This window comes from Hemiscyllium ocellatum, chromosome 6 (assembly GCF_020745735.1).
Source record: "Hemiscyllium ocellatum isolate sHemOce1 chromosome 6, sHemOce1.pat.X.cur, whole genome shotgun sequence".
NCBI lineage: Eukaryota > Metazoa > Chordata > Chondrichthyes > Orectolobiformes > Hemiscylliidae > Hemiscyllium > Hemiscyllium ocellatum.
Window position 1 is genome coordinate 6419523 of NC_083406.1, and position 144179 is coordinate 6563701.

Below are 144179 nucleotides of genomic sequence, written 5' to 3' on the forward strand. Positions count from 1 at the left end.
CAGAACCTAGCATCAATATCGGCATTGGCATTGGCAGCAGCATCACTGGAGGTGTCAGCGAGATGGGCTGAGTGAGAAAGAGTTGGCACCAAAAATGTGGTGATTCCCATGTTGGTGGATCTGGGTGCAGGCAGTGCTGAGGCAGTGGAGAAGGGGCGGTAGCCTAGGGAGAGTTGGCTCAGGACTCTCTTTCAGTTCTATCTTTTATCCTGTTTATTCTTAAACCATTCAAAATGGCGCCAGATTGTCACGACTGTTGAAGGTTTCCACTGTGTTTTACTGTTTTACTGCCACTGAAAATGCAAGTGGCAATAAATAAATCATTCATTAAAGAGATCAAGAATTTTTATCAATGAGGCATGGGTTTGGAGACAATTGCTGCCCTTTGCTTACTGGGTGGTCAAACCATAGGTTTGTAAGCTGGAGACTTGATTATTTACTATGGGGTTTCTTGTAGGTATTGTTCACTGCAGCAATGGTGACCTTGTCATCAGTGATAGGACATACCTTTTTGAGCATTGATACACACAGATGGATGGCCTACAGAATCCAGGAGAAGTTCCAACTTCAGTCGTTCAGATCAATCATTTTGCAGATAATCATGGTCTTGAGGAAAGAAAAAACATTAATGGAGAATAAACAAGCATCTAAAAGCATTAAGAAGGGATATCATGCAACACATCAGATCATAAGATACAGCTTCAGAATTAGGCCATTCAGCCCATTGAGCCTGCTCCACCATCCAATTGTATTCGATATGTTTCTCAACCTCATTCTCTTGCTTTCTCTCTGTAACTCTCGATCTCCTTACTAATCAAGAACCCATCATTCGTACACTCAATGTCTGTACTCTGTACGAGGGAATAGTACATCCTTTTGTGAAATATAAGGTTTCTTTGTGTAGAAACAGAAATATGCTTGGATAAAGATTATCATAGAATAGCAAGATTACAGCGAGAAATATGATGTTTCTTAGGCACTAGAAACATAGATGCAGAAGGAGATGTTACTTTATATGGCATTGTCTGTGTGGGGAATCATTTTTTCTCATTTTTAATGATGATGGCTTTCTGATTTCTGTTCATTACAATTTGAATTATTGAGGTTTGTTGACTAGATTGAGAAGTTATAATAAGATTATTCAAAACTTAATTTGCAATATGACAAATACTGTGTATTTATTTTTCAGGAAATAAGTCACAGTTTACCTCAGAGAATGGAAATTGGATCATGTCACTTCATTGTCAAGATATCCATAGTACAATAATAAAAAAACTTGAAAGAACACTTCAACCATTCTGCTCTGTAAAGAGAGAGCATTCACTAAAGATGGTGAATGATGTATTACAGGAATTATAAGGAAAGGAACGTGACCCTGGCCCGTAGATATGACAAAAACAATGAACAGTCATTTTATAGAATTCCTGCTGTGTGGAAAGAAGCCATATGGCCCATCAAATCTGCATTAAACCTCCAAAGGGTATCCCACCCAGGTTGCCGCCATATTCTCATAACCCCACATTTCCCATGGCTAACCCATCTAGCCTGCACATCCCTGGACACAACAGGGCAATTTAGCCTGGCCAATCCACCTGACCTGCGCATCTTTGGACTATGGGAGGAAACAGGAGTACCCGGAGTAAACCCACCAGACACGGGGAGAATATGCAAACTCCACACAGATGGCCGCCTGAGACTGGAATCGAACCCAGGTCCCTCGCACTGTGAGGCAGCAGTGGTAGCCACTGAGCGACTATACCACCCATTTTTCCCTGCTGAAAATGTACAAAGACAGCAATAACAAATTGACATGTATTATGAGGGGCTTTTGCCCAAAATGTCAATTTTCCTGCTCCTTAGATGCTGTCTGACCTGCTGTGCTTTTCCAGCACCACTCTGATCTAAACTCTGGTTTCCAGCATCTGCAGTCCTCATTTTTGCCTATGTATTAAGTGGCAGCCTTGGTTTAACTCAATACATAAGAAACAAATGACAGGCAAAAGTAGACATTGGGCCATTTCAAACTGATGCTGGAAGGCTAGCGATGGGGGACAAGGAAATAGCTGGAGAACTTAATAAGTACTTTGCGATAGTCTTCACAGTGGAAGACATGAGTAATATCCCAACAATTAAAGGGAGTCAGGGGGCTGAGTTGAGTATGGTTGCCATTACAAAAGAGATAGTGCTAGAAAACCTAAAAGGTCTTAAAATTGATAAATCTCCTGGCCCCGATGGGATACACCCTAGAGTTCTGAGAGAGGTGGCTGAGGAAATAGCGGAGGAGTTGGTTGAGATCTTTCAAAAGTCACTGGAGTCAGGGAAAGTCCCAGATGATTGGAAGACCGCTGTTTTAACTCCATTGTTCAAGAGAGGATCAAGACAAAAGATGGAAAATTATAAGCTAATTAGCCTAACCTCAGTTGTTGGTAGAATCCATTGTTAAGGATGAGGTTTCTAAATTCTTGGAAGAACAGGGTCGGATTAGAACAAGTCAACATGGATTTAGTAAGGGGAGGTCGTGCCTGACAAACCTGTTAGAACTTTTTGAAGAGGTTTCAAGTAGGTTAGACCAGGGAAACCCAGTGGATGTGGTCTATCTAGACTTCCAAAAGGCCTTTGATAAGGTGCCACACGGGAGGCTGCTGAGCAAGGTAAGAGCCCATGGTGTTTGAGGTGAGCTACTGGCATAGATTGAGGATTGGCTGTCTGACAGAAGGCAGAGAGTTGAGATAGGAGATTCTTTTTCGGAATGACAGCCCACAACTGGTGTCTCACAGGGTTCAGTGTTGGGGCTGCAGCTGTTCACGTTATATATTAGAGATCTGGATGAAGGGACTGGGGGAATTCTAGTGAAGTTTGCCGATGATACAAAGATAAGTGGACAGGCAGGTAGTACTGAGGAAGTGGGGAGGCTGCAGAAGGATCTAGACAGTTTAGGCGAGTGGTCCAGGAAATAGCTGATGGAATTCAATGTGAGCAAATGCAAGGTCTTACACTTTGGAAAAAAGAATACAAGCATACTTTCTAAATGGTGAGAAAATTCATAAAGCCAAAGTACAAAGGGATCTGGGAGTGCTAGTCGAGGATTCTCTAAAGGTAAACATGCAAGTCGAATCCGTGATTAAGAAAGCGAATGCAATGTTGTCATTTATCTCAAGAGGGTTGGAATATAAAAGCACCGTTGTGCTACTGAGACTTTATAAAGCTGTGGTTAGGCCCCATTTGGAGTACTGTGTCCAGTTTTGGTCCCCACACCTCAGGAAGGACATACTGGCGCTGGGGCGTGTCCAGCAGAGATTCACATAAATTATCCCTGGAATGGTAGGTCTAACATACGAGGAACGGCTGAGGATCCTGGGATTGTACTCATTGGAGTTTAGAAGGTTAAGAGGAGATCTAATAGAAACTTACAAGATAATACATGGCTTGGAAAGGGTGGATGCTAAGAAATTGTTTCCGTTAGGCGGGGAGACTAGGACCCATGGGCACAGCCTTAAAATTAGATGGGGTCAATTCAGAACAGAAATGCGGAGACATTTCTTCAGCCAGAGAGTGGTGGGCCTGTGGAATTCATTGCCGCAGAGTGCAGTGGAGGCTGGGACGCTAAATGTCTTCAAGGCAGAGATCGATAAATTCTTGATGTCACAAGGAACTAAGGGCTAAGGGGAGAATGCAAGTAAGTGGAGTTGAAATGCCCATCAGCCATGATTAAATGGCGGAGTGGACTCGATGGGCCGAATGGCCTTACTTCCACTTCTATGTCTTATGGTCTAACTCTCTACTTTGAGTCAGCACATACAGTACTGTGTTTAAGAGGTATTCCAGAGGCACTATATCGGCTGACACTGGACTGCTCTCAGAACAAAAGATAAACCATAACTGTATCTACTTTCTCAGGTCCCATGCCATGATGTAGGCATAGGGACACTTATCCTGGCTGATATTTTATCTATCGATCATAAAGTCATAGTCATAGAGATGTGCAGCATGGAAACAGACCCTTCAGGCCAATCACCCATGCCAACCAGATATCCTAAATTAATCTATTCCTATGGGCCAGCATTTGGCCCATATCCCTCCAAACTCTCCCTATCCAGATGCCTTTTAATTGTCGTAATTGTACCAGCCTCCACCACTCCTTTTGGTAACTCATTCCATACATGCACCACCCTCTGTCTGGAAAAGTTTTCCAACTTTTAAATCTTTCCCCTTTCATCTTAAACCTATGCCCTCTAGTTTTCAACTCCCCTCTCTGCTATGGATGAAACTTCACAGAAATCATACTGACGATGTTACAGCATAGTGACAAGACATCTGAATGCCAACCCACCAGCTCAGCAAGCAAACCAACAACCGCATTGTATGGAATTCTATCAAAATGTGGATCTTTATTGAATAGGAATTGAGGAAACTATGTATTTCACTAACCTAGCAGAACCTGGGTTCAGTCACTTCAATCAATAACAATTTAACAAATTGAGAGTTATGATTCAGCAGTAAGGGAGTATGCTGTCACATAAGATAATGATTTTGCAAGGGTTTTGTTATATTGGCTCTATCTATTTTATTGATGTCAGGTACATTCTGGAGGTAAGGAGTTATATGTTAACTTGTGGAGGAAACAAATAGATCTGCTTCCCAATATCCTTGTGTTATGGTTGATGAAATGTATTTGCTGTTATCACTATCAAACATTAAATCTTCATCTTATCTCAGAACAGGACCTATTCTGAGACACAGTATGGTGGTGTATTCTCTGTCATGAGCCATTAGATAGACCCAAGCCAACTCAAAGACAAAGGAGGATTGGTGAAAGTAAACTACTTCAAACAACCCTTTTTCCCAATAACTAGGAAATCGTGCTAATTGCAGCTGCTGGAGAGTCAGAGTCAATAAGAGAGCTGGTAAGTGGAGTTGAACTGCCCATCAGCCATGATTGAATGGCAGAGTGGACTTGATGGGCCGAATGGCCTTACTTCCACTCCTATGTCTTATGGTCTTAACACATGATGTTGGAAAAAGCACAGCAGGTCAGGCAGCATCCGAGGAGCAAGGGAGTCAACGTTTCAGGCAGGACCTTTCATCAGGACTTTACTGGGGGATGTGGCAAATACAAACACACACTCATCTGGAAAAATACCAAACACATCTGTTCAAGAAATACTAAACCATTAAAGTTGCAAGAAATTGTAACAAAGCCTTGGAAATGAATTAAATGACTGGATTAGGGGTTGAAATCAGACATGGTTGCACTTTAGGGATGGAAATTGAATGTAATAAGACCTCATTTCAATGACAAAGGATGCCTGAAAGCTATTGATCTAAAATTGAGTCAAGCATCCCTGAGACTTAGGTAAATCAGACATCAGCATCATTACAGATATCAATGAGGAGTTTTGGTTTTTGGTAAATTGATGTCTCCCTAAGATTCTGGACTTGCTCCTCTTGGCTTTGTTGCTCATAGTGCGATCCAAGAACTAACCTTCCAGCACAGGTACGACGTGATTATTTTCTTATTCATGTGGAGCAGGTGTAATCCTGGTTGCTTCACAGCACTTGCTGTGCGAATGCCCCAGCATTTAGTCTGCTGGCAAGGCTTGAACATTGAATAGCTTGTTAGGTGAGCAGCGTGCAGAGGAGGAAAGTACACCAGCAGCTCAGCTTTTACCCAACTGGCTGGAAATTCAAGTTTAGTTGAACTCAGTACTTCCAATTAAGGACCATTTCTGCATTCAGGCAATAATCAATTTTCTACTTTATGTAGTTTATCTAATGTAAAAGCATGCGGGTGTCATGGTGTCTCAGTGGTTAGCACTGCTGCCCCACAGCACCAGAGATCCAGATTCGATTCCAGCCTTGGCTATATGTGTAGAGTTTGCACATTCTCTCAGCGTTTGCATGGGTTTCCTCCTACAGTCCACAGATGTGTAGATTAGCTAGATTGGCCATGTCAAATTACCCGTTGTGTACAAGGAGGTGCAGGCGAGGTAGATTAGCCTGGGTCTGGATGGGATGTTCTTCAGAGGGTCAGTGTGGACTCAATGGGCTGAATGGCCTGTTTCCACACTGTAGGGATTCTATGATTCAGAACATAACAGAAACTGGGATTCTGAGAAATAAACAGAACATGATGGAAATACTCAGCAGGTCAGGAAGCACCTATGAAGAGGTAAACAGCATTTTGAGCCAATGAACCTCCAAGGCAAATTTCTACACCGTGTGTAGAATTCAGATGAGTCAGTGTTCTGTTCAAAATGCACTACATGAATAATGTTATTGTTAAATTTACAGAAAACAAGCTAATGTTTATGTTTTTTCTTGCACTGCCAGAGATCACAATGCACTTTCCAGTCTCTGAAATGAATTTGAATTTGAAATGCAATGCATTAAGCAAGATTGCATCCAGGTCTGTACTCCACAGTTTGAGAAGAATGTGAAGGGTTTGGACAGGTGTAAAAAGGATTATGAGAATGTTCCAGAGATGAGAAACTTCAGTTGATGGGTAGAGTTACAGTGTCACAGAGTTGTACAGCAAAGCAACAAACCCCTCGGTCCAAATTTTTCATGCTGACCAGATATCCTAAACTAATCAACTGCCTCATGGATTGGCAAAGCTATATTTTCTCCCCTGAAGATGTTCAAGATTAGATTACTTACAGTGTGGAAACAGGCCCTTCGGCCCAATAAGTCCACACCGACCCGCCGAAGCGTATACTACCCAGACCCATACTCCTACATTTACCCCTTCACCTAACACTACGGGCAATTTAGCATGGCCAATTCACCTAACCTGCACATTTTGTGGGAGGAAACTGGAGCACCCGGAGGAAATCCACGCAGACACAGGGAGAATGTGCAAACTCCACACAGAGAGTCACCTGAGGCGGGAATTGAACCTGGGTCTCTGGTGCTGTGAGGCAGCAATGCTAACCACTGTGCCACCATGCCACCCATATGATGAAGGGGTCTATACAGAGTAGATGGGGAGAGACTGTTCCCATTAGAAAAGGGTCAGGACGCAGAGGATCCTGTTTTAAGGTAAATGGCATAAGAACTCAGAGCTTATACTTGAAGACAACCTTTTCAAGCAGCAAATTCTTAGAATCTGGAACACATTTCCTGAGCATGTTGCAGAGGAAGATTCAAGCACGACTTTCAAAAAGCAATTGGATAGCACTTGAAGGGATAAAGGAAAATGCATGGCTAAGGATAAATAGCAGGGGATTGGGCTCACTAATTTAGCCTTACAGAGAACCAACACTGGCACAACAAACCAAATGAGGTCATTCTGTGCTGCAACTGTTCATTGACTTAATGAGAGTAAAACACAAGTCAATTTATGCAATTTGTGGTGAGATAAGGAACAGTGAGATATTCAGCAAATAATCATTTTTGTGATAGTGGTTAAGGGACAAATATTGGCTGTGGCACAGCAGAGAATCAATCTCTGTTTTTTTTCTCACAGATATACGTTGGACCTATTATATTTACTTGGGAGGGAAGATGGGATATCCACTTTCTCCAAAGTACTGCAGCCCTGATTAAACCTTGGGCTATCAATCTCAGTTGGTGCTGAATCCTCTCGAACACAACCACAATATTATGGCTCACTAATTGATCAAAAAATGGCATAATTTTTAATTGGAGATAATTGTTTAGTAATACAGAATTTGATTGTTGCCAATGAAGAATATTTTTTGGAGCTTTATCTCTTCCACTTTTTCATGAAATTTACAAGAAAAGCCAAAGTAAAGGGAAAACAACATTTATACTACATGACAGGAGAGTGTTGGCTATGTGGCAAGTAGAGAGATAATCATGGAGAATACATGAGTTACCTTTGATTGACAGTTAACTGCCAATATTTGTTTAAACTTTAAAACATGAGAGTCAACCTGCCATGTTTAAAATGTAAACAGAGTCGTAGAGTCATAGAGATATACAGCACGGAAACAGACCCTTTGGTCCAACTCATCCATGCCGACCAGATATCCCAACCCAATCTAGTCCCACTTGTCAGCACCCAGCCCATATCCTTCCAAACCCTCCTATTCAAATACCCATCCAGATGCCTTTTAAATGTTGCAGTTGCACCAGCCTCCACCACTTCCTCTGGCAAGAGCTTGGCAGTTAACTGTACACAATCATTAACTGATACATTCTCAACGGTAACACCTCTACCAATCAGAGTCTACTTGCTAACCAATCCATGCTCTCCTTTAATACAGTTTAAACGTTATTTTCAATTTACTTTATAATTTATTGTGAATTGTCTTGATGAGTTAATAAGAGTTAATAGCAAACAAGCCTATGCTTGTACTGTGTTAAAAATATAGATGTGAGTGATGGAAATGGTGAAGCATCCTCTGCAGGATTATCCTCTGAATGAAGAAGGAAAGCAACCTACTATGATATGTTTGAAATACTGTGAGGCCGCAGCACAATGACTGAACAAACTATTGTAATCTCATTTTGTTTACTAGCTTAATGTAAAACTCCATATGGCAAAACTAAAGAAGATTGGATTGAATGAGGAACAGATAAAAGAGCTTTTCAGAAAAAACAAAAAAGGATGTTTAATTTTATTTTAAGACATAAATTACAATTAAAATCTGAGGGAATGAAGTCTTTATTTGTGATGATTTGTTTCCAATGCCAGAGAAATTGACTGGCAGTAATTAACAATACTGTGTTTTTAAGAGCACATCAAGAATGCAGCTCAGCAAAGCCTCCTCAAGGAAAACTAGGAATGGAGAAGAAATGTTGGCTCAGCCAGTGATGCCGACTCCCCCTGAGTGAATAAACTAAAGATATTTAGACTGAATCTTCTAGAATGCAACCACAATATTATGCCTCATGAAATGATCTAAAATGGCTTTACTTTTAATTACAGAGACACCTCAATTATCTGGCATTGTATTATCCGAATTTTGGATTATCCAACAAGATCACAAGGTCCTCATACGTGGCTAAACTGAATTATCCTCATTCGATTATCTGAACATTTGATTATCCGACAAAATAATCCCTGCCCGTGCCGTTTGGATAATTGAGGTTCCTCCTTGCACACAATTGTTTAGTAATGCAGAACTTGATTGTTACGAATAAAGGACACATTTTGCAGATTACATCAAAGGCACTATCTTTATAAATATGATTTTACTTAACTTTCTGTAGTGAATTTACTTCATATCTAAATTTCAAGGACTCCATGCAGCTAAAAGCATCTGGATGAAAGCTGAGACAGCAGGCTGTTATTTCCACAAAGCTTATGGTACCAATGCATATCTCCCACAGCAACTTTTCAATTTTTGCATTTAATCATGAAGTATTCTCCAGTGAAGCTCGTGTGTCATTTGCACATAAATAACAGCAAGCAGTATTACCTCCACAGTTCCTTTGACAACAACATTTAGGCCATTAACTCAGCATGAGCTTCGTTCAACTTTATGTACATCAATGTTCCATTCAAAGTCCAAGATCAATATAAAATTGTCAAGATTAATCTTGGGTTAAAATCCCTGTCTCGCTCACAATATAAAAAACTTTGAATAACAAATCAATTGCATATGATAACATCTATTTCAGTTTATTTCTGATAAGCTCATATGATTCCTTGATGACATACAACATTTGCCTTTCAAATCAGCATAGAAGATTGGATATCCTACAGTAACTTAAAATGTTTCTGTAACATCATCAAACTTCTTAATCTCACGTTCAAACATAAATCTTTGATGTGTATCGCAAAAATCAAAGCACTCAGTCCTGACCGTTGCAGTCACAAAATTCTCTAGAGTTTGTTTCCCGCATCTGGACCAATTTTGGATCCCACTGAACACTTTGCCTTGAAACCTTAACTTGCATTTCCTTAACTTTTACCAGAAAGGATTTTATTTTTGTGTTCAGGCTGTGGCATGGGATCTTACCAAAATCTTTAGTGAAAATTCATGTAGATTACATCAAATGCACTGCCTTTGTTAACCAACCTTTATTATACTTCAAATAATTCAATTATGTTAGTCTGGCTGGATATTGCTCTATCACCTGCATAAGAAATGCAAGCAAGAGGAGATTTCCAATCCATCAGACCTGCCTGCAATTCTATCAGTTCATGGTTGAGCAGCCATAGGTCTTAACCCATCTTCAGTGCCTGTCTTTCACAGCCTTAAACTTCTTGGTAGATCAAAGATCAATTAACTTCCTCTTTAAATCCTTTCAGTGATCTAGCCTCCACAATTTTCCTGGCTCAGACATTCTCGACCCTCTGAGAGAAGAAATTCCTTTGCAAATCATTTTTAAATAAATGTCTCTTTTGGCTGTAGTTAAGTTCCCTCATTCAAGATTTGAAACATGGAAATATTTTCTCAGCTTCTGCACTGTCAAGGTCCCTCAGAATCATGAATGTTCCAATAATATCATCCTTCATTCTTCTAAGGTCTTAATGAATAAAGGCTGAACCTGTTTAGTTGATCTTGATGTGTCAGTTCCTCCATGCCAGGACTCAGCCCAATGAATCTCCTCTGAGGTTCCTCTTATGCCTGTCCATCCATTTCCTCAAATATGAATACTAAAACTGCATCCAGTACTTCACGTGTGATTTGACCAACACCTTGTACATTTGTAACAAGGCTTCCCTAATGTAAACTTCAACCTCCTAGCAACAAAAGACAAAATTCTATGTTACCTTAATTACCTGCTGCACCTGAATGCCAAACTTTTGTGTTTCATGCACAAGAACACTCAGATCTCTCTGTATTGCATGCTTTTGTAATCTCTCTCAATTTAAATAAGAGTCCCTTTTGATTCTATCCACCGATGTGCATAATCTCACAGTTGCTTGCATCAAACTACATCTGTCACATTTTTGCCCTTTTGACTTATATCTTCTTGCAAATTTCTTACAGCCTTATCACAGTATGGCCTCCCACCTATCTTTTAGAACATCAGCCAAGGTGGATACTTTATATTTTTTCCCCCTTTTCCAAGTCATTAGTATAGATGGTAAGAAATTGAAGCCATTGACTGATCTTTGTGTCACTCCATTAGATATGTCCTTCCAACCTGAAAAAGCTTACTAACCATGACCCGCTGACATCCAAGTGTTCATCAATCCATGCTAATTTATTGTGTCCAATCCTGTGAGCTCCATGTGCAGTAATGTTTTATGTGACAACTTATTAAATACCTTCTGGAAATCCAAATATACTGCATCTACCTGTTCTTCTTTATCAAATCTCTTTGCTATATTCCCAAAGAATTCTCATAGATTTGTCTAAAATGATTTCCCTTTCATAAAACTATGATTCTGTTATTTGTTCCTTAATAATGGACTGTAACATTTTCCCAGTGACAGATGATAGGCTAACTGGCCCATCATTTCCTGCTTTCTGATCTCCTCACTTCTGAACAGAAGTGTCACATCAGTGGTTTTCCATTCTGGGGAACCCCTCCTGGAATCTAATGAGTTCTAGAATATCTTGACCAATGTTTCCACTTTCTCAGTAGCTGCTTCTTTTAAACCCCTTGTATTAAGGCCATCAGACCAAGGGGACTTCTTTACCTTCAGTCTCATTAGTTTGCCAAATGAATTGTCCCTCATGATCAAGATTGTCATATGACCTTTCCTCCCACAAGCACCTTGCTGTCTGGTTTCTTTGGGATGTTTACAATCTCATCCAGTATGAAGATAAATGAAAAATATTGGTTTAAATTACCTTCCATTTCCCTGTTCCCAATCATCAATTCCACAGCTGCATTCTCTAAGGGTCCGACACTCACTTCAGCTGCTCTCTTATGTCAGGTGTGCTTTTTTATATCCTAAGGCTTTGTTGCTTTTTTAAAATATTTCTTGCCAATCTATTTTCAAAATCAAATTTCTCCTTTTAGATTACATTTTCTGTCATCCACTGTTGGTTCCTAAAACAATCTAGTCCCACCTGCCAGCACCCGGCCCATATCCCTGCAAACCCTTCCTATTCATATACCTGTCAGCATTCATGGAGAGAGAGCAAGCTAACATTGCAAGTCTAGATGACTCTTCATCAGAGCTGATGAATCATGAATCAGAAACTATTTCTCTTACACCAATCTTTCAATCATGGTTGTACCTGTCTAATCTGATTTCTCCAATGCCAATTTGCATGTGGTCCAGGTGCTAATTTGGACATTATTACTTTCGTTATTCTGCTTTTTAAGTTAAAGCAGAGAGTTTGTCATTCCACAGCCTAACCACTTTCCTCGTCCTATCAATGTTATTGGTACCTTGGAGGACAATGAAACAGGTTCCTTTCTCTCTCATTCCAAGTTCCTCTCCAGATGCCCTTAACTTTGGCACCAGCTAGGCAACACAGTCTTCAGGACAGTTTGTGTTTATTGCAGAGAATCCTATTGATTCCCCTAACTATACTAACCTTACCGATTTTCTTTAACTTATGTGTGTCTTTTCCAAAATTCCAAAATGTATTCTGTCCCTCAGAATTTTGCCAATAATATCCTAACCACTGGGGTTTGGGACCTGAACTATTATTACTTGGATAAATATTTTAAGAAGTGAAGAATGACTAAAAGAGAAATAAAGAGGAAAATTTAAAGAAAGGGAGAAAGCTAGCTAGAAATATAAAAACAGTCAGTAAACATTTCTATAGACACTTGAAGAAGAAAAGTTAACAAAGTGAGCATTGGTCTTAAAGGAAGTGAGTTTAGGAAATTAATAATAGAAAAGGAGATGACAGATAACTCAAACAGGTCCTTCACATTAGTCTTCATGATAAAGAAGAGAGGTGATATCCCAGGAATAGCTGTAAATCAGAAAATGGAAAGGAGTCAGGAACTCAGGAAAGCTATAATCACAAGGGAAATTGTACTCTGTAAATTGTTGGAGCTGAAGGCTGACAAGTCCTTGGATCTAATTGATTTCATCCTCTCAAAAGGAAGTGGTTAATGTGGATAATTGATGTATTGATTTTAATTCTCCACAATCCCCTGGAGTCTGGGATGGTTCCATTCAATTAGAAAAAAGATAATATATCAGTTTTCTTCAAAAAAGGGAGTAAGACAGAAAACAGGAAACGAAAGTGCAGTTAGATTTGTATTGATCGTTGGAAAAAAAATTCAAAACTGTTATTAAAGATACGACACCAAAGCACATAAAAATGTTCAAGGTAATCAAGCTGATCAATGTAGTTTTAGGACAGCAAAATTGTGTTTAACCAACACATTGAAGTTCTTTGAGGAGTAATAAATGCTGTGGATAGAGTAGAATCTGTTCTTATACCTCTAAAGGTACCTTTTTAAAGATTATTGTAGAAAATCATAACATGGTATAGGGATAACTCATTAGCAGTAATAGATCATATGTTAGTTGACACAGAGCAGGGGAGGCATAAATGAGTAATTTTTTGTTTGTGGCAAGATGTAATATGTCATGTGCCACAGGGATCAGTGCTGAGCTTTCAACTTTTTACAACTTATATAAATGATTGGATTAAGGGATTTAAGACATGGTTGCTAAACTAATTACACAAAGATAGTTAGGAAATAACATGTGAAAATAATGTAAAAAAGACAACAAAAGGATCAGATAAGTTGTGAGTGAGCAAGGTGTGGCACATGGAGCTCAACATGGGAATATGTGAAATTGTTTATTTTGGCAGGAAGGATAATAATTTGATTTGATTTATTGTAGTCACATGTACCTAAGTGCAGTGAAAAGCTTCATTTTGCGAGCAGTGCAGGCAGATTGCAGCTAACAAGGACATACAGATCATAATTAAAAATCACACAACACCAGGTTATAATCCAATAGGTTTATTTAGAAGCACTATCTTTCAGAGCTCCACAAATACCTGATGAAGGACCAGCACTCCGAAAGCCAGTGCTTCCAAATAAACCTGTAGGACTCTAACCTGGTGTTGTGTGATTTTTAACTTTGCCCATCCCAGTCCAACACCGGCTCCCCCAAATCATGACATACAGATCATAGGATGCTCAGACAGAATGAGGCATACATGTTTAAAACTGCACAGGGGGGGTGCAAAGCAAAGTGAACATTAGCAAGACCAACAATATTTGATGGCAAAAGAAACATAATCTTAGTGATGAGAAATTGCAATGCTCTGAGCTGAGAGGAATCTGAGTGTCCCAGTGCATGAATCAAAGAATGGTTGTATGCAGGTACAGCAAGTAGTTAAGGAAGCTGATTATTATTGTCGTTTAGTTTAATACAGGATTGAACACAAAAGTAGGATATTTATGGTTTAACAATACAGGCCGTTTGTGAGATCAGGTCTAGAGAACACGTATGGGTTTTATCTTCTTGATTAAGAAAGGATGTTAATATGTTGAAAGCAATTCAGAAAAGCTTACTAATCTATTACAGTCATAGATTTATGGAGATTTTACAATATGGAGGGAGACACTTCAGTCTATTGTATCTGTGTCTGTCATGAAGCATCTATTCCTGTCCCATTTCCCAGCACTTGGTTCATAGCTTCGATGCTGTGGCATTTTCAGTGCTCATCTTTTTAAATGTCTTGAAGGCTCCTGCCTCTACAACCTTTAGGCATTGAGTTCTAGATGCCCACCATCCTCTGCCTGAAAAGAGTTATTCACAATATCTTGAATGATTGGTTGTTCTGAGAAAAGTTTGATCGAGTTAGGTTTGTATACACAGAGATTTAGAGAATTATAGACAAAGTCAGAGAGTTATAGAGTCATACAACATGGAAACAAGTTCTCCGGTCCAGCTAGTCCATGCCAACTTTCTTCCCAAACGAAACCAGTACACTGCCTGCAGTTAGCCCATATCTCTCCATACTTTTCCTATTCATATACTTATCCAAAATCTTTTAAATGTTGTGACTGTACGTGCATCCTTCACTTCCTCTGGCAGTTCATTCACACATAGTCATACAGTGATAGAGATGCACAGCACAGAAACAAGCCCTTTGGTCCAATTTGTTAATGCTGACCAGATACTCGAATCTCATCTGGTCCCATTTGCTGTTCGCCTTAGCCATTATTTTGTAAACTTCTATAAGGTCACCTCTCAACCTCTTATGCTCCAGGGAAAAATTCCCAGTGCTAATGGAGCAGATGGCTGTTCTCTCATTGGAGATAGATAGATATAGTGTGACACTGTGGGACAGAGAGAAAGGGAAAGATAGAGAAAAGGAGACAGAGAGAACTAATAGTTGTTTAACCCTCAGGTCATCACAGCTCAGGTAAAGGGACAGGTTGAGAGGAAGAAATCTTCATGATAGCTTCAACCATGTGGGATTTAAACCCACACTGTTTTCTCACAAAGGGTCAAGGCAATGGAAAAGAAATCTTTGAATATTTAAAGGTATATTTAGGTAGATTTTTAATACGCTGTGGAGTGAAAGGATTGGACTGGAGCAGCCAGGATCTTGGGAAATGACAGAACAGGCTTGAGGGGCTGAATGGCCTACTCATGTTTGTAATTCATGTAGCCTTTGTCTCCTTCTTATCTCTTTTTTTTTAAACAGCACAGCAACATGAGCTATCTTCCAGTTCCTTGGCACTAAGCAATGACCAGAGAAGATTGGAAATTAATTTTCAGAGATGCTGTTATTTCTTCCCCTGCTTCACTTAACAGCCTTGGATATATTTCATCTGGGTTTGGGGAGTTAACCACTTCCAAAATGTTAAACCCCTTAGTCGTTTCACTTTCATTATGCTGATTTCATTCCATGTTACACACTCCTCCGCCCTGATTGAAATTACTGTATCATCTTTCTTTTCCTTACAAACCAGACTCAAAGTATTCATTAAGAACCACATCAATGCTCTTTGCTTCCTTGTGCAGGTAATCCTTATAATCCTTAAGAGGAATTTCCTGTATGTTCAATTATATTTCTGCTTATTACATGTCCTTATAAATCCTTTACACTGTCTTGATTTTACTTAAAATATAATTTCATGCCTTTTCTTTGCATTCTAATTTTCATTTTAACAACAACTTATATTCATATAGAACCGTTAACATTATAATCCAAAGTGGTTTCGCAGGAGCATTATGTCACAGTGCTTTCAAATGATGGCAACACAGAAAATTATGTAGATGGAAACTCGGATTAGTCAAAGATAAATCCATTGAGAGTACGAGAGGTAATAATGCAAGAATGGGAAGAGGAGCCATTGTCAGTGATTCTTTCTCTATGATTAGATAAGAATACAAAAAAGACAAGCACTTCAGAAATCTGAAACACAAAGGGGCTTAGGAGTCATAGGTTCAGGCTTCTGTTAAGGTTAACACTCAGGTTCGATTGGCATTAAAAAAGACAAATGCAACGTTAACATTCATTTCATGAGGGTTTGAATACAAGCGCAGAGATGGAATGGTGATGTTGCATAAGAGTCTGGTCAGACAGTTTTTGGAATATTGTGAGCAGTTTTGGGCTCTGTATCTGAGGAAGGATGTTTTGATGTTGGAGGGAGAGCAGAGGAGGTTTACAAGAATGATCCCAGGGATAAAGGGCTTGTCATATGAGGAGCATTGGGAACTCTGGCTCTGCATCATTGGAGTTTAGAAAGATGAGCGGGGGTGAGAGGGTAGGCTCTGATTGAAACTTAGAGAATACTGAGAGGCCTGACTTGAGTGGACATAGAGAATGTGTTTCCATTAGTAGGAGAGACGAGGACCAGGTAGCACAGACTCAGAGTGAAGGGACTGAGGTGAAGAGGAATTTCTTCAACCAGAGAATGGATAAACTGTGAAACTCATTGCTACAGAAGGCAGTGGTGATGAAGTCAGTATATTTAAGTATTGAGTGAATTTAAGATAGAGATAGATCAATTCTTGATTAATGGCTACAGGTAGAAGGTGGAGAATGGTGTTGAGAAAAACATGATTGAATGGTGGAACAGACTCGATAGGCCAAATGGCCTGATTCTGCTTCTATTCCTTATAGGCTTAAGGTCATTCAGCTGGAAAACATGTGGCAAAATTTTGGAGAAAGATGGTTGGCCACTGTGTGAAGGGATTACAGATCGAGAAAATGAGGACAAAATGTTTTCTTTAAGATAATCACAAAGGATGTCATTTTGGCTTTAATAAAAACTGTTTCATTTCATGTGGTGAGGAAGAAGCCCAACCAGAAGAATTCAAATGTGGAATTTCAAGGAAGGGGCAGCATGGTGACTCGATGGTTAGCACTACTGCCTCACAGCACCAGGGACCTAGGTTCGATTCCAGCCTTGGGTGACTGTCTGTGTGGAGTTTGCACATTCTCCCCGTGTCTGCGTGGGTTTCCTTGGGTGCTCCGGTTTCCTCCCATCATTGAAAGATGTGCAGGCCAGGTGAATTGGCCATGCTAAATTGCCTGTAGTATTAGATGCATTGGCTAGAGTGAAATGGGTCTAGGTGGGTTACTCCTCGGAGGGTCAGTGTGGACTGGTTGGGCCGAAGGGCCTGTTTGCACACTGTAGGGAATCTAATCTAATCTAATCTATGGTTTCCTCCCACAATCCAAGGATGTGTAGGTTTGGTGGATTGGCGTTGGGAAATTGTCTGTAGTGTCCAAGGATGTGTAGGCTAATGGATTACTGCTGGGGAAATGCAGGGTTACAGGGATGGCGTGGGGCTATTGATCTGGATTGGATGCTCTTTGGACAGTTAGTGCTGACTCAATGGGCTGAAACTTTCCTCACTGTAGGGATTTTGTGGGAATGGATTTGGACTTGTTTTCCAGCAAGTGATGGCAGGCAATGCAGTTTGTAAAAGACGCTATTAGTAGTGGGCTCCATGTAGTTACCAGATACCCCTGAAACCTTCATTTCCTTTTTAACTTAATCTATTTTGTCAGCCCATTTCTACCAATTCACCTTAACAATGAACTGGTGACCCACTAGATTGAACTGTCCCTTCAACTGTCTTCTCTGCCCTGATCCTTGAAGTCCTGAAGCAGGCATCACATTTCTCCCTGCTTCTTGATACTTCTCCTGTAGAGGCCTTAGTGGTGATCACATCAATATGCCCCATTCTCTCCTATGGCCTACCATCTTCTCTGACACTTTTCACCTGCTCTCCTTACATCTGGAATGTTCCTGCATCACTGCTGTTGTCCCCATCCATACATGTCATTGCTTTCCCGCCCCAACCAGCCTTGATCCTCCTAACCCCATATCCTCACACACCCCTCGACAACCAGTGGATGTAATCACAGGACTGTATTTGTCCAGACCATGGCATGGAGCAACCTTCAACAGAAAAACCCAACTGCCTCACTAACGTTCTACAGGGAAAGAAATCTGTCATCCTCATCTGGTCTGGTCTACATGTGACTCCAGACCCACAGTAATGGGGTTGACACTCAACTGCCCTATGAAAAGGCTTAATAAGCCACTCAGTTCAAGGGCAGCTACAGACAGGGCAATAAATGCTGGCCAGCCAGTGATGGCCATGTCCTACAAGTGAACAAATAAAAGCTGTGATCTCACTTAATTGGTAACTCACCGCTGTCTTGTGAGAACCTTGCCTCACAGCTTAAAGGTGCAGTGAGTTCTGCTGAATTCAAGATGGATTCTGCAACAAATCTCATCATAGCCCATGTCACTCAAACCCTTATGGGATTTCACTCAGTGATGTTTTGAGTCCAATATCTCTTCTTCAAAGGTGTCTAAAAATGAGGAGCTGATTATCAGTCCTCACCTGATCATTATAATTATCAAGATCCATCAGTGGGCACTGTACCCATTTCTCACTATATCATGTCTCTCACTTCCAGGCAAGTGCAGCCTTGCACATCAGTTAAATCAGGACAAGAGACAGTTCTAGTTTCTGTTTTATTATGCCCAGGGAGGCTTAACTTGCATACCATTAAATGTACAATTAAATATATTCTGGATGGACTTCCTAAACTTGAAATGTCACCACTAACCTATTTTCAACTTGAAGTCTTGCTTCATAAATAATTCTTTCCTTTAACTTGCTGAACTCTGTGCCAGATGAATCTAAATCTTTCTGAACTTGCTTATCTTGAACCATCTGTCAGTTTGATTTGCATTGTGGAAATACCATCCTGTAAACGCAGACACCAGCAAATATATGCATTTCTTTGAGTCATGTCACTTAGTTATACGACTTCCAAAAAAGAGATATTGGACATGCAATGTTACTGCTGTTTCTCTCTCCATTCATTCTGTCGGACCTACTGAGTTACTGCAGGATTTTCTGTTTTTATTTCAGTTTCTTCTAATTGGCTTAAAGCATATAAGCAATAGATTGGACTTTGGAAGCTGGAAAGTTATGTTGCCCATTCAGATTGTGGGAAGGCCTTTTCTTCAAGCTTTATCTGAAATACATAAGTCTAAACATCGACTCTTTCTGTGCTCATTGCATTTGGCAAGAGTGCTGCAGACACCATTAGCATTCTAGTCTATTTCTGGTGCAAACCTTTGCAGTCAGTTAGACGCAAGGGAGATATTTAAGTGCAGGAAATGGTAGAGAAAAGTGATACAAGCCTGATCATTAGTGTCAAAGCTCTGCGCAGTGAGAAAAGGCTTGTTATTTCACCTTTAAGAGTAGGCATCTGACCAGCAATCTGTTAAAAGTATATATGATTGTTAATCATATGGAAATTAAATTTGACAAAAATGTGAGAATTAGGTATGGGTATATATGTGAAATTTAGCATTTGCTCTACAAATCAGTGGGCTTTCCATCACAATCTTCAGCTACTAAGTCCAGATTAGATTGAAGTCAAATGTCAGGTGCACCTCTGAGTTTATCATCAGGTGTTAAGACCTGAAAGTTCCAATCAAAGTCTGATGACAGAAGATATGACGGGATGAAGATGGGATAGTGTGGGCAAATGATCAGGGGATGGGAGTAGGTGTGATGAGGGGATTTTTTGCTAGTATTCAAGCCATGTCATAAAGGTTCAGATGGAACATCACTGTTTTTTCGCTGGCTCCACATTCAATTATAATATTTAACTTCTTGGTCAACAAGTGGATGATAGGGTTAGTTTTCCTAAGTGATGACCAGTACTGCCTGAAGACAAGCCAATATTGTAGTGGCTTCCTCAAAAATGTTTTTAAGTCATATCCTTGTAAATGCAAATTATGTAACAACTCCCTCAGGCATCTTTTGTTTGAGCTTACCTGATATGGTGATTATTGCTGTTCCACAATGAAGTATGCACATCTTCTTTCTGGTATTTTGAGGCTTTAATTGGCTGCACAGAGCCTGTAACATGAGCCTGCAGTATGCATCCCAATTCCAAGGCCCATAATGAGAAACCAAGGAGATATCTGCTCATCAGGAATACCACACAAACTGTTCTGTGTGCATCCCTGAACTTCTCATTACCAATAAATCACTCACCTTACAATCATGGTCTTGTAGCAGCAAGTGCTGGAAATACTCAGTAGGTTCGGAAGCATCTGTGGAGAGAAGACAGAATTAACATTAATCAGTTATGGTTCTTCTTCAGTACAGAACTAATAACAATATGTTTGATAACTGTTAAGGACAATGAGATAAAGTTTTATTTAATCCACTTAAAAACCTTTCAGATAATGGCACATTTACCAAATTTAGATTTTTCAAATTCCTCCTAATATTCAAATTGTACATAGTTTTTTTCTTACCATTAATTGAAATCTATTCAGGAAAAAGGTCGCTTCTACAATAACGTGCAATCATATTCTCTGGGACTGTTTCAGATGGCTTGCGTAGATTCACTATCAACATTTCTGAGGAATGGTCACTGGACCCAAAATGTTAACTCAGATTTCTCTCCACAGATACTGCCAGACCTGCTGAGATTTCCAGCTATTTCTGCTTTTGTTATTCATTGCCATCATCCACAGTTCTTTCAGTTTTTATTCTCCATCATCAATCCTTTATATATTAGTACTAGTTTTAGTGACTGATATCAAGTGGGAAATGAAGACCATATGAACTCTTTAGCAGAAGTGAAGCTCAATCTAGGTAGATAACGTATGTTTATAACATAGTACTTAATAGCTAGTTTTATTACATTTAAGATACATGAGTGTCTCTTGCAAGACATTAGACCTGACTTAAGAGTAAATATGCCTCACTGTTGATGACATGGACATAGCACCAGAGCAAGTGACATTGCAACATTGGACACTACTTTTAGATTTTGCCAGGAAACTAGTTTGTTCCTCTGAGGAACAATTCTTTATGTCCTGCTTATTTCATAATGCCAAGTAACCATTACAAGAATGAGTTGACTACCATACAACAGCTGCCACTCTGATATTGATACTCTGAGTGTCAATACAGAGTCCAGGAGGATCATTTGATTGTGATGATGCACCAAGGTAGAAACAGACAGGCAGTGCAGGGAATCTCACACAGGAAGCTACTCTCAAATAATGCTTAGTCAGTACTATTAAGAGTGATGGTACCTTTGGATATACCCAAGGCACTCTGGGCAAATGTAGTGGTCAGAGTTAAAGCAATATTCCCGGTAATCGGCAATAGATTCTGCAAATTGGCATGATGTGTTTTAATACATTCATGAGATTTGTTGGCTTTTGTGCACCCTTTCTAGCTGCCCTTTGGAAAATGCTAATGTACCACCTCCGTGAACCACTGCAGTCCATGTGGTATAGATATTACTGCAGGTGATCCAGGTGTCTTACATTGAAAAAGTGGTGACATAGTTCCAATCAGGGTGCTGCATGGCACGAAGCAGGAGTTGCAGATGGTTGAGCTCCAATGCATTTGCTATCCTTGTCATTTAAAGTAATGGAGATTGACGGTTTCGGAAGGTGCTATTAAAGGGAGGTTTGGTGAGTTGTTGCAGAGCATCTTGAAATTGATACATTACACACACCTGTGGTAGAAGGAGTGAATGCTTAAAATTGTGGACTATGTGTCAGTCGCATACACTGCTTATTCCTAAATGGTGTTGAAATTCTTGCATATTGTTGGAGCTGCTGTAATCCAAACATTGCTGACACCACATAGAGGATGGGGAGTCAAGAGGTGAATTGTCCATTCCAGAAATCCCAGCCTCTAACCTGCTTTTGTAGCCAGAGTATAATGATACTGGTATGTTTCTGATCAATAGGAGCCTCTCAGCTTTTGATATTAGGTGTTTCACCAAAGAAAGCTCCATTGAATTTCTTGCTGGAGATGGCTATTGCTTGACACTTATGTGACACAAATATTACATGCCACACATTAACATAAGTCTCAATATTCTCCAAGGCTGCATATGAGCACAGACTGCCTTAGTTTTTTGGAACGCTCTATAGCCCATATAAGTTTACAGCACAGAAGTGGCCCTTCAACTCATCGAATCTGTGCAGGTCAAAATATAACTACCAAGTCATTCTAAGCCCATTTTTCAATACAGTCATAGAGGTCTACAGCTCAGTTGTGAACACTATGCAACCATTAGTGAACATCTTGACTTCTGGCATTATTAAGTCATTGAGGAAGCAGCTGAAGATATTTGGACCTAGCACATGATCCTGAGAAACATCTGCAGATATGTTCAGGGCTTTTGATGCCACAGTGAATTAAATGTCTCTGAAATTCAGGGTCAGAAGTCACATGATGCCAAATAATAGTCCAACAAGTTTATTTGAAACCACAAGCTTTCTAAGCACCCACTTAAAGAGCAGTGCTCTGAAAGCTTGAGATTTCACATAAACCTGCTGGACTCTAACCTGGCATCGTGTGACTTCTGACTTTGTCCATCCCAGTCAAACATCAGCATCTCCAGTCTGAAATTCGGGTCTGTTGTCTGTGTTCTATCCAGGGTCAGGATTTGATCCAGAGCTGAGGGGTGCTAGGAGAACCCAGGATACAGCCTTGAACCATTTTCACACTTATTCGAAAGGTGCCAGCATTCTAGCAGTTCTTGGACAGCTTGGCCCGATGCATAGAAAGTTCTGGAGTCCAAATCTTCAACAATATAACTGGGAGGTTGGTAGATGTTGACCTTTCGCCATGTCCAGCACATTCAAAGAATACTGAATAGTAGATACAGTGAAATGGATGAATTGAAAACTTAGCATTATAATGCCGAAGACCTAAAGTTGAGGCTGAAGTGGATTATCCATTGTGTTCCGCAATGTGTACCAGTTAAAGGATGTCAGCTGGACAGTGAAGAATATTTGAGGGAAGTGGAACAGGTGTAACTCATCTGCCATGAGGGAAGAAGTTGGAAAGACAGACTATAGAATCATAGAATTACTACAGTGGAGAAACAGGCCATTCAGTCCAAGTCCACACTGACCTTCTGAAGAGCATCCCATCCAGACCATCCTCCGACCCATTTTATTTCCATAACCCTGTATTTCCCATTGCCAACACACCTAACCTACACATCCCTGAACACTATGAGGTAATTTAGCATGGCCAATCAACCTAATATGCACATCTTTGGGAAAGGATTCTCGTGTATGAGGCCTCAGTGAAGGTTGGAATATATGGGGCGGAATGCAGTTCATAAGAAGCCAGGGTGAGAAAAATGGGTAGTTAGAAGGCTTGGAGGTTTAATGAGTAGAGAGAGGTTACAGGAAAAAGGAGGATTGTTCTTTGAAACATACCCAGATTTTAAGCAAAAACTTGTAACATAACTTCACAGCATTTACTTGAAACTCATCCTAAATGACTGATTCAAAGTATGTTACAGTCATTATCCCACTGTAAGCAACACTTGCAGAAAGATAGAAGCCACATATGCCCTTATGGCACCAGAACCTTTTTAAATATTGCACCTTAATCTCCGTGCACTGACTGTTCCTGTTAATTACACTTGGAACTATTTCCTTTGAGTCCTATGAGTAGAAATAGTTTGAATTATGGCAACCATTACTGAAATGCATGCAGCTAATTTTGTGTCTCACTACATGAAGATGTAGGGAGCTTATTTCCTTTAAAGATCCTTTGAATGATCTCATGAAAACAGCAATTTCAAATTAAGCAGAACATACTATGTGAGTGTGAACTTGTCATCTTCTCCGCTTGTTCAGTCAGAAGGTAATGCTCAGTCTGTAACCAGCAATAAAGCTTTACGATAAAACTTTCATAATGTATCATCAACGTTAATCTTTTAATCTGGGTTAACTTTGCATTTTAATCAATTTCATTTTTGTCCAAAGCTGAATATTGTAAAAACAAAGAGCTTAGTTTAATAAACCCGATATATTTTCATGATTCAAATATAATAGCTAAATGCAAGCAAGAAATCAAACCTGGGTCTGACTTGATTTGTCAGTGTTAATGCTGTTTCACATAACGTGGGAATTGTGGGCACATTCTTTGACATAGCCACCCATTGGGTTATAATGATAAGGCTGCGAAGAAGGCCATTTGGTCTATTGTGCTTAGACCAGCTCTTTGGTTAAATTATCCAATTAATTCCACACCGTTGCATGCTTCCCATCACCATGTAATTTTGTTTTGTTTTATTTTCGTCCATTATTTGTTGAATTGTTTTTAAACTTTCTTTTCCTCCATCCTTCCGGGTAATCAGAAAGTATCTCTTCATTCTTACCTTGGATCTTCTGCCTTTCAAAAAAAATCAGTTTAATGTGCCTCTGGGAACATATTGCTCCTTGTTGACTCTGTCTCATCATCAGAGTTACAACAATATCTAAAACATAGCGTAGAATTTCCTCAGCCTCTGAATGTGGCCAATAACAAGAAAATGCAGCTGGAGAGGAAAGGAATGTGGTTTTCAATGTCAAGAAATAATATCTAATGTTCTGCTTCTTCTAATCTTCATTTGCTAAATGAGAATCTTCCTAGGGAATGGCAGGGAAACATTTGCATGCAGTGCTGTCTCTTCCCTGCCTAATTGCACCTCATTATATGCACATTGCTATTTTCCCAGTTATTAATGAGGAACTAGGCAGAATCAATTTCCACCTTGGAAGCCAAAATGATTACCTGGCGACTGCAGATCACTGGCACCTTTGCCTAACCATCTGTATTGGTAAGTATTCCTCAACACCGCAGTACATACTTCATGGACAGCAGCTGCCTCTATACTCTGTCCTTGGAGGTTGGCACTGATAATACACCAGCCTCACCACATCACCATGGTGTATTTCAGATTAACTTATAATGCAGTTCATATTGCACTTTGGAAATCACTGACACCTTACAATGCAATGCTGCCGCTGGGTCATATTGTGCACAGGGATCTCAGAGCATCTCACAGCTCTGAGCTCACTTGCTTAGTGCTCAATTACTTTATGCTTTATTTGGCTTTCGTAAATGTTCTATCTTGCCTTGCCTTTCACAGCAGGTAGAAAGCCAGACAGCTTGTCATGGTTGAAAATGTGTTGCTGGAAAAGCGCAGCAGGTCAGGCAGCATCCAAGGAACAGGAAATACGACGTTTCGGGCATAAGCCCTTCATCAGGAAGCCCTTCATCCTGATGAAGGGCTTATGCCCAAAACGTTGAATTTCCTGTTCCATGAATGCTGCCTGACCTGCTGCGCTTTTCCAGCAACACATTTTCAGCTCTGATCTCCAGCATCTGCAGACCTCACTTTCTCCTCCAGCTTGTCATGGTTGCCAGTAATAATCGTCAAGAGGATGGGCATGCTATTGGACAGCATTGTGTGGGTCAATGTCATACCTACAGCATGTGCCAGCAGCTAATGCAGCAACAACAACTGAATGGCTTTGTCTGAAAGTACAGAGGTAGTCTCTAGTCCAGTCAAGTGGGACCATGGTCAGTCAAGGGCTATTTCATGGAAGTTAAGTTTGGAGATGGGAAACAGCGTGTTTGGATGCAGAGGGGATATCAGTGTAAAGAGATGAAGCTCTATATATACGTGTGGGAGGCAGTAGAGCCTGAGAGGGCTTGGGCTGTGTTAGGAAGGTGGTCATTGATGACCATCAATACATTAGCTTCAATAGGGCATGACTCAGCAACAGGCATGGGACTCTGGAGTAAATTAGTAAAACAAAGTTAGTTTACACAAAAAAGATTTGGGTGGGAACATGGAGAGAATTAAACCTGATAGGTTTAGCAAGCACAACAATTCAGAAAAGGATAAGTCTATTTGGGTGAGGGAACCACCAGGAACAACAGGGGAACCTGCAATTGACTCTTTCAAAAGAAAGTTGCCCAGCTTTCTATCTCCATTGACTGTCAGTTGCACAAAGAACATGAGAAATGTCTGCTGGCACAGCTGGAGTGGACAGAGTTTGTTTGCATTTCTTTACTTGTGGCAATGGACTCTATGTGTAAGTGACATGTGATTGTTCAAAGGACAGAAATCAGACACTCTCATATCCTGGGTTAAAGACATCTGTGATCATAATGTTCTCCATGTATCCTCATTCATTGACTAACTATATAGATTACAAAACCTGGTCACAAGCAATTCTGACCATGTCATTGATGATTACAAATTAATCCTTGCAACCTCTTTGAAGCATAATTAATTCAAGTGACCTTGAAAGTGTCAGCTGCAGTCCACAATTTACAAAATAAAACATTCTGAGTCTCAGAGGCTACACAAAAGAGTGGCTTTCATCTCAGGTCTAGAATAGTCATTTCCATCGTTGGGAGTGGTGAGGACTAGAGGGTATTATCTCAGATTGAGGGGTCGTACGTTTAAAACAGAGATGAGGAAGAATTTCTTCAATGTGAGGGTGGCAAATTTGTGGAATGCTTTACTGCAAACGGCTATTGAGGCTTGGTCATTAATTATACCGAATACTGAGATTGATGGATTATTAGAGAAACTCAGCAAGTCTGGCAGAATCTGTGGGGAGAGAGTCAAGAGTTAGTTCAGCTGATTGGACTCCAATTACTTACATTATTGTTTTCAACATGGATCCTTTGTTCTAACTGTTCTGGTACAATTGTATTTTTAAACTGACACCAGGAAGGTAACCAACTAGTCAGAACTCAGTTCAGTGCTTTTGGAAATGCCTGTCTTTCCAAACTTTTATTTTTTGAATCTCCTACAACATCTCCATTCCTGCACTTATATCAGAATCAGACAAGCTAAGTTTGAAGTCAAGCACAGAGCATCCCACACCCAGCACAGGTTCAATCTGACTAGGGTTGTTAAAGTGCAACCAAACAGCAATATTGTGGCATAAGTTTTCTAATTTTTGGAAACTGGAGACAAATGTCTTCAGCCGCCTTTATCTATCAAAGGCTGTACTGCTGCAAGAGCAAGAGTTAACATAAGAATGTCAGAATGGTTGATGAAGAAAATCCACCTGGTTCACCTCTAGCACTCTGTTCATCTCATGATACAATCATAATGCAGTTAGTGATTAATGGTAGCAATAAATCACTGTACATTAGTCTATACCAGATACAGAAATGACATGAGGAAAACCCCAGTGGTGGAGAGCTTTGTGAACTATAGGTTCAAAGTCACCTTTCTCCTTGTAAGATACTACACTATGTCTGTTCTCATCTATCTATTTTGCATTTGATTAAATCAATACTAACAACTTTCTCAATCCCCCTCCGGAGTCCGTTCCAAAGATTCCTTTTCGTTCAGTCACAGGATATGGGCAGCACTGGCTAGGCCAGCATTTATTGCCCAGAGGGCAGATAGGAGTCAACTAACTTGCTGTGGGTCTGGAGTCACATGTAGGCCAGGCTAAGTAAGGATGGCAGTTTCCTTTCCTGAAGAACATCAGCAAACCAGATGGATTTTTCCCAACAACTAATAATGGATTCATTATTTGGCTCTTTATTCTACATTTTTATCAAATTCAAATTCCACCATGTGCCACAGTGGGCATTTGAACACCAGTTCCCAGAATGTTATCTGGATCTCTGGAGTAACAGTCTAATGATGATGCCACTAGGCCATTGCTTAGGGAGTGAGGAGCTTGTGGAAGATTCTGCCACACCAAGTCGTTGAGGCCAAAATATTGAATGTTTTCAAGAAAGAGATAAATATAGTTCTTAGAGCTGAAGGGATCAAAGGGTATGGGGTAAATGCGGGAACAGGGCACTAAATTGGATTACCAGCCCCAATCATATTTAATGGCAGAGGAGGCTTGAAGGATGAATATCTGAGTCCTGTTCCTATTTCTACGCTTATTTGGGTTAGATTGAGATAGGCCAGAACTTATGAAGTGTTCTCATCAAAAATGGTGCCATAGGCCAGACCCATCAAGTGCCATCCCCAAATCCATGTCCTACCTTTACCTGAAGAGTGGAGGAAGGGGAACAAAGCATGTTCATTGGGAAAAAAGGAATAAGAAAAGGAGTAGGTTTAGACCATCAAGCCTCCTCAACCAATTAAATTATATCATAATTGATCTTCTCTGAGGTGGAACATGAAGATTCATCACTCTCACAGTGAAGAAATTTCTTCTCATCTTAGTCCTCTAATTCTGAGATTGCCTTCCCTGGTTCCAGACAACTCAGCCACAGGAACACATCCATCCAGTAAATATATTGTTGAGCCCCGTTAGAATTCTGAGTGCTTCAATCAGATAACCTCTCTTTCTTCTAAAGGTCGTTTGCTTCATTCATGGAAAGTGGGAATTGCTGGCTGGGCTGGCATTTATTGTTTATACCTAGATGCTGTTCAGAAGATGATTGAAAGCTGCCTTCTTGAAGGCTGCAATTCATTTGGTATCGGAACTCACAATGTTCCTAAGGAGGCAATTTCTGGTACTTGACCTAATAACGTTAAGGCAGCTGTGATACATTTCCAGGTTATCATGGTGGGTGACGTGAAAGGAAATATACAGCTGGGTGGTGTTCCCATGGATCTGCTGCCCTTGTTCTTCTATCTGACTGTGGTCAGACTCTTGGAAAGTGCCATCGAAGTGTCTTGATGAATTGTTGCAGTACCATTAACAGATGGTTCACGTTCCTGCTACAGAGCATCAGTAATGGAAGGGATAAAGTCATATCAAGTGGGCTGCTTTGTCCTGGCTGCTGCCAAGCTTCCTGAATGTTGTTAGAGTGGGACTCATCAAGATCAGTGAGGAATTGTGTGCCTTATTGATGGTGGACACATGTTGGCCAATCAGAATAGGAGTTATTCAGTACTGGATTCCAAGCCCCAGAACTACTTTTATAGCCATAACATTTATATGACTCATCCAGTTCAGTTTCTAGTCAATAGTATCTCCTGGATGTTGATAATTGCAATGCTAAAGGGTGATGGGTAGATTCTCTTGTGTTTGAGATTATCATTGTCTGGCATTTATCCAGCGTGAATACTATTAGACACTTTCAGCCGAGACCTGCATATTGTCCAGATCTTGTTGCATTTGCACAAGGACTGCTTCAGTATCTGAGGAGTCATGAATGATGCTGGACATTGTGTAATCATCAGCAAATATCTCCAGTCCAGACATTACAATGGAGGGAAGGTCATTGATGAAACAGCTGAGGATAGTTCTGCCTAGGACACTACCCTGAGAAACTCCTACAGAGATGTCCTGGAACTGAGTTGACTGATCTCCAACAACCACAACCATCTTCCTATGTTCCAGGTATGATTCCAACCATCAGAGGGTATTTCCCTTGATTGGCATTGATTCGAGTTTTTAAAGTGCTTCTTCATTCAAAACTCAGTCAAATGCAGCCTTGATGTTAAGGGCAGTCACTCTTGTCTCACCTCTGGAATTCAAGTGTGGAGTAAGTTTATTGAGATCAGGAGCTGAGTATCTCTGGTGGAAACGTGAGCTGAGCATCACTGAGCAGGTTATTTCTAAGCAGGTGCTGCTTGATAGGACAACTTGTATCACTTGCTCCTTTTTCAAGGCTATGCTGTCCTTGGCTATTTTTTTTCAGAGAGATCATAAAAGTAGCAATTCCGAAAAGTCTGGGTTTAACTACTTGAGAATGCTTGCAAGTTTTTTCAAAAAAAATCACTTGCACAATGAAAGGGGAGTGGCCAGTATTCCTAACCCTCAGCTTTTCTCTGGTTTGGCTTGGTTTGATTTTAGCAGTCTAACTGTTCGCTGGAAGCAGGCAGTCAGTTGTGAAGCTGCTGGATCCAAAGAAGCAGTTCCATGCTGATCCTCCATTTCTCTGACATCTCTCCTGTATGAGATATTTCCTTTTTTTTTGCAAAGGGATGTTGATGGGGATTGTTCCAAGTATTTGGAACAGTATCATTAAATTGGGATAGTCTGGTTTTTGGATAGGTGAAGTCATTCCGTGTTATGTTCTCTTTTGTTTATGTTTTATTTGGTAATCTTGCAAATAGATTTTGTTTTGTTTAAAACTAAGTGGTTGGGCCAGCTGCATCCCTCCTGGAATATTCACCTTACACCTGCTTAAAACAACTAGAGAAGTTATGGTCCAGGCTACTTCCCTGAAATGTTTTGAGGGGGTCTGGATTGGTCCATAAAACTCTTAACTGAAGATTGAGAGGAAACTGATGTGATAGTAACTGGCTGGGAGGAGTTTGCTGCCACTCATTCAAGACAGTGACAACTTGCGCTGAGTTCAAATGCTTTAGTGGTAAGATAGAGCAATGGCAGGGAAGGAAAGGTAATCCTGTGCTCTTAGGATGTGCTAGCCATGACCATAAAGATCTGAAGGTTGAGAATCACATCAGAAAGACCCACGGCTGAAACTTGCAACACAGAAAATAGTTAGCCTCAGAAGGGGCAGTTGACAGCAATGATGACAAATGATGTGCATGTGGAAAATTATGTAATATGCTGTTAAAATACCTTGAAACATTTTGGTGTGAGAAGAAAATGTCACATTATTGTTCCTTTTTTATTACCTTCTTTCTTGTTCTTCTTCCTAAGTGCTAAATATGCACTAAAATCTTTCTGCTTGTCCATTATGCACATTGAAGCAACCGCATATCATTTTCTCTTTTTGCCTCAGGAACAGTAAACAATATGGAAAAGAGCTACCCCAATGTTTGGAGTAAATTGGAATATATTCTCACCATATGAGATGGTTTTAATAGCCAGGAGTTTCCGATTGCCATAGAGTCACTCCTACAGCGCAGACAGCAGTTGTACAGCAGGATCCTGCAAGTGCATTGATGTAGCAGACTCAGAATTACACAGGAAAGCTATTATTCTGAAGGGCAATTCAGCTGAACCTGGAACTCTCTCCAAGTAGCCACTTAAATTGAAGTCTTCAGAGAGTTAAGCTCATCATTACCCAGAAAAAGACAGAAGGCTAAAAGTATCGTCTGGCACTCAGGTAGTTATCAAACTAACCCTCCTAATTACCATTCACTCACCAACTATATTATCCCTCGAGTCCTTACACCATCTCAAGCTTGACACAACCCCTTTCCTACAATTGATGCACTCCCCCCTTCATATCCGTCTTCAACCTAATACTCCCACCTCTCTGAAACCCAAAGAGACCCAGCATTCCTCCCCCATGCTATATCTGACACATCCTTGCCTCTCAGCAGACTCAATAGCCTCATCCCTCACCAACTCAGCCTAAACTTCCCATCACAGACCTGTCACTCTATCCATCTTGTGCCCTTCCCACATGAAATCTCACCCACCTGGCACCCTGGACCCACATGCCATATTTATTCTTTCACAGGAGCGATGAAAATGGCTCTTTATGCTTCAAGAAATTAAATCACAGAACAAAGTACTTCAATTCGCAAAATCTCAAGAAAAGCCAATCAAATGTGGCTGACAAAGGACATTAAGGTTCGTGTAAGATTTTAAAAAATTATAAAGCAGCCAGAAATAGTAGTAAATCTATGAATTGTTTTTTTTTAATATAACAAACGATGATCAGGAACTGAGAAAAGAAAATTGAATATGAATATAATTTAGCCAAAAAACCCATTATAATGAACTGTAAAGGTGTTTTAAGGTAAAAAGAAAAATTCTGACTAAGACAATATGTGGGCCAATCACAATCCAAGTCAGGAGAATTCATTTTGGAGCAGAGAGAAATGGCAGAGAAACCAAATGATACTTTGTGACTATTTTCACTGAGGAACATCCAAGGAATTTCCCAGAATTAGAGATCCGAGTAGCTGAAGAGAATGAGGAGCTGAAGGAAATTAATGTTTGTAGGAAGATGGTGTCAGATAATTTAATAACACTGAAATTTGACAAGTTCAATCAGCCATGATCATACTGAAAAGTGGAGTCAGGTCCCTGGGTTTAATTGACCTACTCCTGTTCCTCAGATCCTATTGCTGTGAGAAATAGGGAATGGTTTGCCTTTCTCTGATTATCCTGCATTACTGGGAGGAACTGTTGAATTTAAGATACACTCCACGTTTCTGAAGAAGCCATGATCTGAATCTTCTTCCAGAAATACGGAGTTCTGTCTGAATGGAAACGCATAGGAGCAGAGTGATCATCTGCCCATGACTGCCACTCCTCAGAAAGGCCAGTTAAATCTTTGGCATAAAAAAGCATCCTTTGTTAAATATTGTTATAATGAAATAAACAACTTATGCTCGTGGAATATGCAGCAATTAGGGGAGATGATATGACATTCAAGGAATAGATGGAAAACAGAAGAGGAATCCATGTTGTCGCTATTGGCAACCAGGAGCAGATCAGAAGTCAAGAATTGTCACTCACTGCCATATTCCGCAAAGCAGTCCTCTATCTGCAACGCACAAGTCAAGACCGTGATGAAACACTCCCCCATTGGCTAGCTATGTGTGATTGTGATAATGCTCAAGGAGCTCAGTACCAATCACAGCAAAGTAAACTGCCCAATTGATATATCATCCGTCACCTTAATATTTATTCCCTTTAGCCTAAATGTATCGGAGCTACTGTAATGCAGTGTGCACCATCTACAAGAAGCGCCAGAGCTTTGAAACCACCTTCTAAACCTGTGAGCTCTACCACTTAGAAGGACAAGAACAACAGATTCATGGGAAGACCAACAACTTTGAGGGAACATGAAACACCACAACCTGAAAACTCATCTCCTGCCGCTCATTTGCCCTAACTTGGAACGCCAGGGCTCTTCCTTTTTCGTATGTGTGTCATAACCATGGAGCTCCCTTTCTACCAGTCATGGGAGGTCACTTACTCCCTGTGACCTGCACCTGCTCAAAAGGTAGCTTCTTGGGGAGATGGTGGTGTAATGGCGATGTCTCTGAGCTAGTCATCCAGATGTTCTGGGGACGTGGATTCTAATCCCACAATGGCAGATAGTAAAATCTGAATGTAATAAAAGTCTGGAATTAAACTCCAGCCGGTAGGGTAGCCGCTGTCAAGAAATTTCTTGGTTCATTAAAATCTTTAGGGAAGGGAATGCATCATTCTTACCTTAGCTGGCCTACGCATGACTCCAAACCCACAGCAATGTGTATCTTAACAACCATCTAAAATGCCTCTTGCAATCCAATCCAATTAAGGATAGACAAGAGCTGCTCACCAACTAAAGATACCCATGTCCCATGAACGAGTAATAAAAGAAGTTCCTTCTCAAGGTCAGTTAGGTATTACCAATAAATGTTTGCCTAGCCTGTGACACTGACATCTAATGAATATATGTATTAAAATATCTGATTTTTGGCTCATGAAAAAACATTCACTGTACATTTTAAACGATTTACATTAAAAATGGGAACTGATTTTATAATGGAAATTGTGCCAATAATGTATTTAAATATATGGACTTTATAATGAGATTATATATTACTCAACTACTGAGCATTCTAATACCGAGACTGGCATTTCAGTATCAAAGGGAGTTCCCCATAATTATGAAATTCCTGAGGGCAAAACAATTGCCAACAATTATTGACTTAAATATAAAATAGAATACTGAAGTTTACTGTGGAAACAGCTACTTTTTGAGAATTACTGCATGAATATCAAACAATTCTTAATAAAGTAAATAGACTAAGGTCCCTGAGAGATGAATTTGATATGAATATGTTAAGCACACATGCGATAAAAAATAATTTATTGGCTTTATTTTTTCAAAAGACAGAATCAACATGGACTTTTGATAATGGTACAAAGAAGATAATACAACAAGGTTAAATTTACTTGAGAAGGGGGATGCTGTTCATAATTGCCTCAATACTAATTTCAAAAGGAAGAATTGAATATATTTAATAACAGCAATAATTCACCTTAGAATGTTAAATAATACGAAGCAAGAAAATGTACCTTAGTCCCTCAATCTGGCAATTTTCAACACACTATGTCCAATTACTAATGTCACGATCTTATAATCAAAATTTGCATTGGCAAAAGCACAAATAAATCATCTGAAAAATGAACTTGATTCAAAATTTCTCTTTGACCTCCAAAAACTTAATCAAACAAAACTCTCGGATAAGACTCTTACATAACGTTATACATGATTCAATTTGGCTTAATTTGTATTCTACTGATGATATTGCCTCAGGTCCCATAGGACCAGAATCTAGAGTTCCATGGTGTATTATATCAGTTATATCTTTACTTGTCTTTATAACCTTCAATCCCTTTAATAGACACTGTCAAGGTCCTTTCCAATGGAGTTAATCAACATAGTGTTATTGTATTTTCTCATGGAAGTTTATTCAATGGATTGAAAACTTCTAAATTGCCTCATACTTCTGAATTTGGATTTAATTTTTGTACTTGGTCTCTGAACTTACATTAAGTTACAGATGAAGCGAAGAGATGATATTGATTATTAGGAAGGTGCAAACAGAGGCATTAATTTGCTGTCACCTATTTGAACCTTGCCGGAGGCACTAGATTCTGAAAATGATATAATGTCATTTTCCAATATGTTTTAAAGGATTAAAGTAAATGAAGGTATCAACTGGATTTGGCAATGAAATTCAGCTCATAGTGCTTGGTTTTTCCAGATTATAGAGTGTCATTTTGTCTCCAAACATAGGCTGCAGTGTCAGCGCTAGATGCATTGGATGCCATTCTGGTGAGGACATCGGCAACACACAAAGAACATCAGCAGCAGTAGGCAATGTGGACAAATCATGACATCAATCTGCACGTAATGGTCATTTGATGTAAGTACTGCCACTTTGGATTACAATGTTCAAGTTAACAACCTCTTTTAACAGGGTGGATATCAATTCAGCAGCAGGAAAGCCATCAACCAGTGTTACTTAAAGTGTTAGTTGCTGTTTGATTGTTTTCCACTGCCTCACTGTGACTGTACAATAGTCTGGTAATGTCCAGAGTCCTGTAAGGCTGTTGAGGCCTATACGATATGGTGTGCTGAAGGACTTTGCTCACAGAAACAACAGTGATGGAGCTGGTATGGGACCATGTGCAGATGGTCTTGTCCTGCAGCAATCTGCATCTGTTTTTGAGCCACTACAATAGGCCAGAGAGGACGGCTGTTGGGTGTCAAGGACAATCCACTGACCACATGGCTCTGGTTCCAGTGGGCGATCAGCACATTTGTGGATGGCATGTATGCAATGAAGATTGTACAACTACTTGAATTTGGTTTAGCAGACCATTGGCATGCTTAACAATGATTCCATTGACCTGGTGTCTGCAGCACTTTGGCATGGTCTGCTGGATGCTGAACAATGTCTCTATTGTGAAGACACAGCAACATGATAACTCGCTGAGGAAGAAAAGATGGAAAGGAACAGTCGATGAACACAGTCCCTTTCTGGGCATGATTTTGTGATTGATTTACTTGCTTGTGGTTCCAGTGAACTTAACCCTGATTCCTTAGTCACCAATGTCCACACCCAATACCATCTCTCTGGGCTGAATCTTGTCATATTTTAGCAAAATGTGAATTTCATCACGTTTCATGGAGAGGTTTCTCTCCTTGAAGCCCAGTGCGATTTCTTACCATATTGTCATTGACTGCCTAGCCTGTCCCCTGGCGATGTCTAATGCAAGCCTAATTCTGCCACTCATTGTAACAGGAGAACTTGTCACTGCTGGGATATCTCAGAATATGCCAACACCATCCGTAAAAGGCTGTCGTGTACCCAGACAAGTACAGTAAGTCTCGAGATGCCCTCTACACTGACTGATATTTGCCCCAGATGTCACAGGAAAGAGAAAATTGGTGCCTTGCTTTATGGACAGGGATCTAGATGTCCTGATAGTTGGTAATGCAGATGACGATTCTCTTCCCCAGCATCAGCAATATAGGCCATGAACCCCAGACTGTGCCAGTGTAGTCTGACATTACCACCAAGGTTCATGTGGCCTCAGCTGTCTGCAGGAACATCCTGCTGGGTAGGAGAAACATCAATGACTTTCTACACTCAGCCAGGGTTAGAGAAATTATCGTCTTTCTGCTAGCTCACACTCTGTCTATCTCTGCAACTGCACACACCTTCCAACAGTTCTCATACTCTACCACTCTCACTGCTACATACAACAACTGCCTTCACTCTAACTCCAGCATCTGACAGCACTGGCCGTGCACACCCTTTGTGCTGCCTACTCACTTATTTGAGGTAACTCACCTCTTTTTACCAACCCGCACCAACACTAACGTCTGTGCCACCCACTTCCATCTCATTCAATCTCTCCCACTTTGTCATTCCATGAGAAAAATAGTATTCATGAGGACAAGATGAGCCAAGACAGATGGTAGGCTGTTAGCAGTCAGCTTCTCACTGCTTACAAGGAGAGGGTACTAATCCTGACTGACCCAAGTGACTGACTGACCATGTCCAAGCCCCTGAACTGGTGTTGAAGACCACCCTGAATCATCTGTGCTGGCAACCCCTGTCTGAAGAATGTCTCCCTTGATTTGAGTGAGGACTACTGGTAACCATAAAAATCTTCCTGGTTTTCTTTGTGTACTAAATGGTGGTAGCTCAGACTGAGGGGGGCAAAATGCAAAAGGGCAAGTCAAAGCTGTGAGCATCCAGGTGGGCTGAAAGGGAGACAACGCTGAGAGAGTGAGCAAACAGCACCAGTAGTGAACTGGGTACCTGCCTCTATGTGCAAAGTGTCCCTGCAGCAACATTACAATGCTGGATGCCACTGACCTCCAAAGTACAGAAGTGTCCCATGATTATCATGAGAGTTCTGACAGGCTAGCAAGTGTAGATGCCAGTTGAGATGGTGTTGCCAGGTGTCCAAGATACGAGCGGTGATCTGGAGTCATCAGGTACCTGCTCACGCTCCCATGTCAGGAATTGTCAACAATTAGCTTCCCCATGGCAGGTGGAAGGATATTAACCTCTTTTCCTAAATAACCTGTTCAGACACATTACTAAACAACCCTAGTACCAGTGGGACTTGAACCTGGGCTTCTTAGCTCAGAGATATGGACACCACCACTGCACCACAAAAGAGTCCCCAGAACCCAGCACTTCTTTCAACCTAATTTTCGAATCAACCTGCTTCAGAGATGATATCACACAACTCTGGAGCAGTTGGGACTTGATCTCAGGTCTTCAAGCACAGAGGTAGAGACACTACCATTGCATCACATCATGGTAGGAAAGGAAGCTGCACATTAATGAGGTGAGATTCAGTGTGAATGAGGCTGTTAACAAGCAATGGTAAACAACACATTGACAGAAAAGATTTACAAGGATGTTGCCAGGGTTGGAGGATTTGAGGGATAGGGAGAGGCTGAACAGGCTGGGGCTGTTTTCCCTTGAACATTGGAGGCTGACGGGTGACCTTATAGAGGTTTACAAAATTATGAGGGGCATAGATAGGGTAAATAGGCAAAGTCTTTTCCCTGGGTTGTGGGAGTCCAGAAATAGAGGGCATGGGTTTAGGGTGAGAGGGGAAAGATATAAAAGAGACCTAAGGGACAACGTTTTCACACAGAGTGTGGTATGTGTATGGGGGAATGAGCAGCCAGAGGAAGTTGTGGAGGTTGGTACAATTACAGCATTTAAAAGGCTTTTGGATGGGCATATGAATAGGAAGGGTTTGGAGGGATATGGGCCAGGTGCTGGCAGGTGGGACTCGATTGGGTTGGGATATCTGGTCAGCATGGACGGATTGGACTATGATCTATGACTCTATGAACTAGCCAGAATCTCATCCCAACATCAGAATTCCATGGGAAAATGCAGCTAACTGCTCCCAATGCCAAGGTAGTTCTACTTGGCTTCTCATGCAATTCCCCCAGGTTTTTCACTGTAGCCCACATCATTCAGGCCCCTATAAGATTCCACCTCCTATTGATATCATTTTCTTGGTCACAATGCTCAAATAAAACTGCCCAATAACAAGCATTCCAAATCAAATTTATGATCAAATTATGCCACTTTGCAGACAAAAGTCAACTGCTCACTGCTTTGCACTATGTTACCATCTGTCTTGCAGGTGTCTGTGCTTTTGCTAATGTTCCTATGCATTGTTATTCCAGTAGCTGCAGTATGGTTGGTGGAAGGTTACTGACTTTCAGTGGGAGTGGCTACAATTCACCTTATAGGATGATCTCCAGTAACTCTGACCATAAAAGGTGTAATTTCACACTGTACCTCAACATGGGGGACAGGAGTCTCAGCTGGCTGGCATTAGTGGAAGGACAAATGTTATCAGTGAATGTTACTCTACTGAGGCTGGACCAGCCGCTATCTCTGGATGAGCTGACCAGGGCCCTCGAGTCCTTCGAAAAGAATAAAACTCCCGGAAGCGACGGCTTACCGGTTGAGATCTATTCCGTTCTTTGGGACTTGATTGGCCGGGACCTGCTGGAGGTGTATGTCAGTATGCTTCGGGCAGGTACCATGAGTGAATCCATGAGGAAAGGCATCATCACCCTCATCTACAAGCAGAAGGGGGAGAGGGATGAAATTAGAAATTGGAGACCGATCTCACTGCTAAACACAGACTACAAAATCTTGTCAAAGGTCATCGCTAACCGGGTCAGGTCTGCTCTGGGAACGGTGATCCACAAAATCTTGTCAAAGGTCATCGCTAACCGGGTCAGGTCTGCTCTGGGAATGGTGATCCACCCCGACCAAACCTGTGCTGTACCGGGCAGGAAGATCTCTGAGAGCCTCGCACTCCTCAGGGATACGATCGCCTACGTGCAGGACAGGGGGGTGGACACCTGCCTCATCAGCCTGGACCAGGAGAAAGCCTTTGACAGGATATCGCATACATATATGAGGGATGTCCTCTCCAAAATGGGCTTTGGGGAGGGAATCTGCAATTGGATCAGACTGCTCTACACCAACATTGTCAGTGCAGTCTCAATCAATGGGTGGGAATCAGATAGCTTCCCTGTAAGATCTGGAGTCAGGCAGGGCTGCCCACTCTCTCCTGCCTTGTTTGTATGTTGCATAGAGCCATTTGCCGAATCCATCAGGAAGGATGCGAGCCTGAGAGGGGTGACTATTCCTGGCAGCGGGGGCCTACAGGTTAAGGCCTCCCTGTACATGGATGACGTCGCCGTTTTCTGCTCGGATCCGCTGTCCGTGCACAGACTCCTGTGCATCTGCGACCAGTTCGAGCGGGCCTCGGGGGCCAAGGTAAACCGAGGGAAGAGCGAGGCCATGCTCTTCGGGAACTGGACCGACCAATCCTATATCCCCTTCACCGTCAGGACTGACCACCTGAAGGTGCTGGGTATTTGGTTCGGGGGTGCTGGGGCGTGCGCCAAGACCTGGGAGGAGCGGATCAGGAAGATGAGACAGAAACTAGGCAGATGGGAGCAACGGTCGCTCTCCATCGCGGGGAAAAACCTGGTCATCAGGTGCGAGGTACTCTCAGTATTGTTGTATGTGGCACAGGTCTGGCCTATCCCCAGAACCTGTGCTGCCGCAGTCACCCGGGCCATCTTCCACTTCATGTGGAGATCAAAGATGGACCGGGTCCGAAGAGACACAATGTACAAAGACCGGTGCAATGGGGGAAAAAACACTCCCAATGCCACCCTCACCCTGATGGCCACCTTTGTGTGTGGCTGCATCAAGCTGTGCGTGGATCCCCGGTACGCAAACACCAAGTGTCACTACGTACTGAGGTTCTACCTGTCCCCGGTGTTGCGAAGGATGGGCCTGGCCTCGCTGCCGCGGAACGCTCCGAGTAGTTGGACCGTTCCGTACCACCTGTCCTTCGTGGAGAAATTTCTGAAGAAAAACATCTTTGACCACAAGTCCATCAGGAAGTGGTCAGCACGTAGCGTCCTTGAGACCCTTCGGGAAAAGGAGAGGGCGGATCCTGTTGAGTGGTTCCCTGAGCAGACTGTCAAATCAATTTGGCAGAATGCCTCATCGCCAGAACTTTCTAACAAGCACCAAGACATGGCTTGGCTGGTGGTGAGAAGGGCTCTACCTGTGAGATCGTTTATGCACGCCCGGACTCTCTGCCGCACCGCACGCTGCCCTCGAAGTGGCTGCGGGGGGGACGAGACTGTCACACACCTCCTTCTGGAATGTGCCTATGCAGAGGAAGTCTGGAGAGGGATGCAGTGGTATTTGTCGAGGTTCGTCCCGAGCAGCGCCGTGACACGGGACTCCGTGCTCTACGGCCTGTTCCCCGGGACGCACACCGAGACGAATATCAACTGCGCCTGGAGGATCATCAACTCGGTGAAGGACGCTCTCTGGTTGGTCCGAAACCTGTTGATCTTCCAGCTGAAGGAGTTGACCCCGACTGAGTGTTGCAGACTGGCACATTCCAAGGTCCAAGACTACGTGTTGAGGGACGCGCTGAAGCTTGGGGCAGCTGCCGCCAAGGCGCGGTGGGGAAAGACCACCGTTTAACATCTGCCTGTCTAAAGAAGATCAGGGGGCCCATGCAGTCATTTGGGCTCTGCTGACGCCTCAGCCCAATATAAGGGCATAGGAGTGAGAAATGCACAGACTTGCATGTAAAAAGGAAAATTCTAAACTGTGTATGTTAATGTGAACATATGTATGGCACTACCCAATGTACAGTGTATCAAATTATTTATGAATATTTACGAATAAAGTATATTTTGAAATAAAAAAAAGAATGTTACTCTACTGACACTCCCCCACCAGAACACTTCAACTTTTTTACAAAGTGTTCAAAGGCAATTGCTGGATTAGTATTGTGACAATGCTGCAGTTTTAAGAAGTGTATTTTGTCCTGTTTTTGTTTGAAGAGAAGCTTTATTACAGTGGTGAAGAGCTGTCTATTGAATCCCCATTAAATAAACAGCTTGTGAGGCCTCAGTTTGTTTTAAGCTGAAACAATAGAAGCAGCCTGAATGGGTGGGGTCAAGCTCCCCCGAACCAGGAGGTTTAGTTTTAGTTTTCACTTGCTGTTGAAAGTGAATCTCTTAGCTAGGTTTGGAAGCTGCAGTACATCTCTCCCTGCTACTCTCTCTCTCTATCTCTCAGTATTTTCTCTTGGTGTGTTTTCCCTCCTGGACTGAAAAATTACCTATGAGACAATCTATTTTACTGAATTTGCCTTTTGCCAAGTATGTGTTTATAGGATGTTAATATATTGAAACAGTTAATTAGTAGTAGTTAATATACCTCTTACTTTGTTAAGCATTTCAATTGTGTTATAGTTTAGCTAATCCTTTCCCTTTTATTTTGTCTTTATTTTAACTATAGTTTGAAAATAAAGTGTGCCTTGCTTAAATTTGAATGGTTTGACCAATCAATTAATTGGAACACAATATCTTATATAAGAAAAGGTCAGGGACTAGACTATCTTTTAATATATTTGAAGGGGGTGGTCTGGTCCATAACAGTATGAGATGCTGCATGCCCCTTTGAACACATCTATCAATTCTTATGATATCCACAATCGGAGCTAATGTGATTTCAGCTGGTGTTTGTACCCAGTTGTTGTGTGGCTTCTGTCTGTTCTGCAATAGAAGCTGAGACATTAAACATCAGAAATTCCAACAGTTATGGGTTCACCGAGTGTTGGATGGATTTGACCAGTAAGTCCACACTGAAGACGAGAGGCTGGCTCCAAGATTTCATCCAAAATCCTGTATCAAAGTTGGCAAATATACTCTCCATTCTTCTTCCCATTCTTCCCTGACTGCAGGTTCCCTGCCAATGTACCAAGTGTGGACCAGCCTTCATTTGTAGATTGACTCATTGAATCCCATGTAAGAGAACTCATTGGCAACTATACCTTCTGACAAAAAGGCACCTATGCCTTGTGTCTACCATTGGTTACATGCCCAGCATCACACCAAGCCTCCCAGCTATTCTCTGCTGTATCTCAGTTACTGAGGTGACCTGAGGACAAGTGACAGCATCCCATCCTCATTGCTGTCTTCCTCTCCTCTCTACTTCACTTCCACTGCTGCCTTAGTTCATGAAAGGGGCATTGCCTCAGGAGAGAGTTGTCGTGGGAAGAAATGGGCTGAGGGTGAGAGCAAATCAAGAGGCTCAGGCATGCACTATCTCCAACGTGTACATTGTAACACACTATGGATTGAGAGGTGGGATATGAGAAACAGCCTGAGGTGTGAGCAAGTCGTTAACTTCTGTCTTCTCAGTTATGTCACTGATCAGACCTCAGTCATAACTGTTCCAATATTGCATCTTCTACAGACGTGAGGATTTTCAACCATATCTGCACATTCCCCAGCTAGTTCTTGCTGCTGCCAATTGTGTGTCACCTTCTCTTGAATGAGAGAGCAGAATATAGTTAAAAATCACACAACACCAGGTTATAGTCCAACAGGTTTAATTGGAAGCACACTAGCTTTCGGAGTGACGCGCCTTCATCAGGTGATTGTCGCTCCGAAAGCTAGTGTGCTTCCAATTAAACCTGTTGGACTATAACCTGGTGTTGTGTGATTTTTAACTTTGTACACCCCAGTGCAACACTGGCATCTCCAAATCAGAGCAGAATATGTCAGTGAATGTGGTGAAGTGTATTTGTATATGACTGCAATGGTTGACGAGCTGGCATTGTTTCCAAGCTATGAGGTGTGCAAATAAAATTTGTAAAAGTTCCAAGTAAGGATTAGCTGAACCTATGAATGTTGTGTATTAGTTGTTATTGATAGTGACTGTTGGTAGCTGAATGATTGGGTGTGGCATATTGAGCAATGTGTTCACTAAAACACTAAAAGTCTTGTGATGTTGCTCCCAGATACTTGGACAACTCCAAGTTAAAAATCACACAACACCGGGTTATAATCCAACAGGTGTTTTTGGAAGAACTAGCTTTCAGAGCACTGCTCCTTCAATGGTGGTTGTAGAATATAAGATCGTAGGACACAGAATTTATAGCAAAAGTTTATAGTGTGATGTAACTGAAATTATATATTGAAAAAGACCCGGATTGTTTGTTAAGTCTGTCATCTTTTAGAATGGAATTTACAGAATCTTACATGGACTCATGCAGGTTTTAAGCAAAATAAAACGTAATTCTGCACATACAAATTCACCCCACAAACCTATATGTGTGTGTATGCAAGTGGGTGTGTGTGGGATAGGGTATGAGTGTCTGTGAGACAGTGTGCGTATGTGTAAGTGTATGAATGTGAGTGTAAAGGGGTATAAGTCTGTGAGACGATGTGTGTACATGTGAGTGTGGATGTGTATGTGTGAGCGTATGAGAGAGAGCTTGTGTATGAGAGAGGGTCTGTGTGAATCTATGGGTTTGGAGGAGTGTATGTGTCTGTAGAAATGTGTGTGTGTGTGTGTGTGTGTGTGTGTGTGTGCACGCGTGCAGTGGGATCACCTGTAGTGTGACATGAACACAAGATCCCAGATGAGGCCAACCCCATGGGTACCGAACTTAGCTATCAGCTGCTGCTCAGTCACACTGCATTGTTGCCTGTCCCAAAGTCTATCTTGGAGTACGGTCACCCGAAGGTCCAAGGTCAAATGCCCCGAACCGCTGAAGTGTTCTCTGACTGGGAGGGAACACTCCTGTCTGTCGATGGTTCTGCAGTGTCCATTCATCCGTTGTTGTCGCATCTGCTCAGTCTCACTAATGTATCATGCCTCGGGGCATCCTTGCCTGCAGTGTATGAGATAGACAACACTATCACATGAGCATCTGCCATGAGCATGATGGGTAGTATCACCACATGTAATGGTAGTATCCGTGTCGACACGCTGACATGTCTTGCAGCATCTACTGTGACAAGGTTTAATGGTGTTGTCCTGAAAGCCAGGCAACTCTGTTGGCTTTGCACCTGCATGATTATTTGCTCCAGGTATCTTTTCAAAGTTGGTTTGGCCAGTGTACTCTAGTGCAGTGGAAAAAGAGGAGTTCTGTGCACTTGCTTATCGCCACCATGAGGTGTTCAGTGTGACATCACAGAGTTCTGGAGCATGGTCCCCACCCTGTTATCACCCACTGTTAATTCAGTACTCCTCTTGTTTACAATATTTTCTGCAACCAAGTTCATTCCCTGATCAAAGGGCAAATACTTCCTTCCCTCCTTTAAAGAGAACAGACTTGTTTTAAATGGTGTTAGGGTATACCTGGGTTCCCTACTAAGGGATGGATACACTCAGGGACACTTCTAGCTGTAAATACCTGCTATGTAATCAGTAAGCAATGTGAAGTCTGCATGCTGCCTGCATTGGAAGTGAGGAGCCAAATTAATAATATATTGTGATACCTTTGTCCACTTTTAAAGTCTTTTCAATTTCAAGGCATTTGCATCTTTATCTATCTATCTATCTATCTATCTATCTATCTATCTATCTATCTATCTATCTGTTTGTCTATCTATCTATCTATCTATCTATCTATCTATCTATCTATCTATCTATCTATCTATCTATCTGTCTGTCTGTCTATCTATCTATCTATCTATCTATCTATCTATCTATCTCTCTAACTATTTATCTATCCATCTATCTATTTATCTGTCTATCTGTATGTCTGTCCATCTATCTATCTATCTATCTATCTATCTATCTATCTATCTATCTATCTATCTATCTCCATTGTTCACTTGTTTATTCATAGATCTGCAATTGTATTTGCTGTCCAAATTTTGTATCAATAACTATTTTCGAAATATTAACAGTGCCGAATGTAAAACTGAAATGTTGCAACTAGAATGTTATGCATTGATTATTTCTTCGAGATTGTTTCAGTTTCTAAAAATTGGACATAACTTGGTCAGCCCATCAAAATTCCCATTTTATACCATAAACATTCAATAGGCTTAATTACAAACTGTACTGTCACATGAGATAGTATGAGATCTAAATTCTATGCACACAAATCGTATCTCTGCTCTTCTGATTATACTGAGGGAGTTCTATGAAACTTTGGCTCAAGTCCAGTACATAGAGGCATTAAGCTACCCATAAGAACTAACCTATGCAGGCAAATGTTCATATTTCTTAGGGAACTGCTTTTGAAGTCATACAATGTGAATATTGTGAAGCTGAATCAAAGACTCTGATCATACCAGATGGTGAGAGGGTCTCTTGACTTCTAGGAAGCTGAGAATGTGTCTCCAGCTCACAAAAAAATAAATGAGTATGCATCGTTTGTGGACCATACAAAATAGGCACTGCTGCATTAAGGAAGCCATAAATTTATGAACTTCAGAATGGCTGGGGAAATAATCACATGCTTGAAAGGCAGTTGAAGCAGATTCAAAAGTAACCTCCAAAAGGGAACTTGATGGGTTCCTGATGAGAAAATAATAAAGATCTATGGTGAAAAAGCAGGGAAATGGGACTAATTCAATCTCAAAGAGCATGGGCAAAATACTCTCTTTCTGTGCTCTACACTTCAAAGGTACGCCCTCCTGAAGGGAGACGAAACTTACTCGCGAGGTTGTGCAAATTAAGCTTTACTTGACCAGTCAGAAATGAACCTGATTTAGCCTGAGCCAAGTCAATTTAAGTTTTTACCTTATTACACTACAGAAGTACTGAATCAACTGTGAAGTGTTCAGGACATCTTTTGGAGTAAGCTATCATTTACATGCAGGTTTCTTTTTCCCTTGGTTTCAGATATTTGTGGATCTGAGATGAGGGCTGGAGGGGTAATATTTATTTTGCAACCACCACTTTGTCGACACTAACTAGGGATGTTTCCTCACTGCCTTAAAAAATATTACCTTAAAAGGCAATTCAGCAATTATTGAGAAATTTAAAAAGTTAGATTTATGATTAGATTTAGATGCAGATTTTATTGGAGTGTGCATTCAAGTACAGAAGTATGGAAGTACAGGAGTACAACAAAAGATGCACCATGTCACCACATATGGCTTTTACTTCCAAATAAACCTGTTGGACTATAACCTGGTGTATGGTTTTTAACTTTGGCCACACATGGCGCCATCTTAGGTACAAAGATACCGAGATGCAAAAATCTTAGATACAAAGTAGTAAAAGAAACAAAGTTAAAAAGTAAAACATTGCTTTCATATAATAAGTAGAATAAATAAAGGAAGTAATAGGTAACGGTAAACATCTTAGAGTCATAGAGCCAGACAGCAAGAACCAGACCCTTCGGTCCATCCAGTCCATGCCAAGCATAATCCCAAACTAAACTAGTCCCACCTGCCTGCGCTAGGCCCATCTCCCTCCAAACCTTTCCTATTAATGTACTTATCCAAATGTCTTTTGAATGTTGTAATTATGCCCACATCCAGGAAGTTCATTCTACACACGTACCACTCTGTGTAAAAAAGACATTGACCCACATGTCTTTTTTAAAATCTCTTCCCTCTCTCGTTAAAAATGTGCCCCTAATCTTGATATTCCCCCATCCTATGGAAAAGACATCTACCATTAACCTTATCGATCCCCCTCATTATTTTATAAATGTCCATCAGATTGCCTCTCCGCCTCCTATGCTCCAGTGGAAAAAGTCCCAGCCTATCCCACCTTTCTTTATAGCTCAAACCTTCCCTACCCACCAACATTCTGGGAAATCTTTTCTAAACCCTCTCCAGCTGATTAATTTCATTTCTTAGAACTGAGCGACCAAAACCGGACACAATATTCCAGAAGAGGCCTCACCAATGCTCTGAATATATATTAGGAAAATAAAAGAAAAAATTTAAAAGTCCAACAGTTTTTGATGAGCCTTCCTCTTAGTTTACAATCTGGGATACCTCAGTTGCCTACTCTCGATGATGCTGCCACTGTGATACCAGGGGACACCCGTCACTACTCACTCTTCCCATGATGCCACTTCTGCTGCTAAATCTAATGCTTGAAATTGCTGACATTGCAAAGATCTTAACTGTTTATTTATATTTGAACGCCAAAAGCCACTCGCCGTGGTCAAGTATTTAGAAACTGGACACATGAATCATAGCTGATATTTTCTAACCTGCCACTCCACAAGCCAAAATATGCAAGCGTGCTGTAGTGACTGGAATCAGGTGGATCTTATTGACTATGCAATCCCTGATTCGGGTTGCTAGCCTGGACTAATCAGGGAACCCTGGCTGACAGATATAACCAGGGGATTGGGGCAGGTCTGAAGACCTCCTTGTGGGTCTGCTCCTGGGCCTGGCCAAACTGGCCATAAACAGGTCCAGGTAGCGGGCCGTGGAGGGGGTCGTTAGGGCTGACTGCCTGCCCCTCTTCCATGGTTACGTTAGAGTCCGGGTGTCCTTGGAGAAGGAGCACGCGGTGTCCACCAACACCCTGGAGTTGTTCAGGGAGAGGTGGGTGCCGCAGGGAGTGGAGTGCATCATTTCCCCCTCCAACTCTATTTTGATTTAGTCCCTGCCCTCCCCTTCACTGTTTGTTCACACAGCATTGCCCTTTGATGTGAAGGGCACTGCTTGTCACAGGCCACTCGGATGCTTTTCCTACTTTTCCTGGTGGTGGAAATTGAATAAAGATATGTACACCTTGTCTCTCACTGTGTCTCACAGCTGCACACACACACCATGGGTGCTGGGGATAAAAATAACAAGCACTACCGCAGTTAGGCGGTAGTGTGGGGTTTAATAAAAAAAAAGGAAAAAAAAATAACCGGGGATTAGGGCAGGTCTGAAGACGTCCTTGTGGGTCTGCTCCTGGGCCTGGCCAAACTGGCCATAAACAGGTCCAGGCAATGGGCCATGGAGGGGATCATTAGGGCCGACTGCCTGCCCCTCTTCCATGGTTACGTTAGAGTCCGGGTGTCCTTGGAGAAGGAGCACGCGGTGTCCACCAACACCCTGGAGTTGTTCAGGGAGAGGTGGGCGCCGCAGGGAGTGGAGTGCATCATTTCCCCCTCTAACGCTATTTTGATTTGGTCCCTGCCCTCCCCTTCACTGTTTGATCACACAGCATTGCCCTTTGATGTGAAGGGCACTGCTTGTCACAGGCCACTCGGGTGTTTTCCTATTTTTCTGGTGATGGAAATTAAATAAAGATTTGTGCACTTTGTGTCTCTCACTGTGTCTCACAAAAGAAAACAAAAAGAAAAAAAGGGAAAAAAAATAATTTGGGGATTTAGAATCACTTCAGGGACTGACTCCAAGCTGGTTGGCCACAGCCTGTGGACTGTGCACATGTAAATAAAGGAGAGATTGAGGGCTGCAGATGCTGGAGATCAGAGTCAAAGAGTGTGGTGCTGGAAAAGCACAGCCGGTCAGGCGGCATCTAAAGAGCAGGAGAGTCAACATTTCCAGCACTTTTCCAGCATCACACACTTTGATATGTAAATAAAGGATGACTTGGTGATGGGATATCAGCCTCTGTGCATTTATTTCACACACCCTTCAATAAAAGAAAACATACGAATAGAAATCGAAGAAGTATACAATTAACATAACAGATACCTGTAGAATGTACACATTAAAATATAACTCATTAAGTTCATCCAGTTCAATGACAATGTTGAATGATTTGTTAGCATTTGTATATATTGTGTTATTCAATTTCACATCCTGAGTTTGAAGAGAAACATTTGCACCATAATGCTCAGAAAATCCTAAAATACATAACCCAGCATTGCAAGGTATGCATTCCCAGAAGGCAGTTTTATTAATCATCCTGACAGTGCAGAGGTGGGCATGATCACTGCCCAAAGCTCTGCTTGAAATGTAAACCTCCTCATGCGTTGGCTTCAGAAATAGCACAGAAATGAAGACTTTGATCAGAAACATTGCTTTCTCAAATTGTTTTTGACATTCATTTTTTACTTAACATTAAATCACATAATAAACAAATGTAGGATATAAATTTATTAAATTGTGAAATATTTTCTGTTAAAGTCATCTTTACAGGATAGATACATGGAGACAAGTTTTATTGTAAGACCATAGTTCTGTGTGGTGGCACTGAAAGTAGAAGGAATAACTGAGTTCCACATTTGGGAGTAAGGAGAGTTGATGTTCAGAAAGTGAAAGATTTTCTGTTGGGCCGATTGTTGGGATGACAGTTGACAGCTACGATTGTCTCTTTCAAGGAATGTTTCTGAAGGATGGTCCAAAGAGACTCTGAATGTGAGCAGGGAGGAAGGGGTGGTCCTCATTTCCTCTTCCTGTGACCTCAATGCCTTCAGTAACCACAATGGCACAGGGCGAGCTCACAGCACTGCAGAAGCTCCTCAGCCTGGTTTGAACGTCCTATCCAAGTCCAAACTGACTGAAGGCACTTTATCAGGAGCAGCGTACTCCTTGAATCACCAATGAACAAACTACAACTTGCCTCCACAGAGAGAGAGAGTGTGGAGGTGAGGTTTAAGAATGGTACTTACCATTGCACAACAATGTAGGCCTCAATCTGTACTTGGAACTGGAACTTGGACATTTGCAGAAAGAGAATCCCTTGTATGTTAGTCACTCTTAGCTATAGGCTTTTAATTGCAAAGGAGATGAATGTCACATCCTCATTTGCCTACCTTTAGAATCTCTATCAGCAAAGTAGCCCTCTGATTGGTATGTTTTGCCCTGATGTGCTCAGCTGCTGCCCTTCCCTCTGAGCTGCTCCTGGTCAGGGTGAAGAAGGGAGATCAAAAGATTGGATGGAATTGGCCTTGGGATGGTGAACTTTCTGCTGATGGTCCCTGCTCTGCCATTCAGTCCAATCAGTGGCCCTCAACCTTTCCTTGCCCAATCCACTCGGACCAAATTCATTGCCTTCGCTACTCTTGCAACATACACTGTCAACGGATCTGCCATCTACACAACAATTCATCACCCTCCATCAACCCCTGGTGCTCTGCATGGCCAGCTGCAGCAACATTTATTTTATGTTTCCATCAGAACTTGCTCTGGCTGGCTTGGTAACATTCACCCAGAGTGTTACTAACTGAGTCAAGGCTATTACTGTCACAGCTGACTGGTATCTTCATGGGTTTCCCTCACGCCTCACTGACCAATATTCAAGAACAGTTGAAAAACACTTTATCCAAGATTTATTACAGCATCATTTGCTGTTTTTCTCAACTGAATCATATTTAACAATATATTTTAGTATTTGTTAATAGCAATTTGACTACAAAGCCAACAAGACATAGAAAATCTTGCAAAGAAAATAAATAAATAGATAACTCAAACAAGTCTGAAATGAATAAATAAATAAATGGATAAGAAAAGAAACAAATAATATCTGCCACCTTGCAGGAGTGTTTGAAATGAAATACAAGACGGCAGACAGCAGAACAAAATAATAGAAATGTATGCTTACACTTTAATAGGAAAAGCATGTTTAACACAGTCAGAAGTGACAAACTAAATAGAAAATAGATGTTAACAAGTAAATGTGGGTTATCTAATTCTTTGGTCTATTTCATTTGCCCATTTGGTCTTGAACTTTTTTTTTCTACACAGTGCACTCTGTATAGGATACAACTGTTGCAATCCTTCTTGAATAATAATTTTAAAAATGACAAAAGGGGCAAAAATAGCAGGTGCCAGAGACATGGAGGTGAAGCCAGCATGTTAGTCTGCTCCAATACCAGGTCTTGTATGGCCCTTCTCTAGTCGGACTATTTTCGTATTGTTTCAAAAAATCCTTCCAGGACAGACCAAACAAATTTCCTGCCGTCCAAGCCCCTGGTACGAAGCAAGTCCCAGTTAATAAAGAAGAAGTTAAAATCACCAATAGCCACATTGTTTTCACCTTTTTGTACATAATCTGACCACATCTCTGTTTCTCTATTACCTGCTGGCTGTTGGGATGCCTGTGATACAATCCCATCGAAGTGATTGCATCCTTCCTATTCCTCAGCTCTATCCATATGGTCTCATGTGACGAACCCTCTGATGGTCCTGCTGTAAGATAATTTTCAAAAATTATGCAATTGCCAGGCTATGAAAGGAATAAAAGCTGTAATAATGCAGAGAGCTTTTTTCACAGAATGATAGACTGTACGATACAGTTATAGAGATCTGTGTGCATAAATCAATGGAAGTGTATAATAGCTTATACTGTGTGCAATTGTAGCTAGGACCTCTGCTGGATTATCAATATGGTTAAAAAGCAAGGCATACCAAAAGAACAAGAGACATGGTAGGGTAACACTGCTGCAGCTCAATGGCATTTCAGTTTTACTGTTGTGTGAATTATTTTCCAAGTAAAATGAAAATTAAATAATTTTTACTTTGAAATCCAGCAAATTAGAATAGGCATCAGTTACTGCATTTTTCCCATACAGAATGTGACATTCATTTCAACGATAACATAGGTCATATTTAATGTTTGAGATTTATTGAAATAACAGTTGCTTTTGATACAAGAGGTCAAGAAACCTGTCTTTTTAAAAGTATGTACATGCTCATTATGGCCAGTTACAACTAATACATCTTATAATGAGGCACATTCTATCATTAATTAAGCAGTGTTCATTAAAATTCAGGAGCAGAAAAGGAAAACCATTAAATGGCATTCAAATAAATACCAAAAGTACTTTTTTATGTCACGAGAACTATTTACTGTTAATTAACCTATTGAACTCTCAAACGTATTGCTATGATAATATATTAAAAGGGAACTTGGGTACAGAAAGACATTATATTAAAAAGGAACTTGGATACAGAAAAACATGTTACTGTTTGCTTTGATAAAAAAAACTGTAATGCAAATTGAAATGTTTCTGGAGTTCAATTTTCCTTGTTTATCCAAACTGCATAAACTAAACCCTGTGTCTTCTCACCTACCAATCCTTCTTTAAGTTCTTCCTTAATCTCCACTTTGGCCCAAATTTGGTAACTTTTCTTAAAAGAAAGTAACTTGCAATTACGGTTTCTTTTAAAATTATGTAAACATAACTACGACTATCCAGGCACAAGCAAACTTGTTTTTAACAGAAAGGAAGGCTGTGATAAATTAACAGAGATTCGTGATGATTATTTCTATCTGAGACCACATATACATACAAAAAGGTATAGAATATCGTAAATAAGGTACAGAAACAAACAAGCAGTGGTCAAACTTGAGTTTGTTTTTCAATATTTATTCCAACAAAAGAGAACAAACAAACAATGCAGAAACAAATGAGTTTCCTTCAAGCCCACATAACTACCCTGTCAATGCAGCTCCTTTGTTGTGTCAACTGTGGAGGCAGTTAAGTGCATTGTCTAGGGTATTGTAAATTATCGTTTTATCCACATTAAATGAATTTCATGCACTTAATCTGAGCACAATTTTGCTTTTCTCTTCAGAGTCTGTCTTTAATCTCAGGATTTCTTACATGTTTACTGCTAAAGCTTACATTTTACAGAATAGTGTAGTAACTCTTGACTCTACATCCCCTCTGATAGCGATCTGTCTGCTCCCCACCTCCTGCACCCTGACCATCAATGGGAATTCTTACCAGTGATCAGATCCCCTGAATCACTACGCATACACATACAATCAAGACTACTGGAATACCAACAAAATGCCCAACAGATTGATACTCTTTCACAGTACAGACAAAGAACTCCATGCTCATCTCAGCTGATCCAAACCCTCTCCACAATCCAGGCACAGACGCAGACCCACTGAATATGATTAGAATCCCCTTCCAAGATTTCTCTTAATCGACCAATAAACCTAACTCCAATTATGGGCTTTGATTTGCTGAAATAGATTAGATTAGATTCCCTACAGTGTGGAAACAGGCCCTTTGGCCCAACAAGTCCACACCGAGCCTCCGAAGAGCAACCCACCCATTCCCCTACATTCATCCCTGACTAATGCACCGAACACTACGGGCAATTTAGCATGGCCAATTCACCTAACCTGCACATCTTTAGACTGTGGGAGGAAGCCGGAGCATCCGGAGGAAACCCACACAGACACGGGGAGAATGTGCAAAGTCCACACAGACAATTGCCTGAGGCAGAAATTGTACTCAGGTCTCTGGCGCTGTGAGGCAGCAGTGCTAACCACTGAGCCAAGATGCTGCCCTAATCTGACAGGTAGTCTGTTAGTTAAGCTCCCTGTGATAAAAAAAACCTGACAGAAAAATACTTAGTCGTCCTGTAGTTATATTTTGCATGTGGCTTGGGATAGTTAATTCTTCCACATTTTGCAAACTCACTGCGCTGACCCTTTACACAGAACTTGTCTCCTGTCTAACGTCAGGAATTATGGTTCCAAACCTCATTAGGTTGGTTTGTTGATATTCATTCAGTTTCATTCCCTTGAACCATCTGCTGCTGGGATTCTTATCCATGCCTAAATTATCCAAATATATTCTGTCACTAACCTGGTCATTCTTCTATCTTCCACCCTTTGTAAGTTGGAGTTCATCCAAGATCTGCTTCCCAGTTTCCTTCATTCAGAACGGACAGCCAGCTGACAGTATGACTTGGTTCAACCTTTGCAATTCCCTCCACATATACATTCTCTATCCTGCTCTTTGCTTTTACCATGACAAACCTGATATCTCCTTATGTGGTTTGGAGTCAGTTTCCTTTTGCTTGGTAATGCCCCTATGTGGACCTTTGAACAATAACTATTGTTAAATGTTTAACACAAATGTCACTTAATGTTTGTTTCTGTTCCATGCTCACAATAATAAGCTAACCTGCTTGAAGCCACAGTACAGAGATATTAAAGCCTGTTAAACAGGTCACCCATTTCCAAACTTGCTTTTCCTCAAGGTGACACGACCATAGGAAATAGGAACAGGAGGAGGCCATTCAGCCCTTTGTATGTGCTCTGCCATTTAGTAGGATCACTGATTGACATTCCTCCCATCCTTTTTCTCTGCTCTTTCCCATAATATTTGATTCCCCTACTGATCAAGAAACTGTCTACCTCAGCCAGAAATATACACATGGACTCTGACCCACAACCCTCTGTGCAAGGAGCTTGAAAGACTTATAACCCTCTCAGAGAAGAAATTTCTCCTCATGTTAGTCTTTAATTGGTGCCCCTTTAGTCTGAGACTATGCCGTCTGATCCTGGACTCTTGCATGAGGGAAAACATCTTCTCAAAATTTTCCTGTCAAGCCCCTATAGTTTTCAATGAGATCACCTATTCTAAGACATAGTGTCATAGTGATATACAGCATGGAAACAGACCCTTCAGTGCAACTCGTCCATATCCTAAATTAATCTGGTACCATTCGCCAACACTTGGACCATATCCCTCTAAACCCTTTCTATTCATATATCTGTCCAGGTGCCTTTTAAATGTTGTCATTGTAACAGCCTCCATCACTTCCTCTCAGAGCTCATTCCATACATGCACCACCCTCTATGTGAAAAGGTTACCCCTTACATGCCTTATGAACCTTTCCCCTCTCACCTTAAACCGATACCCTGTTGTTTTGGACTCCCCTACCCTGGGGAAAAAGACCTTGTTTGTTTTGTCTATCCATGACCTTCATGATTTTATAACCCTCTCTAAGGTCACCGTTTGTTTGCTTGTCTTGGCTTCACTCTTATTTTTGCTTTCAGGCAGAAGTACACCTGCTGTCAGATGTGAAACGTTGACTTTTCCACCTCCTGATGCTGCCTAGCTTGCTGTGTCCTTCTAGCCTCCTGACTCGCTACTAGGCATAACATTAACACTTCATTTATTTTCTTGCCCTCTATCCCATGGCTTTGGGAGACTAACACATCTGTCATTTGATATGTCTTGTCTTTCACACTTTCACAAATGTTCTTTTTCTTCTCTTCCTACTTATTTCTTGCTCAGAACCAGTTACATCTCCATCTTTCCTCTGTTCTGATGAAGGGTCAGAGACCTGGAGCTTTCAGTATAATGTTTGGTGTTGTCCCTACAGTGCAGAATGAAGCTATTCAGCCCAATGAATCTGCACCGGCCCTCTGAAGGGCATCCCACCCAAACCCCACCCTTTACCTGTAGCTCTACCCTTTTGTCAATGAACAGACAAGACCAAATAAATGATTAACATAGAAAGGCCACCAAAACACAGAAATAAGTGCCTTAAGATACGGGACAATAATTAAGCCATTTGGCCCATCTAATCTGCTCCACCATTCCATCTTGGCTGATATGTTTCTCAACTGCAGTCTCCTGCCTTCTCCAATAACTCTTGATCCCCTTATTAATCATGAGCCTATCTATCTCTGCCTTAAAGACACTCCATGGCTTAGCCTCAAAGGTTTTCTGGAGCAATGAGTTCAACAGGTTAACCACTCTCTGGTTGAAGAAACTTCTCCTCATCTCAGCTCTAAAGAGCCATCTGTTCACTCTGAGGCCTTGCCCATGGATCCTAACCTCTCCCACTGAGTGGAAACCTTGTCTCCAGGTCCATTTCATCCAGGCGTCTCAATATTTTCTAAGTTTCAATCAGATCCCCCCTCATCCTTCTAAGCTCTTTTGAGTGCAGACCTCAACCACTGCTCATATGACAAGCCCTTCATTCTCGGGATCATCCTTACAAACCTCCTCTGGATCCCCTTCAAAGTCAAGATGTAAAGTTTATAAATGGATACAGGCTTTACAGATGCCAATGCTGAATGGGGAATCTACAATGTGAAAGGAAACCTGAAGGGAAGACCTTGCAGAAAAATGTAGCTAGCGAATAAAACCTCATCTTGTCGAAGCAGGATTAAATCTGTGAGAGCAAAAGAAATCAACAATACTCAAAAATCAATTGAACTGATAACAATCAATCTTTATTGTAAATACTGCAGCAATTTGGCTGAGACTTGGAAACAGGAGGAATCCAAATCATTCCCTGTTTCCCTTCTAAGTTTCGTGCCTTACAAAAGAAAAAAAATCACATTATACACTTTAAAATATGCTGAGCAATTGCAGATTATCGTGAAATGTGCATCACCTGTTTCTGACCTTTTGTCTTTTAACTCAATTATAACTCAAGAATTGACCAATGTTTTTCCCATCATGCAATTTTAAATGTTTCCCACAATACCACAGTCCCTTTTACAAATCTCTGAGACAGTACTCAGACCAAGTTGTTAAGCTTTCACTTGTTGGGAGGTATCTATACTGAGTTCTTGCAGGTTTTAATCAATGGGTGTAGAGGAAAATTTGAGTTAAGAATTTGTTTTAGAATAAAGTAACAATGCTCATTGTACTTTTAATACCTTTAATGTAACTGATTATTTAAGATAGAGTAGTTATTAACATTCATGTAGTTTGATTTTGCTGCAGTAAAATTATTTTGTTTTAAACTTTAAGGCTTCATTCGTTTCGTAAATACTTGGGGATTATTTTCACAAAAACAACTAAACATTTTACTACTCCCGATCAAGACTGTAACAATATTAACTTTTGGAAGGGACTTAACAAGATTCTACATGAGAGATTATGGTCTAAAATTTTAAGCTCATGGCTTGATGGCAAATTAATGATTTCATGAGCAAATTGGTGACAGAGCTAGGAATACTTGGCCCAGAAATGATTAAAAAGAGTGATTTGTGGAGTCCCAGAGATCTCGGCTGGGAACTAAAGAAGAAATTGCCGACAAAGCTCAGCAGGTCTGGGAGCATCTGTGGAGAGAAATCAGAGTTAACATCTCAGGTCAAGTGACCCTTCTTCAGAACTCTGAGGAAGGCTCACTCTGCCCAAAAAGTTAACTCTGATTTCTCTCCACAGATGCTGCCAGACCAGTTTTTTCCAGCAATTTCTGATGTTGTTTCTGATTTAATAGCATTAGCAGTTCTTTCAGGTTTTACCTATGCTGCAACTATTCCCAATGTTTATTAACAACTTAGAAAAAACAAAAGAAGATAGCCTTATGAAACGGACACAACTGGCTTGGACACACAAGACAGAAGGTATTGGTGGAACGTTCCTTCTCAGGCTGGAGGCCTGTGACCAGTGGAGTGCCACAAGGATTGGTGCTGGGTCCACTGCTTTTTGTCATTTACATAAATGATTTGGCTTTGAATATAGGAGGCATGGTTAGTAGGTTTGCAGATGACATCAAAATTGGAGGTGTAGTGGACAGTGAAAAAGGAGGAGAAAGTGAGGACTGCAGATGCTGGAGGTCAGAGCTGAAAATGTGTTGCTGGAAAAGCGCAGCAGGTCAGGCAGCATCCAAGGAACAGGAAATTCGACATTTCGGGCATAAGCCCTTCTACAGGAATCCTGAGGAAGGGCTTATGCCTGAAACATCGAATTTCCTGTTCCTTGGATGCTGCCTGACCTGCTGCGCTTTTCCAGCAACACATTTTCAGCTCTGGAAAGTGAAAAAGGTCATCTCAAAGTACAACAGGACTTCGATCAGATGGATCAATGGGCCAAGGAGAGATATTGGCAGATGGATAGATATGAAGTGTACGGATAGGCTGAATAGCAAAGGTCTTTTCCCTGGGGTGTGGGAGTCCAGAACTAGAGGGCATAGGTTTAAGTTGAGAGGGGAAAAATTAAAAAGGATCTAAGGGGCACCTTTTTCACACTGTGGGTGGTGCATGTATAGAATGAGCTGCCAAAGGAAGTGGTGGAAGCAGGTACAACTACAATGTTTCAAAGACATTTAAAGATATTTAAAAGTTGTGGGCGGCGCGGTGCCACAATGGTTAGCACTGCTGCCTCACAGCGCCAGAGACCCAGGTTCAATTCCCATCTCAGGCGACTCTCTGTGTGAAGTTTGCACATTCTCCCCGTGTCTGCATGGGTTTCCTCCGGGTGCTCCGGTTTCCTCCCACAATCCAAAAATGTGCAGGTTAGGTGAATTGGCCATGCTAAATTGCCCGTAGTGTTAGGTGAAGGGGTAAATGTAGGAGAATGGGTCTGCGTGGGTTACACGTCGCTGTGGACTTGTTTGGGCCAAAGGGCCTGTTTCCACACTACAAGTAATCTAATCTAATCTAAACATCTGGATAGGTATATGATTAGGAAGGGTTTAGAGAGATATGGGCCAAATGGTGCCAAGTGGGATTAGATTGATTTAGGATATTTAGTTGGCATGGATGAGTTGGACCAAAGGTTTTGTATCCATGCTTTACAGCTCTAAGACTCTATGACTTTATCAAAAGAAATGTGACAGACAGAAGTATAACAACACAAAAAGGTGTTGAAGGCTAAATGTGTGGCAAAATTGTACCTGATGGATTTTAATGCAGGTAAGTGTGACTTCATCTATCTTATAGCAAGAAAGGAGGTAGAATTAGTTTTGAAATTATGAAATGCTAAGTATTGGAGGTTCAATGAGGTTCAGGGATCAGTAGAATTTAAGGTCATGTCCAGAAAAAGTAAAAGAAAACTCATATAATGCTAGCTTTTGAATCAAGAATATAAAGCTGATCAAGTTTTGCTACAATGTATACACTTAGAAGGTGCCTAGAATGCTATTTACAGCTCGGGACACAACACGTTAGAAAGGATATAGAAACCTTGGTGGGTGGCACGGTGGCACAATGGTTAGCACTGCTGCCTCACAGCGCCTGAGACCCGGGTTCAATTCCCGACTCAGGGGACTGACTGTGTGGAGTTTGCACGTTCTCCCCGTGTCTGCGTGGGTTTCCTCCGGATGCTCTGGTTTCCTCCCACAGTCCAAAGATGTGCGGGTCAGGTGAATTGGCCATGCTAAATTGCCTGTAGTGTTAGGTAAGGGGTAAATGTAGGGGCATGGGTGGGTTGTGCTTCTGCGGGTCGGTGTGGACTTGTTGGGCCGAAGGGCCTGTTTCCACACTGTAAGTAATCTAATCTAATCTAAATAGCTGTACTACAATATTACCAAGGAATAAATTGTTAGAAGAGACAACTTGAGGTAAGACTTTATTTCCTCAAATATAGAAAGTTAGGGTGTGATTTGATTCAAGTGTGTAGCTGTTTGAAATGTGGTGTTTGAATCAATGGAGAGAAGTTTATTGCATTATTCGGAAAGTCTAGAACAACAGTGTCTAATCTTAAAATCAGAGAAGGCCATTCGCAGCAGAGAACAGAGGAAATGTGTCATCACAGGAAGATTGGTAGAATCATAGAACTACCTTTCAGATAAAAAGGAATCCTAATCAATGAATTTAAAATTAATAAATTTAAATGACTGATACATTTTTATTTATCAAGGATGTTAAGCGGTATGGAATCAATGCAGTTTGATAGAGTTATGTAACAGATCAACCACTGAACAGTGAAACAGTCTGAGGGCTTGATGTTGAGTTTCTGGACGCTTATTTTGTTATTGTCTTTTTGCTTTATTTTGTCCAACAGAAATTTCTGTATTCCAAATCAATTAAAATAAGTAAACTGTCCTGAATAAATCTCATGTTTTTACCATCAAAAGCAACATAACAAATGTAGACTTGCTTAATTTTCCAATTATTTTTTGCCCAGCCTTTTTTCCTTCAATATTCATTGGGAAAGGCTTCAGTGAGCATGCAATTTATTTGCTACTTTATTACAATGAAGGGAGACTTAGACACAAATAAATGGGGTAAGCTTTAACCCTAGGGTCATTGGAAAAGAAAACAGTAAATTGATATTCATTGCTGTTTCAGTCCATAAGGGTATTTAATGAAAATACTATTATGTATTCTCCTCATAATAGTAATACCATAGAATAATTCAACATTCCACTTCAGTACGACATGTAAGAAATTCCCACAAACGTTGTCTTTTCTCTTTTTTTCAATTTGTTCCGAATCCCAGAAGAACATGAACATAGATTGATGTGATAGAATATTCACTTAAATGCCTTTAAAACCTACCTGCTCAACAAAACCTTGGATCATCTGTCCTAATGTTTCCTTATTTTGTTCAGTGTCAAATTTCATTTGATAATACTCTTATGAATTATCTTGAGATGTTTTCCATCATAAAAGGTGCTGTATAAACACATATAAATAAGTAAGTATCTCTTGCACAACACAAAAATCAAAATATTCAGACTAACTTATATAAACATATTTCACCTAGAACTTTTGCAGCAAGGCATCCTGTGCTTCTTGTTTTAACTAAACTGTTTGTTCTTGTTTCAAATTCCATTTTAAAGCTAATTTACACAGCAAGTTCCATAAGGTACAAATTAAAAGTACTGTGGAGAAGGTAACAGGGTGCCTAAAATCTTGGTAAATATTAAGATCGGAAAAAGTGAGGATTGCAGGTGCTGGAGATCAGAGTTGAGAATGTGGTGCTGGAAAAGCGCAGCAGACAGCATCCGAGGAGCAGGAGAATCAATGTTTCGGGCACAAGTCCTTCATCAGAAATATTGAAATCAACAGTCTATCCTTCTAACCTATGACATTTATAGATAGAGAAAAGAACAGGAATGATAAAATAAAAGAAGATATGAAAATAAAAACTGAAAATGCTAGTACATTTGCCAGCATCTACGGAGTGAGAGAAACAGAGCTACAAGGTCACCTTTTATAAGTGTTTAAAATAAATTTAAAAATTAAGGAAGGCAGAGAAAAAAATAAGCCGCAGAAAGGAAAAATAAATACACTTTGCAAGCTAGAAGTTTCTAAGAATAATTTACCACTTACAGGAATAGAGTTCCAAAGTTTCACTTCCTATCTTTCCAACCTGGAGATATTTTGTGGGAATGCGGGAACTTGAAACTCAATATTAAAAGCAAGGCCAAAGCAGCTAACTACCAGCTCTGACTTTCTGTGGCAAATTTTGTTTGCATTTAATAAGGAAATGCAGCAATTCTCTAAAACCTGTGGATAGATTGACAACGAACTGTCATTTTTGCAGGCTAATGGTGAAGCAATGCAAACTCAAGTGTAATTTGTAGCAATTCATAATTCACAGGTTAACTCTTCCTTGTCACAAATTGCTGGTTATTTACACATTGACAGTATGGGGATCAGTTAGCTCAGTTGGTTGGATGGCTGGTTTATGACACAGAATAATGCCAACAGCACGGGTTTGATTTCTACAGGTTGAGACCTTCATAGTAAACTTAGCTCTCGCCTGAATTAAACTCATTCCTGATGAAGAGTCTTTGCCCAGAGCATCGATTCTCCTGCTCCTCAGATGTGGCCTGACCTGTTGTGCTTTTCCAGCAACACTCTCGACGCTGATCTCCAGCATCTGCAGTCCTCACTTTCTCCTGAATTAAACTCCCCACCATCTGTCTCCATGTAATGAGAGAGTAGACTTCTGAGAATGTAGTGATTTTACCTTTATATTAAACTTCAATGTTTTTCTTGCCATAACTGACATGCTAGGTAAATTTATGTGGAAAATTAGAAAACAGTTTGAAACTTCTTAAAAAAATTTTATTCATTGCAGGATGAGGACATCACTGGTTTGGCCAGTTTATATCGCCCATCCCTAATTGCCCAAAGGGTAGTTAAGAGGCAGCCACATTGTTATGGGTGGAGCCACATGGAGGTCAGACGAAGTAAGGACGGCAATTTCCTTCACTAAAGGACATTAAGAAATCAGAATAGGTAGTTCTATACAGATTTTTGCAGTTTTATGATTGGGGGTGAATACAAGAAACTAGTAAAAACCTTTCCAATTCTAAGCCACAACCACCTGATGAAGGAGCAGCGCTCCGAAAGCTAGTGTTTCCAAATAAACCTATTGGATTATAACCTGGTGTTGTGTGATTTGTGACATTGTCCACCCCAGTCCAATACCGGTACCTCCAAATCATAATCAAAATTGAATTGAAAATCCAGTGTAAAGAACAAAGCAAGAGAGGGAAAACAAGAGAGGCCATGAGAAAACGAGAGGGGCCTTGAGAAAACTGTTACAATCAAGATTGCAGGAGTGCTCTCTCTCTCTCTCTCTCTCATTCCAACATTCACAGAATTTGTCACAATATACTTAAATACTTTATCCAGTTACAGATATGGCAATTAGGTACTTTACACATATTAAATTTGAAATAAAAAGATCTATCAATCAGATTTCTTCAAATAAACAGCAAAACCATTAGCTGATTATAAAAACTAAATTACTTAATCAGGATGGAAAACTGACAAATACAGTTTGAGGTATGGAGGTATGAATATTTAACCTTCTAGATAGGCTGTTCACATGCACAGGAGAAAGTGAGGTCTGTAGATGCTGGAGATCAGAGCTGAAAATGTGTTGCTGGAAAAGCGCGGCAGGTCAGGCAGCATCCAAGGAACAGGAGATTCGACGTTTTGGGCATAAGCCCTTCATCCTGAAGAAGGGCTTATGCCCGAAACGTCGAATTTCCTGTTCCTTGGATGCTGCCTGACCTGCTGCGCTTTTCCAGCAACACATTTTCAGCGCTGTTCACATGCACAAACAAGTTGAAGAAAAAAATAAAGAAACTTTCACTGCGGAGATTTACCTTAGTTAAACAAAAAACACTTCGGCTGAATATTTGTGGATTTTCAGAGGATAAGATTTTAAGTAAATGTGAAGTGTTGCATTTTGGTAAGGCAAATCAGGGCAGGACTTTTACACTTAAAAGTAGAGTCCTGGGGAGTGTTACTTTAGCAAAGAGCTCTTAGGGTGTGGGTTCATAGTTCCTTGAAGTCGGAGTTACAGGTAAACAGGGTTGTGAAGAAGGTGTTTAGTACACTTACCTTTATTGTTAAAAATCACACAACTTGATGAAGGAACAGTGCTCCAAAAGCTAATGCTTCCAATTAAAACTGTTGGGCTATAACCTGGTATTGTGTGATTTTTAACTTTGTTAACTCCAGTCCTTTTCTACATCATGGCTTGCCTTTATCGATCAGTGCATTGATGATAGAAGTTAGGATATCATACTGCAGCTGTTCAGGACATTGGTTCAGCCACTTTTAGAATACTGCATGAACTTCAAAATAATTGCAGATGCTGGAAATCAGAAACTGAAACTGAAATTGCTGGAAAACTCAGCAGGTCTAGCAGCATCTGTGGATAGAAATCAGAGTTCACATTTCTGGTCCAGTGACCCTCAGACCCTTCCAGATTATTTCCGGCTATCTGGTCAGCATGAACATGTTGGACCGAAGGGTCTGTTTCTGCATTGTAAAACTCTATGACCGTAAATCTTCCAGGTGGCTTTCAGGCTGTATTCTTGTGTATATAGCTGTATTACTAGACACAGTGAATTATCACTACAAACATTTGGCTCTCCTTCTGCGATTTCCAGATGTAGTTCATTCAGGATGTGATGAGCAAATCCTTCAGAAGTATTTAAGGAACAAGGAACAAAGAAAATTTATAGCTCAGGAACAGGCCCTTCACCCCTCCAAGCCTGAGCCAATCCAAATCTACTGTCTAAACCTGTTGGGCAATTCCTAAGCATCTGTATCTCACTGCTTCTCACTTATTCATGCATCTGTCCAGATGCATCTTAAATTAATCTACCGTGCCTGTCTCTACTACATCTGCTGGCAACGTGTTCCAGGCACCTACCACCCTCTGTGTAAAGTGCTTGCCAAGTGTATCCCCCTTGAACTTTCACCTCTCACCTTGAAAATGTGACCCCTGGTTATTGAATCCTTCACCGTGGGAAAAAGCTTATCTTGTCTCAGATTTTACTCTCACATAAGATCCTTAAGAAGGTTCCTCAGGAAGATGATCAAGGCTGAGCCTGGGTTGGGGGATCCAGTCTGTTCACAGGCTAACCCCCACCCATCTTCCCCTCCCTTCCCCACCTCCCATCCCCAAATGGAACAATGGCAAACAGTCACACTCCTGACAGTCATGAACTCAGTCCTGTGACTGCCTGCAAATAAGTTACCTGGCCGTGTGGTCTCCAGTTTTTTTTTCAGAACAATGGTTTTCCACGTCTCAATTTGGTGACCTTTTGGAAAATAAACAAATTCGAGTATCTGTCCAGTGCCTCAAATGAACCAATCTGCAAAATCCTTCAGTCCTGAGACCTCACAAGATATCCATAATAGAAGCTCCTCCATAATAACATATTGGACAACGCTGAAGATGAACTGTTTTTACTTTAACCAAATTACATCCTTCCCCTATTTCATAAATGTGGCACAAAGATTAGATTCAATTATGTCAAATGAATTTGTTAATATAGTGATTTTGATGGCAACGTGTAGACCTGGACAGTTGCCCATGGGTCTGTCGCGGACACCTGCTTGGCTTGAGCAATGCTTTTCAATGCTATTTTTGCAGAAACCTGCTAGATGTGGTGCCATGTAAATGAATCTCTCGTCTGCAATAATCAAAGGCTGTGATCACTTCCTAGCTAATCTTGTGTACATTCAATGGGCTATAAGGCAAGGTGACTATTCTAAGCTCCCTTCAATATTAAATTAGTAAGTACCTGAAATTGAATTGTGAGACACTGAAGATACCTCAACCTGACAAACAGCTGTCGGTTCCCATCATCTGCGTAGACTTCAACACAACAGACAACTCACAGCATTGTCTGAGAACAAAATTGGTCAGAATATGAAATAGTGAGGCATTAGTGATTCTGCTTCATCTTTACTTGGATGAAAATAGTGAAGGAGGAATAGTCTACTATACATCAGTGGCATTGTATTAAAAATTGTGTTGTGAATTTTTTCACTTGAGATATTTACAGAGTTCTCCCCTCACAGCAGAAAGCTCAATGTTTGTGTCAAATCAGCAGCTGAGGATTTCAGCATGTGATCCAATCTACACATGAATATACATTTTCTATCTATTGTACATGAATATACATGATGGCACACTGAACACTAACAATGGCAATCTCATCTATAGTCATAATGAAGGTGACCTTGAGACACACCTACAGATGTCTTTAGACTGTGTAGCATCAGCATGAACAAATACTAGTGCTGGCTCAGTGGAAACAGAATTTATTTTTCATCTTCCTCACTAATGGAGTATCATCTGATTCACAAAACTTGAAGCAATTGCAACTGCTCTGGATTCTTCAAACATTGAGGGGTCCACTCAGAATCATCATGTACTTTGATGGCTTCTGTTCTGCCCTCGGAACGATGGTGCCGGTTAGCACCAGATCAGCTTTGGTTGATGGTTACTCTCTTTAGAATTCCCCACATATTTGCTGGTGATGTTTCCAGTCAAGTTGGGTGCTACACAGTCAGGTCAGGCAGCATCCAAGGAACAGGAGATTCGACGTTTCGGGCATAAGCCCTTCTTCAGGAATGAGGAAAGTGTGTCCAGCAGATAAAAGGTAGGGAGGAGGGACTTAGGGGAGGGGCGATGGAGATGCGATAGGTGGAAGGAGGTCAAGGTGAGGGTGATAGGCTGGAGTGGTGTGGGGGCGGAGAGGTCAGGAAGAAGATTGCAGGTTAGGAAGGCGGTGCTGAGTTCGAGGGATTTGACTGAGACAAGGTGGGGGGAGCGTAAATGAGGAAACTGGAGAAATCTGCCCCACCCCACTCTGGCCTATCACCCTCACCTTGACCTCCTTCCACCTATCGCATCTCCATCGCCCCTCCCCCAAGTCCCTCCTCCCTACCTTTTATCTTAGCCTGCTGGACACACTTTCCTCATTCCTGATGAAGGGCTTATGTCCGAAACGTTGAATCTCCTGTTCCTTGGATGCTGCCTGACCTGCTGCGCTTTTCCAGCAACACATTTTCAGCTCTGATCTCCAGCATCTGCAGACCTCACTTTCTCCTCCTGCTACATAGTCAGGTCAAGGGTGTGAGTGTAGTGTCAATCAGGGCTATGGTGGTCAGGCTGGCAGAGTGGATGGTGTTGGCTCCAGTAGGATCAGGATAAAGCAGAGGTCAAATGGTCTCAGTTGATGGGCAAGGGTTTGTGTGATGGTCAATGAAGAATTTGGGGTTCTTTTTTATAGTTACTTGGGAACTAGAATAGATTTTTAATCCTCTAACCTTTATTAGGCTTTATCAGAGTCTTTCAAAGGAAAGGTATTGCCCATCAATTTCTTGGGTAACTTCCATCAAGTCTGCTGCATCGAACGATTCCGTACAGTTCAAATGCACAACTCCTATCTGTATTGTTCTCTGAACAGCCCCTGGCCATCAGAATACCTATACCATGATCTGAACCATTTGCAATCTGATAAAAGAAATCATCACATTGGAGTGGACTAAATCACATCGAATCACATCATATCAAATGTTTTTTTTCAAGCCCTTGAACCTGTCCTGCTCATTAATTCACACCCCACCTTCAGCCCCTCATCCCTACGCCATGTACCTACACCTTCTGCCAGCTCAGCCCCACCCACTCAGCTATTATCCATGCTATGAATATATATATAAAACTTTTATAACAGTTAAAGCCCTTGATTAGCCCATAAAATATTTGAAACAAACGCATTCCATAAACCAGCTGAGTTAACAGAAGTGAGGAGTGTTCAAATGATTAGCCAGTTGGATTACATGCAAGATCCCTCAGACTTTACAATTAAACAAACTGATATCAAAACTGCAGCAGATTTTTGAAATTCATTTTCTGGGATGTGGACATCGCTGGCTGAGCCCAGCATTTATTGCCTGTCCCTAGTTGCCCCCTGAGAAGGTGGGGGTGAGCTGCCTCTTGAAGCACCACAGTCCACCTGCTGTGGGTTGACACACAATGCCCTGGGGAAGGAATTCCAGGATTGTGACCCAGAGACAGTGAAGGATAATGTCCAAAGAAAATGGTGAAAGATGAGATATTAACAGATTCTGAACATACCGGGTTCCCTTTTCAGTGATATGAAATGGACACTAACTTTTTTAGTCCAATTATTTTAACAATTGGAATACTTCCTCACATGCACAATGTTGGTCTTTTATTTGATAGTTACACACCAACAGAAGAAAAACAATCTGACAGAGGTATTGCTGAGTGAATGGTTGCATTTTCCAATAACTGTAGTAACATAACACCACGGCCAGATCACAGGTACAGGTCATGTTACGCCATTTGAACTTCAACACTCAATCAACCTTAAATGAGGCAAATTGATTTCACTTGCTGCTTCAACTCATCCATTGTGCATGCCTCCATGCTGATAGTTTAAAACCTGATGGCTGCTAAAGTCTTTTAAAAAAAGGTTAAAGATAACAAAAGAACTGTGGATGCTGTAAATCAGAAACAAAGACAGTGATTGCTGGAAAAACTCAGCAGGTCTGGCAGCATCTGTGGAGAGAAATCAGAATTAACGTTTTGGGTCAAGTGACCCTTCCTCAGAACTGGACACGAAACATCAACTCTGATTTTTCTTCACAGATGCTGCCAAATCTGCTGAACTTATTCTCAATTTCTATTTCTGTCTTTAAAAAAAGGCTACTGGGTATCAATTCTCAATGACCCACACTGCCATCGGATGCCTTTATAACATCAATGAGTAGGGGCTGCTCTCTATCCAATCCTTACGGAAATGGATGAATTTGGAAATTAGGCTGAATCTCTATTTTTTTAATATCCAGAGATGTACTTAGACACAGCTGAATGTGCTTTCCCCCATCACCAAACCCCATGGCATTTTCTTTCTCTGCTAATCATCACCAGTAAACCACCTGTGTTTTCAAATTGATTAAAGGCCGGATAAGGGCAATGCAAAGGCGACAGAGAGGTAAGGAGAGGGGGAGGGACTAAATCAGAGTGGAATTGGAAGAGGAAATAAAGCACTTCACCCCCTCTAATGTCCACGTCTTTCTAAAGGCATTGAGAGTATTAGTGGACGCCACTTGTTCCCTCTCCAAGGACACCCAGCACAAACATAATCGCAGAAGGGGGGGTGGGGACAGACATTCAGTAGAACCAACCTCCTCCACACCCTGCTGCCTGGACCAGTTAATGGTGAACCTGACCAGGCCCAGGAGCAGATCCATCAAGGAGGTCATCTGTCCTGCCCACCACCCTCCGCACCAGATCCCCACAGATGAGGCGAACCAGGGTGAAATACAACAAAAGATTTTTCAAAGCACTAAAAAGGGGGTACAATCACCCACAGCCAATGATGCCCAGTCTGCATACCACCAGAACGTAAACATTTCCGTTGGGGATCCAAAGAGCTAGCACAGTTGAAGCACATTCTCCAAGCTTATCAATTAATGGCTATATTTTATATCTTGCCTCCATTTGGTCTCAGCTGGGACCTGAAAAATCTAGCCCCGGATGATAGATGGCACTTTTACTAACCTTTGTAATTGCTTCTATTCAACTTAACAATAGAGTTTGACTTTCAACAATAGATTAGTAGTAATTTGGAAAGTAATTCTGCAGCAAGAATTCATCTTTATAAGCCACACACTAAATGATCTTCCAAACGCTGTAGTGTGCACCATTTCCAGCTAAAGTTGAAATTGTATTCAAGTAGTTGAACATAAAACATTGAAGTGAACTGGTAAATTATTTGATAGAATATGTCAATAGAAAATCAATGGAAACGTAGGGGAATATTTCAGAACGCACAGAATATAAACATTGCAATGAGAAAAATAATGCAAAGAGAATGATCTGTGATTAAACAAAAAAAAACTGAAGGTAGTATCAAAATTAAAGCAAAATGACATACTTGTCCAAAAATAGGGCACAGGTCAAAGATTTGCACAGAATATTTAAAAAACAAAAAAAGATTTAAAGTATAATAGGAGGGTAAATTAGCAAATGAGAGAAAGCTGGCTAGAAATATTTAAAAAAGATAGATATTTTTAAAAAAAGAGTTTTGATAGATATTTACAAAGGAAGAAAGTGAGCATTTATCTGATGGAAAGTGAGCCTGGGAAATTAACAAAGGAAAACATGGAGCAGTTCAGTGAATTGTATAGGAATTACACGATCCTTACTGTAAATGATACAAGCAACGTCCAGGAACAGCTGCAATTCAGAAATGGAAGGAAGAGAGGAGTTCAAGAAAGTTTCAATTGCCAGGGAAGTAATACTGAGCAAATTGTAGGTTCAGTTCTGAAGATGAGTCACTGGACCGGAAATGTTAACTCAGCTTTCCCTAGTTGAAAATGTGTTGCTGGTTAAAGCACAGCAGGTCAGGCAGCATCCAAGGAATAGGAAATTCGACGTTTCGGGCATAAGCCCTGCCCGAAACGTCGAATTTCCTATTCCTTGGATGCTGCCTGACCTGCTGTGCTTTAACCAGCAACACATTTTCAACTGTGATCTCCAGCATCTGCAGACCTCATTTTTTACCCTCAGCTTTCCCTAGGCAGTCTGCCTATTGAGTTTCTCTAGCAATGTCTTTTTTTTTGTTTTATTATAAGCTGCCTGGTTTTTACTAAACAGCAAGACAAGATGGAAGTGCATTGAGTCTTTAAGCTCTGGCAACAGAAGAGAATCACAAAAGGGTAAGGAAAGACAGGGAAATTGTGAGCATCCGGCATTAGCACAGAGTGAATAAGCTTATAGAGACCAATGAGTCCACATCCCTGAGTGTGGAATGTCCTGGCAGCAAAATTGCAAAGAAAGGTGCTCCAACAGGCGGCATTAAAATGCAGAAATATACAGTAACTGGATTGTGGATGTGACATAATGATGTGGTGCTGCTGGTACCTGACAGGTATCAATGTCTTTGAATGTGGGGAGAGTGTGGCCGCTGCACAGAGAGTGTGCCACATGTGGGAGATAGCTGTCCAGAGAAGGAAGGGGCTCACCAGATGAATGCAATATCCTTCATCTGAACAGACACCACTTGTTTGGAAAATAGGACTTCAGAATAGAATATAATTTTCTGAACTGTCACGTGTACTCAAGTACAGACGTACAGGAATAAAATGAAATGTATTAAAATGTTGCCTCTAATGCGACTGTCTTAGGTACAAGTACCCAGGTACAAATCATAGATACCAGAGGAATAGAAAAGAAATGTAGTTGTGTTATTCTACAGAAATATGACATAATAAAAAGGAGTTAGTACAGTCATATAAACAACATGGTCTGACCACTCGTGTCAGACCCCAGACCCCGCTCTCAGCTGCTCCAAGATACGTTTTCTCCGGGATTGTTTCCCTGTGCCAGCCTTTGCTCTGGGACTTGATTTTTCCCGCTGGTCTCTGCCCGGGAAATCTTCCCCTTGCCAGAGCCCGGGCCTCTTTCGCCACCAAACCCCCCACTGCTCTCCGCTCCAGGACTCTCTCCCCCTCACTGACCCCCACTCCAATACTCTCTCACCAGCACTACTCCTCCAACCCCACTCCAGGACTGTCTCCCCTGCACTGACCCCACGCTGGGACTCTCTCCCCCACACTGCCCCCCTTGCCGGGACTCTCTCTCCCACACAGCCCCCTCTCTGGAACTCTCTTCCTGCTCTGCCCCCCTTCTGAGGGACTCTATCCCCCCCCACTGCCTCCTGTCCAAGACTCTGCCCCGCTCTGCCCCCCCTCTCCAGGTCTCTCTCCCCCGCACAGCCCCCTCTCTGGGACTCACTCCCCCGCTCTGCCCCCTCTCCGGATCTCTCTCCCCCGCACCGCCCCGTATCTGAAACTCTCTCCCCCATACTGCCCCCTCTCTGGGACTCTCTCCCCCGCATATCCCTCCCCTGTAGGACTCTCTCCCGCACATTGCCCTCTCTCTGGGACTCTCCCTCCCACACTATCCCCTCTCTAGGACTCTCTCCCCCACACTGCCCTCTCTCTGGGACTCTCCCTCCCACACTATCCCCTCTCTAGGACTCTCTCCCCCACACTGCCCCCTCTCTGGGACTCTCTCCCCCACACTGCCCCCTCTCTGGGACTCTCTCCCCCACACTGCCCACTCTCTGAGACTCTCTCCCCCGCACCGCCCCCTATCTGAGACACTCTCCCCCAGACTGCCCCCTCTCTAGGACTCTCTCCCGCACCGCCCCTCTCCGGGACTCTCTCCCCCACACTGTCCCCTCTCTGGAACTCTCTCCCCCACACTGCCCCCTCTCTGGGACTCTCTCCCCCACACTGTCCCCTCTCCGGGACTCTCCCCCACACTGCCCCCTCTCTGAGACTCTCTCCCCCGCACCGCCCCCTATCTGAGACTCTCTCCCCCAGACTGCCCCCTCTCTAGGACTCTCTCACCCGCACATCCACCTCTCTGGGACTCTCTCCCCCACACTGTCCCCTCTCCGGGACTCTCTCCTGCACTGCCCCTCTCTGGAACTCTCTCCCCTACACTGCCCTCTTTCTGGGACTCTCTCCCACACCGCCCCTCTCTGGAACTCTCTCCCCTGCACTGCCTTCTTTCTGGGACTTTCGCCTCCACACTGCCCCCTCTCTAGGACTCTCTCCCCCACACTGCCCCCTTTCTGGGAAAAAACGAAAAACAAAGAGAAAAGTAGGTCAGACCAGAGGATCAGTGGATAAAACATTACTCTGCTGCCATCTTGCAATTGCCTTCATTAGCTCAATATTGAGAAGGTTCTTGCTCCAACAACTTTCCCAATTTTTCTAAATTTTCACCATAACCCACACTCTTCAGGAGCTGGGAAGATTCCACCTCAAGTTAGTGAACCTTAATAATATCACTGGGATGTCATTTATCATTCACAATATCATACATTTGAAATCAAAGTGAGTCTGTTTATGACATGCAACGTTTACAAATAGAACTGATTTGTAACAGTATAAATTTGCTACCATTATTAATCCAAGAGGTTAGTTTTCATATACGTATTTTAATAATGTCCAGTATTGTGTTCCTTTCGGTCAAAGATACGTGTTGTGTATGTTAACCAGTGCAGCTATACTGTACATGTGGTCAAAGTTGTCGTGCCATTGATACAGAAATAATATGTTAGTAATATATTCATTAAAAATGTGCTTTGTTACTTTGAATGCTGTAAGTTCTATACCTTCAGGAGAGAAAATATCTAATCCTTTGTGGAAAATAATCAGATACAGTGTTGTTTTTTCCTGGTGAAATCTGTTTTTTTTGACTGATACTAAATAATTCACCGTGAGAACAAAGGTACCTGTTTCCATGCTGATAAGAGTTAAAATTTCAAGCGTAATATTTACATCATTATGAGCGAGCCATGTACAGAGGGATAAACAATTACTGTACCCATTAGGTAAATTTCCATTAGTACAAATTAGTATACGTGGGATATATATGAATGCTTGATTCTGAAAACAGTAATTTTCACTTTATTTAATAGGATTCTAAACATTGCGTTGTCTGTTTCAGCTTAAATTCAAGCCAGTTCTTTCAACATGCCAATCTTTGATTTCATTGCCTGATTTAAGCTGCAATGCTTTCCATGACTATAATAAAATCATGGTCCACTAACTTCTTCTACAACCCAGGTCAGTTGATCCGTCAAATCATCATCAGACAGTTACCAGCTCAAAGCATTCAAAATTCATCCTCCAGTATAAAACCTCATCATTTTAAATCTAAAACATGGCTTTTCAATAAGTAATGTGAAGAATGATCTTCTTTTATAATGAATCAGGGTACAATTGGTATTTCTAGATCTAGAGCTATGACTATGAATTATGATTAAAGATAACAATTAAAAACCTAGATCTGGGAATTAAATGTTTACTAAACAGGGAAAATAATCATAATTTGTTTTGATTTGGAGGTAACCTTTCTCACTTCTGAATCAAGACATTCCTGTTCTAGAAATGGGATGACCGTGCAATCCAGACCTCAGCACAAGTGGAACTTCTATATTGACACAGGTTGCACTTTACAAACGAGACAATAAGTCAAGACCCAATCTTTTCCTGCAACCCTGTAAAAGATTCCACCCTATTCAAAGATGATTAAGAAAGCTTGTTCCAGTGTTCTGGTCATTATGTATCCCTCAACCAACAATTAAAAGTTGATCATGTGGTCACTTGCTTCCTTGCAGTTTGTGGGATCATGTTGTCTGCAGATTGGTTGCTGTCTCTTTACTTTACAGCATGAACCATGCTGAGTCGTAACATACTTTGTTTGATCTGAAGTCACTAATGGTGCTCTAAAAATGCAGGTTATAGTATATATTCCAATAAAGGTGATTTCATATAAAAGTTGACTCTCTATTTTTGGCCAGAAAATCAGGAATTTTCCGTATATCTCATGTAAAAGTTGACCATAGTTCTTCACAGAAATGTATTTGTGAGTCAAGGTAATACCCTGTATATAAATGTTACGATGAGGAAATTGCATTTTTTGTGCTATTATGTATTTTAATGTCCAAGTGTAATTTAAAGCTGTATTATATTTTTACTTCACTTTTTGTATGTATAAATAAAAGCTTACTGCGTTGTTTTCTTTATTTGTTCAGAGATCGATTGGGCTTCTGCTACAGTATTTTGGACTGTAGTGTGAATTTCAGCCTCTCAAAAGCAGTATCCATATAATAGTTGACCCCATAAATTTAACCTTAAAAAATAGTCTAAAAAATTTTACCTTTACACGAGTATATATGGTAATTTTCTGACATGCCAACTCAATGTACTCAAATTGGCAGGTACCAACGTAATCGAATATTAAACTATTGAATATAGAATTAGTGTAGCATTTTATTTCCACAAGTGAAGATCAAGAATGAATGAGCAAGATTTAGATAATGCTGAAATCCAGGGTAAGTGTGACATTTTCTTAATGGACCTGAACATAAGTTGTTAACTCAAGGAAAAAAGGATAGTGTTAAACATTTATTTTTCCACTACAGGTTGTCTAAACACAGAGAAAAGTAGTTTTGGGAATAAATGCAGCATTTTGGGACTTTGACTTATGTGACCTCAAAGAGAATATGATAGTAATATGATGTTAGGTCATTCTGAAGATGGTTAACTTGACTAATGTACATGACATCTGCAGAATCCATCTACCAGGTCTGCTGTCAAGGAAAGGCCACCAGCATTCTCAAAGATCCATCCCACCCTGGCAATGCTTTTCTACAACCTCTACCATCAGGGAGAAGGTACAGAAGCCTGAACACATGCACCAGCTGGTTTTGCAACAGTTTCTGCCCTACTGTTGTTAGAATACTAAATGAACTCAAAAGCTCTTAACATTCGTCTGTACCTGTGTCTTTGTTTTTGCTGCTATTTACCTTATATTTACTAATCTATGTTATTTAACTCAGTGATCTGCCTGTATTGCTCGCAAGACAAATCTTTTCACTGTGCCTCGGTATATGTGACAATAAATTCAATTCAATTCAATTCATCTCATTTTGAAAGTTAATTAGCCGGGTCCAACAATTAGATGCAAGCCAGCTGAGCCAACATAGGTATCATATGTATTTCATATTATTTTAGAAAAATGGGGACTTTAACATATAGCCTAGGATAATAAGACCATAAGACAAAAGAACGGGTGGTTAGCACTGCTGCCTCACAGCGCCAGGGACCTAGGTTCAATTCCCACCTCGGGCCACTGTCTGTGAGGAGTTTGCACATTCTCCCCGTGTCTGCGTGGGTTTCCTCCGGGTGCTCCGATTTCCTCCCACAGTCCAAAAGATGTGCAGGTCAGGTGAATTGGCCGTGTTAAATTGCCTGTAGTGCTAGGTAGATTAATCAGGGGTAAATGTAGGGGAATGGATCTGGGTGGGTTGCTCTTTGGAGGATCAGTGTGGACTTGTTGGACCGAAGGGTCCGTTTCCACACTGTAGGGAATCTAATCTAGACCATTCGGTCCCTTGAGCCTGGCCCACCATTAAATAGGACCACAGCTGAGCTGACATTCCTAAATAAAAACCTGAACAACTGCAGATGGTGTCAATCAGAAACAAAAATAGTGATTGCTGGAAAAGCACAGCAGGCCTGGCAGCATCTGTGGAGAGACATTCGAGTTACTGCTTCAGGTTGAGTCAGCCTTCCTCAGAAGCCATTCCTCAAATCGAGTCTGGATGGGTACATAAATAGGAAGGGTTTTTGGAGGTAAGGGCCAGGCGCTAGCAGGTGGGACTAGATTGAGTTGGGATATCTGGTCAGCACGGATGAGTTGGACCGAAGGGTCTGTTTCCGTGCTGTACATTTCTATGGCTCTATGACTCTACGACTTTCTTGTGTTTTCCCTGTAACCCTTGATTCCTCGACTGATCATGAATCTATCTGTCTCAGTCCAAGCATATACAAGGACCCTGCCCCCACAACTCTCTGGGGCAAGGATTTCTCGACAATCCTCTGTGAGAAGAAATTCCTCCTCATGGCAGCCTTAAATTGGGACCCAGGTGAAGGTAAGGACTGCAGATGCTGGTGATCCTGATGGGGGGCTTATACCTGAAATGTCAACTTTCCTGCTCCTCTGACACTGCTTGACCTGGTGGGCTTTTCCAGCGCCACACTCTCGAAACTTTAAATTTGTGGCCCTCTAGTCTGAGCCCTCTGGCCCTAGACTCTCCCATGAGAATAAGTACCTTTTCAACACTTACCCTGTCAAGCTCCTTAAGAAGGAGAAAGTGAGGATTGCAGATGCTGGAGACCAGAGTTAAAAAATGTGGTGCTGGAAAAACACAGCAGGCCAGGCAGCATCCGAGGAGCAGGAGAATCGACGTTTCGGGCATAAGCTCTTCTTCAGGAAGCTCCTTAAGAATCCGATATGTTTCAATGAGAACACCTCTCATTCTTCTAAACTCCTGTGAGTAGAATACCAACCTGTTTAACCTTTACACATATGACAACCCTCCACCCCCACAACTATCCTCATAAACACTCTCTGAATTGCCTCCAATGAAAGGATATTTCTTCGATACTTAAGAAAGATTAATTCACATTCACTGTATTCGTTGTTGGGTTTGTTCAAACAGACAATGCAAGTCTCCCAAAAAAAATGATAGTGGGAGCTCATTCAGGGTGAAAACTTTCATTGGCAGAACACAGGATCAATCTTTATTATGCAAAGTTGAAGAAGGGATGAGAAAATAATATTGTGGGCGGCATTGTGGGCGGCATGGTGGCACAGTGGTTAGCACTGCTGCCTCATAGTGCCAGAGACCCGGGTTCAATTCCCACCTCAGGCGACTGACTGTGTGGAGTTTACACGTTCTCCCTGTGTCTGCGTGGGTTTCCTCTGGGTGCTCCAGTTTCCTCCCATAGTGCAAAGATGTGTGGGTCAGGTGAATTGGCCATGCTAAAATTGCCCTTAGTGTTAGGCTACTACATCAGGATCTAGAGATCATAGGCTGTTTAGACAGAGCTCATCCCATAGTTAAGGTTTAAAAGTGCCTGATGGTTGAAAAAAATGTGAGAATAAGATCTGATGCAGAGAGCTTGCAAGAGTCACCCAGATATCCCAACCCGATCTAGTCCCACCTGTCAGCACCCGGCCCATATCCCTTCAAACCCTTCCTATTCATATACCCATCCAAATGCCTCTTAAATATTGCAATTGTACCAGCCTCCACCACATCCTCTGGCAGCTCAGCCCATACACGTATCACCCTCTGTGTGAAAGCTTTGCCCCTTAGGTCTCTTTTATATCTTTCCCCTCTCACCCTAAACCTATGCCCTCTAGTTCTGGGCTCCTGGACCCCAGGAAACAGACTTTGTCTATTTATCCTATCCATGCCCCTCATAATTTTATAAACCTTTATAAGATTAGATTAGATTACTTACAGTGTGGAAACAGGCCCTTTGGCCCAACAAGTCCACACCGACCCGCTGAAGTGCAACCCACCCATACCCCTACATTTTACCCCTTACCTAACACTACGGGCAATTTAGCATGGCCAATTCACCTGACCCACACATCTTTGGACTTTGGGAGGAAACCAGAGCACCCGGAGGAAACCCACGCAGACACGGGGAGAATGTGCAAACTCCACACAGTCAGTCGCCTGAGTCGGGAATTGAACCTAGGTCTCAGGCGCTGTGAGACAGCAGTGCTAACCACTGTGCCACGTGCCGTCTAAGGTCACCTCTCAGCCTCCGACGCTCCAGGAAAAATAGCCCCAGCCTGTTCAGCCTCTCCTACAGCTCAGATCCTTCAACACTGGCAATATCCTTGGAAATCTTTTCTGAACCCTTTCAAGTTTCACAACATCTTTTCAATAGGAAGGAGACCAGAATTGCATGCAATATTCCAACAGTGGTCTAACCAATGTTCTGTACAGCCACAACATGACCTCCCAACTCCTGTACTGAATACTCTGACCAATAAAGGAAAGCATACCAAACGCCTTCTTCACTATCCTATCTACCTGCGCCTCTACTTTCAAGGAGCTATGAACCTGCACTCCAACGTCTCTTTGTTCAGCAACACTCCCTAGGACCTTACCATTAAGCGTATAAGTCCGCTAGGATTTGCTTTCCCAAAATGCAGCACCTTGCATTTATCTGAATTAAACTCCATCTGTCACTTCTTAGCCCATTGGCCCATCTGGTCCAGATCCTAGTGTAATCTGAGGTAACCCTCTACGCTGTCCACTGCACCTCCAATTTTGATGTCATCTGCAAAACTTACTAATTGTACCTGTTCTGCTCGCATCTAAACCATTTATGTAAATAACAAAACGTAGAGGGCCCAGCACCGATCCTTGTGGCACTCCACTGGTCAAAGGCTCCAGTCTGAAAAACAACCCTCTACCACCACCCTCTTTCTTCTACCTTTGAGCCAGTTCTGTATCCAAATTGCTAGTTCTCCCTGTATTCCATGAGATCTAACCTTGCTAATCAGTCTCCCATGGGGAACCTTGTTGAACGCCTTACTGAAGTCCATATAGATCACATCTACTGCTCTGCCCTCATCAATCTTCTTTGTTACTTCCTCAAAAAACTCAATCAAGTTTGTGAGACATGATTTCCCACGCACAAAGCCATGTTGACTATTCCGAATTAGTCCTTGCCTTTCCAAATACATGTATATCTTGTCCCTCAGGCTCACCCCCGAGGTCAGGCTCACTGGTCTATAGTTCCCTGGCTTGTTTTTACCATTCTTCTTAAACAGTGGCACCACATTTGCCAACCTCCAGTCTTCCAGCACCTCACCTGTGACTATCGATGATACAAATATCTCAGCAAGAGGCCCAGCAATCACTTCTCTAGCTTCCCACAGAGTTCTCGGGTACACCTGATCAAGTCCTGGGGATTTATCCACCTTTAACTGTTTCAAGATTTTCAGCACTTCCTCCTCTGTAATATGGACAGTTTGCAAGATGGCACCATCTATTTTCCTACAGTCTATATCTTCCATATCCTTTTCCACAGTAAATACTGATGCAAAATATTCATTTAGTATCTCCCCATTTTCTGTGGTTCCACACAAATGCTGCCTTGCTGATCTTTGAGGGGCCCTATTCTCTCCCTAGTTACCCTTTTGTCCTTAATATATTTGCAAAAACCCTTTGGATTCTCCTTAATTCTATTTGCCAAAGCTATCTCATGTCCCCGTTTTGCCCTCCTGATTTCCCTCTTTAGTATACTCCTACTGCCTTTCTACTTTTCTAAGGATTCATTCAATCTATCCTATCCATATCTGACATATGCTTCCTTTTTTTTAACCAATCCCTCAATTTCTTTAGTCATCCAGCATTCCCTATACCTACCAGCCTTCCCTTTCACCCTGTTCAAGTGCCATCTGCTCCAGATGTTGTTAACAACACCTCTCTAAACATGTTGATTAGAAAAAAATAAGTTAAATACTAAAGAAAAATAGTGGTGAGGTTAATTTGTGATGGAGTGGTTGTGTCCCTACCTCTGGGCCAAGAGACCCATGTTCAAGTCTCAGCTGCTCCGGAGGCATATAACGATATCGCTCTGAGCAGACAGATTCAAAAAGGATATCTAATAGAACATTGCTTCAGTTGCTCATGAGCCATGCACTGGAGGACTGGATAATAAAAAGAAAGCCCACATGGATGCAGTGTGAGTCTTAAGTGACTTTCTGATTCTTCCATTCCATCCCTCCTGTCAGCCACCACCTCACCCCTTTCCCCACCCCCACCATCCTCCACTCCTTGGAACAGAAGACGGGTCACTGTGCTACGTAATTGGCATGCAGGTAACATGCTACATTTTAGGAGCTCATCCACCATTGGTAGATCATTAAATTCAACTCCCGTAAAGCTCATCTGTCAACCTCCCAAACACAAAGAAAATGCAATCATTTTTGTATAACCTATCTTCACCATGAAACTTTTTAGCTCCTGGCATTATTCTGGCGATATTCACTCTCTTCTATTGAAACTGAGTCTATCATTTCAGAGGGTCAGTGACTAATTCTGAACACAGCACTTCAGATAAGATCAAATATAGCTGAAGCATCACTTTCACTCTCTAACCCAAGATAAAGGCCAACAGTCCATTAGCCTTTTTGATTACTTCTTGTACCTGCATTGTAGCTTTTATTGATTTGTGTACATGAAACCTAAATCATTTTGTTTCCCTACAACTCCTAGTCTCTTACCATTGACAAAATATTCTGATGACTGTAAACTTCCTCACATTAAACACCATGCTGTTAGTTCTGTTCACTCATTGTCATTTTGTCTTTTCCATTTCTCAGCTACACAATCATACATTAAAATTACGAGAAGAAAATTAGCCTATAACAAAAACATGGATTTAAATTTTGTAATTTTACGCAGAAGGAAGTTGTGCCACTGGAGAAATCATGACACTTCACCTGCTGAAGGAGCAGCGCTCTGAAAGCTTGTGATTTGAAATAAACCTATTGGACTATAACCTGGCATCACATGAATGCTTGACGTTGTCCACCCCAGTCCAACACTGGCACCTCCCCATCTTGAAAAACTGATGAAATCAGTTTTATCTCGCACAATATATCTTCCACCAGGGCTGAAGAATGTATATTATGGAACAAAAACAGAAATTGCTGGAAAAGCTCAGCAGAACTGAGGAAGGGTCACGTTAAGCAGATTTATCTCCACAGATGCTACAAGATCTGTTGAGTTTTTCCAGCAATTCCTGTTTTTGTTCCATAGTATGCATTCTCCCGACCTTGTGGAAGATAGATTGTATGAGATAAAACTAATAGAATCAGTCTGGTAGCATCTATGGAGAGAAATCTGCATTAATGTGACCCTTCCTCAGTTTTGCTGAGCTTTCCCAACAATTTCTAATTTTGTTTCTGATTTCCAGCATCTGCAGTTATTTTAGTTTTTCTAATCATACTGTGGCATGTATGAAATTATAACAGCTCCTCAGTTGAAAAGGATGTTATATTAATATGGCTTTAGGGCCGTGTTATGTTACAATGAAATATGCGCAAGTTTTGAGAAAATGTATAGCTCAGGTTGAGGTTCTAGATGTTGGTTTGCCTGTTGAGCTGGAAGGGTCGTTTTCAGACGTTTCGTGACCATACTCGGTAACATCTTCAGTGAGCCTCCAGATGAAGCACTGGAGCTATGACCTACTTTCTATTTATGTGTTTAGGTTTCCTTGGGTTGATGATGTCACTTCCTGTTGTTTTTCTCAGAAGGTGGTAAATGGGATCCAAGTCAATGTGTTGGTTGATGGAGTTCCAGTTGAAATTCCATGCTTCTAGGAATTCTTGTGTGTGTCTGTATTTGGCCTGTCCTTGGATGGATGTGTTGTCCCAGTCGAAGTGGTGTCCTTCCTCATCTATATGCAAGGATACGAGTGAGAGTGGGTCATGTCTTTTTGTGGCTAGTTGATGGTCATGTATCCTGGTGGCTAGTTTTCTGCCTATTCGTCCAATGTTTGTTACGGTTCTTGCAAATTATTTTGTAAATGACATTAGTTTTGCTTGTTGTCAGTATATAAGTTCATTAGCTGCTGTTTTAGTGTGTTGGTGGGTTTCTGGGCTATTATGATGCCCACACTACTCAGACCTCTTGGCATTGTGGTAGCATACAAACCCACCAACACATTAAAACAGCAGCTAATGTACTTGAAAGACCCTATACAGGTAACAAGCAAAACTAATGTCATTTACAAAAATCTTGCAAGAACTGTAACAAACACTATATTGGACGAACAGGCAGAAAACTAGCCACCAGGATTCATGAACATCAACTAGCCACAAAAAGACATGATGCACTCTCACTAGTATCCTTACATACAGATGAGGAAGGACACCACTTTCACTGGGACAACACATCCATCCGAGGACAAGACAAATACAGACACGTGCGAGAATTCCTAGATGCAAGGCATTCCAACCGGCACTCTATCAACCAACATATTGAATCCCAGGCAGTAGGAAACACACTTGCCACAAATTAGCAGCAATTTTATCAGCTTAAGGGCGGCACGGTGGCTCAGTGGTTAGCACTTTGCCTCACAGCACTAGGGTCCCAGGTTTGACTCCAGCCTTGGGTGACTGTCTGTGTGGAGTTTGTATATCCTCCTTGTGTCTGTGTGGGTTTCCTCCGGGTGTTCCGGTTTCCTCCCACAATCCAAAGATGTGCAGGTTAGGTGAATTGGCCATGCTAAATTGCCCACAATGTTAGGTGCATTAGCCAGAGGGAAATGGGACGGGGTGGGTTATTCTTCAAAGGCTCGGCGTGGACTTGTTGGGCTGAAGGGCCTGTTTCCACACTGTAGGGAATCTAATCTTAAAAACTTCTTTGGGGGAGTTGTGAATAAAATTCTCAATTTTATTTCTGGTAAATCTGTATAACCTTGTGCATGCCAGTGCATTGTTGGTGAATGGCCATTGGACAGATATAAATGTCTTTGGTGGACTTTTTGTGCAGGGCAGACTAGCAATGTCCTGACCTTGCTGCTCAAAGTCCACCTGGTGCGTCTTCTCCGCCTCTCCAGTAGCTATGTGCTCTATTTGGCAAGTAACTGGCAGTTTCCAAATCTCTAAATTGCAACATATAAGTGGGGCTGCAAGACAATAATCTAAAAATTCAGTCCAGGAATCATGAACAAAACAATAACTGAATTTTTTTTCAAAAAAATAAACTGTTTTTGAATGCAATCTGCAATAGCTGTCTGACTTAGGAAGTTAAATCATTCAATCGAGTGAAATGTGACTGAGGAAAATAAACAGCTCATTTGTTTTCAAGTCAATTTCAAGGTACCACCAATTGGATTGTCAAGCTCCCTTTCTGTCTCAAAAAGCCATTTCTGTTTAAAAATTATATGACAAGATCAATGGAGTTCAGCACTGGAGTTTTAGATGTGGCTTTGTATAATATTCTTTGCCTTATTGTGATGAAAAAAATACACTTATTGAGTCTGCTGAGACAAGGAAAGCATGAAATTTATTTGAGAAATATCAAGCTGTTTTCTTCACCGAGGCATAGGGTTACAAGACAGAGCAAGATCATGTGACATTGCATCACTTCCTGTGGTGATCTTGCTTGTATGCCATTGGTATATCACACATTTGAACCTAACCCTTTATATATCTCCCCTCAGGTTTCTGTTTTCAATATTATTTTTACAGGGAAGACCTCTGTGTATTCTAACCAAACATCCTATCAGCGCATTTGGAGAAGGTTAGGAATTCAAGTCCTCCATGTAGTCTCTTGGAGTCAATTGAGCAGGAAGAGAATTGCCAAGTTAACCATATAGAGAAATCATTTGAATTGCTTGATAAACGCAGCACCTTTAAGATATTTGAATCAGCCTATAGTCACTTTGATTAAATTGAGGATTACTTCTCTATAGAAAATCATGTTGATCTCTTCAGCACATTGTTTTTTGGACTGAACGTTATAGGATGGTAGATGTGGTAGGATGTTGACCTCTTCTTCCCTCTCTTTTTTCCAGTTACTGTCTTCTATGCATGGCATTAGGAAAGGTAGGGTATTAAATTTCCAGCCTCCTTTCCTTGAAGGGTTTATATGTCCCGAAAAAATTTTGAAATGGAGCCGCACAAAAACTCAAAAGTAGAAGTTGGATATCGTTCTTCTTCAGTAATGCTCTGATTCTATATTCTCCTGTTTCACCTTCACTGTTGACTTAGTGAGCTGGTAAATTGCACAAATCTATGCGATTTCATGAACTCTTAAAGCACTCATTGGCAGACTGTAGTCCATCGGTTGTAATCCATTACAAGATCTGGGAGTCAATGTGTCGCAAAATTCCCCTCCTGCAATATAGTTACTGTTTCAAACATGTGAAGATTTTGACTTTGCTAAACCATGTTGAAAGGATAAATATAAAGATAAAAACTGCAATTTTAAAATAAAATCCGGAATGTTTATAGTGCTCTGAAAACAGTCTCACAATATCAGATTTTGATTGCATGTCAAAATTGTTATTGTGCAAACACTTCACATATTAGTATTAAACTCACCTCAATGATATTTCAATGTAGATATTTACCCATTCAATATAAACATGCAAAGCTTCTATTAAAATAATGGAGAAAGGATTTGTTTGTGTTAAATTAAGTGTCAAAAAACCCATCACCAGTAAATAGTCATTTTCGCTTTGCAAATAGAAATCTTGTTAGATTCTGACAGGCAATAATTAAACATTTACATTCTTTTATTTGCAACTTGAGATTCAATCATTTTGTAAGGGACAAACAATAGTCTTACAGTAAGCCTTGCTGTGACTTGTAGGAATCATGAAGACATTTCAGTCTTAGAAATATTTAGTTTCAGAGTGCACTTCTATTAAATCATGTGAATTTATCTGCTGCACACTCTGGCACTCACAATTATGCAATTAACTGTTTCCTGTTTGACTTGCTATTTTTACTTGAATCATATATCATTGTCCAGGATTTCAAGGTCTGAAAGTCCATGTGTTGCTGATTACTGATGAGTAGCCGGTGTTAATTTTCCAACAGATAGCAGACATTTTCCATTGTGATGCTTCAGAGCTGCAAAGAGATGAACCATTGAGCACCTTGGGGCTAACACACAAAATTAAGATCTCTTCGTATAAGGAACATTATCTAAAATTGTCAGGCTTTTGTATTGGTGTTTAACTGACTAACTACCTGATGAAGAGTTGTTGACCTGGAATTCTATTTCCCTCTCTAGGGACCCAAATGGTCTGCTGAGTATTCCCTACAGTTCTGCTCCCCGTCGTGAAGCACTCATATTCTATATTCACCTTAGTGCTGGTGATGGGATTGCTAATATGAGGACAAAAACATTCAACATGCTCATTCCATTTGCTCACGTTTGGCTGCAATCCCATCCTTGTTAACAGAGAAAATCACGAGTGCATTTAATTTTTAAAAATAACAGAAGACTGTAATTATTACATTATCAATGCTATAGGTATGATATAAGTTATAACATATTATTTACATAGATATACACATGTACGGATTACTTGGATACTGGCTCGTAAGGAGACAGAGAGAAAAGAAATAGTTTTATTGTGGTTTGTGTGGTTGCCATGGCAGCAAGCTGCTCAAAACTGAAAGTGTATCCAAAGTCAGCATACATGATCATGGATAGCAAAAGAATAAGAACGTAAGAACATAGCAATGAAAGAGAACATTCCATTTGTCTTCTTATATTCCATTTGCCTTCTCAAATGTGATCAGTTAATTCTTTGTTCAGTTTATAATACATCTGAATAGTAATATTATTCAATCAATATTATTGGAATTATGATGACACAAATATGAATAGATTGTTATATTTGTATTAAAATATTGTTTGGATGTTTAACTTTATTAGTTAAAACCCATATGAAATGAAGAGACCATTCTGGAAACAACCATTTTCACTTATGCTGCTTCCATTGCTACATATTTGAAATAAATAAACATGAGAATGAGAATTTGACTCATTTCCTTGCCATTTTTATGGAGAATTAATGATAATTGCTCTGAAATAAAAAAGAACTTTACAAAATTACTGCTTGTTCATCATTGCACTACAAGTTCATTCTGATCTATTATCAGTCCTACTTGTGATTTGATCACAATGAAGTTGCTTCGAATTAATTCAATGTTCCACATCTTTTTACTGCAGCTGAACAGGCAGTATATTCTGTGTAAATTTTCCAAAGAAAATATTATTGAAAAACAAATGCGATTGTCACAAAATGTGACTTAATTTGATAAATCCCTATGATGTCTAATACAATCAATCAGTGATATTACATCTCGAATAATGGATGCCTGGGTGTGATTACAGGACTGTAATCTAATTGAGAGGCTCAAATGATTCCATAAACTGCAAAATCGAAGCCTGAGTGATTTATAACCACTATCTAAACCTTCGCATTAGGTTAGTGGCTGGAAATAACTCGAGGCCACCGTCTTCTGTTTTTTTCCATAATATAACTAATTCCAAAGAGTTGTTATATTCAGCTACAGGTCTGTCTGTGTGCTGTAAGCAGGTGTTGGCATGGCTGCTAGACTAGTTTATATAGTTAGTACATGACGACAGTCACAATGGAGAATTAATAATTGCAATATTATTAATGTAGCTGTAGGCAAAAATAATTAGCAATTTATATCCCATGGCCAGTGCATATGACAGCTCCATGCAGTATCCAGTAATTGAAAGATCACATAACACAGCAGATGTTTCACTCTCTGGGAGGGAAACCTAAACCTAAAAAGGTGGAAACCAAAGTATATTTCCTCAAGGATCATTTGGCCATTATTCCAGATGAGTGCTTCATTTTTCAGACAGAAGTTCTAATACGATATGGGAAGCAATTCTCTATTCAGTCATTATTTTCCCTTTTTCTCCCTTAGGAATACAGGCACAGCTCTACAATAAAAGCCTAAAGTGCTTTTAATTTATGTTCTATAATCCTGGTAATTGCATGATTCAATGATAATGGAGTTGTTGCCGTCAATCTGCACAGTTAGTTCCTAACAGCTCCAGATACAAGTGTACAAGCATGACCCTGACCTTCCAGTAGCTGGTCAGTTTAATACAGCATTCTGCTCATGTGCCCAACATGTCTGTCCTCAGCATGCTGTAGTGTGCCAGTGAATCACAGGGCAAACTGGAAGAACCTGTTGGGGTGAAAGGAAAGGCTGGTAGGTGTAGGAAACACTAGATGTCTATTGAAATAAAGGTTTTGCTTAAGAAAAAGAAGGAAGCATATGTCAGGAATAGAGAGGAGTGATTGAGTCAATCCCTAAGAGTATAAAGGCAGAGGGTGTATACTTAAGAGGGAAATCAGGAGGGCAAAAAGGGGACATGAAATAGCTTTGACAAATAGGGTGAAGGAGAATCCAAAGGCAATTTTTGTACATTAAGGACAAAGGGTAATGAGGGAGAGAATAGGGCCCCTCATAGTTCAGCAAGGCTGCCTATGTGTGGAGCCATAGGAGATGGAGGAGTTACTAAATGAGTATTTTGCATCAGTGTTTATGTGGAGAAGGACATGGAAGATACAGAATGTGGGGATATAGATGGCAACATCTTGAAAAATGTCCATATTACAGAGGAGGAAGTGCTGGATGACTTGAAATACATAAAAAATGGATAAATCTCCAGGACCTGATCAGGTGTACCCTAGAACTCTGTGGGAAGCTCGGGAAGTGATTGCTGGGCCTCTTGTTGAGATATTTGTATCATTGATAGCCACAGATGAGGTGCCAGAAGACTGGAGGTTGACTAACATGGTGCCACTGTTTAAGAAGGGTGGTAAGGACAAGTCAGGGAACTATAGACTGGTGAGACTGACATTGGTAGTAGGCAAGTTGTTGGAGGGAATCCTGAGGGACAGGATGTACATGTATTTGGAAAGGCAAAGACTGATTCGGAATAGTCAGCATTTGTGCGTGGGAAGTCATGTCTCACGAACTTGAATGAGATTTTTGAAGATGTAACGAAAACGATTGATGAGGGCAGAGCAATAGATGTGATTGGTATGGACTTCAGTGAGGCATTTAACAAGGTTAGCAAAGTTAGATCTCATGGAATAAAGGGGAAACTAACCATTTGGATACAGAACTGGCTCAAAGGTAGAAGATAGAGGGTGGTGATGGAGGGTTATTTTTTGGACTAGAGGCCTGTGACCAGTGGTGTGCCACAAGGATTGGTGCTGAGTCCACTGCTTTTTGTCATTTATGTAAATGAATTGATGTGAACATAGAAGTTATAGTAAGTAAGTTTGAAGATGACACCAGAATTGGAGGTGTAATGGAAAGCAAAGAAGGTTACCTCAGATTACAGCGGGATCCTGATCAGATGAGCTAACGGGCTGAGGAGAGGCAGATGGAGTTTAATTCAGATAAATGTGAGGTGTGGAGTTTTGGAAAAGCAAATCATTTAATGATAAGGTTCTTGTGAGTGTTGCTGAACAAAGGGACCTTGGAGTGCAGGTTCATAGCTCTTTGAAAGTAGAATCACAGGTAGATCGGATAGTGAAGAAGATGTTTGGTATGCTTTCCTTTATTGGTCAGAGTATTGAATACTGGAGTTGGGAGGTGATGTTGTGGCTGTACAGGGCATTGGTCAGGCCACTTTTAGAATATTGTGTGCAATTCTGGTCTCCTTCCAATTGGAAGGATTTTGTGAAACTTGAAAAGAATCAGAAAAGATTTACAAGGATGTTGCCAGGATTGGAGGATTTGAGCTACAGGGAGTGGCTGAGTAGTCTAGGGCTGTTTTCCCTGGAGCGCTGGAGGCTGAGGGGTGACCTGATAGAGGTTTATACAATTGTGAGGGGCATGGATAGGGTAAATAGACAAGGTCTTTTTCCTGGGGTGGGGGAGTCCAGAACTAGAAGGTATAGGTTTAGTGTGAGAGGGGAAAGATTTAAAAGGGATCTAAGGCACAACTTTTTCACACAGAGGGTGGTGTGTGTATGGGATGAGCTGCCAGAGGAAGTGGTACACGTTGGTACAATTACAGCATTTAAATGACAGCTGGGTGGGTATATGAACAGGAAGGGTTTAGAGGGATATAGTCAAATACTGGCAAGTGGAACTAGATTAGCTTAGGTTATCTGGTCGGCATGGACAAGTTGAACTGAAGGGTCTGTTTCTGTGCTGTACATCTGTATGATCCTATAATAACATCTCATCTTCAGACTAGGCAGGTTACAATCTTCTGGACTTTATCTTGAGTTCAACACCTTCAAATTGCAAACCCATTTTCATCCCTTCTCTTTCTGTCAGCCTTACTTGTTACATTCTCTTTCACCATGCCTTCTCTCCCCTCCCTCTATCCCAGCGGGACTATCTATTCTTTCCAGTTTGGGCAGTCAGACCCATCAGTTTGCTGCCATTCTCACATTCTAATCACTTCATCTGAACTATCGACATTTTTTCTCACCCCGCACTCCAACATTCCCCCCCCCAACTGTTGCATAAATGCTGCTCCCTCCACACTTCACTTCAGCTCTGATGAAGAGTCACCTAGACTCAAAACATTGCTTGTTGTCTCTCCATTGGTGCTGTCTGACACACTGTGATCTCCAGTCATTTTGTTTTCAGTACAGCTACCAGCATCTGCAGTAATTTGCTTCTCCAGTTACAAGTTATAAGAGGTGGCTCTGAAAGATAGGATTTGCATGCATTTCGAGAAGGAAGGAATGATTAGGGATTGTCAGCATGGTTTTGTGCAAGGAAAATCATGTCTCACAAACTTGATTGAGTTTTTTTTTTAAAGAAGTAACCAAAAAGGGCAGAGCAGCAGGTGTTGTTTGCTTGAACTTTAATAAAGCCTTTGAAAAGGTTCCACATGGTAGACTAATTAGTTAAGTTTGATCACATGAGTCAGGGAGAGCTTGCCAATTGCGTCAAAGTTGGCTTTATAGTAGGAGATAGAGAGCGATGGTGGAGGGTTTGGTTTTTGGACTGGAGGCCTATGACCAGGGGTGTTCCTCAGGGATTGGCACTGGACCCACTTTTGTTTCTCATTTACTAAAATGTTTTGAATGAGAATACCAGAGGTATGTTTAGGATGTTTGCAGATGACTACAAAATTGACAATACAGAAGATTACCTAAGATTACAAAGAGATACTGATCAATTGGATCAATGGGCGAAGGAGTGGCAAATATTGTTTAATTTGGATAAATGTGAGGTATTGCATTTTGGTAAAACAAACAAGGTCAGGACTTATCCAGTTTTTGGGCCCTGGGTCATGTTGTAGAACAGACAGACCTGTGGGGTCAGGTGCAAAAGTCTTTGAAATCTGCCTCATAAGTAGATAGGGTAGTCAACTCAGTGTTTAGCATGCTTGTATTCATTGATCAGACCTTTGAGTATAGGAGTTGAGACGTAAAGTTGAGGTTGTCCAGTATGTTGGTGAGTCGTCTTCTGTGTCCAATTCTAGTCACCCTATTATAGGAAAAATATTATTAAACTGGAGAGTGTTCAGAAATGATTTACCAGGATGTTTCTGGGAATGGAGGGTTTGAGATATAAAAATAGGCTGGAAAAGCTGGAACATTTTTCATTGTAACATAAGAGGTTGGACATGAGGGGCTATGCTTTTACACAGAGTGGTTCACGTGTGGAATGAACTGCCAGAGAAAGTGATGGATGCAGGTACACTTGCAACATTTAAAAGACATTTGGATAAGTTTATGAATGGGGAAGGTTTTGAAGAATATGGGTCAAGAACAGACAGATGGGACTAGTTCAGTTTAGGAACATGACATGGATTGGTTGTACCAAAGGTCTGTTTCCACGCTGTATCACTCTATACCTCTCTATGATAAATTAAATAGGGAAAGGACAAGTCAATTGAGCAAATTAATAATAAGAGAAATGATCATCAAAGCATTGAAGAAGGCTTAAGGTATATAAACTTAAGAATTTGCCAGCTAATAAGACTAAATGCTCGGAACATAATGAATAAGAAAAGTTCAGCATAAGGGCATAATTAATTAAGGACTTTAAGAATTATATCAAATAAAATAGGTTTATAATTTCACAATGATTAGTGAGAGGTCAGAAGATTGAACAGAATATAAAAAATCAGCAAAGAATGATTTAACAAATTGAAGGTAAATTAGGATGTGTTAGAAATCTGGCAGGAAATATAATAGCAGATAGTAAGAAATTCTGAAGGTCTTTTTAGAAAGCATACATCTATTCCTGATAATTCTTCACAAATCAGTACTTCCATGCCACATGTTTGATCTATTTAACCCAGCAGCTGTCTTAGTTCTGTTAAGATTGAAAAGCATCACAAAGAAAAGAAGGGAAGAGTAATCACAACATAATTAGAAACAAGAGGCTCAAGGGGCTGCAGATGTGGATGAGCATGTGGTGGGGATTCAGGTCTTCAACATTGTCGATCAGTCGACTGCAACAGCAATTAAAGGCATTCACATGAATCAAGAAGTAACCACTCACATTTTCTACTTGTGGAGGAAGATCTACAACCACATGATGAGGAGGATTTGCTGTACCAATGGTGGTGAAGATGCACTGAACCTCACCACCAACCCCTCTCAAATCTCAACTCAGAACGTATGTGGCAATTGAGTTTACAGAGAAGCAGGGTCATTTGCCCTGTTCACCATGGACCAAGTGAGTCAAGGTGCTCGGACTGTTGGATTTGCAGTCACCTCTGGGTCCTCAGGTACAAAGGTCATTGACAACATGCATATAGAATGCAGAGTTCATGATATCATGCAGCAAGATTCCTGAACAGGAAAAGGTTCCACTCCTTCAATGTCCAGTTTGCTTGTGGCAATAGGTAACAATTCCTGCAGGTAAGTATCTGCTATTGAGAGAGTTATCAAAACAGATATTCTGCACAATACTAGGCTCCCACAAATGTTGATGTTCCCTAATAATCTCTGACTTGTGGTTGGCAAGGGATAGCACACACTGCAAGGCTAATTCCCCTGCTCCACCGATGCTTTCTGACCTGCTGTGCTTTTCCAGCACCACTCTAATCTTGCCTCTAATCTGCAGCATCTGCAGTACCCACTTCTGCCTAGCTGATCTGATGGAGGTGTTTGTCAGGTGGAGGGGAGGTGGAGCAGTAAAGCATTGCTAAAGTGTCCTAGGTAACTATCCCTGGGTGCCCACCTGCCACTCATCTTCCCTAATAATGTGCAATTGACCTCTCTTTTTGCTTAAGAGGTTGTTTTAGAGAGAAGTCAAGGTCCTTTGGCAGCCTTCTATCAAGCTAATCAACAAAAGTATCCATTGCTCGAGCAATGGAATGAAGGTCAGAGTGCATATATTGTGGATAAAAGACTGTTCTGCTGAACTTCTGTCTTGTATTAACTCATTAATGACTGTGTCCAAAGGTTTGTCATCTGTATTCACGTCAGCAGGACTCTGTCCTCTAGTAGTACTCTGTATGCCAAATACTTCCTCTTCCAGCTGGGAGCTCAAGAGGAAGTGATATGTTTGTTCTTCATGTGATGTGGGCATTTCTGGCCGGGTCAGAATATTTGCCCATCCTAAGTTACCCTTGAAGAAGGTGAACATGACCTACTTTATTCTACCTTTGTAGTCCATGTGCTGTGGGTAAAACCAGAATGTTGGTTAGGGAGAGAATTTCAGCATTTTGACCTACTGAGACTGAAGGAATGGTGATGTGTTTCCACGTCAGAATGGTGAGTGGCTTGGATGAGAATTTGCAAACGATTGTGTCCCAAGTGTCTGCTGTCCTTACACTTCCAGTTGGCGGTAATTGTGGATTTGGCTATTGCTGTTTAGAGTGGTTTAGTGAATTTCTACTCTCTGTAGATTACTGAAGTGAATGTGTCTGTGCTACTGAAGGGAAGGAATGAAACCTTTGATAGTTCTCCAAAGAGCTCCTCCCAACTGCTCCTCCCTGGTGTCTCTCTGATACCTCACACTCACTTTCTCTCTTCTATTGTACCCACTTCACACCAATACTCATGCTCTACCACTCTCACTAATGCCTGCAGCATCTTCCCTTCCTCACTGTCACCCAGCCCAACCCTCAACACCATTAACACTGTATGCTGTTGAACCACCCACCCAGGCTACTTGCACATCTGCAACACAGGTAACAGAAGCTGTGCCCAACCCTACTTCCACCTCCCTTGATAGTTACTCATTCCAGGAATAAAACAGCCCCATTGTTAGAAAGACTCAAGACGGGTGATGACATTTGGTTCCTCATATGCTTTAGTGAGAACATCCTGACTCTGATCAGAGTGGCTGATTGACCATGCCCAAGCCCCTAAAAAGGCAAAACAATGTAGGGCACAGCACAGATTCTGAAGGCATCCAAGTAGGCACAGACTGAGTGAGTTTAATGACTGTGAGCAAACAGTACGGAGATGCAGCTTGGTCCCAGTCCCTGAAGTGGAAGTGTGTCTCTGAACACACGGTGTCCTTGCTGCAGCATTACAATGAGAGTTACCGGGTCAGCCCAAGGGATGGCACTAATGTGTAGAACTGCCTTGTAAATGCATCAGAGATGTTCCATGTAGGTTCTTAGAAGTTGGCATTGTCTATGACCATTGTGTTTGTGCCCATGGAGCATGGCCTGATGCAAGGGCTCAATTTCCAACATGGAGGTCTTTTAGCACAACAATTAAGTTACATTCATCAGGTATTTGTTCTGATTTCAATATTGCTTATTTGGCATGTTTGGGAAGATAAGAAGCTGAACATTAATGGGTAAATTTGTCAGTTAACCATGAATGTAGCATGCAATGATTCCCCCTGAATTGGTAACTCATGTCTGCCGAGACCAAAACTTGCCATGTCCCTTATCAAAACATGGAGAGAAGTACTCCCAATGTTAAGATTGGCTAATTAGACACTTCTCCTTGAGACTGAGAGTTCAGAGTGTGGTGCTGGAAAAGCACAGCAGGTCAGGTAGCATCCGAAGAGCAAGAAAATCAACATTTCAGGCATAAGCCTTTCCTGATGAAGGGCGTATGCCTGAAATATTGATTCGTCTGTTCGTTGAAAGCTGCATGATCTGTTCTGCTATTCCAGCTCCACACTCTCGACTCTGTTCTCCAGCATCTGTGTTTCTCACGTTCTCCTTCTTGAGGCGATGAGCCTGGGTGAAGTTGAGGCAAGATTACTGAATATTATTAAAGCAGAGGAGGTGGATGTCACCTAACCATGGAAGTCCAGAAGAATTGGGAGATATCATGACTGCATTGAATGACCCAGCTAGCCAAAGGGGCTGAATGGCCTCATTTTGCTCTGAATTCTTATGTTCATATATTTGTATTTGAAAAGGGAAGGGAAGTTTCCTCTGGCATCCTGTCCAATATTCATCCCTCAAAAGCATCGACAACAAACAATCTAGTAATTGCTTTTATCATGTACAAATTGTCTATCTATCTATTTTCTATCTGTCCACTCTGTTTACTCTATCTATCGCATTATTATTTATTTACTTATTAATTACTATTTATTTATTTTGGCTCATGAACTTTGGCTCATGATACAGCTGTACAGACCATGGAGAGTTAATAGCTTATTGAACTCACGTAGAGAAATGTGGGATGGAATCAAATTGGTGCTGCTGGATGTAAATTGAGGCAGTCTGAGGGGCTGCTGAATGATAGGAAAAATGTTTAAAAGACATACATTTGCTCTCTGCAATTTTGTCCCGGTTATTTTTTTTAATTTTTATACCCTCTTGCCCTCATGCCTCACCTTCCATCCACCTCCCATGCCAACACATGTCCTTTAAAGACCATGTTAGTTCCAATTCATGCCCACATTCACCCGAAAACATTCTTATAGCTGCTGTGCCAACTTAATGGAAATACATGACCCTATCCGTCCAACTGGTCTCTTGTTTCTTCAATGCCAATTTAATATTCACAATGGACAGGCTTCAGGATCCATGTTGAGGTTAATTAAACTAATGTTGTAAATAGCTGAAAATGTGTTGCTGGTTAAAGCACAGCAGGTTAGGCAGCATCCAAGGAATAGGAAATTCGACGTTTCGGGCATAAGCCCTTCATCAGATGTTGTAAATATCTGAGACACTTTAAATATTGTACTGTTTGGCTGAAAGTGCCCAAAGGGCGTCTTTAAGATCTGATAAAAAATGAATAGAAGAAGACATGTGCCCTCAATACATAGCAAATTTATTAGCTTAGCCTACTTCTCATATATAAATATAAAGTAAACTAATGAGTGAATCTATTAGATTAACTTATATTACATACAAACTAATGAGCAAATCTATTAGCTTAACCTACTTTTTATACTAACTAATGAGAGAATGTATTAGGTTAAAGTGCTTTATATGTATGCAAACTAATGAGCCTCATTGCCTTTCAGCTTGTCAGGGGCTGGCAATGGTGACACGTGGAGCTCTCTCTCAGATTGCATGACGCTGGTCTCACAAACCCGGTCTGATGGTGAAAGTCTGTGGTCCCGTTATTGCAAACAGCCGCCTAATGGTGGAAGTCTATTGAGTGGACAATGTTCAGAATCAGATGTTGCATGCTAAATCACCATTTCATGGTACTTTCAGTAATTCTCCAGGCATTCCATTGTGAAAACAAAAATAGCTCCATGTGTCTCTGTGACAATAGTCTGTTTTCTGTCCCCAACCTTCCAGCTAGAACAGGCTGTTTTTGCACTCAGCCAGTTTTTCACATAATTTTCTACTTGCTTCAATTGTTCATTGTCATATCAAAGTCGCCCTTAATGATTAACCATTAATGATCTGGTTTGGAGATATCATATTTTAAGCCGGACACTAAAGAATATGTATGCCTTACCCATTCATGAATACTTATTGAATTGGTTTAAATCTCCTTAAATATTTAATACCTTATTAAAGAAACCTTTTCATCAGAACTGTGAATGAAGGATATTTAATTGCTAAATAACCAACTTGAACTCTCAATCAAATTGTAAACTTACAGCCCCCAGTGTGACAATGATAAATTGTGGAAAACACTCAAGCAACTACTAATGCAATCATGGTTGCATTTCGAGTTATGTCAACAAATAGCTGTAGAAGCTATCACAACAGATATTGTCTCAAGACATAGATGCAGGCAAGCAGTTTTGTTATCCATTTTAATGGACTGTGAATTTAAATGGCTGGATAACTTATCTGTATGCATCTGCTCTTCAAGAGTTTTTATGGCTTTTCTAAAAAAATCATATCTTCCATTTTGAGGGATATGGAGCGAAAATAGGATCTGTTTGGACCCAGCACTGAGTTCAAATGGCCTTGCTGAATTTGTGCTTAAGAATCACCAACCACCCTCAGGGATCTCTTCCTCCACACTTTGGGAATGAAATGGACAGATGCAGTGATGAATGGGAGCAAAGGCCTGTGAACAGTGAGAGTGAAACTTCTGATGTGTCCGTTGTTATGGACCTGATCAGGGCCCTTCAAGATATTTTAAAGTAAGTAGCCTAGTCCCTAATGTTTTCTTACTTTTAAGGCAGATATGAAATGTCTGTTCCCAATGCAGTGTGACTGGTCAAACTACTCGACATTAACCAAAATATAATTTATTTACACACTTTAGTTAAAATACAAACAAATAAAGAAGAATTTAGAATAACTTAACTCTATTGGAAACTTAACAGAATAATATATACAATAAGTATTACTAATTAACTGTTCCAATATAGTAACATGCCATAAACATATCCCTTAGCAAAAAGACTAATTCAGACACCAACTCTCACATGCAGTTCTCCAGTCCAGGAGGGAAAAAATCAAGAGAAAATTCAGAGACAGTAGCTAAGAGACATTCATTGGAGCTTCTAACTGTTTTGAGACTGTAATACCTTCTGTTTAAAGCTAAACCTAAAAAGTAAAAAAAAACCTAGAAAGTCTGGTCTGAGCTGGCCATACCCTGACGGCTTCCATTGCTCCAATGTGAAAATACAACCCAAGGCCTCGCAAGCTGTCTACACAAGTGGTCTTCAGTAGGTGGATCCTCCCCTCTGCCTTACAACCTCTCTTCAAAACAAAAGACAAAATAACCTCTTGAAAGCCACAGCATCATCACACTGTCCATTGGTTAAGTTGATGTATCCCAAGCTGCTCTTTTTTATACATTCTTTGACATGTTGTGCGTATCATTGGCTGGGTCATTATTTGCTATCCTATTGAACATCAAAAAGCAGTGGTGAGTTATCTTCATGAATTGTTGCAGTCCTTTTGTGCAGTTATACACTGAGTGCCATTTCAAAGGAAATTGCTGCAATGATGTGTCATTCCAGGCAGCTCAAATGAAACTTCAGACCATGGCATTCCTCCTCAATCAGAGGGGTTTGCTGAAATTATCCTGAATCAATGACCTGTATTGTTAATTGCTAACTGATGAAACCCTTGAAATCAGCGCAGGGACCAGCCATCACCCGGTATAAACTGTAGCACCCCAGTAATCTGCAACTTCCCATTCCTGCTCCTCTTCCTCTGATAAACTGTCAATTCCTCGGTTGACTCAATTTCTCCAAGGCCCACACTTCTCTGAAGGGCTGCGTTAGTGAGAGCACAGCAGACCATCACAAAATGTGAGAGACATGCAGGAGTGGATTGGAGAACAGTCTTCCTTCTGAGCTGCATGCCTGTGCAGTCAGTCACGGTCCATCAAGTGCCACATGCTTAATTATTACAGATGTGTTCATCCAAATGGTTAATGAGGTTGACTGTCACTCTTACCCAAGAATGAAGACCTGGTAAACTCCCCTACGACAGCAGATTAATAGATGCAAGCCAAGCCTGACGTGATTAATCAGGTGGAATTAACAACTAGGATCATTTGGCAGTTCCCAAAGCACAACGCTATGTCTGCTCTTCTCTTTCCTGAGGCCTGCTCATCATGTTTTCTACTTGCCAATTCCCTCCAACTGATCACCTCCCTCCTGCTCACTGCTTCCCTCTTGACTCTCACATTCAATGCTTCTCTCCCCGATACTCCCAATTCCAGCACCATCCCCCATAACTCCCTTAATCACATCCTGCACCCCATCTCCCCTTGCTGACCCACTCATGAGCAAGTAGTAAGCCAAACAAGTCAGGAGTGGTGATAGGCTGAAGGCTGAAAATGGAGAGCAGGAGGTACATTGAACGAGTTATTCATTATAAGAATAAGTAAAAGGTTATTAAATTCTAAAGACTTGTTACTAAGAATTATTTACAGATTTTCGGGCTGGTTAAAACCATTGGTTCAGTAGTTGTTTTAGCTGGTTTTGTAGAATTATTAAAGGAAAATCAATTTCAAAAATGTTCAATTCCTGAAAAACGCAAGAGAATTTCGAGGGAATTTGTGAAATCCATGTCAAGGTCTTTCACTGATAATGCAAAGATTCTTGTGAGGAATCTCATGTGACACTTTAACACTCCAAATACTACCCCCACCCCTCCGCCCTCCTTCCCCCTCCCCACAACTCCCTCCCTCAATTCATTACAGTCAGGACTGTGGGAAACAATTTACTTTGGAAATGATGAATTGGCTCGTATTTCTTAATTCATAGATTTTTTTTCAGCTAACAAAGGGTCCTGGTGGAATAAATATGTCTCCCAAAATTACCTCAAACAGTCACTGGGATTTCATTCACAATTGAACTCAACACACACTTCCCCCGTTCCCATTTATAGACTTGCCCCTTCTATAGTGAAGGAGCTGACAGAGATAGTTACTTGCATTTTGCACTCAAGGCAGCAAATGTGTTTTGAATGAATTGGAAAGTTTTGCAGCTCACTGTGGTGTCAGCAAGTCGGACCTCCATGCAAATGGTCAACGAGACACAGCAGCAGCAGGCAGGTATGTGGGAGTGGTTGACCCTCTCTGGTGGACCAGACCAAATCCCTCAAAACATGTCAGGGAGATGGCGTAGACCCTAATATGTTTCTTATTTTAAGAGCAAGTGCCAGGCATTGCATTCTGGATGAAATTTAATTGATCAAGCTATTAGGCTTGAAGCAAAACACATTTCATTCATGCGCTGTAGTTAAATATAGACAAAATAAAAATAAACAAAAATTGACTCAGCTGTAACTCTGTTGAAATACTGAACAAAATATGATACTACTCATTAACTGTTCCAATATAGTACCACCCATAAACACACCCCCAGCAAAGGGCAAAGTTAGTAAAATGGATTATCTCACACGCAATTTCATCATCAGAAAGAGAACACAGGCTTTTAGCTGAAGCAAAGACAAAGAGAGAGATCTAGCGTATGTTACAACCACAACAATGATTGAAAGCTAAACTAAAAAACTTCATTCTGCAAGAGCCTGGCCTCACCCATTCAGGCTGCTTCTATTGTTCCAATGTTTTAAAAAATCCAAGGCCTCACAAGCTGTTTATGTTATTGGCCTGAAGTAGACTGCTAAATACCTCTGCCTCAACCTGTCTGCACAAAGAAAAATCCTGCACAAAATATATCTCGTAAAGCCATAATATTGTTATTCCCCTCATAACCAGCTGCCCCAAGTGTTTGATCATCAGACTGTCTCGATGGAGACCCAGATCCAACATTCTTAAAAATGTGTCAGGACCTGCACTTCATCGCTCTCGAAGTTGAGCCTCAGGACCAATGGCCCGGTGACAGAGAGACATTGAGCTCACACCTGGTGCCCATTCCTCATAATTATGTCAGACTGTGATACTGTCTGCACACGCACAAGGTGTATTCAACATAGTTTTCCAATACACAAAGGCCACCAGGAATTGGCAGACCACAGCTGGAAATGTGTTGCTGGAAAAGAGCAGCAGGTCAGGCAGCATCCAAGGAGCAGGAGATTCGATGTTTTGGGCATGAGCCTTTCTTCAGGAAGGGCTCATGCCGAAATGTCAATTCTCCTTTTCCTTGGATGCTGCCTGACCTGCTGCGCTTTTCCAGCAACACATTTTCAGCTCTGATCTCCAGCATCTGCAGTCCTCACTTTCTCCATTGGCAGACCACAGGCATGTCTCCTCTACATTGCTGGTGCTTGTGTATAATGCAATTACCCTTTTGAAGGGTTGGGATTTGTTAGGTTCTGAAGCACCTTTCTTTCAGACTGATGCACTTATCCTGCCTACCATAGGTGCAGTTGAAGTGATTTTCATTTCCATTATACAGTGATCAATTGCACCACATTGGAAGGCAGCCACAGTCAGTATTCTGATAGTGTGTTCAAGGCTTCACCTCTTCACCTGAAACCTCCACATTCCTTTCCTTGTAGCCCTCCTAATGAGGTCTACAGGCACTGCATCTATGCATTATGTTTCCACATAACACATCCATTTGAATCATCATCTGCCTACTTTTCCTTACCACCAACCCCAGGCATATGTGGTAAGCATGTTACTCTGATTGTTCAATTCCCCCATCTTGGAAACTAGATTCCTGCTTACTTGTGATGACTCTACCTCCCACATGACATCTTTGCTGCCCATGGTTTATTAACCATCCTCATTACAAATTGAGTTGCCCCCCTTCAACATTAACATGCTGCTTGCAACCCACATCTCTTTCCACTGTTCTACACTTAGGTTGCCCTGTAAGATTCTGCTCCTGGAACTACCTCAAAAGCATCCTGTAAATTCCTCATCTGAACTATTACTAACAATTTGGCTTTTACAATTTGTACGTAGAGTAATGTCACTCATGATTATTGTCATTCCTTTATCACAGTCATCCAATATTTCTTCCTCTATACATTGTTAACATTGTGTTATTGTTAGGGGGCCTTGAGGCTACACCTTCCACTATCTTCTTTTCCCTACTGTTCCTCACCTCTACCTGAATCTAGTCTGCAACCCAATCTCCTGAGCCAATGTCATCTCTATCTATTGCATAAGTGCAATCCTTACACAATCCCAGATGCAAAAACAGTGCCAGCCCTGTACCCTTACCTGACTTCCCATTCTTCTTGAATATCATATACCCCTCAATATTCAGAATTCTATTGTTCTAGTTACCAGATACTCCTTAATGTTCAGAACCCAATCCTTATTGTCCTGCAGTCATATCTCTGTAACTGCTACCAGATTGTAAATGATCATTTTTTTAAACTTTGCTATAAATGCTACATGCACACACGCACACCTTTAGTTTTGTCTTATTGTTATGTTTGCAACAATGAATCTTGCCTGTTGATGAGTTTCTAGATTACTATGTTTCTGTCCTTTCCTGTCTTTTTCTGACTCTGGAAGGTAGCCAAGTATGCATAACAAATTCTCAGTGTAGTGAAAATAAACAATTGTTGTAACTGCTAAATCAAAGGGTTTTCATTTCTCATTGACACGGATAGGCTGTTTCCTTAATTTTAAAAATACTGAAGATCCTAACAGCTTCACATGAGGGCTCAGTGGTTAGCACTGCTACCTCACAGTGTCAGGGACCTGGCTTCAACTTCACTCTCAGACAACTGTCTGCGTGGAGTTTGCACATTCTCCCTGTGTCTGCATGGGTTTCCTTCGGGTGCTCCAGTTTCCGCCCACAGTCCAAAGATGTGCAGATCAGGTGAATTGGCCACAAGAAATTGGAGGGATATGGTAGGGGGATGGAACTGGGTGGGATGCTCTTCAGAGTGCGGTGTGGACTCATTATCAAAACTAACAGGAGTATATCTACTCTTCAAGAGTAGTTATGACAGCTGTAAAAGTTCATAACAGCACCACTGTCAGTTAAAGTCCTTTTACAGCAAAAAGGTGCATGTGTTTTAACTTAGAATTAGTTCAAATGGACCTGCTCAGTCTGGGTTTCCTTCTCATGAAGTACACTGACATTTTTCTACTAACAGAGGGAACTTTAATTTACAGCTTTCATCAAATTTTTGGTGAAGTTTGCACATTCTCCACAACATGAAGAAAATCCAAGCCATTGTATCTCTGAACTTCACCATCCAGTTCACAGCAGCCAACCTCTCTTCAAACTCACAAAGACACGTTACTTCTCCCAATGTTTTCTGATCTTTGAAGAAATGTCTCAGCAATTTCCCAAGCTATTCATAACTGCTTTAATGTAAGAAAACACACAATATACTGAAAACAAGATGTTATCTTTTACACATCTGGCATCAGTTCTCAAGCTCTCCAGCTTTTGATAGTGTATTTGTCAAATCTAAACCAAAGATCTTTGCACTGTCTTGCGTTGTTGCTACTATTTTAATTTATCTTCTGTCATATGACTAAAGTACAAATTATAATATAAAACTAAAAAATATCTATTTCATATGAACATAGAAATTAAGAGCAGGAGTCCTTTTCTTTGTCCTCTTTATTCTTCTCCACCATTCAATCTATTCATAGCTAAAGTGACTGAGCTTATACCCTACCTTATCCAATCATATCTAACTCCCATGTTGGACAAGAATCCATTTACCTCTGCCTTAAACATATTCAATTATTCTGCCTTCGCCATTCTCGGAGATGACAGGGCCAAAGAATTATGAGTCTCTGAGATAAAATGAATTCCCCTCATCCTGAGCTTAAAGGAAAGACCCTTTATTTTTGTCAAGAGCATCTCACAAATGAGAAAGCAATGGTCCCGAAATTTGAAATCTTGAGGTCTTAAGATCAAATACCACCATGGTAAAATTAAATTTGAATTCAATAAATTGCAATAAATATGTGATAGTTTGTCACTGGTAGCCAATTCAGGGACCTTAGCTATTGATGGAACCTAACAATGTAGCAAAAGATGCAGGACTGAAAAGGATAGCTAAGTTTATCATTTATGATTGTCATGACAGTATAAAGCCTTAATGTATATAGTGCTCTTGTTATGTGTCCTTCTCTTTGTTGTCAACTGAGATGTATTCATGACTTTCTCATGACTAGATGGGCTTTCCATTCACAGCATATCATTGGCACAACCTTGAGAAGCTCCACCAGATACTTATTTAACTACTCATTGCAACTGCAGCAGATTCTGTTTTGCTAACTACTCCAGAAGTTCATTATCAGCCAAGGACTCAACATGGGTCTGACCTCCCACAGTCCTCTGACGTTCATTGGTCTTTCTTGTCATAACAGGTACAACTAATGGAAGCACTCTCCTTTAACCCTACTTCAGGGAATAGCTGTAACTCTGAGCAGTTTTAAAATGAATTCCAGAGGGCTGTGGTATGCCTTTGGATCATTGTGAAAAAAAGCCATGAATGAAGCTTCAAATTCTTGTGATGTATATGGACAATCTTGGAATAAAAATAACTGATTTCACAGTATATGTAGATGTAAACTTTAACATTAAGACATGTTATGAAACAGATCAGAGCCTCTCAAAATATATTAAGAAGATGATCTAGACCCTAACATCTTCCTATTTTAAAGCTATGTGTATGGTGCACATTCCAGATGAAATTCAGTTGGCCAAACTACCAGATTTGAAGAAAAACACATTTTACTCAAACCCTATATTAAAATACAACAAAAAAGAAATGGATAAACTTAAATCTATTGGAAAATTTAACAAAATAATAGCTTATTGATTACTACTAATTAACTGTTCCAATATAGTAACATCCCATAAAGACACCCCTAGTAAAAGGCAAATTCAGAAAATAGATTGTCTCACATTCGACTCCAGCAGCAAGGACATAAGCCCCAACTTTTAGATGTTAGTGAGAGAGAAAAAAAAGCTTTCACTTCTTCAAACCTCAGCAGCAACCGCTACTGAAAAATCAAGAAACAAAATACCCTGGTACTGTGAGAGCTCAATCACACCCATCCAGGCTGCTTCTATTGTTCCAACCTTTAAAAAATCCCAAGGCCTCACAAACTGTTTGCTTTATTGACTCAGCACCTTTGTCTTAAAAACCGCTGTTTAAAAAATACACTCAGATAAAATAACCTCTTACAGCATTGTTACAGCCAACAGTGCTTGCTTTGATTAAGTCTTTTTCTATACACCAAAGTTTTTTTCCAAAGAGAAACATGGCATCTTGTGGTACAATTGTGTCAGCTAATTACAAGATGTTTGGTTTTCTCATTAAATACTAACGGTTCATATCAGGATTAGAACAATAGATACAAAATACCTGTTCAAAGTCTCTGTCATTTTCTTATTTCCCATTATTAATTCTTAAGAGTAATATTAATTATATCTAGTACCTCACTGAGGAATTCACTCAAGCTAGACATGATCTGCTTTTAACAAATCCATGCTCGTTCTCTTTAATTAACCCAAGCTTTTCTTATGATAACATGATTCTCAATAACTTTCTCACACCAATTGATTTTCTTGGAGTTGCCTGGTTTTTCTCTCTTTCTTTCTTGAGGAGTGACATAGAAAAAGTAACCTGTGGTTTCACATCACATGATAGTGTGATAAGTATTGTTTCAAAATATGAATCAGCTGTAAGATATATCAATCATGCCGAAGTGCCAATGACATATTACACAGCATTCAACAACAGATTTATTATTCCTGTCACTTTCAATTTTGTCAACATAATTTCAGACTTTAAGCATGAGAATGCAATTCAATGTACAGTATAAAAATCTTTTAAAGCTGAAACATCAATTAGATAATTTAAAATCCACCCACATGAATGATTCATCTATGATGCAAGCCACAGCTGAACTTGGGAACAAATATGTTGTCCTTCTGTTGTAAAGTTGGAATGAATATAGAGTAGTAAAGGTGAAGGAAAATGAAGATCCATGGCTTTGAGCAATACCATCAAATGTTCCTAAGGAGCACATAGAAAGTTTGAAGCATATTATCAACTAATTATTCTTTGACAGAGTCATAGTGCAAAGCAATGACCAGGAAACAGACAGTTTTGGGAGTGTACAAGGCATCCAAATTACCAGGTAATCTAACAGCAGCCAACTATATGAAGGCATTACTTGGGAAAATGCTGGAATTTATTAATAAAGAAGTAGTAGCAGGATTTTTAAAGAAAATCCTAATGTAATTAAGCAAAGCCAACTTGGTTTTATGAAAGACATATCATGTTTGACAAATATATTAGAATTCTTCGAGGATCTCATGAGCACTGTGGATAAAGGAGAACTAATTGATTAATTTCAAACTTGCTAAGGTGCCACAGAAAAGCTGAAATGCATAACACTCGTGTTAATATAGCATTATGTTGAGGGGATTGGTTAACAAACAGAAAACATAGAGTCAGGATAAAGAAGTCATTTGCAAGTTCACAATATTGAAATGGTGTGATGGGAGGGACAATGTTGGATCAATGCTGGTGTCTCAATTACTTACAATCTATATTAGTGCTTGGATGAAGGAACTGAGCATTGTAACCAAATTTTTTGATGCTACAAAGATGAGTTGGGTAGCAAGCTGTGAGGAAGATTCAAGTGTTTGAAAACATATGTAGATAAATTAAATATGTGGGGTGAAATTGGCAAAGGATGTATGATTTTGGAAAATACAATTTTATCTACTTGGAAGGATGAATAAAAAAGCAGTGATTTGGAACTTGATTTTTTTTTGGTTAAGTCCAAGTTGAGCATGAAGATGCAAGACCTAACAAGGTTTCTTGCTAAATCATACAAAACTTTATAACATCCAGGAGGATGGTTAGTTCAGTTGGCTGGATGGCCAGTTTGTGATGCAGAGTGATGTCAACATTGAGGGTTCAATTCCCACATCAGCTGAGATTACCAGGAAGGGCTCTCTGTCTCATCCTTTCTCCTCAACTGAGGCTCAGTGACCCTCAGGTCAAACCACCACTGTCATGTATCTCGAATGAGAGCAGCCCTTTACTTTTAGTGACGTTATTTTTACCTTTTTAAGAAAACATTACATGCAGGCAAGCAATCAGGCAAATGAAAACATGACCTTTTATTTACGGAAAGCAAAAGCAATAACAAACCAAACCATTGGTTCACTCTGAGAATATAAGATGGATTTCAGCATCATGACCAAAGGATATTTTGCGGTCCATTATTATCTGCAGCCCCAGCTCTCATTGCTTGGAAGTGGGTGTTCACTATGAGTGTAGCAGCTGACTCAGCTGGGGTCTTTCATGCACACAGTATAATTGACCTCCTCAATACTTGTCCTCCCCTGGGAAGACTGCTCTCATTCCCTACAGTTTCTGAGCATCCAGTACATTGCCCCATTGCCTCCTCTAATATTGCAGAGCACAACATGCCAGGAAGACATGGCATACTTTATCCAGGCCACATTAGACAGCCAGTCCAAACTGATCCAAGCAGCAGCATCACATCTTTCGTAGCCCTTCCCTATCCACAACCTAGTCAAAGCATGGACAGCTCTGTATCTGCACTCTGTATCAGTTGCACAATGGTGTCATCAACCACAGTCACAGTGGACAGCCCTTGTTCCCCAGTAACCAACCTCGTATGGTACAGTGGAGAACTCCCAGAGGAAGAGGATCTTTTAGGACACAGGACAGAACCTCATCCCATTGCTCTCCTGTCACTCTCTCTTGCTGCAGCTGGCAGTTTTCAGTTTGGCCTTATATTGTCTACTCATTTTTCCTTCAGATTAAAAGGTGCCTTATCAATATATACATGACCATTCTCCTGCTATTCTCCTGCTGACCCCTTATAAGATTGTCCAAAAAAAAGTGACGTTGCGTAGATTTGGTTTTTTTGGGTGACAAACTTTTTTTATCGAGCTTTTGATAAGACCATGGGGTACAAGAGCAAGGAGGCTTGCTTAACTTATACAAAACCATAGTTTGATATCAGTGGAGTTCTGTGCACAGTTCTGGATGCATACATTGCTCACGTTAGGATCTCTGACCTAGACAGAGTGCAGAAGATGTCGACAAAAACTGTACTACGGATGAGAAACTTCAGTTTCGAGCACAGATTGGTGAAGTTGAAACTGTTTCCCTTGGAGAGGAGAAGGCTGGCTGGAAATTTAATCTAATTTTTTTAAATCGTGAAGGGTTTGAATAGAGTATTTAGCAAAAAGCTGGTTCTCACTTGTGGAAGGATTGAAAACAAGAGTGCTCAGATTCAAAGCAATCTGCATAATAATCAAACAAAGAACAAAGATAATTTACAGCCCAGGAACAGGCTCTTTGATGCTCCAAGCCTGTGCCAATCCAAATCCACTATCTAAACCTATCACCCAATTCCTAAGGATCTGTATCCCTCTGCTCCCCACCTACTCATGCATCTTACATGATGCACCTTACATGAATCTACCATGCTTGCCTCTCCTACCTCTGCTGGCAACGTATTTCAGGCACCTATCTCCCTCTGTGTAAAGTACTTTCCACATGTATCCCCCTTGTACTTTTCTCCCCTCACCTTGAACGCATGATCTCCCGTTTTTGAATCCCTCACCCTGGAAAAAAGCTTATCTCTATCCATCCTGTCTATACCCTTCATGATTTTGTAGACCTTAATCAGTTTCCCCCCTCCCCCATCTCCTTTTTTCTAATGAAAACAATCCTAACCTGCTCAACCTCTCTTCGTAGTTAGCTCCTTCAATCCCAAAAAACATCCTCATAAACCTCATCTGCACCCGCTCCAAAACGTCCACATCCTTTTGGTAATGTGGTGACCAATACTGTAATGTGTTCACAGTATTCTAAATGCAGCTGAATCAATATCTTGTGCAATTTTAACATGGAGAAAGTGAGGTCTGCAGATGCTGGAGATCAAAGCTGAAAATGTGTTGCTGGAAAAGCGCAGCAGGTCAGGCAGCATCAAAGGAACAGGACATTCGACGTTTCGGGCATAAGCCCTTCATCAGAAATGAGGAAAGTGTATCCAGCAGGCTAAGATAAAAGGGAGGGAGGAGGGACTTGAGGGAGGGACGATGGAGATGTGATAGGTGGAAGGAGGTCAAGGTGAGGGTGATAGGCCGGAGTGGGGTGGGGGCGGAGAGGTCAGGAAGAAGATTGCAGGTTAGGAAGGCGGTGCTGAGTTTGAGGGATTCGACTGAGACAAGGTGGGGGGAGGGGAAATGAGGAAATTGGAGAAATCTGAGTTCATCCCTTGTGGTTGGAGGGTTCCCAGGCGGAAGATGAGGCGCTCTTCTTCCAACCGTCGTGTTGTTATGGTCTGGCGATGGAGGAGTCCAAGGACCCGCATGTCCTTGGTGGAGTGGGAGGGGGAGTTAAAGTGTTGAGCCACAGGGTGGTTGGGTTGGTTGGTCCGGGTGTCCCAGAGTTGTTCTCTGAAACATTCCGCAAGTAGGCGGCCTGTCTCCCCAATATAGAGGAGGCCCCATCGGGTGCAGCGGATGCAATAGATGATGTGTGTGGAGGTGCAGGAGAATTTGTGGCAGATATGGAAGGCTCCCTTGGGGCCTTAGAGAGAAGTAAGGGAGGAGGTGTGGGCGCAAGTTTTGCATTTCTTGTGGTTGCAGGGGAAGGTGCCGGGAGTGGATGTTGGGTTGGTGGGGGGTGTGGACCTGACGAGGGAGTCACGGAGGGAGTGGTCTTTTCGGAACGCTGATAGGGGAGAGGAGGGAAATATATCCCTGGTGGTGGGGTCCGTTTGGAGGTGGCGGAAATGACGGCGGATGATACGCTGTATACGGAGGTTGGTGGGGTGGTAGGTGAGAACCAGTGGGGTTCTGTCCTGGTGGCGGTTGGAGGGGCGGGACTCAAGGGCAGAAGAGTGGGAAGTGGATGAGATGCGGTGGAGGGCATCGTCAATCACGTCTGGGGGGAATCTGCGGTCCTTGAAGAAGGAGGCCATCTGGGCTGTACAGTATTTGAACTGGTACGGTATTGGAACAATTTTAACATGACCTGCCAATACTTATACTCAATTCCCCGTTCGATGAAGGCAAACATACCATATGCCTTCTTGAATATTCTATTCACCTGTGCAGCCACCTTCAGGGTACAATGGACCTGAACCTCCAGACCTCTCTGCTCATCAACTTTTCCCAAGACACTTCCGTTTACTGTACAGTTCACTCTAAAATTAGACCTCCCAAAATACATCACCTCCATCTTCCACTTCTCCGAGCAACTCTCCACTCTATCTATATTCTCCTGAATTCATTGACAGTCCCCTATGCTTTCTCTTGCTCCACCAATCTTCATGTCATCTGCAAAATTACTCATCAGACCACCTATGCCCTCTTCCAGATCATTTATGTATGTCACAAACACTATTTTCATAAAGTTATTGGTTCGGGTCTGGAGTGCACTTGTTGGATGTAGAGGCAGGTTTGAATGAGGCATTCACTATGAAGTTAGAAGGTTATTGGAGTAATAACAATGTCCACAGTTTCACAGAGTATGGCATTTAGTCATAATACTTATTTGGAGAGCTAGTATAGACACAGTGAGTCAAATGTTTCCTTCTGCACAGTAATAATTCTGTGATTCTGTCTTAGAATGTTGAGAATTAATATTGCTCAAGGGATGGTCTGTTGCTTACAAAGTGCCCAGCAATTTCCTCGTGGATTTCATATGTCCTTCTCAGAGATGTCGAACAATGAGCATGAAATGGTGCATATCTTTTTAAGTTGCACTTGAAATTGACAACTATCCCAAATAACTGTAACCATTAGGGCATGGTGTTAGTGTGAGGACTGACTATCAAAATGCTATGCATCTTCTTTAATGAGTACCAGCAGGCTTTTTAAGTGGCTGTCAGTTGTTTCACAAGCCTCCAGGCAGCTGTTTCGAGAACTGACAACAACTCTTGTAGCAAGATGGCATTTTGAGTTTAACAGGAGTTAAACTTGCATTGCAATTTAAGATCCCCATCTTAGCTGCTTTGGAGACTTCTTAGTATGCATGGCGTTCAGCAAAAAATGTCCCCATAATATATAATTCACAAACATAACCAACTTGCAATTCATATTAATAACCTTACCATACTTTTTAATGCATATTTGAACTGCTAATTCACACAATTTTACATTTTGTTCTGCACATTTATATCTTATCTGGTACATAATGAGCATTTTTTGTTGAATAAATATTGTCAAGGTCATTCATCCCATATTCTTTGTGGCATACTCCAGCAAATTAATTAATTCTTTGTTGAACTAATATGTTGATGTGGCTTGTGGTACAGTATTCCTGTCTCTTTTATACATATGGGAACATAGGAACATAGGAATAGAACCATGTCATTCAGCTTATACCACTATTCACTTTGATTAGATCACTGTTAAACAGTATCTCAATTCCATTTTCATGTTTGAATCATTATTTCTTGTAATAAAGGTGTTTCTGCTCTGAGTTATTTTGAAGAGTTGTGCTTAAAGGTTTCTGACAATTGGGTCATTTGAAAGACCGTAGGGTGCCTGGACTCATTTGTTTTTGCACATAAAAGGTCATTGGAAGGGTATTTTGAACATTTCTACTTACTATTTACTGGAAGTCACAATTAAGCTGAGTAAACAGCCAGAGTGCAATGCATTATGGCATGACTTGGATATTTTTGACTGATAAATGACACATCCAGGGTTATGGCTGTCAGGGGTTTTGCGGTGTTGTTTTCATATATATTGTTTGGAAAAGGCAGTTAGTGTATTGGCTAGTATGACCTAAACAACTCATCCTTTCTTCTGTTTTGAGAAACCCTTTCATACAGTCCAGCAGGACAGCTTGTCAAACTGAGAATTCTCCTTCTCTTTTGAGATGTTAATGGAAGACATCTTCTCACCATCTCTTGAATTAACGGCTTCTGAAAAGTTCCAGTAGCAAATGCCTGCATTTCATGACCAATCCACATGTACTAAGACGCCCACACTGAAAGCCAGCTGAAACATTTCATATCTTACCCTTTAATTCTTCAAGAATTAACAGTTTTTTTTTGGAATTCCTACAGTGTGGAAATGGCCCTTTGGCCCAACAAGTTCACACCGATCCTCCGAAGAGTAACCCAATTATCCTACATTTATGCCTGATTAATGCACTGAACCTACACAAACCCGACCACGATGGGCAATTTTAGTATGGCCAGTTCACCTAAACTGCACATCTATGGATTGTGGGAGGAAACCGGAGCACCCGGAGGAAATCCACACAGACATGGGGAGAATGTGCAAACTCCACATAGACAGTCGGCCGAGGTTGGAACCGAACCCGGGTCCCTGGCACTGTGAGGCAGCAGTGCTAACCACTAAGCCCAATATATATTTGGTCAAAATATATTTTTTGTCAATGTTGATCTCTGCAAAGAAAGTTCCTTTATTTTAGAACATAGAACATAGAACAACACAGCACAGAACAGGCCCTTCGGCTCACAATGTTGTGCCGAACATTTGTCCTAGATTAAGCACCCATCCATGTACCTATCCAATTGCTGCTTAAAGGAGGGCTTATGCTCGAAACGTCGAATTCTCTATTCCTGAGATGCTGCCTGGCCTGCTGTGCTTTGACCAGCAACACATTTGCAGCTGTGATCTCCAGCATCTGCAGACCTCATTTTTTGCTTAAAGGTCACCAATGCTTTTGACTCTGCCACTCCCACAGGCAGCGCATTCCATGCCCCCACCACTCTCTGAGTAAAGAACCTACCCCTGACATCCCCCCTATACCTTCCACTCTTCACCTTAAATTTATGTCCCCTTGTAACACTCTGTTATACCCGGGGAAAAAGTCTCTAACTGTCTACTCTATCTATTCCCCGATCATCTTATAAACCTCTATCAAGTCACCCCTCATCCTTTGCTGTTCCAATGAGAAAAAGCCTAGCACTCTCAACCTGTCCTCGTATGACCTATTCTCCATTCCAGGCAACATCTTGATAAATCTCCTCTGCACCCTCTACAAAGCTTCCACATCTTTCTTAAAGTGAGGTGACCAGAATTGCACACAGTACTCCAAATGTGGCCTTACCAAGGTCCTATACAGCTGCATCATCACCTCACGACTCTTGAATTCAATCCCTCTGCTAATGAACGCTAATACACCATAGATCTTCTTACAAGCTCTATTCAACTGAGTGGCAACTTTCACAGAGCTATGAACATAGACCCCAAGATCCTTCTGCTCCTCCACCTTACTAAGAACCCTACCGTTAACCCTGTATTCCGCATTCTTATTTGTTCTTCCAAAATGGACAACCTCACACTTGACAGGGTTGAACTCCATCTGGGAGGAGAAAGTGAGGTCTGCAGATGCTGGAGATCAGAGCTGAAAATGTGTTTCTGGAAAAGCGCAGCAGGTCAGGCAGCATCCAAGGAGCAGGAGATTCGACGTTTCAGGCATAAGCGCTTCTTCAGGATTCCTGCTCCTTGGATGCTGACTGACCTGCTGCGCTTTTCCAGCAACACATTTTCAGCTTTGAACTCCATCTGCCACTCCTCAGCCCAGCTCTGCATCATATCTAGGTCCCTTTGCAGCCGACAACTGCCCTCCTCACTATCACAACTCCATCAATCTTCGTATTGTCTGCAAATTTACTGACCCCCCCTTCGACTCCCTCTTCCAAGTCACTAATAAAAATTACAAACAGCAGAGGACCCATAACTGATCCCTGCGGAACTCCACTTGTAACTGGGCTCCAGGTTGAATATTTACCATCTACCACCACTCTGTGACTTCGACTGGTTAACCAGTTCTCTATCCAACTGGCCAAATTTCCAACTATCCCATGCCTCCTGACTTTCCACATAAGTCTACCATGGGGAACCTTATCAAATGCCTTACTAAAATCCATATACACTACATCCACTGCTCTACCCTCATCCACATGCTTGGTCACCTCCTCAAAGAATTCAATAAGGTTTGCAAGGCAAGACCAATCCCTCACAAATCCGTGCTGGCTGTCCCTAATCAGGCAGTGTCTATCCCTCAGTACCCTTTCCATTACTTTGCCTAACACCAAAGTAAGACTAACTGGCCTGTAATTCCCGGGGTTATCCCTATTCCCTTTTTTGAACAGGGGCACAACATTTGCCACTCTCCAGTCCCCTGGTACCACCCCCGTTGACAGTGAAGACGAAAAGATTATTGCCAACGGCTCTGCAATTTCCTCTCTTGCTTCCCACATAATCCTAGGATATATCCCGTCAGGCCCCGGGGGACTTGTCTATCCTCAAGTTTTTCAAAATGCACAACACATCTTCCTTCCTAACAAGTATCTCCTCTAGCTTACCAGTCCATTTCATACTCTCTTCTTCAACAATACGGTCCCTCTCATTTGTAAATACTGAAGAAAAGTACTCATTCAAGACCTCTCCTATCTCTTCCGACTCAATACACAGTCTCCCACTACGGTCCTTGATCGGACCTACCTCGTTCTCATCATTCTCATGTTTCTCACATACGTATAAAAGGCCTTGGAGTTATCCTTGATCCTACCCGCCAAAGATTTTTCATGCCCTCTCTCAGCTCTCCTAATCCCTTTCTTCAGCTCCCTTTATTTGTTCATGTGCATGTTAAATTATTCAGAAGAGTATATAGCAAAAATGTCATACTTAAAACTGCATTAGTCAACTTTGCATCTTTGTTCATTACATCTTATCATAATAATAAACAAATAATTTTGTTGTGACTAAAGAAACCTGGCTGGAAGATTTTCTTAATACTCTCAAACTATTGTGGGAAAAGAAAAGTATATAATTAGCCACATTGGTAACTATGTGAAACATTAGTGTTTATATTGTGATCAGTTACATGGTGGAAGCACCTCCAACCTCAATCTGAACACCTTTAAAACGCCCACTTGTTAGAAACTTATTGATCACAGATTCTTGACAAAGTCAATTCACCCTATATTTTGGGGCAGAGTTCTACGTTATCAACAAACATTTGGGCAAGAAAATAAACTTCCTGACTGAACTCCTGATTGGCAGGACTCCAATATTAAGAGTGTATTCCTTTGCAGTGGAATCCCCCATCAGATTAATCACTTTTGGATTTATTTTATAGAATTTTTAAAATCATTTTCGAAGTGTCAACTCCCTCAATCTTCTAAATGTGCAAATCGAATCCAAATTATAAAACCTCTTCCCATGGTTAACTCTGATAGCCTCAATCATTTTTAATATAACCTTCTCAATGATTGGTGTCTAGATGGAGAATAATATAAGAAATTGTATTGACCAAGGTTCTGGATAATTAAAGAATCCCTTATCCCACCGTCTCTAATTTTCTTGCGATATCGTTGATTTACATCAAGAAGAAAGTTATTATAATCAAAATGGAAACAGCTTGCCTTTATTAGTCAGTGCATTGAGTATCGGAGTTGAGAGGTCATGTTGTGGCTATATAAGCCATTGATTAGGCCACTTTTGGAATACTGGTTCAATTTGGTCTCTCCACCACAGGAAAGAAGTTGTGAAACTTGAAAGAGTTCAGAAAAGATTTACAAGGATGTTAATAAGTTTCGAGGATTTGGACTAGAGAGAAAGGCTGGAATAGGTTGGGGCTGTTTACCCTGGAGCGTTGGAAGCTGAGGGTTGAACTTTTAGAGGTTTATAGAGTCATGAGAGGCATGGGTAGGGAGAACAACCAAGGTCATTCCCCCAAAGTAGGGGAGTCCAAAGCTAGAAGGCACAGGTTTAAGATGAGAGGGGAAAGAATTAAAAGGGATCTAAGGCACAATGTTTTCAGACAGAGGGTGGTGCATGAATGAAATGAGCTGTCAGAGGAAGTGAGGAAGGCTGGCACAATTACAACATTTAAAAGGCATTTGGATGGGTACATAAATAGGAGGTGTTTAGAGGGACTTGGGCCAAATGCTGGCAAAAGGGACTAGATTCATTTAGAATATCTGGTCAGCATGGACAAGTTGGACCCAGAGGCTTGTTTCCATACTTATATCTCTATGACTCTCCGACTCTATGTTCCAGTTATAAATCACTCCTCTCATTCGTTCAGACACTGACCACCAAGTGTTTTCTCTGAAGTTTCTAAACATCAATGCCCAAACCTTCCAAGAGGAGCAGTCAGAGCCAGATTGCTGCTTTCACGCCTACTTTCTATCCCACAGCATGTACTCCTTTAATTCTGGGCTCACCTTCTAATGGCAGAGACCCCAAAAATGCATAGGATACCTGTGGTCCAGCTGAATTCTAGTGGCATAGGAGCATAGGATAATTGAGGAAAACCATGAGACCATATATTTGAAGAACTAATTGACATATTCTGATATATTTTCCATCTGAACTGAAATGAGTGGGTGTTCACAAAGTTTTTCAATGTGTTAGTGGATTGGATTGAGACAGGTAGATGTCTAAGGAAATGGGGATGATGTAAGTGGATGAGGGATAAGGCTGACAGGTTGAGTAGTGTGGCAAGGTGGCAGCATTTATGGGTTTGCAGGATGGAGACAATGGACAAGGGGCAGAATTAGACCTGGAATAGACTGAGAAAATGGGTAGATGTTTAAGGAGCTAGTCAGATTTAGATTTGGGCAGAGTTGGGTGGTGGTTCAGAAGGAGTCCGGTCAGGATTGGTTTGTGGGTTTGCTCCTGGGTCGTGGAATGAAGTCAGGATCCAGGTTGGGTTGAGTTGAGACTGCAGAGGCTGGAAGGATTTGAACTGGGTCAGACACAATGCAGGATGGGTCAGGAGAGATCAAGTGTGGTTCACAGTGCTGGTGAAAGATGGATGCCTGCAGGGATGAGAGTTTGGGTTTCCATGGAGAGAAAGAGATTGTGTGGTCTTAGGGGTGTTTGGAGAGTGGGCTGTCAATTGGAGTGACTGATGATCAGTTTTATGATTAGCCAGAAATTTGGGCAAATTACAATTCCTCTAACATTTCTTAATTAGCTATTAAGCAAGTAAATTGGAACCATCAGAAGTCTCTGACTCTAATTCTAACTCAGAGTTGAGGACAACTTTGGAGAGTTCTGTAATGCCAGGTACTGCCTATCGGAAGTTTCAACTTCTCGAGAAATTACTACATCGTCAGTGCATAGGACTTCCGAAGGGTTCCAAAGCAAACTTCTGGAATTTATATAAGCCCAATCCATCTAGAGACTGGAAGATCTGGCCCTTTGTATTTTCAGAAAAAGCCAATAAGGATTTGTATTTACATTGTGCATTTCACAACTTTAAGGCATCCTAAGTGCATTACCATTCATGACATTCTTTTTGAAGCACTGTTACTGTCGGAATGGAGAGAAAAAGGTCCTTAATAATTGCATTGTATTGATTGATAATTCATTTGATTGGGCTATATTTGCCGATAATAATACCGCATATACTGCATTTCTAGTTAAATGTTTTGTTTACATGGTAGACAAAGTAGATTATAACATGACAGGATGATGAAAGGTGTCCCTCTCCCCTGAAATATTAGCCTCTGGTCCTGTGGAGCTATGGCAACTATACCTTTTTGTATATTAGCCCTTTCAATATTAATGATAGCAGATTAGAATTATTGTGACTGATTGTCAGTTGAACACCCCAGGCACCCTCTTTCATCTTTGTTGCCTGAGGGTCTTCTGCTTACCTGCTGTTAAAGTGATGTTCAGATCAGGATATTGCTTGGGCCTTAAATTAGAAATAAAAAAAATAACAAAATGGACTGCATTGAAAATGAGTCAAGAGTATAATGCTGGAATAGCACAGCCGGTCAGGCAGCATCCAAGCGAAAGTCCTTTATCAAGAAGGCATCCTCATTCCTTCCTGATGAAGGACTTTTGCTCAAAATGTTGATTCTCCCGCTCTTCGGATTCTGTCTGACCTGCTGCGCTTTTCCAGCAACACACTCTCGACTCTGATCTTCAGCATCTGCAATCCTCACTTTCTCCCTGTATTAGAAATGATTCCATTTTCCAAAAGAGACTAACATTTACCTGAATTCCACAATGAGCTTGTATGTAATCATACCTGATGCTTTAGTGCAGCGTGAAGAAAATCTTCAATTTTAGATTAGGAGATGCAATGTTGGACTGGGATGTACCAAGTTAAAAATCACACAACACCAGGTTCTAGTCCAACATATTTGGAAGCATTCACTAGTGCTTCCAAATCTGTTGGACTACTACCCAGTGTTGTGTGATTTTTAACTTCAATTTTCGAGACACGATCTGAGGAATTCAACCAAGGCTTCAGTTGTAGACTCAGGTGTACAGTAAAAATTCCACAACATGTGTCAAAGAAGTGTATGAATGTTCTCTGCAGTTACCTGGCTAACACACATACTTTGAAGAATACTTAAAAGAGATGTCATTGTTATCTATTTAATTCCTGTTTGTGGAATATTGTTCATAAACTGGCTGTCATATTTCTTACCTTATAGTAGTGAGTATATGCAGAAGTACTTCATTGCCTGCTAGGTGCTTAGTGGCAGTTTGAAATTGAAAGTTGCTATATAAATGAAATGTCTCTCTTTGATTGTCTTTATGGCATTCTATTTATGGAGCACTCAAGTTATATTTGCTTTGAAGAAAAGTCATTTTGGACTTGACAAATGAACAATTGTTCATCTGTTAAAATGTTCACCTCTCTACAGATGTTATCAGACCCGCTGAGTTTCTCCAAAATGTTTGGTTTTCTTCAGAACTCCATATTAGTTTTGCATTACTGCCTGAGATTTTGTGGTTTCAAGGGAGATGGTGTCCAATGAATGCACTTTTACTAAAAAAGGTTCCTCTGCATCCTCAATGGGCTTAAAAGAAGTCCATGCTGTGGTAGTTTTCTGAAGTGGCAGGTTTTGGCTCTTCAATAATTGGGCTGATTGTCCCACCAGTTTTACTGATTTACACACAGATTCAGTAAGAGCTAGTATCAGTAGCTGTAAAGTCAGCTCAGGAATGCATTAATACTGTAATTAAGAGTCATAGATTCATAGAGATGTACAGCATGGAAACAGACCCTTTGGTCCAACCCATCCATGCCGACGAGATATCCCAACCCAATCTAGTCCCACCTGCCAGCACCAGGCCATATCCCTCCAAACCCTTCCTATTCATATACCCATCCAAATGCCTCTTAAATGTTGCAATTGTACCAGCCTCCACCACACCCTTTGGCAGCTCATTCCATACACATACCACTCTCTGCATGAAAAAGTTGCCCCTTAGGTCTCTTTTATATCTTTCCCCTCTCACCCTAAACCTATGCCCTCTAGTTCTGGACTCCCCGACCCCAGGGAAAAGACTTTGTCTATTTATCCTATCCATGCCCCTCATAATTTTGTAAACTTCTGTAAGGTCACCCCTCAGCCTCCGACGCTCCAGGGAAGACAGTCCCAGCCTGTTCAGCCTCTCCCTGCAGCTCAGATCCTCCAACCTTGGTAACATCCTTGTAAACCTTTTCTGAACCCTTTCAAGTCTCACAACATCTTTCTGATAGGAAGGAGACCAGAATTGCACGCAATATTCCAACAGTGGCCTAACCAATGCCCTGTACAGCTGCAACATGACCTCTCAACTCCTGTACTCAATACTCTGACCCATAAAGGAAAGCATACCAAGTGCCTTCTTAACTATCCTATCTACCTGTGACTCCACTTTCAAGGAGCTATGAACCTGCACCCCAAGATATCTTTGTTCAGCAACACTCCCTAGGAAATTACCATTAAGTGTTAAGTCCTGCGAAAATTTGCTTTCCCAAAATGCAGGACCTCGTATTTATCTGAATTAAACTCCATTTGTCACTTCTCAGCCCATTGGCCCATATGGTCCAGATCCTGGTGTAATCTGAGGTAACCCTCTTCACTGTCCACTACACCTCCAATTTTGTTGTCATCTGCAAATTTACTACCTGTACCTCTTATGCTCGCATCCAAATCATTTATGTAAATGAGAAAAAGTAGAGGGCCCACCACTGATCCTTGTGGCACTCCACTGGTTAAAGGACTCCAGTCTGAAAAACAATCCTCCACCACTTTCCTCTGTCTTCTACCTTTGAGCCAGTTCTGTATCCAAATGGCTAGTTCTCCCTTTATTCCATGAGATCTAACCTTGCTAATCAGTCTCCCATGGGGAACCTTGTTGAACACCTTACTGAAGTCCATATAGATCACATCTACTGCTCTTCCCTCATCAACCTTCTTTGCTACTTCCTCAAAAAAACTCAATCAAGTTTGTGAGACATGATTTCCCATGCGCAAGGATTCCCTCCAACAACTTGCCCACCACCGAGGTCAGGCTCACTGGTCTATAGTTCCCAGGCTTGCCAATTAACACTGAAAGAAATACACCATTTCTGCTTAACATCGAATTCAGGTGATTTATGTTTTTCAAAATTTAACAGCAAGATTTCTTCTTATATCATTGAAAACAAAAGAAAGATGGATAAGATTTAGATTTACATTTAATGTAATTCTAATTCCTCCTTTTGCATTATTCTGTACCATGTGCATTCATTAAAGTTAGGAATGTTAATAACCTCATGCTTGAATATTTTCTCGACTTTAGTATAGGGACTATAGTAGTTGGTTTGCTGTGAATGTGGGTGGAGTGGATAATTATTGTAATCCAGTCTGATCTCTGTTGGGAGAAATTGTATACATGCAATTCCCTTGTTCTAATTCACACTATAGCAACTCCAAGAAAGATGGATTGAGTACTCTAAATCTATTATCTTCAGTTACAAAGGAAACATATGTTCAATTGAAGTAAATTGTCTTTCAAATTAGTTTGTGCTTTGACCAAGATTTAAGTAAATACTCAAACAAGAAAATATTCACTTTTAAAGAGTGCTTAAAATCCAAATACACTATAGGGAAAAACATTCAATAATGTGGAGAAAGGACAATATTTGAGTGTTCCATATGTATATCTGTGACCGTCTTGGGTCAATCAGAAGCAGAAGTCCTTCGCCTAAAGGTCTTACTTTTCTTTAGCCATTGCTCCCCCACACCCATACCTCTCTCCATCACCCTCCCCCACCCCATGTCTCATGATACTAGTCCTACAATCCTCTAAGGCAAAAGTGAGAACTGTAGATGCTGGAAACCAGAGTCTAGATTAGAGTGGTGCTGGAAAAGCACAGCAGATCAAGTTTACCTCAATCTGTGATTAAGTGATCACTGCAGCCCTTTTATGGTCCATGGCTTTTGCTTTTTAAAAGCCACTTTAGTCCATAAAAATGTCTCAGGTATGACAATCAGATGATAAAAATTAAAATTCTAGTCAATATCTGCAAGTATTACAACAATTGGAGAAACATCTCATTGCTTGCTGCTAATGATCCCTTAGAATCAGGGTGATAATACTGTCTTAGATCAAGATCAGCAAGGCCTCATTTGGTATCCTGGGCTAAATTGTTTGCTTCCTTAAGTAGTCTGGCAATGAGGTAAGAAAATATGGTGAAAATGAAAATATGTTGATCTTAATGGTGAGAAAATAAATTTCAATTTTCTTCTTAAGGTTTAAACAGCAAGTTCAGATTCTCTGTACTGAGTTGTAACTGCCTTATTTCCACACATTTGCAAGTCATAAATAGCACAACTCACCTCATTTTTATGCAGCTCCCAATTTCTCTTTCCTTTCCTGTTGTGACTTAACTGGGAACAGTGTCGATAATCAAGCCCGCTATCCGCAAGCTGTCAGAAATGTGCAGATACCCAATTTAAAACCAACAAGGTTATCAATTTTCCCGATGATCCTCTATTCATAGATAATAACTTTTATTGTAAACACATTTATTCTTGAAAGGAAAACAAATGGACTAATATGTGACTTAAACAAGACCCCTTTAAATCAGAAACAAAACATTTCCATTCACAAATCAGTCACAAAACATTTCCATTCATAAATGAGTCATGAGGTCTAACACAAAGTCTATGGGTATTAAAAGTTAGATGAGTGAAAGCAAGATTCTGAAACTCAAATATCCTCATCAAAAGTGAGGGTACAATTGACTTTCATGGTTCCTTGAATTTTAGCACTGAAGACATATTGTTGACTGATAAGCAATGGTCATTCTTCAATTCAATGGTCAATCAGATTATCCTAGATTAGATTTAGATTTATTGTCACATAAAAATACAGTGAAAATTGTTGCTTTGCATGTTATATGCAAAATGTAGTCACGCTCTGGTGCCATCTTGAAACACTGAATCTAATCCAAGATTTACCGCAATTGAATTCATCTTTCTCTCTTCCTCTTATTCCTCCTCCCCTGCTCTTCCAGTCACTGCTCGACATCAGCCAGAGTCTCTGAAGTGGGCTCCTGGTTCTCTGCAATGGGCTCTGAAGTCTTGGTTATTGGTCTTTGCTGCCAATATTTCCCCGATTGTCTCATCCAAGATGGAGCTGTGGGTCTGGGGATATTTAGGTCCCATACCTCCTGCCCCATCTGACACTAATCCAGACGCTACCATTGGCCTGTCATCTGCCCCTTTTGCCATTGCTTCCACTTCTACAGGTGCAAGTGTTAAGCCAGGGACCTGTAGCCTTCGCCTAGCCTGCAATTCCAGTCTGGGATAGTCAGCCTGGGACATTCTGTTTGGTCACTGGGAGACCCTGGATAGGTCTAGCTATTTCTGTATTAGAATGCTTTCTTTCAGGTCTCTTGTTTTTCTGTCTTTTCACTCATGGAGGAAAACACTTTCTGCTTAGTAACTGTGGGTGGGTGTGGCTGCACTGCTTCCACTAAGCTGGAACAAACTATAGGTTGACTAATCGAGGGTCATAGTGCTCCTCCACCATAATATAACAATCTCACTGCTCAGAGAGTATAATTGTCTTACATGGCTAAAACTATGCAACACTTGATTTCTCAAAACTGTTCCGGAGCTATACAGCAACACCATAATTTCCAGTTTAAAAATCCCTACAGTGTGGAAACAGGCACTTCAGTCCAACAAGTCCGCACCGACCCTCCGAAGAGTAACCCACCCAGACCACTTTCCCTAACCTGTCATCACCCCTGACTAATGCACCCAACCTACTCATCCCTGAACTACTACGGGCAATTTAGCATGGCCAATCAACCTGACCCGCACATCTTTGGACTGTGGGAGGAAACCAGAGCACCCGGAGAAAACCCAGACAGACACGGGGAGAGTGTGCAAACTCCACACAGACAGTCACCTGAGATTGGAATGGAACCTGGGTCCCTGGCGCTGCGAGGCAGCAGTGCTCACTACTGAACCACCGTGCCACCCAAAGTTTCCTTTCTTCCCTGAGAAACTCACTGGAGCTAATTCCCAGCACAAAAATGAGAGTCAGTGGGGACTGGCAGCATCTGTGAGAAGAAAGTAGAATTAACATTTCAAGACCAGTGACTCTTTATTTGTACTTGACCAGACTTGAAACATTTAGTATGATTTCTCTCCACCAATGCAGCCAGACCTGCTGAGTTTCTCCAGCAGTTTCTGTTGTTTCAATCTCTAGCATCTGCAGTTATGGAAATTGGAGTGGTTACCTGGAAACAGATCACTGCTTGGTTCTCTGGGTCTTCTTTAAACTCTGACTTGACTAGAACAATCTTGCCTGCTCCATGGATATTTCCTCTTCCATCCTCCATCCACTATCTGCACACTACCAGCCTCACCACTTCATCACACTTTGTTCTCAGACCACCTCACTCATCAGTTTGGTCTTTCAGGGCTTCACTTTAGAACACAGGGACTCTGATGACTTGCATGCCTTTGCCAAGTTGCTTTGCACACATGCATCTCATGCATTCACAGGATGCACCTTATGGCTCTAAGTTAATGTCTTAGTGCTCACCAGCATCGCACTTACAAGGATGCAGCTATCCTCAGTGGCTTGCATTGTTTATTGAGCACATCATCTGTTCCGTTCTAAGTTACAGGCTAAATGTTTCTGAGGGTTGCTTTGTTTTTGTAGTACAAGGGGGAGGCTAGCATCTTGTTCCATGGCAGCATTGAACAGTCAAAAAGGTGGACCATGGTAAATCAATGACATACCTACAGCAAGTGCCAGAGGCTCCTAGAGTAAACAGACAGCATGGGCTTCAACCAAATGGCCATGTCCGAAAGTCAAAGGGAAACAGCCTTTCGCTGGGCCAAGAGGGATTACAGCTCATCAAGGGTGGGTAGGGAGGAGCTGCACAGTCAGTCAAAGGTCTCATCTGATCCCAGTGTTGGCCATGCTTGGTCCTCTCAGAGTCTGAGGGTTACATCTCAGTCAGTCCTGCAGGTCTAATTCTTCCAGACTAGGGATTTGAGGTACACCAGTTAGGGTGCTGTGTGGACATTACTCGAGGGTCTGGGACCATTGTTACTGTAATTAGGCAAAAGAAGGAATTAATATGATGGAAGTGGATTAGAAAAACCCAAGCAGTGATTCTACAGCTGGAGACATAGTAAGGTATACCCAGTGAATGAGCAGGAAGCACAGAGAGGCAGGAACAGTTTGGAAGGATGAGGTGGGTGAGATGGACCTGAATGCCTTTGGTTGTCCATCATTGTTTGTATGTTTATCTGTTCATAATCCTCAAGAAAGAACAGCAAACATTTCCTGGACCAGATTCCCCATGGACAGCCAAAGTCAAAGAATTTGGTGCTCTTGCCTTCGGCTCAGATTCCTGATTATTGTGAAGGAGGTCAGCTGATGTAGATTTCCATTCAATAGTTACCGTTCTATACCAGGTACTGCAAGCAGACCCAGAGACAACATTAACCAGAGTTGTGGTGGTCAAGGTCATCAATACTTGCTGCCTTTCTGCCTCTAGTTCCTTCCAGACTGCCACAAGGTACTTCTAATTCAAATCACACTGGGTATGTCTCACCCATAAATTATTCAGCAAGGTCATCTTGCCCATTACTTTTCCCACTGAACAGTTATAACAACATGACAGCCTGCCCAGTTTCATTGCATTGCTGGACTTCCTTAAGTGCAAGGGCACTCACACAGCCATTATTAATTTTTCTCTATGAATTAGGAATGCTGTACCAGGCGCAAGGATGGCAGCATTCCTTCCCTAAATGACATTAGTGAATTATTTGCGTTTATATAACAATTTGACAGCATTTCAGCTCCAGATTTTTTAAACTGAATTAAAATTTGCAAGTAACCATATTAGGACTTGGAAACCATTAATGTTGGGTTGTTAATGCAGACCTTGGATAACTTCTACTGAGAAGCAACATTAACAGTAGGGAAATCATTAAAACTCCAGAATGCCTATTTGAGCTCTCATTAAAACATAGCTCCTGTTAGAATTTGGTGCATTTATGAGCAGTGACTGAAAAGACAAAGCTAAATAATTGTAATTTCTATCATGTGATAAAACATGAAAAATGTATGTCTCATTTTGTTGTTTGATAAAAAGTGACATGCCAAAATTGTATTGAACATACAGGCACATTATGATTCTTATATGATAACTACAGGAACTTGATCTGTTCTGTTATGATAAATAATATCATTCATGCTCACAGAAATTGCTGGAAAAGCTTAGCAGATCTGGCAACATCTGTGGAGAGAAATCAAAGTTAATGTTTCAGGTCCGGTGACCCTTCCTCAGAACCCAGTTTTTATTTCTGATTTACAGCATCCACAATTCTTTCAGTTTTTATATCATTCACATTCTTTGGTAATCTGAGGGAGACATTAGACCTTAAATTTCCATAATTTTCCAATAAAAGAGTCAAACTGTGTCTACAATGTCTTTCAAACTTTAACATGTAGGCAATAATAATAGTCATACAGCATGGAAACATACCCTTCGGTCCAACCAGTCCATGCAGACCATGTTCCCAAAACCACACAAGTCCCACCTGCCTGCATTGACCCATATCCCTCCAAACCTTTCCTATTCATGTACTTATTCAAATGTCTTTTAAATGTTCTAACTGTATCTGCATCCATCACTTCCTGTGGCAGCTCATTCCACACACGAACCACTCTCTGTGTAAAAATGTTGCCCTTCAATTCCTTTTCAAGTCTTTCTCCTCGCAGCTTAAAAATATGATCCATAGTTTTGAATTCCCCCACCCTAGGGAAAAGCCCCTTGCTATTCCCCTTATCTATGCCGCACATGATTTACAAACCTCTATAAGGTCACCCCTTTACCTGCTACACTCCAGTGAGAAAAGTCCCAGCCTACTTCAGTAAGGTGCTTGATAAGGTTCTCCATGGTAGACTGATGGTGAAAGTGAAGTCACATGGGATCCAGGATGTACTAGCTAGATGGATAGAGAACTGGCTGGGCAACAGGAGACAGAGAGCAGTAGTGGAAGGGTGTTTCTCAAAATGGAGATCACTGTGATCAGTGGTGTTCCACAGGGATCCCTGCTGGGATCACTGTTGTTTGTGATAAACATGAATGATCTGGAGGAAGGCATTGCTGGTCTGATTAGCAAGTTTGCAGATGACGCTAAGATTGGTAGAGTAGCCAATAGTGAAGGGGTCTGTCAGAGATTACAGCAGAATTTAGGTAGATTGGACAGTTGTGCGGAGAAATGGCAGATGGAGTTCAATCCGGGCAAATGCGAGATGCTGCATTTTGGAAGATCCAATTCAAGAGGGAACTATATGGTAAATTGAAAATCCCTGAGGAAAATTGATGTACAGAGAAATTTGGGTGTTTAGGTCCATTGTATCCTGAAGGTGGCAACATAGCTCAATAGAGTGGTCAAGAAGGCATACGACTGTTTTCCTTCATCAGACAGGGTACTGAGTACAAGAGTTGGCAGGTCATGATACAGTTGTATAAGTCTTTGGTTTAGCCACATTTGGAATACTGCATACTGTTCTGGTTGCCACATTATCAAAAAGATGTGGATGCTTTGGAGACAGTGCAGAGGACGTTCACTTGGGTGTTGCCTGGTATGGAGGGCGCTAGCTATGAAGAGAGGTTGAGTAGATTAGGATTATTTTCATAAGAAAGATGAAAGTTGAGGGTGGGGCCTGATTGAGACCTACAAAATCATGAGAGGTATAGACAGGTTGGTTAGCAAGAAGCTTTTTTCCAGAGTGGGGGACTCAATCACTCGGGGTCATGAGTTCAAGATGAAAGGGGAAAAGTTTAAGGGAGATATGCATGGAAAGTCCTTTATGCAAAAGGTGGTGGGTGCCAGGGACACATTGCCAACAGAGGTGGTAGGGATGGGAACAATATTATGTCATTTAAGATGCGTCTAGACAGATACATGAATAGAGAAAGTGAGGACTTCAGATGCTGGAGATCAGAGTCAAGTATGTGGTGCTGGAAAAGCACAGCAGATTAGGCAGCATCCGAGGAGCAGAAGAATCAATATTTCAGGCATAAGCCGTTCATCAGGAATGTAATGTCCTGTATAACCTCAACATGACATCCCAACTCCTATACTCAGAAGTTTAAGTAATGAAGACAAGTTTGCCCAATGGCTTCTTAACCACCCTGTTTACATGTCATGTAAATTTCCAATAAGTATGTACCTAAAATCCAGATCTTTCTGTTTGACAACACTACCCAGGGCCCTACTATTAATTGTATTAGTCCTATCCTTGTTTCTATTACTAAAATATACTACTTTGCATTTATCCAAATTCAGCTCCATTTGTCATTTCTCGGCCCATTGACCCAATTGATCAAAATCTCATTGTAATCTTTGATGACCTCCTTCACTGTCCACTATCACACCAATTTTGGTGTCATCCTCAAACCAACTCACCATCTGTCTGAAATTTTCATCCAAATCGTTTGTATAAATGACAAACAAAAATAATAATAATCGTTTGGTTAGCACTGAATAGAAATCGATCAATTAGGATCCTGTAGAATCCTATAACTGAGATTAAAGGCATTCAAACTAATTAATTCCTTTGAGCGCGCATTCTCACGTACTGTCAAATCTTTCTGAACATAATTCCGGAAATGTTCAGGCTACAGGATGTTAAGGATTCTTCAAAAAATGACTGACACCAATTAAGCAGGCTTCCAAGAATATCTAAGAACACATTATGGAAAGAATAAAGAACAGGATAAACGTGAGAAGGTCTAAAAATGGATGTGTGAATCACTAGGCACAGTTAATCTATGCCCATTCACAAACTGTGGGCTTTCCTATTCATTTGTACGATTGTCGCACAGTGCGACGGTTAAGTGTGCATTTGAATGATTGCATCCTTGAGCAGGGGACACCAAATTATTCAAGGTTTCCTGGCATCTAAGCCAGCTTGAACTACTTTGAAGCCAATAAGAGGAGGTACATCTTGACTGCAGGAGGTACAAGATTTTATTGTACAAGTGACACTGATCTAGGAAAGACAGCAAAGTGATGAGTTTTAACGTTCTCTGACATGGCGTGACAAACCTTGGTAAAGGAATTTTTTTTGCTGTCCTCGTGTGGCAGTGACTTCTGGAAGTGGAAGCCAATGCAGTGGCACATCATCCAACTGCAATTTCGAGGGAATATTGACCAGCACTTATCCCAGGGTTAGGTTTAGATGACAATGCGACTGCATAATCATGCATGTTTATGCCAGGAGTGACATCTTTGCAGTGCTTCAGGAAGTTTGATGATCTCACACCATTGCTCAAATTAGTCAATACATTCACCAATACCACATTCGATTGCCTGTGCCACTAGTGGCTGAGACTGCATAATAAACCTCATAGTCACCAATAATCCCCATTAATCACACAACTCGTTATTTACATTCAGTTTCTCATTGATGATGACTCCTAGATGTGCCCCCAATAATTGTAGGCTGCAGATGATCACCATAAATCACAACACAAATTCTGACGAGTAATCAAGGGGTCCTCCAAGAGGTCTAAGCAACAGAAACATTGGTCAAGCACTCCAAACATCTGTACAATGACACATCATATGGCACTTGGTCCTCATTATCATTGTGCTGCTCACTTGTACTGGAGTCAGGAGCAAGGCGATCACTTCATAATCAAACTCTGTTTTGGTATGGTGGATTACATGCTGAAAACATAATGTACTGACGTAAAATGAAGGCATCTTGCGGTTACCATGATACCAAGCATTCACCTTCGTGATGTGCTGAACTTGGTCAGAGACTAATTGCATATTCAGGGTTTGTAACCCTTTGCAATTGTTTCATTTGGATGAAGTAGCCACAAAACAATAACTGAATGCTCAATTACAGCCAGCACTGTGGAGAAATTTACTAAGCTGGGAAAGCTCCAACTTCTTCTCTACAGTCAGAGAGAACACAATGCACTTCCCACTCCCTCCGTAAGGAGCATGAGTGATCTCCTTATAATGCTGTGATGGCAAGCCGAGAAATGCCGGAGACATCACCTGTTCCAGTTTAGAAGGTTCTCAATGTAAAAATGTTCTTGTCATTGTCAGCTTCATCGTGTCAGACCCTACTAATCTTGTTCTCTTCCGTGCCTCCAGATCTGTTAATTTAGGAATCAATTTCACTCTGCCTTTAGATTAGATTCTCTACAGTGTGGAGACAGGCCAACAAGTCCACACCGCCCCTCTGAAGAGTAACCCATCCAGACCCATTTCCCTATGGCTAATGTACCTAATGCCATAGGCAATTTAGCACGGCCAATTCACCTGGCCTGCACATCCTTGGACTGTGGGAGGAAACCAGATCACCCAGAGAAACCCACGCAGATGTGGGGAGACTGTGCAAACTCCCACAGACAGTCGCCCGAGGCTGGGATCAAACCTGGAACCCTGGTACAGTGCTAACCACTGAACCGTCGTGCCTACATTCCTAAAACCACAGTTGTAACACAGAAGCTAAGTTTGACTTGCAATTATCCAGGTACAGTTTTATTAAGAGCCAGATATATCTCTCATATGTTTAAATTTAACATGAGAGACCCCTAAAATATACAAAAATGCCTGGTTCAAGCTTAATCTCTTTCAACGAACCCAGACACAGTTTACTTTTCTGTATTACCTGATGTGAATCATTTGGCTCAATTGTAATAAAGCATGATCTTTGAAGATAAATTTATTAGAATGTGTAAATAAGTTCAGTAGTAATTGGGGATAAAGCCTTGAGAGAGCTGTAGGGTAAAGCTGTATCAATACTCCAACAATTATTATTATACAAGGGCATCAGTAGTTATGACATGATGATGCCAGATCACAAAGGACTGCTATCTAGAGGCAAAAAGCACAAGTGATACCACATTCAGCCCTGCTTCTGTATACAGCTCCTGATTAATGAATATCAGACATTTACAGTAGTGTTCAATCATCATCTGTACCAGGATCTTAGACGATGCTAATGATATTTGTACCTTGTCATGAACAGTGATTGGACCCAGAAACTTTGCATGAAGAGGCAAAAGAGAAGCATAATAAGGAGACGAGTAGCAGCAGCAGGGAACATGGGTGAATGACTTTGACGCCGATCCAGTAAACAAACTGCAGAAAGGAAAACCGCCAGGAGCAGCCCAGTGACTGGCACAGACAGCACTGTGAAAATCATAGCCTTTATCTTCAGTGAGCAATGAACTCCACTGTATCCCACATAGATATTTTCTGGGAATTGGAGGGTCACAGAGCAGGTGTAAGCTGTTATAAGACATTCACATTACAGTAGAACCTTGATTATCTGGACGAGATGGGCAGGGAGTATTTATTTCAAATAATTGATTGTTTGAATAATCGATCTGATTGTAAACAAGTGGTAACTTTGAGTGCCAATTACCGAACATTTCTCAGTTATCTATAATGCACACTATAATGCCGTTTAACCGATAACTGAATATTAAGTTGCCTAATGCCATTTTTACAGGACCTTGAGATCTTGTTTGGATAATCCAAAATTCAGATAATTGATGTTTGGATAATTGAGGTTGTACTGTAAATGGAATGGAAAGCATACTATAGCAGCAATGGAGGACATGCATGGCAAAGGCACTAACTGTCCTTTGGTGGCAGGAAGAAGGTCCACATTCAGGAAAAGAACGTTGTCTGACTGCCAACAGAACAGGGTTCTCTCCTGCTGGATGTTAATCAGGACTCCAGCGTGCTAACAGCCTGGGACATTCCTCCCTCAGCTAGCTGAGGAGCTGTCACAAGGAGGTGACCACCAGGTTGTGTTCCCAAACCTTCAAACACAAATCTGAGCTGGTTGGAATTGCAAGGGGCAGCCTTCCCTATGCTTTCTCTGAGCTCTTGTAATTCTTATCCTCAGAAGTCAAAGGTGGATGACAACATCTCTGGAAGCCAATATAAGAATTATACATTCTTTAAGTGGTAGGAAGACTGTCACAGCTGCTTCAGCTGCTCCTCTGTGCAGATCAATGTTCCTGGGAGGCCAGACAAAACTAAATTCTCACCATCATGAATAAGAGGAGACTTTGAAAGTAGACCTTCTGGAATCTTTCAGTTGGAGTGAAAACTCTAGAAAGCTCATCTGCAATCCTGATCTGCTAATTTGATGGAAAATTGGACAATAGCAGGACATGCAGAATCTATCCATTCCATGCTAATCTTGATCTCACACCAGAATTCATATTGCTGAGATGTTCAGTGCTTAAGAATCACATTTTCCTCCACATATTTATCAATTCAGTCTTCAAAAAGTCATGCTCATTCTGTGTTATCTCTTTTATTAATGAGGCTGACTTCTTTAGTCTACAGCAAACATAAAACAGAATCCTCTGTTCTCTCACTCAAGAGCTTTTTGTACAGAATAAGATTACCCCATTTGTGGATTAGAACTGAATGTTTTCTTCAGTTAATAATTCACAATGATCTTTGTGCTCTGAATATTTCAGGAAAAGAATCACTTCTTTTTCCCATCAGGGCATTTTTGTTTTGATGTGCCAATTCTGTAAGAACTCTCTCAACATCTGGAAATGTTCTATCAGCCTTTTGTTTTTAAGTTTCATAGTTCATCTTCTTCTCTCAGTTCTTTCGTGTGGGCTGTTAATAACTCCTTCCAGTAACGAAGTAATTGTGTCCATATACATTCTGTCAATGCATCATTCCTTTGAACTTCCATCAACTGATAGCTAATGTTGAGCTGCAAGACATGGAAACCTTGTCTTTCTTCTGTTACTGTCTCAAGTTGTTTCTGCAACTGTTCAATTTCCCTGACAAACAGTTCTTTTTCATTGTCTGAGGTTTGAAAGTATTGAGAGATTGCCGATTGGTGGGCTTGTAGTTTAAAAATCATTTTAAAGTAAGGAGACTGCTCCAACCCTTGCTTGGTTTTAATATGCTCAAGCTTAGTTTGATGCTGAGCTTTAGACTTCTCAAAGCTACTCAGCAGCAGAAGTTCTATCGCTTGGTTGTCTGCTTGTTTGTTGGAAAAAACTTTGAATGCTCCCATGGCTTGCAAGTGAGACTCACTCTTAGACTTCCATGGACTTTAATGTAAATTAATGATCTCGGGGTATTCATTCCTGGGTTAATCCAAATTGGAAGTGAATGACCCCTTATCTCCTGTGAATTTGTAACCAGCTTCGTGAACCATAGCCATATGAAGCTGAAAATGCTCACTTTTGGAAGCTAAGTAAATTCAGATCTGGTTTAATAAAAATTTTGACAGATGTATCTGTAGAGAGAGAGGTATTGCCCAAGTGTAGGCAAATAGGATTAGACTAATTGTGAAAATAGGGAGGCATAGACAAATTGGGCTGAATGGCCTGTTCCCATTCTGTAAACCTTCATGACTATGACTGTATGGTTACTATTTGGATAGGAGCCTGCAGGTGCAGGAGTCTTCAGTTGGCTCTGGTGACAGTGGTAACTTCCCTACCTTAAGGCTAGGAGGTCAGAGTTGCAGCCCTGTCTGATTCAGTGGTGTGTACTAATACCTCCAAACAGGTTGATTTGAGTGTATCTTAGCTGGCTGATTACAGTTGGTGATTGTTGTCTTGGCAGGCTGTTCCCAAGGTTAAAAACTTTTCTCAGACTGTATCTAATTCATCTTGCTGTTCTTTGCTTATTGTTGTCAATTAGTATTCAAGCTCCAAGACTTCTAGCTTGTATGATTGAAGATCCTTTTCTAGCTCGATAACCTGAGCTATTTGTCCTATAAAAAATACAAAAGCTGTGATGGTATTTGAAAGTAAACTCCTTTCAGTTTGTCTCCAGCTGTTGGCCCCTTAAGTGCTCGGGTGTACGTGGTTATCTTCCCCTCTCCCACAAAGCTGTTAGTGACTGTGTGCCAGAAACCATCCAGTTTGTCTCCCTTTATCTTGCTAGAAGAGGTCACCCACCTTCATGTTCTCCACTGCTGGGGCACTTTTAGACTGTGTTTAGTGTTCTCTGCTGCCATTGCTGTATTGACGCGGTCTCTGTTTTGACACACAAGACCCTCTACAATACTGGCTGGATTTGACTCTTGCTGACAGGCTGTTATGGTGGCAATGGTTTTAAATTCAAAACATTGGATAACTACACCCTCTCTGTCAAAGTCAAGAAGATTTCCAATGCAAAGATATTCTCCGGGAATCTATGCAAGGACCAATGATGAGAAATACAGAGGAATCGCGATTATCTGAACGGCACGGACAGGGAATATTTTGTTCGGAAAATCAAATGCCAGATAACAGTTTATCCAAGAATCGGGACCATATGATCTTGTTTGGATAATCTGCAATTTGGATAATCCACGTTCGGATAATCAAGGTTCCTCAGTACAGGCTGATTGTGTGACCACGTTTCTTTATTACTCTTGGACGTTGGACATTATTCTCTTTCCTTTTCATTTCCCTGCATTCCATGACAGGAAGTAGGCCCTGTTTCTTTGCACACCTTCTGCTGGACTTTTTGTGAGTTCCTCAGTTTCACATCACCCTCGTAGCTTTATGGTGCTGTCATCTATTGTTCAGCTGAGAGGTTCTTCGCCTTACCACATTCTCTGTCACGGTTTTTACTTGCATATCCTGACTGTCACCAGTGCTTCTAACAAGTCCCTGCACCCTTCCCCATCCACTCACTGCCCACCTTTAGTTTCATGGAGTACACTTGCCACAATGTAATAACATGAAACCTACACTCTGGTGAGTAACAACGATAGGCTTGGCAGAACATAGCTATATGGAGGAGAAAGTGAGGCCTGCAGATGCTGGAGATCAGAGCTGAAAATGTGTTGCTGGAAAAGCGCAGCAGGTCAGGCAGCATCCAAGGAACAGGAAATTCGACATTTCAGGCATAAGCCCTTCTTCAGGAACATAACTATATACAAATCTGCAACCATTCAGATCTAGTTCCTTCTGGCATCACTATGTCATTGTCCCTTTACACAATCTCAGTAACTATACTTTACACTAAATATGTGATTCACTTTATTTTAGAAAGAAAAACTGGCTCCACACATCTAAAAGAGATAAGTGAATTTGCGCATTGATTCAACAATAAGTTACTTTACCAGCTATAAAACTATGTTATTGGTGCTCTGCTCTGCTACACACCAGTTACTAATCGGACTGGAACTTTTAAAACTTGCAGTGTCTTTATGCATTTGAACAAGGCTATACAATGAAAAGTACACAATTGTATCTCCATTGACAATAGTCTATCAAACAGGTGAACAGCAAAATCTTTGCCAGGTTACACACAAATAGAACATTGTGGCATCTTCTGATAAATGAAGAGTCCAAAATTCAGAATAGCTTCTGAATGTTATAGTTTTAATTGGCTCCTTTTTAGAATCATTTTTTCAGAGGTCAATATTCGAGAGACATCAGGAGACATTCTGGGAGACTATATCACAAATTACCAACATTTGATATTCCTCTTGCAGCTATTCTGAAGACTCTAGTTCAGAAATATTGATTCTAGAGGTTATGTTATTTTAACTTAGTTGACAGCTTCACCTAAAGAAGGGAAAATGCTCAGAAAGCTTGTGGTTTCAAATAAACCAGTTGGACTATAACCTGGTGCCGTGTGACCTCTGACCTAAAGTCATGATTTGGAGATGCCGGTGTTGGACTGGGGTGTACACAGTTAAAAATCACACAACACCAGGTTATAGTCCAACAGGTTTAATTGGAAGCACACTAGCTTTCGGAGCGACGCTCCTTCATCAGGAGACTCTTTGGCATTCAAAGTTTGTGTAATGACTTGTAGCTCGGGCGCTGGTTGTGGGTATGTTTGCCGAGCTGGGAAGTTAGTTTGCAGACATTTTATCCCCTTCCTAGGTGACATTTGCAGGGCTGCGGGGCCTCCTGTGAAACACTGCTGTACTGAGTCAGTTGGAATTTATTTGGTTTCATGCCCGCTGCATCCAGTTGCCAGTTCCAGTTTTTCATTTCTGGTATATTGGGGCTAGGTCAATGTTTTCACCGTGGATGAATGCCATGCTTCTGGAAATTCTCTTGCTGTCCTCTGTTTGGCTTGTCAGCGCTCCTCAAACATTCCAGAAGATTCCCCCAGCCTCTGCAACTACTTGGACTCCATTAGCCATGCGGCTAATGCAGCTGCCACCCCTACACTGATTGATGTTATCACTTCCGCCCCCATCATGGCCACTCCCACAACCACTTCCGCCTCGCACGATTCCTCATGCATCACACGTGACATCACTTCCGCCCCTAACATCATCACTGATGCCACACGCTCAGTGACTTCCGCCATCCCTACTACCGTGGTCACCCCCACTTCTGCCCCCACCAACGCCATTCACCTGCAGTCTGCTGACACGCCCCCCACAGACCCCACTGTCACTATCCCCAACCCCAGAACCCCAAGGGGAACACTACCCCTGCTCATGACTCCACCCCCATTCCCCCCACCATCACACCCACTCCAGTTAAAGGTTCCGCCCCCACTCCCAGCTCCACACCCACACCAGATCCCAGCTCCCAGCCTTGCCGGGTTTTCACCATCCCTCCAGACCTCCCCCTCACTGAGAATGAATGATCAGTCCTCAGCAAAGGACACACCTACATCCCCCACCGTCTACGCATCAATGAATATAAAACACGCCGTGACGTCGAACAATTCTTCCGTCACCTCTGCCTCCCAGCTTATTTTCACAATCAGGATTCCCGCCCACCTTGTGAGGACCCCTTCGCCCACCTCCAACACACTGCGTCCACCTGGACACCCCACACTGGCCTATTGTCTGCCCTCGACCTCTTCATTTCCATTAACCGCCTCAACCTGTCTACCCCCCTCTCCCACTCCAACCTCTCACCCTCAACAACATGTAGCCCTCCAATCCCTCTGTTCCAATCCCAACCTCACTCTCAAGCCAGCGGATAAAGGGGTGCAGTGGTAGGCTGGCGCACTGACCTCTACACCGCTGAAGCCAAACGCCAACTCGAGGACACCTCTTCCTACTGCCTCCTAGACCATGACCCCACCACCCCCATCACCAATCCATCATCTCCCAGACCATACAGAACCTCATCACCTCAGGAGATCTCCCACCCACAGCTTCCACCCTCATAGACCGGGAACCCCCCACTGCCCGGTTCTACCTCCTTCCCAAGATCCACAAGCCTGACCACCCTGGCCGACCCATTGTCTCAGCATGCTCCTGTCCCACTGAACTCATCTCTACCTACCTCGACGCTGTCCTATCCCCCCTAGTCCAGGAGCTCCCCACATATGTTTGAGACACCACCCATGCCCTCCACCTCCTCCAAGACTTCCGTTTCCCCAGCCCCTAATGCCTCATCTTCACCATGGATATCCAATCCCTCTATACCTCCATCCGCCATGATCAGGAACCCCAAGCCCTCTGTTTTTTTCCTCTTCAGATGTTCCCAACAGTACCCTTCCACCGATACTCTCATTCGTTTGGCCGAACTGGTCCTCACCCTTAACAATTTCTCCTTCGAATCCTCCCACTTCCTCCAGACCAAAGGGGTAGCCATGGGCACATGTATGGGCCCCAGCTATGCCTGTCTCTTTGTTGACTACATAGAACAGTTGATCTTCCGTAATTACACTGGCACCACTCCCCACCTCTTCCTCTGCTACATTGATGACTGCATTGGTGCCACCTCATGCTCCCGCGAGGAGGTTGAGCAATTCATCAACTTCACCAACACATTCCACCCTGACCTCAAATTTACGTGGACCATCTCTGACATCTCCCTCCCCTTCCTGGACCTCTCCATCTCCATCAATGACGACTGACTTGACACTGACATTTTTTACAAACCCACTGACTCCCACAGCTACCTGGATTACACCTCTTCCCACCCTACCTCTTGCAAAAATGCCATCCCATATTCCCAATTCCTCCGCCTCCACCGTATCTGCTCCCAGGAGGACCAGTTCCACCACAGAATACACCAGATGGCCTCCTTCTTTAGAGACCACAATTTTCCTTCCCACATGGTTAAAGATGCCCTCCAACACATCTCGTCCACATCCCCTACCTCCGCTCTCAGACCCCACCCCCCAACCGTAACAAGGACAGAACGCCCCTGGTGCTCACCTTCCACCCTACCGATTTTCGCATAAACCAAATCATCTGCCGACATTTCCGCTACCTCCAAAAAGACCCCACCACCAGGGATATATTTCCCTCCCCACCCCTTTCCGCCTTCCGCAAAGACCGTTTCCTCCGTGACTACCTGGTCAGGACCACGCCCCCCTACAACCCACCCTCCCATCCTGGCCCCTTCCCCTGCCACCGCAGGAACTGTAAAACCTGCACCCACACCTCCTCCCTTACCTCCATCCAAGGCCCTAAAGGAGCCTTCCACATCCATCAAAGTTTTAGCTGCACATCCACCAATATTATTTATTGTATCCGTTGCTCCCGATGTGGTCTCCTCTACATTGGGGACACTGGGTGCCTCCTAGCAGATCACTTTAGGGAACATCACTGGGACAGCCACACCAATCAACCACACCGCCCCATGGCCCAACATTTCAACTCCCCCTCCCACTCTACCAAAGACATGGAGGTCCTGGGCCGTTCCCTCACCACCAGACGCCTGGAGGAAGAACGCCTCATCTTCCGCCTTGGGAACACTTCAACCCCAGGGCATCAATGTGAACGTCAACAGTTTCCTCATTTACCCTTTCCCCACCTCACCCTAGTTCCAAACTTCCAGCTCAGCACTGTCCCCATGACTTGTCCGGAGTTGTCCTATCTACCTATCTCCTTTTCCACCTATCCACTCCACCCTCTCCTTCCTGACCTATCACCTTCATCCTCTCCTCCACTCATCTGTTGTACTCTATGCTACTCTCTCCCCACCCCCACCCTCCTCTAGCTTATCTCTCCATGCTTCAGGCTCTCTGCCCTTATTCCTGATGAAGGACTTTTGCCCAAAACGTCGATTTCGCTGCTCCTTGGATGCTGCCTGAACTGCTGTGCTCTTCCAGCACCACACATCCAGAATCTGGTTTCCAGCATCTGCAGTCATTGTTTTTACCTTATTATTGTCATGTTGTCCCAGTCAAATTTATGGTCCTTGTCATCTGTGTGTATAGCTACAAGGGACAGCTGATCATGGCATTTAGTTGGTGTTCATGAATGCGGATCATTAAGTCTCTGCCTGTTTCTCCTCTATCGTGTTTTGTGCGATCACTGCATGAAATCTTGTACACCATGTTTGTTCTGCACATGATGGGTATTGGATCCGGTGATCTGGTACGTTGTCTGACTGTGGCCTTCGGTTTATGTGTTGTCATGAATCTGAGAGTCAGAGAAGTCTAGTTGTCAGTTCCAAGACATGTTTTCATGTAAGGTAGCATGGCCAGTGTGTTGGGTCGTGACATGTCCTGGTCGTGCTGTTTGTCTGCCAGGCATCTGCGGATGAAGTTGTGGAGATACCCGGTCTTGGCAAAGACTCTGAAGAGATGTTCTTCTTCTGCTTTTCATGGATCAGGACTGTAGCACTGTGTTGTAGCCCTTTTGTAAAGAGGCCTCATGCAGCTTTTCTCATGTGTGATTAGGTGTTTGCTGTTTTAATTCAGGATTTGGTCCATGTGTAGCTTTTCTGTGCATTTCCCATTCTGTGTTCTTTCTACCATTGCATCTAGGAATGAATGTTAGTTAGTAATTTCCTACTCTCTCGTAAATTTGATCCATGAGAGCATGGTGTTGATAATCCGGTGTGTGCTCTCGATCTCTGTTCTTTTAATTATGACAAAAGTGTCATCCACGTATCTGATCCAAAGTTTGAGTTGGATTTGTGGAAGGGCCGTTAGTTCTAGTCTTCACATCGCTGTTTCTTGCTGTGAGCCCAGAGTTGGGTGAGCCCATAGGTGTCCCATTGATTTGTTCATATATCTGGCTGCTGAATATGAAATGTGTCATCAAGCACTGGTCCAGTAATTCAACTGGGTCAGCACAATAGGACAAGCCAAACACAGGATAGTCAGAGAATTTCTAGAAGCATGGCACTCATCTGCAGGTTCTATTAAAAAAAAAATCGACCTAGACCAAATATACTAGCCACTACAACGAGCGACCGGAACCATCGACTGGAGCAATGGGAACGAAACCAAATAAATTCCAACTGACACAGTACAGCAGCGCTTCACGGCACTGAGAATGTCACCTAGAAAGGGATGGAATGTCTGCAAACCAGCTTCCCAACTCAGCAAATACACCCACCACCAGGGCAACTCTTTGACATCTCGGGTATCTAGAGAAAGTAACCCCCACACACTTTCGTAAAAGTTGCTCAATTACAAACTTTATAAAAATAACAATTGTTAAACAAGTTAATTAAAAAGCAGCATATTTAGTATAATTTTAAATAGAACTATTCTCAAAATGCAATAGTCGCAAAATTTTGAACTCATTCACATTAAATAGCTACTTGAGGTTTGGTGGTAATTGTTGCATAGTTAACTGTTACCCTCAGGCCCTCTGACTACCATATGTCTTGACAGCTCCAGAATGTTCTCTGGCTGCAATTCAGCCAAAACACGGTCCAAAATCTGTTAAAAATAGACCAGAGTAAAGGACATCAAAATTGTATCGACAATCGTTAAAATGACATTGGCACATGCAATTGTAAGTATAATTAAGCATGGCCATGGGACGTGCAGTTGAAGGCGACAGCTTGATCCATTGATCCTTTCTAAACATTTGAATTAGTCTGTGATTGCAGGAAATTACCGGTTTATTCAGCCTAGTGATCATGGCCACCAATGGACAAAATGATTCTGCACATAATAAATACACACAGCAAACCTTTTTTTTAACTTGGACCTAGAGACCCGCAGTCTGCCAGTTGATCAAATATTCAGGATAATCAAGAGGTGTGTATGACCACGGAAACCATGACCAAGTGAAAGTTTTGAGATGTTAAAATCCCACAGAAAATCTACATGGAACCATCAACATCAATGTAAAAATCCAGTAAGTAATAGAAATGTAATATCATTGTTATACTTTATTTATGGCATAAGTGCTCCGACATTGCAATAGATCACAGCATTTAAGAGATGCAATTTATGCTGGTTTATCAAGAGTGCCGTTTGATTAAGGCGCCAGTTAAAACAAAATTTGCTGTTTTGTCGATCTTCAGTCAGCTTGAGCCCTCAATTTTTTAGTCAAGAAAATATATTTAATTTTTAAACCACCTCGTTTCTAAGCTTTGGCCAGGATATCCAAGCTTTTCCGACTTACGGCTTGGTCATCTTTATAGTCAAAAGTATCTGGTGTAAAATGGTTCATTTGAAGATGGTCAAAGCACAGCAGGCCAGGCAGCATCTCAGGAATAGGGAATTCGACGTTTCGAGCATAAGCCCTTCATCAGGGCTTATGCTCGAAACGTCGAATTCCCTATTCCTGAGATGCTGCCTGGCCTGCTGTGCTTTGACCAGCAACACATTTTCAGCTGTGATCTCCAGCATCTGCAGACCTCATTTTTTACTCATTTGAAGATGGGCTGGTTAGCTCCTACTGGATGTACATAGCAATACACACTCTCAAGGCTGTCACCTCACTGGTGCATGCTGCATTCCCAACTACCCTGCCTTCTAATATTACAGGAGAAAGTGAGGACTGCAGATGCTGGAGATCAGAGCTGAAGATGTGTCGCTGGAAAAGCGCAGCAGGTCAGGCAGCATCCAAGGAGCAGGAGAATCGACGTTTCGGGCATGAGCCCTAAAGAAGGGCTCATGCCCGAAACGTCGAGTCTCCTGCTCCTTGGATGCTGCCTGACCTGCTGCTCTTTTCCAGCAACACATTCTAATATTACAACCTGATGTTGAGAATAAAAGGCAGATACACAGTCCATATCAAAAATAAAATCAGTGACATTACAGCAGTTCAAGAATTCAAGGTACATAAAAAGAATTTGAGATTTAGTTTTCATTCATTCACTGGATAAGGGCATCGCTGGCCATTTATTGCTCAGAGGCCAGTTAAGAGTCAACCACATTGCTATGGGTCTGAAGTTATGTGTAGGCCAGACATTTCCTTCCCTAATGGTTTCATGGTCATCATTAAACTCTTAATTACAGAGTTTTGCTGTTGAATTCAAATTCTATCTAGTAGGATTTGAAACCACATCCCCAGAATAAAGCCCTGGGTCTCTGGATTAACAGTCCAGCAACAATTTAAGAGGTATTTGGATGGGTACATGAATAGGAAGGGTTTTGAAGGATAAAGGCCAAGTACTGGCAAATGGGACTAGAGTAATTTAGAATATCTGGTCAGCATGGATGAGTTGGACTGAAGGGTCTGTTTCCATACTGTACATCTCTTTGACTCTATGACTCTATGAGTACCAGTAGACCATTGGAGGAAGCTAAGAAACCAGGAAACTTTCCAAATGTCCATATGACATCAGCTTTCTCTGATCACCTCTTCTCAAGTTGTACATGAGCATTGTACAAATATTCAGTGGCCTGATGGAAGACTCCCCCAACAGAAACTATGACAGTCAGTTTTTTAAACATAAGATCAATCAGAAACTGTGTTATTTTACAGAAGCAACCATCGTTTAGTCACTACACGCTCACCCTGGTGTTAACAGGCTGTAGGTTGAGTTCCACTGCAAAGATTGAAAATTTTGGGTGTTATAATCAGATTTTGGGCAAGATTCCTCAATTTGTTACTGTTCTAGTTGGGATATCCAAAACTGTTAAGCTTCCAGGAAAGGAAGGCTGAACTGGCTCCTTCTGTATTCACCCATCTCCTTGGTTGGTTGCAACAGGTTAAATTAAAAAATGCATCAATTCCCTTGTGAATACCTTCCTCCTCAGTTCAAATGCTTTGAAAGGAATCAATTTAATTAAACATTCTTCAGTTACCAGAGTGAGTTTACTGATTATTTATTAAGTGTTATTTATTAACACAGGAATAATTAGCAACATAACACACATACACAGGTATGAAATAAGAGTTAAATTCAAAAGCCCAAAAATAAACAAAGCAGATTTCCAGATCGGTATCTGAATTGTTCCTAAAGAGCAGTTAGTTCAATATTGTAAATATTGCAGTGAAGGTTACTGATCGGGTAGGCCTTAGTAGGTGAGCAATCAGCTTCACAATCCTGAGCTTTGCAAACCAGTTGAGATTCTGTGATTCTGGTAACTTTCAACCACGATTCCATTCCAGCAAGGTGAGAGAGAATACTTTGTTCCCCTGTTTCCTTTTCACCTGGCACGCAGCAATTTATGGAAGTCATAGAATCCCTACAGTGTAGAAACAGACCCTTCGGCCCAACAAGTCCACATCAACCCTCTGAAGAGTAACCCACCCAGACCCATTCCCCTACTCTATTACATGTACCCCTGACTAATGCACCTAACCTACACATCCCTGAACACTGTGGGCAATTTAGCATGGCCAATTCACCCAACCTGCATATCTTTTTGGATTATGGGAGGAAACCAGAGCACCTGGAGGAAACACGCACAGACACAGGAAGAATATGCAACTTCACATAGACAGTCAACCGAGGTTGGGATCGAACCAGGGTCCCTGGTGCTGTGAGGCACCATTGCTAACCACTGAGACACCATGTTGCCATTTGGCGATAGACAGCATATGTACCTGCAACACGGGGTAATTAAGAGACAATTCTTTAACAATAATTAACTTTCATAATACACTATAATGTGAACACAGACTGGTGCACACAGAAGTGTCTAGTCCCACTAGTCAACTTCAATAGAGTTGAAACTGGCTTTGTGACCTCCGTTCTGTGTATGCTTTAAAGGGAAAACACAAGATGTGTTTGCAGAGACTTAATCTGCAGAGACTCACTTTCTGTTGAGCAGGGATGATCTGTCCCTATTATCTTTGTGGTCCCAACAAATCAAAGTCTAGTTTGTTTGAAATTTCTTGATCAGAAAAAAGCTAAAGGAAATCCCCAGACTAGACCATGTAGCCTGCTTCACTCCTCAATATGATCATGGCTGATTTTGGACTACAACTGTGATGGATATTAGTTACATCACATTGGCCTCACTTAGAATTTTTTTTACATCTGCAGTTATTGTCACAGTCATTCTTCTGTGATTTGTGCACGAGGATTTCTCTACAAGCTCTCTTCATTGAGATAGTATGCCTCCTTATTATTCTTTCTGCCAAAATGAACAATTTCACACTTTCACACATTGTACCCCACTTGTCAGACCTTTATTCACTCACAGAACTAGTCTGTATCTCTTTGTAGACTTCTCATGCCCCTTCACAACTCATTTTCCAATCTCGCTTTCTGACATCAGTAAATTTAGCTTTCATACCTTTGGTCCCTTCGTCCAAATCATTTCTATCAATGGTAGAGTTGAGGCCCTAGCGCTGACCCCCTGTGGCACACTACTCAGGCATCCTGCCAACCTGTAAGAGACCCACATATTCCTACTCTCTGCTTCCAGTGAGCCAGCCAATCCTCTCTCCACGCCAATCTGGTATCTCCTAAACCATATGCTTTAGCAGATTGTTAGCTCTGTGTACCAGCGTCTATATTTATGTTGATCTCCTTTGTTTAGTTTAGTCCAGGATCAAGTTTTTGACTTGCAAGTACAGAATGCCTCCTCAGTCTATATGTTTTACCTATTTGGAATTTCATTATCTGCAGTGACCTTATCAAATGCCTTCTGTATGCTTTACTATGACCCCCTCTTGTAGATAATATTGTATCCACTTATCTACCCCATTCACAATCAATCAACCTTCCTGCCCCAGAGCCTTCAACTCCAGTAACGAGGACTATCAGGCTGTATTTATTTCTTGTAGCACCGACTGTTCTTATTGGTATTGCTGCTGGAGATCATGGTGGATAGTAACAATTTAAAGATCAAATAAACTAATTTGAGGCAAAATGCTGTTGCACTACACAATTTGTATTGCAATGGTTTTAGGCTTTAGATCACTGTGAGCTATAAAACAAAAGTATGTTTAGGGCTATGTATATATGAGGTTTATGAGAGTCATAGCTAATATCACAGTTGTAGTCCAAGATCAGCCATGATCATATTGAGGAGTGAAGCAGGCTGCATGGTCTAGTCTGGGGATTTCCTTCAATCTTTTTCATCTTATTATCACCTTGAAGAGATTCTGCTATTTTATCCAATGGGATTTCCATTTCTCTCTTTCATCCTATTTTTTACGTTCTTTTGATCAGAAAGTATTACACACATGGATCTATGAAGTAAGCTGATAGGAATACAGTGCCATACATTCCCTGGAGTGTTACAGAAGCCTCTATGAGTTTTATATATCATGTCAAAGTCTGAGAAATAAGAACAAGCTGAATTCCAATTGGGTAAAAGGTATAGACTGGATAGCTATTCTTTATTTGCAAGTCAAAAACTTGATCCTGGACTAAACTAAACACAAGAAATCAACTTAAATATAGACATTAGTACACAGAGCTGACAGTCTGCGAAACCTTCAAGATGAATGTTAGGAATGACACCATTTGAAAAATGAGGGCTGCAATAATACATGCTGTTGAAATGCCACTTTAACGGACTTTAGAGATAAACTAGAGGAAAAGTAGAGTCAGAACATTGTTATTAAAATGATCGATTAAATTGATTTTGTTCTAAAAAATAAAAATGGAAAGATTTTCTGATTTTTCAAAGTCTAAAACCTGACCAGGAGTTGGTTAGAAAGAAATATTGTGCCTTGAATTATGATATTAATGTTGCAAATTCAAGGGACCTCGTAAATATTAATGCACATCCTCATCACAGGACAGGACTCAACTTGAAGTGCAAAATTACAGACATCTATCTTCAAAATCTGACTGTTCATGTCTGATACTCATTTTAGAAATATTGAAATGTACCATTCATTGCGTCCCCGAACTAATCATTTAAGTGCTGATCATTTAAGTGTTACAGGTGTCCATCTTACAGCTCACTGTTTGAGATAACAGGAGAGCTTACACTACATGGAAACAACATGGCCATCTTGTATAAGCCTCCCTAAGAAGTTCAACAATTTACAACAAGAAGATGCCACCCAGTGGCTGCTTTGCACAAATGATATGATGTGAATCATGTTATTCTCCATGTTAATGAGCAGTTTTATTTTTATGAGAAATAAATGTGCGAACAATGCAAATAGGTCAAAAGGTGTAACTTCATCACTGCTCCAGATGAGCATTGCACTTTTTTGCTGCACTATAAACTGTATTAATATTCATTGCTATTCAGAATCTACTTCCACATTTAGATTAACAACTTGAACACGATGACACAAGCAGACAAATCCTCTTCGGGAAATGCAAGTGCTTTATTTTTGTAGCTGTGCTAGTACTTTATCTTGTATAATGAAGGCACAGGAGTGTATTTGAATTTAATATGCCCTGAAAATATTGCTAGTGTTGTGGTGCTCACAACATAGTCAGAGTATTTTAAATGTTGCAATTTCATTGTGCATTCTTGTCACAGTAATTATTCCTCCCTGTCCCATTGAGTGCAAGAATCTCTAATTCACATTGGATTTTTGGTTGTTGGAATCATAATTAACATGAAATGGGCAATGCTAAACTTTTTAAAGCACTTGAAATGTACTGTGTTTTGCACTGTGATTTAGCACTACACTTAACTGACATTGTTGAAGCAGTGTGCCTGTGAGTTTACTTCGAATTACTTTTTTCTGCTGTTCTACTCCATCACAATAATTGGAGATTCAGGAACAATGCAGAAGAAAAACAAACTGAAAACAATTTTTGCATTCACTTCTTTGATTATTTCTATAAGGAGGTGCACCATTGAGCTTTTAATGCTGGTGGTCTAGCTCAATGGAAGACTATTTGTTTTCTGATCTTGAAGCTCAAAGTTGAGTGGCCCATTTATACTGTTTAATGCTTATGGTGGATAGTGAGTCAACCAGGTTGGGATTGGATTCCACTGAACTCTGTAGTCTTCAGTTTCCATTGGCTATGAGTAAAGAGCTTGTGAAATGAATGTACGGCCTGTAATAGTTAACTGACATCAGGTCCAGGCTGCTTTAACTCCCTTACTTTGTTCAAATGTGTAATAATCCATGGTCAGATGGATCTTGTTGACTATGAGCTTCTTCATTGTGCAGTTAACCTGTGCCACTCAGGGCACTATGGCTTAGCTGGTTAAAGTGCATTGCTAGTAAACAGGAGCTCCTCAGCTCATATCCAGTGAGGGAGCTGGTGATGTGGCAGGACGCAAAAATAGGGCCCTCTTGTGGTGCAGAAATAGTGTCCCTACCCCTGAACTAGGAAGGCTGGGTTCAAAGCTTACTTACTTCAGAGCCGTGTAATAACATCCCTGAACAGGTTGATTAGGAAAAACATGTTAATTTGAAAGAAAACAGGGGATTTGGAAAGTCTCCTCAGTCGAGGGGATTGGCTGGTCACAGCCAGTGTACAGTGCACATGTATAAAAAGGGTGACTTGGTGATGGGATACCAAGTTGCTTCTGTCTTGCAAATGGTGGCCTGTATGTGAAGGAAGCCATTCATCTTTGTCACGCCTTCATTGAAATACAGGTTTGCAAATCCCCACTCACCCTTCCTCCATAAACTCCAACTCGTGAATTATATCATGTCGTGAAGACATTTCTCCTCAGTCAGTGCTCTCTGGTCATCAAGATCTGGAGAGTAATTCAGAA